The sequence below is a fragment of the Lissotriton helveticus genome, chromosome 8 (assembly GCF_964261635.1).
Source record: "Lissotriton helveticus chromosome 8, aLisHel1.1, whole genome shotgun sequence".
In the NCBI taxonomy this organism is placed as follows: domain Eukaryota; kingdom Metazoa; phylum Chordata; class Amphibia; order Caudata; family Salamandridae; genus Lissotriton; species Lissotriton helveticus.
The window spans coordinates 761,741,378-761,885,556 of NC_136069.1; positions in this window are offsets into that span (position 1 = coordinate 761,741,378).

The window sequence follows — 144,179 nt, forward strand, 5'->3', positions numbered from 1 at the left end:
TCTCAAAACATTTCCCATAATGGGCAAACATGTGCACAACAACATGTCATGAGATGCTATGCACCACCAACAAAGACAAAAAAAAACTTGAGCTCCGGTGAGCGATCTCTCACCCGAGGTCTTTAGCGCCAGAGAGTCTTGTTTTGGAGAATCATTCAGTTGTGGGGAAGATATCCTTATCCCTAGTGCAGTCCCACAAAAAGCTCTGAAACGGTGATCGCAGGTATAGATTTCACTGTAATGTTCATGGTGTTGGAATGATAATGACTTTGCTCGTGTCCCATCACTGGTCGGCTCGGCGGCAGAGAGGCGTATACACATCATAACTCCCATCGTTTCCATGTTAAGTACGCTAGGTTCCGGCACGCTTCGTGACGTTAATGCCAGGAAGTAAAAGGCCACAGCGTGCGAGTTTAAGCCACACCAGGAACTCCACAAGGATACTTCGAGCTCCATGTCGCAAGTCACAGCACCAGATACGCTTAAACTCACGACTTGGGACGGTGCTCTCATTCGGACCAAGATGGCGGCACACTGTTACGCCTCCGCCGGATGGTTCACGGCAAAGACATGTTGTGTAAAGTGTCGACTGGAGAGTGGTGCAGACGTCACAGATAATGGCTGGAGGCGATTCGAGACAGGTAGGGCTGCGCGCGTGGAGGGTATGCGCAGTGGGAGACTCCCGAGCAGTTTGAACGACAGCGGTTAAACTGCCGTGTCACAGTAACTGTAAAAGCATCCAGAATTGAAGATAAAATGTTTTCACTCACTCGAAAACACGCTGCCACAGCCATCACTCTACCTGACATGTGTATCGGTTGGCCAGAGGTGCCGTCTCTCACATTGTCTATATTGTAAACACGTCAACATTGCTTTTGTCAGAGACTCTTCTGCGAAAGACAAAATTATCTACTCATTAAAGAAGATAACGCACCTCAAGTAACAAGGAATACAGCCAGATACTCTATAAAAGTACTCCACATGGCATGGGTGGGCAAGTTTGTTGTACTTTAGTGAGACTTTTGACTGGAGAGACTGTTGCTGTGTGTTGCTGTAAAATGTTCCTCTTGCTCACTCAGGACAGCGCTGCCAAGATACACTATCACTTTGAAAGAATTCTCTGCACAGAAAGTTGACCACACCTGTAGGCAATCAGTCTAGTTCTCACGTAGGTTAGCAGCAGACATCAAAGAAAATACACACACACCCAGGGTGCAGGCTGTCCAGGTGGAACAGAACACTGGTGGGGTCAGCTGGGCGTTACCTTATAGTTTCAAATTGAAGATGAAAGATCTTAATGTCTTTAGTCCCTTTTCTTGTCTTTAGGTTCCTTGGTTCTTTAGTTGGTCTTTCTCCTTAGTTCACGCGTAGGTTCATCCAGTTAAAATCGTCGCCAAATTGTAGTAAAGGAAGATGTACAGTCCACTGTGTTTGTCAAGATCCTTTATTGTAAGTTCCTTCCAAGATAAGTGTAGAAGTAAAACCCCACCAGGAGCCAGCTGTTAGTAGCTCAGCCTGAGTTAACCAACTGCCACAGTCAGGTAGAGAGAGACACTGTGAGCCAGAGAGTTACCCAGGCATTCTATGATGTCAGAGATGACATAGTACAGTTTATCTAGTGAAGAATAGTGGAGAGGACATTTACTACACCCTTCGAGACACTTTTGCGCCACCATTGTGTCACTTTTGTGGCCAATTTACAACTTGATGCATCTAGGGAGATGTGTCACGTTTTATTTATTTATTTATTTATTTTAAATATTTTTATTGTTCTGCATTAATTGTCACAGCATTACAGCATTTAAATCATATATAGTGTATTCTTAACAATATACTGTATACAAAGGATATGAGTAAGAATGCAGTTTTCTGTTTACATACAACTAATCCCATGTAATACCTAAACCCCCCTCCCACAACTTTCCCCACACTCAGTTCAATGTGACTACATATTTCGTATTTCGCTGGGCCACTGACAATTGTTACAGTCACATCCTCTACTTCCAACACCTATGCTTTCCGTACATTCTTCTTCCAACTTCATCAACTACTGCACCTTTCAGTGTGCGACTGTGTCAGGCCGGGGGGGGGGGGGGGGGAGTGGACATGTTTTTCTGTGTCTGTTTATCATTATAGCCACTATACCAACAATGCGTGCCTATAACTACGCAGTGACATCATATGCTTCGAATTCTATAAGTATTGCCTGCCAGTCCATTGAGATGTGCGTCTTACGGAGGCCTCTACGCTCTTCCCTCTGCAGTTCGGCCCCTTCTGCTTTCCCCCAACGTGTCACTTCCCCGTGCCATTCACCAGGGTCAGGGGGTCTGGCAGATTTCCACCGTGATGTTATCGTTCTTTTAGCCAATAGGAGGGCCAAATCCACAAATCGTGTGGGGGTACTTTACTTCTTTTCATTAGGGCCTAGGCCTAATATACAGTATTCCGGGGGGGTGTAAGGTCTCGCGGGGGCGATCGCATTCAGGGCCTTGTGGATTGTTCCCCAGTAATGACCCAGTCTGGGGCATTCCCACAACGTGTGCAGTAATCCAGCATTCGTGGCCATGCACCGCTGGCACGTGAGCGCCGCGTCGGGGAACATAATGTGCAGTCGGTGGGGCGTAAGGTACGCTCTATGCAGTATCATTAGTTGTATAAATTTAAATTTAGGGTTCCGCGACACCTTTTTGAGGAATTTTAGTATCTTATCCCATTCCTTATCTCTGAACAATCGTCCCATGTCCTGGTCCCAGATGTGTCATGTTTTAAAGCACTGCTTCACATTATACCTGCGTCATGTATAATGTATGCAGGGTGAGTGTTCCCACGCAGGAAAGCCTCCTAGAAGTGACAAAGTGAAATCTACAAGATTTCACAGTGCCATTTCTAGGATGCCACTGTGTCAAAATCTTACCCCTAGAGAGGCGCGCGACCGGCGATCAAAGATGGCCGCATCTTAGAAACTCCGAGATTACGAGCGGCGCTCGTAAATGAAGGACGATTTTTCGGCGGTGGTTCCCGACTTGAAATGCTGATTCGGATGTCGGAACCCTTATGCCTTCTCTGGGCGTATTTTCACCACCCAGAGAGGTTTTTTGAGTGAGTTATGCACCATTTCTTACTCCCTTCGAATAGCGGCCGCCATTTTGTTGTTTTTTTACATGTCTCCTACGCAGAGTTTATTCTTCTCCTCTCTGCAGTTCTGCCCTTTGATTCGCTCTGCATATCATTTTATTGATGAAAACTTGCTTTGAACTTTCACTTGGATAACTTTGTGTTGGATCTTTCCAAATTGGATTTTGTTCTATTATGCTGCCGGCTGCCTCCTCTTTTATGAACACTTTCTGACTGGAATTTTAGACATTTCTTTTTCTCTTTCTCCAAGTCATGCTTGCCTTATCATCCTCACACTTATTTGGATGACATTTTTCTTGTTTTCTTTTTTTTTTCTATTTCTTTAGCACAGCTATTATATTCCCTCATGTTTGGGCTCCTTATTTCAATAACAGCTGTATCTACCTTCACCTATTCTAGGCTGTAATTATTGGCTCTTGGGCAATATCTTAACCTCTGTCAACATTGACTGTTGTTACTAATATTGGACTCCAGTTATTTATTTCTTGACACTGCTCTGGGCTTTTCTACTCAAAATGGAACCCTCTCACTCTACTAAAGTGCATAGCAATGCATCTACCACACGTAAAGACCCTATAACTGGTAAGCGCCTGAAAAAAGACCCTCCGTCTCCGTCAAAATCGCCGCTCCCATTTACATTAGAGGACATCATGGAAGAGTTACGTCTTATTCGCCCATTTATGACAGATACAGCCACGACTCTTCAAAGGTTAGACGACAAATGGTCTAGTCATGATATGAGGCTGACGGATGCGGAACAAAAGGTCAGTGATGCCCAGGATGTTGTCGCCAAGGTTGCCAGTCTAATCAAGGAGGTTGATCAACTCAAGAAAACTTCTGAAGATTTGGAAAATCGAAATCGACGCAATAACCTCCGAATTTATGGTATTCCGGAGGATTCGGAAGGATCAGACATCATTCAATTCTTGAAGACTCAAGTTCTTCCCATTTCTGGAATTCCTAAGCACTTAGATGTTAACATTCAAAGAGCTCATCGTCTGGGTTCAAAGAATTCATCTTCTGCTTCAAAACCCAGAGGGATCATTGCCTATTTCCTTTTATATTCATACCTAATGACGATTCTTCAGAATGCTAAACAACATAAGCAACTACTCTGGTCTGGACATAAGGTGTTTTTCACTCAGGATGTTTCCAAAGCAACTGCTGCTCAACGGAAATAATTCCTGGATTTGAGACCTACGCTTCGTTCAATGAATGCCCGATATGGTCTTATACACCCATGCTTCTTCAAAGTGACTTATAAGGAACGCACTTTCAGCTTTGATGACCTGGCTGACCTTCGGAAATTCATCCACACCCATCAAGATGATCTTATGGAACTCAGCAAACCTTAGTTTTTCTGTAATTTTATCTGTTGTTTGGTTCTGTTAAAATGTTGTTTCTTTTATTCCTTCTTCTATAGTAATATCTTTCTACTATTTCTTCCTATTATAGGTTACCTATGTGCAATTGTGATGCGTATTTCCCTTTTTCGTGCTACCCCGATGTTTGTATTGTCCAACTTAGCCCACTGCCATTCCTCCCTAACTATTTGGTAAGTCTCCTTCATTTGTTCTTCTTTAGTCACAACCAGTCATTGGTTCTCTTCTTTTGACTATTTTCGTTTCTCTCTCTCATCATGGCTACTGTGACTTTTTTTGTCATTTTTGTCTCCTGCTTGTCTGGTAGTCTGGTCTTCGCTGCCCACCTCTCACTCCACTGCCTTTATCTGCATGTCTTTTATGACTGAAGCCTCTCGGCTTTTTGTCATCTTTTTTTCGCTCTTATTTTTTGGGGGAATTTTTCCCCCTCCTCTGTTTTCCTCCTATATCTCTCCTCTTCCTCATTTTCTGCTTTGTCTTTTCTCCCTTTTCTCCAATGATGGATTTTTCTTTCCCCCCTCAATTACTTCCTTCTCTTCCTTTTTGGTAACTCCTCTCCTATCCAACTACCTTTTGCTTTTGAGGTGCACATACAGACTGATTTATCCTCTACCCGTACCTCTTTCGTCCCTATACTCTCTTTCACTCTTCCTTCCTGCTTACCTGCTCCTTCTCTATTTCTGTCTGTTGCATTTATGATCCTTTTCGTACTCCCTCTCTATCTACTTCAATGAATGGTCTTCGAATTATTTCTTTGAATGTAAAAGGTCTTCAAAATCCTATTAAAAAACAACGTGTCCTCTCTCATTTAGCAAGATTGAAATGTCAAGTTGCTTTATTGCACGAAACACATTTATCTGCACAGGACTTGTCTTCTTTGCGTAAACAATGGGTGGGTGCAGTTTTTTGTTCCCCAGCTGTCACTAACAAAAATGGTGTTATTATTTTATTTCATAAGTCATTGAATGTTCAAGTACTGAATGAGTTACATGATGCTGATGGTAGATGGCTGTTTTTGGATTGTATTGTTAATAATGTTAAGTTTTCCTTTTGCAATGTTTATGGCCCGAATGGTATTGACCCTACCTTTTGGAATGATTTTTCATCCCTTCTCTCCTCACATGTAACTGAAGATTTAATTGTGGGGGGTGATTGTAATCAGCTAATGTACCCCTTTTTGGACAGGAAATCACAAACCAAGTATATTGTCAACAAGATGCAAAAATCCTTTCACAAAGCAATTTCTTCCAGAGGCCTTATTGACTCTTGGAGAATATCTCACCCTGACTCTCTTGAGTTCTCCTTTTTTTCTCCAGTTCATGCCTCACACTCACGTATTGACTACATCTTCCTCACCCAACATGCGTTTCAATTTATGACTAATTCAGAAATAGGTTCCATTCTCATTTCCGACCACGCCCCAGTTATTTTAGACATGGAATATCCCTCTCCTATTCCTACTTCCAAGCACTGGCGCCTTAATAATTCCCTCCTTCTAGATTCTCAGTTTGTTGAACACTTTTCGTCGTTCATGGACGAGTTTTTTCACACCAATCTTCACTCCACCTCTCAGTTTCACTTTATTTGGGATGGCTTTAAAGCTGCCACTAGAGGTTGCATTATTGACTTTGTATCCCGTAAAAAGAAAAAAGCCATAACTCTTGCTACTCAAATTTTTAAACAAATTAAACATCTGGAACATCTTTACTTCACTACTAACTCCCCTAATACATTGTTTTCTCTTATTAAAGCCAAGATGCAATATAATAAACACTCCTGGGACTCTGCCTCCAATAACCTTCTTAAATATAATGCTAAAATGTACGGTGGGCGTAACAAAGCTGGTAAATCACTTGCAAATGATCTCAAAATTAAGAAGCAAAAAACTAAAATTGTATCCATTACTGACTCACATGGCAACTTGCAGTCTTCTGATGCCAAAATCCTTGACTGTTTTGTCCAATACTACTCAACTCTTTACATCCCAGAATCCAGCCCCTCCTCTGCACAAATTGATTCTTTTTTTCAATCCATCCCTAAATCTCCTGATAATCTTGTGGACCTCTCTTCCCTAGATACTCCTATTTCAGAGAAAGAAATCCTTACCGCCATTACTCTTTTGCCTAAGGACAAAACACCTGCCCAGATGGCTTTACAGTACGTTTTTATCTTCATTTTAAAAATGTTTTAATACCACATCTACTTTCCTTGATTAAATCTTTTCTTGCCAAAGGAGAATCAAAGGGCTCTTTTACCCAAGCTATGCTCTGTCTCATTCCCCAAAAAGACAAAGATCCCTCCCTCTGTAAAAATTATCGACCCATATCCCTTATTAACACTGACTTGAAGATATTTGCAAAAATGTTGGCCTCGCGAAATAATCATATTATCCCTGATCTCATAAACATATATCAGTCTGGATTCGTAAAAGGTAGATCTATTACGGATAATTCAAGAACGCTTCTAAATATCATACACCTTGTCAACAAAATTGACTCCCCTCTTGCAGTTATTACATTGGATGCCGAAAAGGCTTTTGATCGGGTGAATTGGGATTTTATGTTTGGAGAATTGAGATGGCATGGTTTCAGCCCCCACATTATTCGTTACATTCAATTGCTTTATTCAGCTCCTTCTACTTCTATTTGGGTAAATGGTTCTCAATCTGATTACTTTTCTCTCCAAAGGGGTACTAGGCAGGGTTGTCCCCTCTCGCCCCTTCTTTTTGTTCTCGCTTTAGAACCGTTTTTGGAAAAAATACGGCGTTTTTCCTCTTATACTGGCTTTATTTATAAAAACGTTGAGATCAAATACACAGCTTATGCAGATGACATTTTACTCTATATCTCTAATCCGCTCACTTCCTTGCCTTCTTTCTTTTCTTTACTACAGGATTATTCTTTGGTCTCAGGTTATAAATTGAACATAGATAAATCCGAAGTTTTGCCTCTTAATACATTTTGTCTCTCTCATCTCTTCCAGGGTTCTGGTTTTGAATGGAACCCCAATAATATTAAATGTCTTGGTATTCTATATGCTAATTCCATTAGAGAAATTATTAAAATTAACCATAAAGACGTACTTAAAAAGGTTTCTTCTCTCATAGATGGTTGGCCTCCACTCTTGTTATCTTGATGGGGTAAACTTGCAACTATTAAAATGATGTTACTTCCCATTATTAATTTTTACCTTTCCATGCTTCCTATTTCTCTACCGCATTACTTCTTTAAAGCCATCAATAGTCTACTAACTAAATTCTTATGGAATAATCGTAAAGCTCCATTGTCTCTTTCTCGAATCCAACAACCTAAACATTTCGGTGGAGTGAATTTCCCAAACACCTCTTGTTTTCATTCCGCCTTCACTCTTAAACAAATATGGTATTTTTTGACTGATTCTGCACCTCCCCCCCATAACCACATGGAGTTCACTAGAACTTGAGCAAATTGCTCCTTTCTCATTCCTTACGGCTACCCGTTTATCTCACCCTCCGGCACAATTTCATGCCCCCACTTTTCTCACAAGCCGACCTTCACTCCCTTACTCCCATCTGGTATAATAAGTCCCTTAAAATTAGTAACAGGGCGCTTTTCTGGAAAGAATGGATTGATAAAGGTATCATAACTTATATTCATTTACTCACTGACAATTCCCTGAAACCTTTCTCTCACATATGTGACAACTTTCACCTTTCTAACAAGCATTCCTCTCAATACCCTTTGCTCAAATAAATTCTAACTGATGTTATTTCCCAAAACACTTTGTCATCTACCTGTCCCCCAACTTCCTCCCCTCCACCAGATTTTTCTCTCCCTTTCAAAGCTGCTGAGATTTATACATTACTTTCTCAACCTGTCATTGTTAGGCCCAAGTCTAAACTTGAGTTACTTTGGGAACAAGACCTGGCTCAACAATTTTCTCTGCAGTTATGGGATAATATTTGGTCCAAAATACATACAGTCTCTCGCTCTGCTAGTACTACACAGACCTCTTATTTTTTTTACAATAGACTTTTTTTTACCCCCTCTGATTTATACAAATTTAGGTTACTTGATTCTAAAAAGTGTTGGTCTTCCTCTCATGAAAATGGTGACTTTTTACATATGTTTTCCTACTGTCCATTAGTTAAGTCCCTTTGGTTTCGCATTTGGTCACAACTAAATGTTATCTTAGCTACTGATTTTCCCTTTGAAATTGTACATATTTTTTGGGTGGGCTCCTCACCTATTTGAAATGTTCACTGTAATGTTCATAAGTTTATAGATCAGCAATTTCCTTTCAGATTATAACTACCAATTGGAAGGATACGTCCAAGATATCTTATAATGCCTGGTGGAGCCTACTATGTCACCATCATAGGCTTGATCGTGCTTTTGCCACCACGGCTCCTTTACTAATTAAGAGAGACTTGGTCTGGATGCCGCTCACTGACTTTCTTTCCAGAGGTGTCACATAATTGTTTTTATTTCCACTTTTTCTTTTTATGTTTTACCTTATTGTTTCTACTTTTATACAGCTTTTTTTGCACCTGTAGTTTTGCTTTGTAATGATTGCATTGTTAACATTTGCATTTACGGTACCATTAAGTATTGAGCTTATTTCATAGGATGTTCCCCATTTCTCTTCCTCCTCTTCTTTTTTCTTCCTTTTCTTTTCTTTTCTCTATCTTTCGTTCTCTTTCTTCCCCCTCTCTCCTCTCCCTTAAAACAAAATTCCCTTCAAAAAGCTTTTTCCCTTAGTACAGCTCATTTACCCCCTTTGGGGTTGTTTTTCCAGGTGTCTTACTTTACTAGCTCTTAACTCTTTCTGATGCCTTTTAATTATGTACTGATGTTTTACAATGTTTACCTTCTTTAATAAAGCTCTTTAAACTAAAAAAAAATCTTACCCCTGCTTGAAACAGGTATAAGGAGTGACGCAGTGCAATGACTATAGGCCTCCCCATACATTGCTGGAATTGCGTTGTGCTTGCGACACAACTCCAGCAATGTGTGACTTTTGGGCCAACAGATGCGTCAGAATTTGTGATACATCTGTCAATACTTGCGCCATTGTATCACAGGCTATAGAACAACACAAATGCCAATACTGAGCTCAACTCATGAAAATCTTTTCAAACGACTTTATGAATAAAACATAATAGTCTGCTTTTTAAATTGCACCATCCAATGGTTTATTCAACTTTTTTTGCCTTCGTTATTTTTGCAAAAAACTTGATTTTTTTGTGCATGAAAAAACATAGAAAACATTTGAAACAGATTATATACAGAAAAAATATATATACAATTCAATCCAAACTACCCTCACTCAACACACTGACACACCATCCCTTTTCACAAATTTGGCCAAAACATACAATCCTCATTCAAGCATCAAACATCCATCCTACATAAAGGTCCCAATGTCAGCAAAACAAGAGAGTAAAGCAGATTTTCCAATACAAGAATTTCCTTAGGGATGTGTATTTTATAACATGATCCAAATCAAAGATTTGCCCTCCTATTTACAAAATTATTCTGTGTGACCTGGGACCAGGTCAGTGGACGCTTTTCGAACCAGCGAATTAATGGGGTTCTCCTCAGGACCAACAGACTCTACAGAAAAAACAAGACAAACAACATTTTAGGCTTTTTCTGATCTTATCTAACATGGCCAGCACCAAAATCAGCGCCCCTCCTTACTACCTTCCCTACCTTTAGTCTTTAGGATCAGTGACCCTCTTGCGTAACTCAACTCTAGTGTGTCAGTCTCTGAAACCACACATGCAAAAAAAGGGGGGAGACAGAAAAGAACATAAATTACGCCTTAACACAATACTGTCAATGATTATCTCTGTCCTCCTATCTGGGTTTGTTATAAAACTTACCCCCAGTTTTCTTATGTCCTATCTGGGTAGGCAGCAGTATACCCTGAAATTTAAATGCGACTGATAAATAAATGATTCTACCTCATAGCCAGTCAGTAAATACACAATCAGTAAATAGAGGCTGAAGCTTACCGTTGCATTTGCTGCTGCCTCCACCTTCAGCAGCTGACGCTGCGCGTTGTTTTATATGCGCTCAGTAGCTAAGGGAAGAGTGGAAACAATGAGAACGGGTGAGTGTACACTCTTCGTCTCCGTGTATCATTCAATGTTAAAGGCATGATTTCAAAAGCGGGCAAACCCAATGTCCTTAAACAAGCTTACCGAATTTACGGGTGCGTCCTCTCAGTCAAAGCCGGTCTATTACTTCAGCGAGTTGTAAGGCATACGACATACCTACCTGTGATTCGCTAATCAACGCTTCCTGCAAATCACCTGACTGGGGAATTGCCAAGACGCCGGGGACTATGGGAAATGTCGTTTCTAAATATACCCAACTTTATTGGGACCGTCAACAATCTAAATATCGCAACTGATGTCAAATAAAGCGGGCCCTTTCTGATTTAAAGAGCTACCTGAATGATCAAACCGTGTATGATCAAACCGTATTCTAGCACGAATTCAAGAAGGAACGGTCCTGGCAAATATTCCTCAATAAATATAATCGGTCCCTGGATGCAATGGTGACCTGGGAAATGTAGTAGTGCATTTAGGTGGTGACTGTCAATACAAAATTAACCTTGGCACTCCTGACTAAACCTTAACCCGAACAAGACCGCTTTGCCCGATGATGTCCTATAACTGGGTGAACCAATCCTATCCATTTCACCCTACCCTTCATCCAATCAATCATGTGCCTAATTATACCATAAGTGGATCATGTCCGATAAGGAACTGGTGTTGTAAATACAGAAACAGACAGAACGAGACATTTCAGTTGACTGTATGAGTATTTTAAGTATTAGGCATAAATATTTCTGGATCGTGTCCGATTAGGAACTGGTGTTGTAAATACAGAAACAGACAGAACCAGACGTTTCAGTTGACTGTATGAGTATTTTAAGTATTAGGCTTAAATATTTATGAGATCTCATTTAAGCCTTTAGTAGCTGTGTTGAATTTCATGATTAATAACGACACACGTTGGCTCAATTTTGCATCGAGATCTCCTCCACGTGGGTCTTAGTCAATCTTTGATAACACTGTCCATCTCAAGTCCGTTTCTTTATGATCTTTTGCGGCCCAGTGAATTACCAATGGTGCATTCAACACCGTTCTTCGTATACTTGATTTGTGCTGTGTAATTCTCTGTCGCACTTCCTGGCTAGTATTCTCTATATATAATTTAGGACACGGACAAAGAATGCCATAAATTACATTCCTAGTTTTGCAGTTTGTAAATACCTCGTGTTTCCAATAGGTACCTTCAAATAAAAGGACTGAGTCTTCAATCGTTTGTTCGCAACAAGTGCAGGTCCCACTGGTGCTAATCCTTGCATACTCCTTAGGGTAGCTACTTGTTCATTAGGGAGAGCTGCTCGAACAATATGATTTGCCACACTTTTTTCTTTTTTGAACGCAATCAGTGGTGGTACTGCAAATTCGTTATGTAAATTTGTAAGCAAATGCCAGTTTTTTGTGATCATTTTTTTCAGTTGATGGGCATTTGAACAAAACGTTGTTACACACACTAGCCTCTTAAGGTGAGGCTTAATGTTCTTTTCCAACAAGGTCTCACATGGTACCCACCATGCTCTCTTCAAAGAATGCTTAAGTAGTTTTTTCGGATAACCTCTTTCAGCCAAACGGTCCATGAGTTTATTCGCATGGATACAATATTCATCTTTACAGGAACAATTCCTTCGAATTCTAAGGAATTGTCCGAAAGATAAATTCTGTTTTAAACTCCTGGGGTGATTGCTAGTATAATGAAGGGCTTTATTCCTGTCTGTTGTTTGCGGAACAGTGTGGTAGCTAACCCTCCCTCTGAGGCATGGGTACTCACAAACTTTCTCTCGGGGGCTAAATTTACAGTGTGGTTTGTGTCCGAGGGCCCCACCGGATGGGGGCGGGGTAAGTGGGGGAGGGGCGGGGCTAGAGAAACAAAAAAACCTGAGGTTGAACACAGGTCCCTGCAGCGGACGCCTTCGTCCACTGAGCCACCAGACCCGGCACACACACATCTCCCTCTCTCCCTCACTCTCTCCCTCTGTCTCACTCAGACTGTCTCACTCCCTCTCTCTCCCTGACTCCCTCTTTCTCACTCACTCTGACTGTCTCACTCCCTCTCTCTCTCTCTGTCTCTCCCTCTCTCATTGTCTCCCTCTCTCTCTGTCTCCCTCTCTCCCCTTCCCTCCTCACTCTGTCACCCTCCTCACTCACTCTGTCGCCCTCCTCACTCTGTCGCCCTCCCCCCTCCCTCCTCCCTCCCTCTGTCTGTCACCCTCCTCCCTCCCTCTGTCTGTCACCTCCCTCCCTCTGTCACCCTCCTCCCTCAGTCTGTCACCCTCCTCCCTCCCTCCTTCCTCCCTCTGTCTGTCACCCTCTGTCTCCCTCCCTCTTTCTCAGTCTCCCTCCCTCTCCCTCTCTGTGTCTCCCTCTGTCTGTCTCCCTCTGTTTCCCTCCCTCTCCCTCTCTTTGTCTCCCTCTGTCTGTCTCCCTCCCTCTCCCTTTCTCCCTCTTTCTGTCTCCCTTTCTCTGTCTCCCTCTCTCTGCATCCCTTTCCCTCCCTCCCTCTCCCTCCCTTTCCCTCCCTCCTTTCCTTCCCTCTCTTGCTCTCCCTCTGTCTGCCTCCTTTTCCCTCCCTCCTTTCCTTCCTTCCCTCCCTCCCTCTCCCTCTGTCTGACTACCTTTCCCTCCCTCCCTCCTTTCCCTCCCTCCCTCGCTCTCCCTCCCTCGCTCTCCCACCCTCGCTATCCTTCCCATTCCCTCCCTCCCTCGCTCTCCCTCTGTCTGCCTCCCTTTCCCTCCCTCCCTCGCTCTCTCTCACTCTCCCTCCCTCCCTCGCTCTCCCTCTGTCTGCCTCCCTTTCCCTCACACTCTGCTTGCCTTTCCCTCCCTCCCTCGCTCTCCCTCTGTCTGCCTCCTTTTCCCTCCCTCGCTCTCCCTCCCTCGCTCTCCCTCCATTTCCCTCCCTCCCTCGCTATCCCTCCTTTTCCCTCCCTCCCTCCCTTGCTCTCCCTCTGTCTGCCTCCCTTTCCCTCCCTCCCTCTCCCTCCCTTTCCCTCCCTCCTTTCCTTCCCTCTCTCGCTCTCCCTCTGTCTGCCTCCCTTTCCCTCCCTCCTTTCCTTCCTTCCCTCCCTTCCTCTCCCTCTGTCTGCCTCCCTTTCCCTCCCTCCTTTCCTTCCCTCTCTCGCTCTCCCTCTGTCTGCCTTCCTTTCCCTCCCTCCTTTCCTTCCTTCCCTCCCTTCCTCACCCTCTGTCTGCCTCCCTTTCCCTCCATCCTTTCCCTCCCTCCCTTGCTCTCCCTCCCTCGCTCTCCCTCCCTCGCTCTCCCTCCCTCCCTCGCTATCCCTCCCTTTCCCTCCCTCCCTCGCTCTCCCTCACTCTCCCTCGCTCCCTTGCTCTCCCTCTGTCTGCCTCCCTTTCCCTCCCTCCCTCGCTCTCTCACTCTCCCTCCCTCCCTTGCTCTCACTCTGTCTGCCTCCCTTTCCCTCCCTCTCCCTCTCTGCTTGCCTTTCCCTCCCTCGCTCCCCCTCTGTCTGCCTCCTTTTACCTCCCTCGCTCTCCCTCCCTTTCCCTCCCTCCCTCCCTTGCTCTCCCTCTGTCTGCCTCCCTTTCCCTCCCTCCCTCGCTCTCCCTCGCCCTCCCTCTCTTGCTCTCCCTCTGTCTGCATCCCTTTCCCTAAATCCCTCGCTCTCCCTCTGTCTGCCTCCCTTTCCCTCCCTCTCCCTCTCTGCTTGCCTTTCCCTCCCTCCCTCGCTCTCCCTCTGTCTGCCTCCTTTTCCATCCCTCCCACTCCCTCCCTCGCTCTCCCTCCCTCCCTCGCTATCCCTCCCTTTCCCTCCCTCCCTCCCTCGCTCTCCCTCTGGCTGCCTCCCTTTCCCTCCCTCCCTCGCTCTCCCTCCCTCGCTCTCCCTCCCTTTCCCTCCCTCCCTATCCCTCCCTTTTCCTCCCTCTCTCTCCCTCTGTCTGCCTCCCTCCCTCTGTCTCCCTCCCTCTACCTCCCTCTGTCACCCTCTTCATCTCACCCAGCCTGTGTGTGCCCGGGCTGAGATAGCTTCCTGGCACACACACACACAGCTGCACTCAAGCACTTCACAGGTCTTTAAAAGATCATTTGTATGTTAATGAGGCTTCTGTATTTCACCTCTTAGGCCCCTGCAGCTGCACTCTGACTTTCCCTGGAATGCCGGGCCCCCACAGAGCAGCAGAGTCTCAAAGTCTCCAGGACACTTTAATTTTTTTTTTTATGAAACATGGGTAAATTGTCTGCAAGGTCCGCGGGCCGCCAGGGAAGGCTTGCCAGGCTGCTGCCGGCCCACGGGCTGTACTATGAGTATCCGTGCTCTGAGGCATAAACTTTGACAACCAAGAATGTTATCACTTTATTTGAAGCTGAAAAACTAAACTTGATATCACTAGTTCTTGAGTTTAACCATAATACGAACTCATTCAACTGCTCCTGTCGTCCTGTCCAAATTAGGAAGACGTTGTTGATGTAACGCATATACTTTGAAATGCAATTAATGTAAGGGTTGTCATTATGCACAAATTCCTCTTCATATAGACCCATAAATAGAACCGCCTGCTCTGGGGCAAAGGGACAGCCCATGGCCACTCCCTTTGTTTGATAAAAGAATTCTGAGTCAAATGAAAAAGAATTCCTCTGCAAAGCAAATTTGGCAAGTTCCATAATAAAATTTGTGGGTACTCTCATTGGTTGTTCCCTTGTTTCTAGAAAGAATGCTAGCGTTTCCAATGCCTGTTCCTGAGGAATCTGGGTATAAAGGGAAACCACGTCCAATGTCACCAACAGCTGTTTGGTCTCATCAAATTGTAAAGATGCAATTCTGTTCAGGAAGGCTGTAGTATCCTTCAAATGTGCCGGAATTTCCTCTATGAATGGTTTAAGGAAGAAGTCAATATATTTCGCCACTGGTTCAATCAAAGATTCACATCCCGACACTATAGGTCGGCAAGGTGAGTTTGTCTCACTTTTATGCATCTTCGGTAAAACATAAAAAACTGGTGTCCTAAGATTCTCATGTTGTAGGAATATATACTCCTTTGGGCCCACAAACCCCAAATCAAATCCTTTTTGAATGATGTTAAAAAGTTCACTTTGTAATTCGCTAGTGGGATTCTTTCCAATTCGTCTGTAACAACTTATAGCATCCAGTTGTCGCAACACTTCGTTTTTATATCTATTGATATCCCAGAAAACCACTGCTACTCCTTTATCCGCCTGCTTGATAACCAATGACTTATCAGTCTGTAAAGAAAATAGTGCATCTTTTTCGATCTTAGGGAGATTATAGTTCACATACTGTCTTTTATTCTCCATTGCTGCTATCCCTGAAAGGATTGTTCTTTCGAAAGTCATAACTTCCTTAGGGATTTTATATCCTGATGGACAGAAAACTGATTTCTTCCTGAGACCAGTTACTTCCATATTATGCATCTCTGGTGCTTCCTTAAAGAAAGTTTTTAAACGAATCTTGCGGCAAAACTCTATTGCTTCAAGGTTCATTTTGATAAAATCCGTGTGTCTTGAAGGTACAAAAGTATGTCCTTTTTCTAAAACTGCGATTTCCGCTGTTGATAATACCCTGTCTGATAGGTTGAATAATAGAGATGGTTTTAACTTTTGTAATATTGGCGGCGAGTAGTCATCTCCCACGGTTGTTGATTGAAACGCGTCCGTCCCCTCCCTCTCTGTTGTCCTCTGCCTAAAAAAGATGTTTGATTCTGTTGTTGTTGTTGCTGCTGATTCTGTTGATTTCCTCTTCGATTTGGAGTATTCCTAGTGTCAGTATCAGTCTCCCCTCCTGAGGAAGAATAAGTGTCCGAAAAAGTTAAAAACGTATTCCGTGAGCGTCCTTAATTATCCTGAAGGAACCGTCTTGAATCGTCCGTGTATAAAAGTATTTATGTAAATAAGGGTACGTTGTCTCCAATAAAAAGTTCTTTTTGTCCAAGTCAAATTTGTTACTTTTCTGAGTGACTGTAAAATCCTTAAACTCCAATATTTCCTTTTCGATCTTCTCCAATAAGGATTTAGCGTCTGTGATCAATTGATTATTTTGGATTTCAGTTTCCAAAATCGATATCTTCTCTAGCTGTTTCAATGAAATCCTATGTGCGGTTTTGACAGTAAGGACCATCAGATCTCTGCTGCACTTAGTCTCTATACAGCTATACCCTTTCTTATATTCAGGGTCATCCGTAAATACTACTGGGATATTACGTATTTGGAGTCCAGTTGGAATAGTCCCAGCTCACAGGTGTTGTAATAAAAAATAGCCATGTAGGTCCGTCCTTATCTGTTTTTTACGTAATCTGATTAATTTATCCGATTTGTTTTGAGTTTTAGCCGTCAGACTAAGGGTAGCAGATGCGAAGACCGGTGGTGCGCTGATAAGTTTTTGAATATGTTCTTCGCTGTATGCGAAAGTGTCCTTGTCAGCCATAACATAAACACAAGACAAAAACTAATATTTCACGAACAATCACAGCAGAAAGAAGAAACACACCTTCACATGTATTCCAATCATGCACACTAACCCAGAACCAAACACTTACTTAAGAACCGACAGGTTCTTGTCTCCCTAAATGTGATGGCAACAATCCTACCACAATGGACTTCCGCAGGCTTGTGCCCGCACGCAAATCAAGAAACAGCGAAGGGCCTTGACTCGGACTGAGCCAAATAACTATAGAACAACACAAATGCCAATACTGAGCTCAACTCCTGAAAATCTTTTCAAACGACTTTATGAATAAAACATAATAGTCTGCTTTTTAAATTGAACCATCCAATGGTTTATTCAACTTTTTTTGCCTTCATTATTTTTGCAAAAAACGTGATTTTTTGTGCAAGAAAAAACATAGAAAACACTTGAAACAGATTATATACAGAAAAAATATATATACAATTCAATCCAAACTACCCTCACTCAACACACTGACACACCATCCCAATCAATTTGGATCATGTTATAAAATACACAAACCTAAGGAAATTGTTGTATTTGAAAATCTGCTTTACTCTCTTGTTTTGCTGACATTGGGACCTTTATGTAGGATGGATGTTTGAAGTTTTAATGAGGATTGTATGTTTTGGCCAAATTTGTGAAAAGGGATGGTGTGTCAGTGTGTTGAGTGAGGGTAGTGTGGATTGGATGCCACAACAGGACCACTGAATATTGTTTGCTAACCCTTTAGCCATAATCATTCTTGAACACCACAATATGTGTGTACATTATGATATGGACTGTTAAAATCTCCTTCATAAACATCATAAAAAACTCTTTCTTCCAAGGCAAAATTATCTTTTTACCACCAACTACCACACTCCTTTTCTAAGTCTGCTTATCAAATTCACTATTCTATTACTCTTAGATAATATACTGGGTTTACCCGTTATAAACTTCTTGCTTTTATTAGACATGAACAACATCCTATTTCAGCTTATTAAATAAACAGGAATTGCTTCCTATTTATTAAAAAAATGTGGGACTGATTTGCACAGAGTTTGCTCAGTTGTACATCTGGATTACTCGTGGCGTAGCCCGAAAATTCATAGTTCATGAGTAGGCCAGCATTGCTAAAAGATTAAGTCACAACTGCTCATAACAAAGTCTTTGTGAATTGAGCACTGCCAAACCAAATAAATTAGTAATAATTAGATCCAATATTCATGACTTGGGTCACTTAAGAATGTAAATTATCACAATAGTTTTGTACTTAACCAACCACCATCAATCCGCAAGAGTGCCACTATGTCTCTTGTCACTTGTACCATGGTGATTGAGACCACCTATGGATTACATCATAGTATTTCATATGTTATCATCATATTCACACAATCCACGGCTATTTAATATTATCTCTACTTAGATGTCCATCCCTGGTCACTAATATAGATTAGAAACTCCAATGCACTCTCACAAGTTCCTTTCTAAACAGCGACATACTTTAAGATTATTTTGCACCCTATTCAAACTGTTATGTCACACTTCCTCAAAATCACCCCCCTTGCCTTCAAAGAACTGATAGAGCACTCAAGGCTCTTAAATTTGTAGGGTTGCATTATATTCATGTACGAACCGCACTCATATATATTAAATGTTTGGCTGAACTTTGTGCATAATAAAACAAAGCTTACGTATCATCATATCGAAATCTGTAAAACACAATTTTGACACTATTCATAGGATTGATTAATATTTTGCACTTATTTAGAGAAATTATGTAATTATGCACTTATATAATGTTACTATGCACAATAAATGTATTCACTGTTATAAGATTCATGTAGGGGCCTGTGTAACAAGTGCACATTAAAGAACGTTCTTTGGTTAGCCGGATTGTAGGCCTAACTTTTGAGTTTTTTTAGGTTTCAACTCACATTGTTTGCTCTTAGGTCAGAAGCGAATTAAAACTTATGCGTGTTGAAGTTTTCTTTTCACCCCAACTGCAGTTGCAGGAATTTGACCTTGTTATTTTAGATTTACGGAGATACTTGGGAGGAGAGGAATGCCTTGAAGAGCTCGGACAGAGAGAAGGGAGGACGCCTTCCCTGCCGGGTGAAACTTGGGAACCAAGATCAACTAACAGAGTTGTAAAATTAATTTGTTTGTGGAAAGTTACTCAAAGAAGATGTTCACGGAATAATGTACCATGTGATCTGTTAGGGGTGTAATTTTGTCTTTTTGTATTAGGCACAGGGACAGATTTGCGGGCCTTCTGCTTTTGACTGGGAAAGGAGAGCATCTTAGAACAAGCTCTGTAGCTTTATGCTACTAGACCCTTTTAACGTGAGTGCACTTCTTAGGAAATCCGCACGTGCTGACACCTTTTGAGGAAATTCTTCTGGGAAACTAGGAAGTGATGCCACTTTAGAAGTAGATTAGGGACAGATTATTTTTAATTCGGAAATACAAATGAAAAAGGATCTGGACGCAGTGTCTATACTCAGCTGTGTTTTCATTTTGGAATTTATTGTTCTGTGCCTAATGTGCCGTATGAACTATATTCATAAATTGGGCTCTATATTTGTTTTCATGTATCTCTACGTCTTGATTCAGAGGTGTGTCTATATCCTGTTGTTTCTGGCTTTGCAATAAATCAACAAAACTGAATTTGGAGTCTGTAGTTATTCAGTTGGACGAGAGGGGAAATGTATAAGTGGTAAAAAAAATCTTCCCTCCACACTTCCTAGCAAGTAATAAAGACCATTGGCCAGATATTCCTGAGTAAAATTAAGATGTGGAATTCGGCCCCATTAGAACATTAGTGCAGTGTTCTAGAATTGGACTCTTTTCCTTTCATTAGACAAAAAGACAAACCCTATGGTGTTATTCTTGGGAGACCTTTATTCCCATTTTATCTTGAAAATATTTTTTTACTGTAAATTACTGACCACTGAAAAGTCTTCTCATTCCACAATGTAAGCACTCCACCACTCCATTACTGCTTAGTGATATAACAAGGTTACTCTTTGATCCATTTCTGCTGCGATACGTTACTTAATTTAGTCGCTCCTGAACTGCTTTCCATTGTTGCTTACAGCAGGAGTTCCCTTCCCTCTGAAAACATTGTCACGACATTAATACAAGCACCATCTACTAATCCTTAATGAGGTCTGCGATTAAAGTCATCTATCACAATAAATCCATATTTGACCACAATACCATACACAGACACTGGTCCAGTTTTATCTACGGACCTCACACTCATGGTACCCAGAAACAATCCATGGACAATGTAACCTCAATATTTTTGCCTTCTATCTACTGGCTTACATAGTCCGCAGATCATTTTTATTCTCATCACTTGAATGTCCAAATTTTTTTTTAAGTTCAAGAAAATTTTATTTGATAATGACGAGAGAAAAACAAGGTGTCAAAACAGAGTACATTGGAATATAAACTTGAAAACTGTGAGAAATAAAACAAGCATACAGTCGTAAATAATATCAAAAGGTAAATGTGGGCAATGGAAGAAAAGAAAAAGAAAAGAAAAGGAAAAAGCATTTAAAACAGTAATCATAATAAGCATGAAAGTATCCGAAAGGAACATAGAGATGTTACAATGAAGAAAAATGGAATGCAATGAGCATTTAAGGAGGTTTGGGGACTTCCTGTCGCGAGGGCGTTGGACGAAACAAACGATTAGCGCATGCATCCAAGTAAAGCGTGACAGGGAGCCATAAGTCCATACGCTTTGCAGCCATACGGGCCGGAAAGACAAAAGCAGTGTCAAGTCTATGGTTATGGCAAACATTAAACCACCACGCCTTAAAGGATATATTGGAGAAGTCCTTCCAATTTACCGTTATCTGCTGGAATGCAGCAGCCAGTAGCAAATCGATAATCTGAGGCTTTAGCTCAACATTTTCCCAGCAAGGTGAAAGGCTGCCTAAGAAAATGTTTGTATGAGAAAAGGGGATACAGGTATGAAAAATCAGATTAATTTGAGCCCAAACCTGTAACCAAAAACCATGAACAGAGGTGCATAAGAATAACATGTGGAACAAGGTGGCTTGTGGGGATGAGCAAGACCAGCATGTGTGCGAAGTGTTTGGAAAACGTTTGTGGAGGTCAAAGGGTGTGTAAAGAAGTCTGTTGTAAATAAAAAACAAAGACTGTGTCAAAGTTGCCGCCCTCGAGGTTTTACGGATTTTGATCCAGACCTTGTCCCAAAGTGAAATTGGCCAGGACGTGGAGAGGTCATGTTCCCAGCATTCCTCCACTGTAGACTTAGGTCTAATAGAGTCGATGTTGTGAAGGTATTTGTAAATAGCGGCAGCCTTTGGAGCATTGCGTAAAAAGGAGCGAAGTAAGGAAATGATAGTAGGAGAAGGAGGAGGGGGACATAACTGAGAGAGCCGAGTATAGGTTGTCAGTGCTGCGTCCCTAAGTAAATGATAGTTGCGAGCAAAGGAAGTAGGTAAGTCATAGAGGGAGCGGAGAGTGGTGAAAGGTAGGAAAGAAGATTGAGAAAAGAGTTGAGAAATCCATATCAGCCCCTTGCGATGCCATGTTTTCCAAAAAAAGGGTTTGTTACGGATAAGTAGAGCAGTGTTATGCCAGATGGTGGAGGAAAGGAAATCAGCAATGGTCGTGGGGAGGGAATGGGAAGAAGATAGGAGCAGTTTAGTAGTAAATTTATGAATGGGAGTGGAGATGGAAGAGGGTTTACGAGAGAAAGAAAGATATTCAGCAAAGGAAAAAGGAGAAAGAAGGAGACGTTCAAATTTAGCCCATAAAGGACAGGGAGTGCTGGGGTCTTGCAACCAGAAGGAGGCTTGTCGTAATTGAAACGCTTTATGGTAAGCAGGAAAGTTTGGGAAGTTGACTCCACCCTCCGTCTTAGGACGAATCAGTCGAGCTAGAGACATTCGAGGCCTCTTTTTATTCCAAAGAAAGGACGTTAGAATAGAGTTAATTGTTTTAAAAAATTTGGAGGGAACGGAGACTGGAATATTAGAAAGAGTATAGAGGACTATGGGAGATAACATCATTTTAATAGTATCAAGACGACCCCACCAGGACAGGTAGAGAGGATGCCATTTGGACGTTAGATCCGCTAATTTTTGGATGCATTTGGACTTACAGAGGGAGACAGTATCTGGGATGGTAGGAGTAATATGCAATCCAAGGTATTTAATATGGGAGGACTTCCATGTAAAATTAGATGCGGCGAAATCAGGCTTAAATGTGAATTTTGTCAAGGGTAGGATCTCACATTTATCATTATTAAGTTTATAAGCAGATATTTGGGAATAATCCTGCACTTCAGCAAAGAAGGCGGGAATCGAATCGGTGGGGTTAGAGATAAAAAGAAGGATGTCATCCGCATATGCGGCTAGCTTGACTTGGGAGTCTGAATTCTGAAAGCCCTGAATGATGGGGTTTTGACGAAGTTTAGAAAGAAAGGGTTCTAAGGCCAAGTTAAATAGAAAGGTGGACAAGGGGCATCCTTGACGAACACCTCTTTTCAAATCAAAGAAGGAGGATATTTGACCATTAGCACAAACAGCTGCACGTGGGTTGGAGTAAAGTAAGGAAATCAGAGAAATGAAATTAGGACCAAAACCAAACCAACGAAGGGTGTGAAAAAGATAAGTCCATTCAACTCTGTCAAACGCCTTTTCAGCATCAAGGGCAATGGCCGCAAGGGAATGGGGTAAATGACGGGACTTAGATAGGACATTAAATAGCAGTCTAGTGTTGTCAGTAATGAAGCGACTCTTGACAAAGCCCGACTGTTCCTGACCGAGAAGATCCGGGAGAAGAAGATCAAGACGTTCTGCAAGAGACTTCGCAAATATTTTGTAATCGATGTTAACCAAGGAAATTGGTCTGTAATTTTTACAATGTTGAGGATCTTTCCCCTCCTTGGGTATGAGACAAATATGTGCATCAGAGAAAGAACCTGAGGAGGAACCTAAGGTAAGAAAAGCGTCAATGATGGAATGAAGTTTTGGAATGAGAAGTTTTGAAAAGTGAAGGAAAAACTCAACAGTAAAGCCGTCTGGCCCAGGAGCCTTATCTTTTTGGAGAGTCTGAAGTGCAATGAGCAGCTCTTGTTGGGAAATGCTAAGCTCTAAATGAGAAAGGTCAAGCGGGAAGTAAGCTTGTTTTTGAATGGTGGAGAAAAAGTGATCTAGGGATTGAGAGGAGGGTTGGGTTTCAGAGGAGTATAAAGTTTTGTAGAAGACAGAGAATTCAGTAAGAATGTCTGTATCGGTATGTTTGAGAACAGAGTGAGTGTCGTAGATTGAGTCAATATTCAACTTATTGTGCTTTACCTTCAGATAATTAGCTAAAACCTTTCCAGCCTTATTTTTGCCCCCATAGAACTTGGCACTTGATTTCAATAGATATAAAGACGCATCATCCGTGGATTTTTTTGTTAAATTCCATTTTAGCATTAATCAAGGCTGTTAAACTTTCCTGTGAGCGGGAAGTAAAATAAGAATGCTCCAATTTCTTAATATCAAGGAGGATAGCCGCTGTAAAGCTGCGAGCAATCCTCCTTTTTTTCGCCACAAAGCCAATTATGAAGTCCCTTGCTGCAGCCTTGAAGGCGTCCCAAATGGTGTGCTTGGGAATGGAGGGAGTATCATTAAGTAAAAAAAATTCATCTGAAAATTCAGTGAAGGATGCAGTAAACTTGGGATCTAAGAGAAGGGAGTTATTAAAGCGCCATTGCTTGGGCCCAACTGATTTAGGTAGAATATCCAGTTGAACCAAAGTGGGGGCATGGTCTGAAAGTAAAATCGGACCAATCTCAGCATGAGTAAGGGTTTGGACAATGTTGTGAGTAACAAAAATGTAATCAATCCGGGATTGAGAATGATGACATGGAGAATAAAAAGTGAATTCCTGCAACTCTGGATTACATAAACGCCAGGCATCAGTGAGCTTATGTTGGGAGATAGCTTGAGAGAAGGATTTATGTGACTTATTGGGAATAAAGTGAGCCTTGGAATTTCTGTCCAAAAAGGGATCAAGGGGCTGATTACAGTCCCCCGCTAAAATAAAGTTATCGGCAATAAATCTGGTAATGTGACGGGAAAATGTATACCAAAGAGTAGGATCACCAGCAGTGGGGGCATAAACATTTAGAAGGGAAATTGGAACATTCTTAATAGAGAGCTTAGCATACGTCCAGCGACCATCGTCATCTGATTCTTGGGCGAGCAAAGAGTGAGAAAGAGCTTTGTGACATAGAATGGCTACTCCATTACGCTTACCATCCCCTGGAGAATAATAAACATTTCCCACCCAGCTTCTCTTCAATTTAACAGATTCTTCAGCAGACAAATGGGTTTCTTGTAAAAAAGCAATATCAACATTTAAACGTGCGAGGTGCGACAAAATTCTCTGTCGTTTGATGGGAGAATTAATGCCCTTAACATTCCATGTAACTATTTTCAATGACATAACACAAAAGCAAAAAAGGAAATGTCAATAGGAAAAGAAGGGATATAAGAAGAGCCCAGAGGGGAAGGAAGAGCAAAAAGGATAAGATAGTCAAGAAGAGGTGATACAATATGAGAATGAAAAAGCAAATAAGGAAGAGGAATAGAGAGTAAAAAAGTGATAGTAAAGACCAATTGAATGAGGAAACAAAATAGAAGAATGTAAGTGAGAGAGAAAAAGATATAAGAAAAGTTGCAACACAAAAGTTGTCGAAGACCAGAAGAGAGAGACACCTGTGAAACAATGAGACTTAGTGAAGAGAATAGAAAGAAAAATGAAAAAGAAGTAGCAAACAACAGGGAAAGAAGGGAGAACATACTTACGGAGGGAAGAACTGGGGAAGGACGATCACTGGGGAGAGGAGACGAGAAGAAAGGACTGAGGGGAGAGCACCAACTAGAGGAGGCAGAACATCCAACGTAAGCGAACCACCAGACCGAGGGGGGAACACACTATAAATTGTAAAACCTGCGGGAAAGAAAAAAGAACAAAAAACTTGAAAGAAAGAAGACATGATGGAGTTGAGTGAGAAAAGAAAAAAAAAAAACGAGATGGCAGACAATAGTAAACAACCTAACTATATGATAGAGACATAAGGGAACAAATGAAATTCAAGAAGAATGATATGAAAGGAAAGGTGCTGAACAACTCGATAAATGCGAACAGGAAAACAGCCAGCAGCAATTATGCAGACTAACTAAGAAAACAGAACAGCAACACATAAGAGTCAAGGAGGAAAAGCTGATGAGGAATTGGATAAGTCCATATCAGACGCTTGCGCAGAATTCAGGAAGCTCCGGAGACGAACAGGATCCTCGTAGGTCGTCGTTTTGTTGTTGTGAGTAACCCTGAACAGGCAAGGATGGAAAAGGCCATATCTGGCGCCAATAGATCGGAGCTCTGATCGCATATCCAAAAAGGCTTTACGGCGACTGGCTGTGGCTCTGGCGTAATCCTGCGCAAAAAAGAGAGTAGAACCTGACCATGTAAGGCGAGGGGAGGCACGAGCCACCGAGAGGACTTTGAGAAGATCAGTGTATTCTAAGAAATACATGATAACACCTCTTGGTCGTGAAGAAGTAGAGGAAGTTGAGGAGACACGGCCAAGCCTATGTGCCCGTTGGATGTTGAGCATGGTGCCTTCGGGCAAGCGAAGAAGCTTGGGTAGGAACGATTTAAAGAAAGCAATGGGGTCATTGCCCTCACAATATTCCGCCAGGCCGTAGAGACGGAGGTTGTTGCGTCTATTGCGGTTCTCAAGCTCCTCAACCTGCTTCTGGAGAGAGGAAATCTGCGACTGCATGTGTGTCACCTTGGAAGATGACTCTTGAAGAGAAGATATAGAGCGTTCCACTGTAGTTACTCTCGCATCCATCTGTGACCAATTGTCAGTGAGAACTTGCAGCTTGGAATTAGTTTCTTCCATGAAAGGTCTGAGAGCACGAATCTCCTCCAGCAACAACTCCATAGAAACAGCCGAGGTGGAACCTGTTGGTGATGGAGGATCCTTTTTGAGGCGCTTCGACGTCACCTTCCCTGAAGGTTGAACTGGGTGTTCTGCGTTGGACTGCGACATTTGATCAGCAAGCGTCTGAGAAGCCTCCAGATGTGCCAATGCAGAAAAGACTCTTGAGTTTTTGATGAAGACACGTCGTGGAGTTTTGAGTAGGTGAGTAGTTGCACTTCTCTCCATACAATAAGAGTCGCCTCCAGAGAGAAAACAGAGAAAAACTAACTCCAGCAGTATCCCTTGCGTGCCTGCAAGAACTAATACATGTGCGGAGGAGCACCTCAGCGAGCAAAAGCCTACAAGCTCCAGAAAAGGAAGAAGGAGAATAGGGTTTGAAGAATGTTCTCTCTTCACCACTTAGGAACGCCAGAGAATCATATATAGGAACAAAACAGCATCTATATACTTATATGAAGGAGCCTTTACGTTGAGGAGCAAAGCGTAGGATATGCATGCCAATAATATTCAACAGAATGGCGTATTGTAGAGTAGGGAAAGTTTATTAGGAAAAGCACATCATCAAAATGGTGAGGAGCAGCCTGAGGTGAATGCGCTGGCCAGAGAACGCATAGGTGGCGTGAGGGCTGCCAAAATGAAGAAAGTCCAAATGTGGGAGAGTGCAAGGAAGTATAGTGCGCTTGGTGAAGAGGAGACTTAAATGAAGTACACTGGTAGTCTGTGTGAGAGAAATGTTCCACTTAAGACAAAATGGCCGCCAAAATCGAAAAATCGCGAGTGAAACTCGCACAGGTCATCGTAGACAGTTTAAAGACAGTAGCAGTCTGAAAATTATGTAATAAACTCACCATGAGCAGTTGTGGATGGTAGGAGCGCTGTGGCAGGTAAGCATAGTCCGTGGCGAGGTGCGCCGACAATCGCGCGATATGAAAACAAAATGGCGGTCGCGGCCGTCAGAGAGCCGCGGCCGCCGAATAACTTGCCGAAATGTGCATAAAAACGTCGGAAAACTGCTTCAACTAGGAGCGGACCATTCTCCTTGCGTTCCGGAGACTGCTTGTGGCAGGTTGCGGCAACGGGTAGAAGAAAACGAAATCCCCTGCCGACCTGGAGCGCTCACATCGGAGCTGCAGACCTCGTCGGGCGCAAGCCACGCCCCAATGTCCACATTTTTAAAACATTTTAAAATGCTAATTTTCACATGTCGCTTCTTCCTTTATTTACACTTTATTAGCCTGTCAATATTATTTAATTTGCCAACCAATCGCGGACCCCCTGTGTAGGCTTCAGGACCTCGAGGGGTCCCAGACCACAGATTAAAAACCACTGTTCTAAACTACTTTTACAGCAGCACTACACTCTAGAACGGCTCAATGTTGCAGTGAGAAGTCAGATAACTGTTGGAGGGGAAGGGTTATGAGTAGATGGGGCGCCTGTTACACAGCACCAAACTAATGGAACTTGGGGGTTGGTCTTTAAAAACATCATACCGAACAAAAATAACGGGTTTTTTTCAGTGCCAGTTGCATCCCTGGACTCGCTATCATTAATGAAGTGGAGAGCAGGAGAAATTAAAAAAGAGTTTGTCTCCTTTCTACTGTCAGCTGCAAAACAAACCATTCGATGCATGTGGGGCATCCAACCGTTTCCACTAGGATTGACTGGCACTATAAAGTCTAGCGGATCTTGGTAATAGAGAAGTTATCTCAAAACAGAGCAGGAAAAAAACGAATTATTGTGCAGCTTTAGGAGCCAGTACTGACTTTCTTCTTCAAGAATGCCCGAGACCTCATATATGTAGGAACCTTGATGGCGGTCCAGAACATTCCATCTGGGAAAGAGTGGTGTATGTATCAGTCAGTTGACCTGTCATTATGCCCTGTCCTGAGAGGCTTTTACTTGTGGTATTTTTTTGGCATTCGGAAAAATCATTTAGGGATCGGTGAGATATGCGAAAGAGGGCATGTGTTTTTCTGTGTGCCATACCTGTTGGACATATTGTCATTAACCCCACTGCAAAATATCTAATCATAAAATATGTAGAAATGTACAGAGTAACAATTTAAATGAATTATATACAGAGTTGTACATCGAAATTGTAAAAGAAACAGCCTAATTGCACTGCTTAGAAACATAACTATTTTGAGTTTCCAAACCAGGACCATCTACATTACAGTTAGTGAATTTGGGTAAAAATGTGTTTGTCGTTAATACCTGCATGTACAGTGATTCATATTCCTTAGACCCTAAGCAAAAATATTGCTTTCCTATTTCTATAATTTTCCTGAGTTAGGTACCATGCTTCATCTCTTACAAGCATTGTTATTATAGTTATACTGAACTTGGTGACCAAATGTACTGAAAAGGTCAGGACAAATTGACCAATACCACTAAAAATTGCATTAGAGCTTATCAACTGGTTGACTTTACTTTGTTTTACTTTTTTTAAACCGTGTGAGGATGTTATGTGTTTTTGACCTAGAGACATGCTCTGTAGTCTCCTTCTAATAGACTGATGACCATTTGAGGGGAATCCATGTCTTTGTGTGTAGTTCTGAGAAACCTCCTAATTTCCAGAGGGTTCTTGTATTACAATAATAAAATGTTGTTCCTTTAGTCTGGATTGCTGCCCTCTTACATTCAAATTGTCATTTGCCCCTGATATGAGAGGAGCATTATATTCTATGGTGCACAACAATACTCTACCCCACACAACATTCCCCTGAGATAGGCCTATGCTTTCTTTAAAAAGTTGTGTTGGGTCACTTAGGGAACTTCTTGTCCTTTTTTGGAATTCATAATAAAATTATTACAAAAGCATATTCTTCAGTTGCTTTTGTTGTACCAAATCATTCTAATAGATTTCTAATATTCCACACCCCTTTACCTAACCAAATCTAATTGAGCAATGTGTTTGGGAAAATATGATCACTTATCCCAATGTCTGCCCTCCCAGCTGAGGTACCAGTGTGGGAAATGTTAGTGCTATATACTTCAAAATACCCACCCCATTGCTTACTTCCTTAATTATGGCATCATGTTCCTCCCCCAGGTTTAGACTTGGACACGTGCTGAGCTAATTCACCACATATGTTTGGTGCTGAGGAAACATTTGTTCTGTTGCTCATTTGGGTGTTTTGTGCCATATCTGGTGAAGAGGACTGGCCTTTCATTGCTAACATTGCCACCCCAATAAGGAGCGGTCTCTTTTGCTTTAGTGGTAATAACAATGGGTGTTGAACGTTGGTCAATGGAGCTCTATAAGATCAAGGCTTAGATTTGCTATTGTTTTAAGTCAGGGCTGCATCATTTTGTTAATGCAGCCTGAAGCAAATTATATTTCTGGACTTACTAAGGCATGCAAAGCGCAATTTGCATGGCTGTTCATTATTTGACCTCGGAGAGGTGTTCCATGGGGAGAGCATGGGAATTCCCATGCAACTCACCTAGGGATTTTGATGCAAACCCATATTTACTAGAAGCAGAAAACCTTGGTTTGTACCAAAATGTTGCACCTACCTGAGACTGGCGTAATGAGGAAAAAATCTTCATTTCCCCTCATAAATTCCTCTTGCTATGCGTGCTGCATTGTGCAGTACACATACAAAGAGAAATATGCTGCTAATAATTGTTCTTTTACTAGATAGTGTCCCTTCCTGCACAAAAACAATCCTGTTCGCAACGCAGGCACCCTTGCACCATGGAACAAGCGTGCTAGCGCTGGTGCTAGGCTGCCCTCACCCTTGCATGCAACACAGCGCAGCAAGTTACCTTGCATTTCATTGCGTGTAAAGTTAAAAAATCTTGCCACATGTTTATAGATTCCACAAAAATGTTAATTTAAAGCTACTTATTCACTTGCCTGCCTTACTGTCAGTTCTGAGAAAGAGTTCTGATTCCCAAAATAAAACCACAAAGTTGATTGAGTTGGAAAATGTGTACTGTTCTGATAACACCTTGTTACTAGTATTTGTCTTGTCTATAAACCTTGCTGGTTTCTGATTACAGGTAAGTCTTGCACTTTCTTCCTTGGTTCTGGGGTATCCGGCCCTCCAGCCCAATGGTTTTTACACAGTTCCATGTTCAGCTGATGGTCTGCTGATGACTACTGATAGATGGGTTGCAGTCACAATATAGAAACATGGCAGTAAGGTGCAAGGCCCAGAACCAGGACTACAGGCCCTCTGGGCTCCAGTCTTTGTTATTTCCTATTTACTGCTCCATTCGCACATGTCCAGTCCTTCATGGCAAAGCCATCATGCAACGTTTATATTCTGGTAGTAAATTGACAGTGTTTTACAAGTACTATGAGCTTGTCTGTACTCAAAGCTAGGGGCATGGTTACACTGTGGGATCATGTCTGTAACGTCCAAGATCTGCATCCATGACTTGGCTGGATCAAAGACCAAGACCCCACACCCCTTCCTACCGACGGTTCTCCATCATAACCCTGTCTCTCCACCATGGCAAAGTGCTGGTACAAAGTTCTGTTAATAAAGCAATGCTGTGTCTAAGCTGCTGTACAATTTAGTAATGGAACTAAATGCAGAATGGTGTCTTGACAAGTTTTTATTATGTATATTTGTTGCAATGTTCATATTGATAAAAACAAAGATAAAGTTTACAATGGTACACTCAAATACACAAACAAAACACATTGCTATTGTCAAATTCACCCGTCATGAACTCTCCGTCAACCTGTACTCAACAATATGTGATCAAGCAGGCTCTGCAGCCCAGGCCTGTCATAACTGATTGGCAGGTTATAGGTGGGGTGGCACATAGCCAGCAGACAAACGTGTGAACAGGAAACTCAGGTCCATCCCACAGAGAAGCGCAGCAGCACCATGATGGTCCAGGGAAATTGGCCAGAGGGGTACATGCATTCCCAAATACTATAAAGTTAGATGCCACATGGAGTTAGGAACAGACAATCAGGACACAGCACACACAGTGGCCGCAACGATCATGTGCCACTCATGCCAGACATCTGGACACACTATTCACTGGCCCCCATTGTGTCCACACAAGGTTGAGCCACCTATATGTGTTATCAAGGACCCTTTATTAATGACTCCACAGACAAGGCCTACATTTCTTTACCAAACAAGGATGCCGGATGTACTTTTATTGTACCCAAAACTGTTTATAAGCCCGCAGGATTTTATTGCTCATTGAGACAGTCCTCAGACCAGTTTCTGTGAGTTGTAGTCCCGGCCTATGTGTTTAATTAAACCAACTGTTCCTGTTATGCCAAGCTCCTCTTGACTTTGTTTTTTCAAGACAAATTCATATTCGAGCAACAGTACAAATCCTAGTGTTTCAGAGCAGAGGAGAATGTCAAATGTTTTTGAAAAGTACATCTTCTTTAGGACCACTTTTCTTGTTGTAACCGCGGGAGATATTCTGAGTAATCTGTGAGAAAGTACTAATTTTCACAGAGTAAAGATGAAATTATTTACACAGTTCATGAAATTTCGTAAGTTTTAAAGAGTCCTTTTTAAAGGATGATTTTGGTTCTTATTGACAAAGCTACTTGGAAATTTGAAGGCTGAACTGTTTTTGGATATGCTAGCTCGCAGTCAGACATAGGGGTCGATTAGGATGGCGGTGAATCCGCATCCTCCGGGCCGGTGGAAGCCACCACCGGCCCGGAGGATGCGGATTCACCGCCGCGGTCCCTGTAAACACCAGCCGACAGATCAGGATGGCGGTAGGATCAGCGGCGGACGGCAGGTCCGTCCGCCGCTGATCCGCGGGGTGTAGCCTGCTATTTGGTGGCGGTGTCTGCAAGACACCGCCAGCCAAATTAGGAAGCATGTCTAAACATGCTTTTCCGCGGCGGTTTTTCTGCCGTGGAAAAGCATGTGGACCTTAGCTTCTGGGGGGCCCTTGCGGGCCCCCAGGGAGAAGGGGGGGTGGGGGTGCACATGGGTGCCTGCCGCTTTGTGCATGCAAATTTTTAACATCGCGGCGGGTGCTGCTTGAAGCAGCACCCGCCGCAATGTTAAAGATACAGGATGTGACCGCCAGGGTGGCGGTCACATCCTAATTGGCATGGAAGGAACCTCGCTCCCCTTGCGGACGGTCCCTCCACCTCGGGGGTGGTCCGTCATCCTAATAGGCCCCTTAGTGTTTTCATCACACATTGCCAAAGTAATTAGTAGCACTAGTCATGTTTTTCTTTTGACTACACATCTCCAGCCGAACTATTGTGTGGCTAATGCACTTTCTGTAATATTTCTTTAACTTAGAAGTAAGTTCTCAACCTATATGGGAGCATGCATGAATTGTTTGACCCAGGTACCGGACAATCGTCTGACATGACTAACAGCTGCATGCAAATTGTTTGACTGTCTTCCACAGAAAAGGAAAGGAATTATCTCTGTCTGATCTGCATCAGGTAAAACAACCTTACCTCTGCTCTAGTAATGCTTGTTGATGTGCCTGCTGGCAGCTGCAAAATCATGGAGTCCAGAACTAATTAGCACTCTCGTGCATTTCTGTAGCAAAGAAAGTAACAGTCACAGCCTTCACCTGATCTACTCATATGGTTGGAAATCTACTTATAAGCTTCCAAATGTTATGTGGTCGGTACAACAGTCAAAGTCACCTTCAGTAAACACCCCCTGCTTTGTTCAATGTTTGTTGGCTAATAGGAAATGTTCCCTTTTTCATTTGAGGCACACCTAAAAAATGTAAACAATGCATACTTTTTATTTTAATATAAATCCCACACAGTGCTGGAGAGAATAATAAATGCAAAGCACATTGAATTATCCAAATACTCATATCTTTCAGAAATATGCGACAGCAACAAGCTCTTAAAAGGGTGGAGGACGGAAATGGCTTTGCTATTACTGTAAATCGCTTCTAAATTGATGCTGAATGCCATTTGGGAATTAATAGACATGATATTGTTCAGAGTTGTTAAGGAACATGAGATGATTGCTTTGGGTATAGAAGTCTCTGATTACTAAACAAGTCCAAAAGTATTAAAAAAAAATGATTTGAAGAACAATATCATCAAGTCGAAGTATAAGAAAACAATGCCGAACAGATTTCCCATAAACATGCACATTGCATAAGTGTATGTGACACATGAGAATGCACCAACTAAAGAAATGTTTGCAAAAGCGTGTTGTAATTACATTCCTGCTTGTTTATGTATTTACTAAACTAAACCGCAGTGACACTGAATGCTTGAGAAAACTTTGGGGCATATTAGCAACAACTTACGAAAATTATCGCAAACCGCACTTAGCCTCCTATCGCAGGATTTTATTGCGGAGATAACGCAGCATTACCAACGTTTATCTCCACGGCGATAAAAAATCCAGGAATAGCGGCAAATCCCATGTTTAATACGAGATTTCCAGCGATAAAAATCCTACTGCTAAAGAAAATCTCGCTAACTGGCAGGTGGGGACTTAGCCATAGAATCCACCTCCCATTGACTATTATGGCTAAGTCAGGTTTTTACCAGGTGTTAAATCCTGGCGCTAATCAGGGTTAGCGCGCATTTTTTTATTGCGTCGCCGGTATTGCTAATAGGCGATAGCTGTGTTAGCAACTGCTTTCAGTCGCTACCAGTTTGGGTACGCCCACTGTGCATGTCATTAGCGATAAATATCGTTGACATGCAAAGCGGGCCCCAAACCGGTCGCTATCGCCTGGTCGCCGTCACTAACTGATGTTAGCGACAGCTTCATAATTGGGCGATAAAATAATTGCTGCTTTATCAGGAAAAAAGTGCCGCTAAAGCAGCAGCCTTTCATTGTAACTTGCAATATAAAAAGATTTGACATATGATAATCAACTCGAAAGTATACATTTTTTTCTAAACAAGCATGCGGAAAAATTCCCAAAAGGAGAACAGAGATTGCTCTTTGCGATTTTTCTCCCTTGCAGTTTTAGCTTTACTTTCCAAGTTCAGGCACCTTGGAATGATAGGGACTGTGAAAATAGTTTTGCTGCATGATAAAACAACATTTTTCTCAATCCCACTTATTTTTCCGAGTCACGCTCCTCCACCCTGCCCGGACCAACAGCCAGGATTTCACCAGACTGCACATTAAAAGAAATGCAAAAAAAGAAAACATTGGCAAAGCCAAAAGGTCTGGCTTGGATTTTATTGTGGTTCAATGCAAACTTAATGGATTTTTCCAATGTGCATTTGTATGAGCATATTGAGTATTGGTATGAAAATATGTATCTGAATGAAGGTGACATTTTATGTTTGTGTTTGAAAGAGCAACCATGGGGTGTATTGACAAAATACACTTTTTTAGTACATTTAGTTGTGCTACAGATGTATTCTTCACTGTTAGAACCCATTTCAGAGGACCACGGGGCAAGCAGGATCTACTGGGCACAACCGTGGGGGTGAGGTCTTTCACTCCTCGGGTCAGAAGACTGGCCTACTATGGATTCTGAGCATCTGGGCCAAGTACCCCTCTTGCACTTGGTTCTGAGGAATAGTGTTGTCCAACAGTCCAAGGCTAACTGTGATTTGAGGTGAATACAAGAAAGTGAATATAGGCTCACAACTAAGAATGGGTGGATCAATATACCATTGCTCAGCCAAATACTCACTTTATGAAAAAAGTGAAGTTTTGTTTTCGACTGCTACCAACACAAAGGAGAAATTCAACATTTACAAGCAACTACACAGATAGTAGGACAGAGACAAGATGGGGCCAGCCATGCTGGATGCTTAAGCTAGCGCTCCCGGACCCTCTTCCCCGTGCTTGAAATTCTTAACCCGTAGACAACCTGACCGGCCGCCTTCCTCACGCAGCATGATCTTGAGCTTTTTTGCGATCCTTCGGTCCTGGTTGCGGCTGTGCCTCTGGTTGGTGTTGTGCCCTCTTCAACTTTAGCATTCTCTCTGTGCAGAGGTGACAGCGGAGAGTGGTTCGTTGGTTGGGGGCGGAGCCGACCCGGTCGCGCTCCTGGCTGCTACAATTCCTCTGAAATCTCTTAGAGGGAAACCTCGTATCCTGATAGACACTGCTGAATACAAAAGGGGCAGCTCAATGCAACAACGAGGTAGCAAGAGTGGCAGCACTGGCGAAACGGTGGGGGAGAAACAAGAGGGTGCGCTAGGAGAGAACACTGGTAAGCGCTCTTTGTTTCTTTCTGGGAAAGGGAAAAACAACACCACAACCCTCAATACACTCTTCCCTATAATAATGTAGGCAGAGAGGAAGGAGAGATTGGCCAACTCCTTAATCCTTCTATGAGCCAGGGACACGCTGAGGGGGACACTGTTTACCAGGGTATGTATTTGCTTGGTAAACACAAGAGCCCGTTCAAAATGGCAGGTGATGGCATTTTTAATGCTGGGGCTGGGGGGTATGAAGGACACCTTTCTGCTACCTCTGTAATGGAGGATAACCCTAAACGACCACACAGTACCCAATAAAATTACTAAAGTGGCTCAGAGTAAATCTGATGTAAGGGAGGTGCAGATAGATAGCTCCTCGAATATGGATAAGCCAGGGGCAAATTATGACAGCGGCATCTAGACTATGGATAAGGAAACTGACTCTGGGGATGACTTCTTCTCCCTATCAGATCCTTCTGGCTCATCAGGAGATGAGATTGAGTTGATTTTCAGGTCTTGCTCCAGGGGAGATTCCTCGGGTAGCGGTCACAGTGAGAAAAGTAGCGTGCACCAGAGGAACAGGGCATCGACACATCGGAAACCGGCCCACAGACTACGCAAGAGGCATGAACCTGAGGACAGCACAATACATGCTGGGGGCAACAATATCCTGTTATGGGACTATTAATTTTCGGCTGGACTTGCGGTAGAAGGGGGTCCGCATGTAAACACACAATGGAAAGCACAGTGGAGAAACCTGATGATATATCACTGGCTGTGATTTACCATGACATAATAGTGCATAGAGAAGGGACACACATGGAGATCAAACAGACTCAAGGAGCCTGTTGCAAACTCCAGAACGCAATATGACACATTGCAAAAAATCCTGTTCTGAATTCACAGAACGGTTTAATAAAGCAGAAGCCTGGAGAGATGAGCTGGCAGCTCAGAAGGCAGTAACAAAGTCCATGTGCTCATTGAAAGAGGGCATGCCCTGGAAGTTAAATGATCTTGAAAACTGCCTATGGCAAAACAATCTGAGAGTTTGCGGAGGGACAGGATGCTCTAAAGTTCATCGTTGATCTTTTTTCTGAAGCTCTCCCTTAACTCTTGCAATGGGATTGGAATTAGGAGATGTAAGAGCGCATTGATTCCGGTTTACGCAACGCACAAGACCGGGACAAACTAACCTGAGACCTAGACCAATCCTAATATCAATTAATAATTTTTTGGCTCACTAAGCAGTGTGCGAACTTGCATGCCCAGACAGAAAGAGGGTTGGAAAGGGTTCAGAATTTTTTGTTTGACCAAACTTCTGCCACTAGATGGTAGAAAAACGATGGCTGTTGCGACATCTCACCCCATATATTTCAAGGCAAGGGAGCTCAATTCGTTCTGCTCAACCCTGTCAAGATGAAGATTATATATAATGAGAATTCACGCTTTTTCACCTCAGAAGTGCAGGCCAAAGAGGTTTTGCAATCTATTTAGACAAGGTTTCAGGCTCTAGGTAGGCGTCTTGTCTTATACACTACCTTTTTTTCTCTCTGAATTCGGTGGAGGAGTTGTGCGCAGGGGGCTCAAGGGGGGTCGGGGGAGCACAGGGGGTTGGCAGGAGGGGTGGGGTTTGGGGGAGGGGGAAAAAGCAATCCATAACATGCAGAAGATAGAGGAAGATAGAGGATCACATGCGTGTGAAGCTATTTAGCAGTTTTAGCAACCGGAGAGATTTGGCAGTATAGATCAGGGATAGGATGATTCCTTCAGGATTGCATATCTGTTTCTTTAATGTCTGTGGGCTATATAATAATGGGAAAAGGCAACGGGTGGCTTCTGAACTATGTGTGATGCAACCCAACCTGACTTGCTTACTGGCAACCCACACCCTGGGGGGCAAACAGAATATTTTTGCTGAATTAGGTTACTCTGTGTTGAGATGTATACAACAGTCTAAGAGGAATCGTGGGGTATCTGTCTTGGCTAAATATGGGATCCAGGGTACAGGTAGAACACTGGTGTATAAGCAAGGCCGCTGGGTCATCATTGAATGTGTAACGGGGCTGTTAAGTTTGCCCTATGCTCAGTTTATTGGTCTAATTTGGATGAGGCATCAGTACTGGAGGGGCTTAATCTACAATTTGCATCATGGCCCACCCCTTTGATTTTATGTGGCGATTTAAATATACACTTGGGCTGCCGGGATCTACAGTCAGGTATGACGAACTATAAGAGGCACTACAGCACCTTCTTATGGATCATGCCTTGACTGATGCATGGGCTGCATTACAGGATCCAGACCTTGGTTTTACGTTTTATTTTCACGCCCATAATACGCTAGTGAGGTTAGGCTATTTTTTTTTATCTCAACGGCACTACTTGCCGGAGCTAAAAATCAGGTTTATCCTAGGATTGCTGTGGATCATGGCCCACTGTTGGTTGATATTCTGGCAATTAATATATTCTTTTTTTCCAAGAAATGTTTGATAGGAAACTTTTGCCTGGATGCAGCATTCGTCAGTCATATGAATATTGGACCAGGCAATTATTTTACATCAAATGTAACTCGACCTCATGTGTTTATGTGAGGGATGCCTAAAAGAAAGGAGGGCCTCAGATTTGGATTACATAAACAAAGGCAACTGAAATTGGAGGTCCAAGACTTATATGCAAACCTCAAAGAATCCGAAGACAATCTTATGCAGGGAATACAAGCAGCTGTTGAGACCACCGTGTTGCAAACTGAAGCAGCCCGAAGTAAGGCCAAAGTCAACTTGCATTGGAGTAAGGAAATCACCCTTAAATATAAACTATATAAGGCAGAGAGATATGAGTATGGGGAGGCTACTGGGAGGTGTCTCGCACAAAGGCTCCTCTCTAAGGAAGCAGCGCAAAGAATTAAGGCTATGAAAGACATACAGGATAAGACCGTTGACACCCCTTTCGAGATTTTAAGTATTTTGCACACCTTTTTTGAGGCATTATACACAGAAAAAAACATTGGTGGGCAGACAGAAGAGACCTTGCTGCAGAGTCTAAGCAGTGAACAGTTAGGTCAGGATGTAGCAGCTATCCTGGACACCCCTATCACCATGGAGGAGCTTCAGGAAGCTATAAACATGCTAGCTAGTGGAAAGGCATCTGGGCCAGTTAAACTACCATGGGAGGTTTACACATGTTTTTCAAGAATTAAAAGACGATATGTTAGCCACCTTCCAAGAGGCACAACTTGGCGCTGTACCGCTGTCTTGTGATGAGGCAAATATTGTTTTTTAAAAAAAAGATAAGCCTTTAGATCTTCCGGGGTCCTATCGACACATATCTTTGCTGAACTGTGATTGGAAAATCTATGGCAAAATGTAGGCATCTTGTTTGGCTAAGATTATCATTTTACTGATCTCGATACAACAACATGGGTTTACACTCACTATGGGCACGGTCAACCACTTCAATAGGCTGGTGACCCTGTTTGATGCAGCTAACGCTCAAGGTACCACATTCGGCCTGGTATTGCTATATGCTGAAAAAGCATTTGACAGTGTATCCTGGGACTTTTTATCGGCGGTTCTATGACGTTTGGGGTTTGGACCAGGCTTTATCAACTCTATTCAGGTTATGTATAGGAGCCCCAACACTAGAATTTGCATAATGGGCCTAGAATCTCAACAAGTATGCATTTCGAGAGGCAGGGACGTCCATGCTCCCCATTGCTATTTGCACTATACAGTAACCCATTTTTAACCATGTTGGAGGAGAGCCCGATGATTAAACACGTAGTCTGTAGACAAGAACAGTTCCTTGTATTTGCCTACCTGAATAACATAGTTGTTGTAACTTCTGACCCAGCTACAGCCATTCCCAAGATAGAGCAACAGGTTTGGGCTTGTATCAGGATACAAACTTAACACATCCAAAACGCAGATTATCTGTACAAATCAATCCTGTAGCGGTGACCAATAAGGTGATATATTTGGGCATTAGAATCAGCACATGTCTAAAAGAACAGGTTGGGGCTAACTGTAGTTCTATTCTCATCAGTGTTAAGCAACAGTTAGAGAAGTTTGAGTGTCTGCACTTGTCGCAGGTGGGAAGGTGCGATGCCCTTACAATTAACTTCTTACCTAAAGTATTATACTATTTTAGATCAGTACCACTCAAGCTTACTCGGGGACAGCTACAGCAGCTTCAATCATTATGTGCTAGATTTTTATGGGCTCAAGGGAAACCGCGCAGAGCAATGCGTTTCATGACGTTACCCTGGTGGAAAGGCAGCTGGGCAGTCCTCGACTTTATATTTTATTACTATGCCTGCATGTTGCAAAATATGCAGATTTTATTAACAGGAGAGGAGGTTGGAAACATGGTTGAGACCCCATCCATCTATCAGATGCTGCTGGGTGCTGAGGACAAGAACTGTTTATTTAAGTTGCTTGAACCTAGCTACTACAAAAAGACCAGTTTTAAGGTTCTAGTAACTGCTTTTAAGGTATGAGAGGCCCTACGGAGAAGTTTCCAGATTGAGGGGGTCTGTTATTACACACCTACAGGCGCATCAACTTTATTACCGGGTATCTTTTGGGATAGGATAGTAGCTATATGGAGATGTAAAGGGATCATACAAACAGATGACTTTTATAATGATGGGAGTCTCTTTTCTTTTGTAATATTGGCTGATAAATACCACTTGCCTAAAACTGGATTGTTTACGTTTTTACAAATCTGTGAATTCTTATGTAAAATTCAGAGGGTGATAGAGCCAAAACCTCTGTGTTTCATATAACTACTTGCTGGATACACAGAGGGACGATCTAGAGGCCCAAATCCTTAAATGTGATAACTGACTGGGGTGTCAAGGTTTTTGTGTGAAGCAATCAATTAATATGGCTGAGAGGATTATGATCTCCGCTAATTTAAAAGCACAGCATTTTACGACTTTGTTTAACCTTTATCACATTCCTGCTAAAATGCTTAAATGGGGAGGGGTTAATGATAGGAAGTATTTCCGCTGAAGGGCAGAGCTGGAAGATATCTTACACATTTTTTTATACATGTGGGCATCTGACTCAGCTGGAGCACATTGAGAAGTTTCTCTCGGAGCTCACAGGGGTTGGAATACGGATCATGTCCTCCATAATGTTGTTAGGCATAGAGAATGTTAGGCATAGCCATGCCTAACAACATTATGGAGGACATAATCCTTATTACTGAGAGGCAGCATGCCTATAATTTTCGTTCTTTATTTTTATGGCCATGGCTGTGGCTCGGGTATGTGTAGCCTCTATCTGGCCACAGAAGGAAGCCCCTACTTTTGAGATGTGGAGAACTAGATTTTATGCTATTTTTATTCTTGAATATAGTCTCTACTGTCTCAAAGGGTTGCGTAGAGGGAAAATGGGTTCACAGATTTGGGACCAAATGATAGAACACATGAAAAATATAATAAAGATTTTTTTTTTGCACTTGCCTCACTTTATTTATTTTACCCTGCTTTTACCTTGCGAGTGAATCACTTTTTTTTTACTATCTCAATGTACCTTGATATATGTCTCTAATGAATTTACTTTGTATTTACTCATGTTATGGATTAAAAAAAAAAAGAAATCAGTGCTTCTCTGTACTGATCAAGTGTCAGTGGTTTGATACGTATATGAATATTTAGGGGCCAATTCTGATATCGGTCGGAAGGGTACCGAACGATGGTTGGAGCCCTTCCGACCGAACCGGAACGTGTCGCATGGATTCCTTTCTGACCGAGCGATTCTGATGGGCTCGGTCGGAAAGGAATCCGACTCGGATTTCCGGAATGCGGACGACAGGCTCTGTCCGCCTTCCGGAAATCCCTCAGTACTACCCCGGCCGCCCATTTGCGAGAGAGGGAGTACGATGGCAGTTTTTCACTGCCTTTTCGTGCTGGTTTTTCCGGCACAAAAAGACAGTCAGAAACTGTCTTTGGGGGCCCGCAGCAGGGCCCCCATGGGTGCGAGGCTGCCGATTGGCGGTCTGGGGGCACCATTGGTGCCCCTCTGTGGATCCCTGCACCCGGTGGCAGGCACCTTGGGGTGCCGCCCACAGGGTGCAGGGATGAACTGCCCCCTGCTTTTCACATTGCAAGCATGCTTTCCGCTCGGAATGCATGCTTGTATTGTGAAGTATACGAGTGCGACTGAATCCTGTTCGGTCGCATCGTACTAGCAGGGCTGCAGCCGACGACAGCAGGTTGGTCGGTTACGGCTCCTGACCGATGTCGGATGGACACAGGTCCGTCCGCCATCGGAATCGGCCCCAACGGAAGAAGAAACATTGGCAGTGTATATTCATATGTTTACTATAGAAGGTTAATGCTACAGTGGCTGGTTTGCGCTCAGTCTATGTTTTTGATGGCCTACAGATCATTATTTGCATGACTTCACAGTTGATTGTGAAAAGTAGGATGAGAATGAGCTATTTATTATAAGTGTAGTGAGGGCATCAATGGCACTGTGTCATGATGCTAGTCACCAATAGCATCATGCAGGGCTTTGCATAATGGTGGTAGACCTTTGCATATTATGGCCACAAATATGCCATGATCTTAACTGCATGTAGCATAGTACTGGCACTGGCTTCATTTTGTATTTATTAGCATAGTGGTAATAATACTTAACAGAACGTGACCATTAAGGTAAGTACAAAAATATTGTTGTAAAAAATATCGTTTTTTTAAATGTTAAAAAATAATATAATCTTAAACAAATAATACATATAATTAAAATAAACATAGTTAAAATATGTTTAAAATTATAAGTAATACATATAATATATAAAAAATATATATACATACAAAATATAATATATATATATACTTAGTTAATAATATTTACCATCAATTACATTTTATAAATTATAAAAACATGCGTAAACATACAACAATAACACAAATAAAAATATCAAAACTTTATATAAAAAATTATTTTATATACATTATAGACTACATTAACTAAAACAGTAAGTTTTGGATAGTGTACGGGTAAAAATTACTATTCCAACTCCAGCGAGTGCAACAGTAGTGAAAGTGTTGTATAGCGTAGGGATTAAAATTACTATTCCAACTCCAGAGAGTGCAACCGTAGGGAAAGTGTTGGATAGCAAAGGGGTAAAAATTACTATTCCAACTCCAGAGGGTGCAATAGTAGGGAAAATTACTATTCGAACTCCAGAGGGTGCAATAGTTGGGAAAGTGTTGGCTAGCGTATGCGTTAAAATTACTGTTCCAACTCCAGAGGTTGCAACAGTAGGGAATGTGTTGGATAGCGTAGGGGCAAAATAACTTACTAATAATCAAAATATTTTTCTTGTAAAAAATAATAATTTAAATATTCAATTACAACACATTAATTATCAATACAAATGAATAATTATTTAAAAATAATTACCAATTAATTATTAACAATTAAATGATATACAATTAACTAATAATTAATACAAATGTATTACCAAATAATAATAACATTTAAAATAAATGAATTTTAAATATCAACAAACAATAATTATTAAAAAATATTTAGCAAAAAATAATAATTAACGATCAATTACTGATAAATACCAATAAATTATAAATAATCACATTTAATTACCAATTATTAATACATTAATTTAGAAAACGATATTCATTATTAAAAATGTATTACCAATTAATAATTAATTAACAATAATTTAATTAGCAATACTCAACACTAAAATAAATAATGACCTAATTACAATTAAATTCCTACCCACCCTATTACCCTATAACCTCACAACACACTTCAATTTAATTCACTTAATATAATTAGCAATGAATCAATTAATAAAAATTAATTACCAATTAATAAAAATAATTACCAATTAATAATTATTAAACATAAAAATAATTGTCAATACCAAAACATTTGAATGAAATAATTACTTAATTACAATTAAGTTACTTCCCACCCTATTCCCCTACAAACCCACATCTCGCTACAGAACTAAAATGCAAAATGTATTTAAGAATATTTAATAATTCCTAAAAAAATGTAATTAATTTATTATAATTAAATTACTTCCCACCCTATTCCCCTATAAACCCACAACCCGCTATGGTACTAAAGTGCATAATTTACTTAAAAAAATTATTACTAACTTCTCGAAAGGTAATACAAATATTTTAAAACCAGTACAATAATTAAAAAAATGTGTATAAAACATACATATAAAATACATAATAAAATACATAACACTAATATTAATATAGATATTAGTAACATCAATATTTTTACTATCGCTATTACTAACTTCGATATTAGCACAAACAATATTTCTTACCTTCAGGTCGATATTCTGGTCCTCGATATTCTTGATTGTGATATTCTTTCCCTCCGATATTTTGAACTCGATATTCTTGTAGGTCAAAAATAAAAACTCAATATTTAGACTGTTTACCGACAGAAATGCTTGCACTGGCATAATGGTGGTAAATATTTATATATTGTGGACATTGTTAGCATAATAATTCCCAGCCTGGTGTAATGCTTACACTGGTATAACAATGAGTTCAAGTTTTTTTTTTTTATTAGCATAGTTACCAAACACCACTGCATCAAACACATCGATAAAAAAGTTATTTTGTAAAAATTGTATAATAATAAATAAATAAAAAGAAGTTAATTGAGATTTTTTTTTTAAACAGAATTACATGCAATTACACCCCCTGAGGTTGGGGCTCTAGTGTTTCTTTAGGTAGTTCCCTGGGTCCTATTCCCTCTTTGCTCCGAGCGTTAGTATTTTTTTCTAATTCACCATAGACAACATCTAGGGTAAGCCCCACTATTCTGAGCCATTTTGACTCTGCTTTATAGTAAAAAGTGTTTGAGGGCCGTAAGCCTAACTAGTACACAAATTCCAATTGGAGCCCACAGGCCTTAACTCTGTCTTACCTACACCTTCAGGCTCAGAGTGTCCAGAGTTTTTGAGTACCCATTTTTGGGTGCTTTGAGCTGCAGCAACAGAATCAGGTTACTTCAACTCACACAGCACAGGTCGGCTGCACTAAGCAAGCACACAGTTCCTCACAAGTGGTCGCACCACCAAATGGACTTGAGATTCTTTGCAGCTCCTCTGTGCACTGTAGTTGTCTGAACCATCCAATGGTGTTGGGGGGTGAGGCGATGGTCTTGAGGCAGGCCCCTCGCCTTGGTGGCTGTGACAGTGCTCCTACAGTAGCCCCTAATCTCTGGCAGTTGAGTGGGGGAGTTGTAGATCAGTTCATATGTCTTGTTGTTCCCGGTTACCCCCTCTGGCATACGGGGTCACTGTACCATACCTGTAAATGGACACTGGCTCACACGGCTCATCAAAGTTCTCAGTAGCGGCCACTCCTGGCATACATGATCACGGCTCACTACAGCTCAAGTGCTATGACCCTACCTGCAAGGCAGCCTTCTCAAGGTTGTCCATTCTGGCATACAGGGTCGGGCTCATCACCTGATCGGTGCAGTGATGAACATTCCTAAGCCCACGGTGGTACTCCTCTGGCATACATGGGTTCCATTCTCCATACTGCACACACGCAATTACCCGATCAGTGCAGCATCCATTTCCTCACACCTCGCAAAGGGAATACACTCGACAGGACTCTCCACTGGACCTCACTCTTTCCCATGCAATCCTCTTCCTCACAAGTCACGTTGGTCTTCACAAGCAGTCATGCACTGATGCTCCAGAATTCAGGGCAGTTGATCTTGGTTCCTTGAATGAGGGAGACTACCAGGCCTTGGTCCCCGGTCCTGCTCACTGAAAGAAGTCTTGCAGAACATTCCCTTCTCAGACAGACCATCTGGCTGCTTGGCAGATGACAATTTTTGGGGACTCAAGCTCCCCTTCTTGTAGCCCATTTTTAGACAATGAATGTGAATTAGATTCTAAGGGGCATATCCTCAAGGACTTATCGCCAAGTTATCATCACTTTATTGCAGCCAAAGTGGCGATATATTTATCGCCCCATTCACAAGCTAGTGCTATCGGCCCATATCACCAGTTTACCTACTATAGCAGCCGCAAACCACATCACCATAGATGACCCTGGCAACTAACACTAATGAGATGCAGAGTAGGTGTTCCCGTGCACAAAGCCACAACAACACCACTCCACAACATTCTCAACGACCAGCCAAATCGATGATAAGATCCCAAAACAGGCAATAAGGCATGTTAGCAGCAGGAATTTAACACCTTCTCTGACCTGGTGTAAAGTCAGACGAGAACCTGCACCAGAAAAGGTAGCCCAGCCCAGAGCCACACCAGAAGAACAACAGATGACATGAAGCTACTGATCATGCAGCTCTGACACCCTAAAGGGCCACAACAACCACTGCCACAACACCCAGGCCTGGCCCCCGGATCCCCCCGTCACCCCCGACTACCACAGAAGCAGCGCAGACAAAGACTGCAGACCGTCAGAAAACACACTAGCCTCACAGATCTAACACCAGGGGATGTCATTGCCAACTACAGGCTCAAAAGGGCAATCCTCCTCCACATCCTGAACATCCTAGCCCACAGGCTGACGGTACCAACACAGCGGACAGCCAACATCCCTCTGCAGACAAAGCTGCTGGCTGTGCTGCATCTGTTGTCCTCTGGTACCTTCCAACCAACAACTGCCAGAGTCAGAGGAGTCTCACAGCCAGCCCCATCAAAGTTCCTCATAACTGTCTTGGATGCCATCATCAGCTTGGTACCCTAGTACCTTCACTTCCCCCACACTGTGCAGGAACAGCTGTAGACCAAGCAAGGCTTCTATGCCACAGATGGCTTCCCACACGTGTTGGGGGCAATTGACTGCACACATGTCCTACTTGTACCCCCTGCTGACACTGCACACAATTACCGCAACAGAAAACACACTCATTCCATCAACGTGCAGGCAATAGTTGACCACCGGGGACTCTTCACCAATGTTGTTGCCAACAACCCAGGCAGTATGCAGGATTCCTACATCTTCTGACAGTCCATCATCAACCAGCGCTTCCAGGATGGCATCTATGGAAATTCTCATTGGTAAGTTCCAAATGAACACACACCACACACCCCAACCCCACAATCATGCAACTCACAACTCTGGGAATGTACGTTACAAACTCACTTAACATGCCAAGCAACATGACCACCCACCATACACAACAGCACAACTTACTGTGTTAACCTGGGCTAGCCATGTACATGAGTCATCAACATCATGGCACCTCAGCCACACAATAGCAGAATGTGGGCAAAGTGGAAACCATGCAGGTGCGAAGGAGGCAAGTGACCCATGAACGAGAACATACCCAATGCCAAGTATGGCGTGGATGTGTTGGCCAGACTGCAGTATACAGACCACAGACATGTCCATGTTGACATACGCAGCTGCTGTTTGGAGTGTAGTGGGCAGTGGACGCAACCATATCACCCCAGCCAGTGGGAAAGATCGCAGAAATGCAGCTTGTTACGTCCCCTCCTGTAAGCGTGAGCAGTGTGGCCTGGCCCAGCGTACACCAAGTCAGCGTAAGGGTGTGAATTAAAAGCACATAGCTCTGGGCGTGGTTCTCTTCTGGAATGCCCAACGTGTCTGCCAGGGCGGCGCCTCTCCCATGACCTTGGCAGCCTCCTATGACCATCACGGCCTTCGCAACACAGGCCCATAGTACTCCTTTCTCATTGACATACTCCACCGCTGCCTCCTACCTGCACTACGGTCAAGTAGGTCACACACTTGGAACGGAGGCTTGATATTCTGATGGCCAAGTTCATATGTTCATGGGACTTTGATATCACTGTACTCCCTGATTGTGGTGCCACCAACTCTGTGTATAGCATTCCAACCACACGTGTCTGTGGTCCCTTGCTGACCACTGCCTTTGGCCTACACTGCGGTCCAGAAGGCCACACATTTGGAACTGAGTCTTGATTTATTTATGGCAGAGTTTATATCATTGTACAGGCCTCATCACAGACTGCATCCCCTGCTCCTGGAGGTGAATTGTCTAAGATGTCCATGAACTGTTGTAGGGTGCCAGGGTCGAAGGTGTGGAGGTCCTCTTCAGCATCACTGATGAGTTGTCTGGTCTGCTCTGCTGAAGGTGTTGTTTGTCCCTCTGCAATGTGAAGAGGAGATGCATTTTGACATTGTGTTGACATGTATGTTGGCGCATTGTTCAAGATGACATGCAGACTGTATGACAATGTACATTGTGACTGTTTAGGAGGAGCTGAGTATTTGATGTGGGACATTAGACATTTGGACTACATTGTTGATGTGAGGTTGTACACGTACATTTTCATCTCACAGTTTCCTGCTTATGCCAGATGTGATTGGCCAGTTTCTACACACAAGCGGACACAGTTGTGTCCTCTGTTCTGCGGTGTAAGTGTTGCACTTTGTACCACATTGTCGTCAATGTGGATGTGCTGTTATTGCCATGTGTGTGCTGCATTGTGGGAGAATCACCCCTGCAGCTGTGATTTTGCTGCCCCTTATCCCTTTGAGGCGGAGTGCCGTTGACTATTGTGCTTTCACAATGCTGAGATGTTGGCAACTTGGGTCATTTGTGCTCATGGACAGTTTTTGTACTCTTGTGCATTGTTTGCCTGCAGATGTATTGTTGACATCAGGGGTTGTTTGTGCACTTGGATGTGTCACAGTGTGACCTGCTCCTTTCTGGAAGTGGTCCACACTCAGCCTCCTCACTGCCGTGGCCTTCACAATGTCATGATGATTGTACTGCAGCCATGCTGATCGTCATGTAGTGTCACTTGCATTGTCAGTGTGGCTCACAAATGCTCATCTCTGCAGGCTTTTGCACATGTGCATGTGTTGGTTGTGGGATTGTTGATTTGTGGGGTGGGACCCCTTTGGGCACATGGTGGACGAGGGCCTATTTGGTGTTTGTATGTGTGCTGCAGTGTGCTGCAGTGTGCCATGGGGATCAGGGACATAAACCAGGGTCATTGTGGGTGTGCAGTGTGCTGCACATCATTGTGCATGTGTGCCATTCTGCCCCTCTCCCCCTGTCCCCACAGTGCCTAGTCCTTACTCACCCTGTTATTGTTGTGTCAGGTCCTATCGAGCTGTGTTCGGACTCCCAACTCCTTGCCCCATCTCCACACTGATGACTGTGGCCACCATATTTCCATTTGTGGTGCCAATGACACAGTGGGGGTGACGAACACTGGATGGTAGTGTTCTGTCACCTCCATGACGCTGATCCAGCTTTCATACAGACTGAACCCTGTCTTCCTCTTCTGAGGTTCCTTGCTGGTGTTCTGTGGGGCTTGTGGGGTTCGCGTTGGCCTCTGCACTCGGTCTGGGAGCATCCATGGTGCAACGCAGTTTATTTTTTTTTTCCATTGTTTTTGTTCTGCTTCTGTGGTGCATTTTCCCAAATGAAGCGTGGGAATTGCAGGCCTGTCGCTGGTTAGGCTGATTTTTGTATCTCGATTGGACTCATCGCAACTTTTTTTGCGTTTGTGTTTCGCATTTTTGCGCCATCGTGTTGATTTTAACGTGGTCTTTTGATACATTATTGTGAGCCTATCGCATGGTACCGCCCTGTTGAGAATACAACGTTAATGCAGCGATATTTTCCCGTGATAGACTGCGATGTGAAGAGTTGCGTTAAGCTAATTTTGCGATGATTATCACACGTTCTTGAGAATATGTCCCTAAGCTTTTTGATGCTTATGTTTTGGGGTCTGCTTTTTTTGAAGTGCTCACTCCTCTGCCATCTCTGTCTTCTTGAAAACAGTCTGTCACAGAAGGAGTGCCTCCAAAGCTGATAGCTCCACAACACAGGCTATGGGAGTGACTAGAGTTCACACCTGGATTTTAGCCACAATACATTGTTTTCAAAAGGTTAATCCCAGGGCCGCAGCCTTACTTTTTATAATTCTCAGTCTCATTTCCTTCCTGAGATGTGCCTAGTTCCTTTTCTTGTGACCTCTTAATGAATATAATAGCACCCTTTGAAGTGAGCAGGGTAAGCCTTCCTCTCCACTCTCCAGTGTGTGTCCCACGCAGCTCATAAAAATGCAGTAATGCACAAATTTAACTGGGGAGATTTTTCTACCTCCTCTGTTCATGCTTCACCATGCCAGCATGGGTCTCCAAAAATGAAGCCCAGACCTTTTCATGTATGTACCATTCACAGACCCACATACACCCAGTGCATGCATACAGCACACACACAAGGTAAAGAACTGTATTCTTTTGGTACGATACCACTCATAGGCACACATATATCCAGCACATGCATTTAATATGCACACACTGCACCAGCACTGTATCCTTCATGTACTGCACCACTCATATCCACACAGAGATCCAGCACCTACATTTTACATGCACACACTGCACACCACCACACTCATATACTGAACCGTACAGCTACAACCAGCACATGCATTTAACATGCACGCACTGCACAGCACTACATCCTTCTTGTACTGTACCATTCATAGGTACACATGCACACAGCACATGCATTCAACATGCATACACTGCCCACTACTGCATTATCCCTTTAATTGTACCCTTCCCAGGCACACATACACCCAGCACAGATACACTCATGTGCGCAGCAGCACTACACACAAAACCAATGTAGGCCAAGGGTGAGTTGAACACACACCAGTGGAACTTTAATGTGAGTGAGCCTGTAAGCCTCATTCCAGTGACACAGGTTAAAAAGGACCTGCTCACTTCTACTGATAACCACACAGTATGCTACAAAATCACCCATGAGTGAACTCTAAATAACTTCCAAAAACAAGCAAAAATGGCTCTGAGCTGCATCTCTGGGATCAAGATTTCACCACTGAGGAGCTCAAGAAGCGCTTCAAAAATCAAACTAGGCACCTGGACCAGATAGGTCTTGCAGATGTGAATGAAGCCTGGGTGCATTTGTTGCACCTTTTCCTTGGTGGATGGGGTGGGTAGTGCTTATGGGAAATTGATTCTAAACATAATCCATGCTTCTTTCAAAGGTGAAAACATCTTGGCAGGAATAGAGGCTAGATACAGTAAATGGGTATACTCAATTGAACAGTGTAGGAGACATTTTCTGATATGCACTAAGTATACCAACCTGAAGAAAGGCACCCTACAATTGACCTTTATCAACCTCAATATACCATTAGACTCTCTGGACCAGGGCCTTATGGAATGCCGTAAAAGGTTTGACATCTTGATGCTTATGCCACCAAACAACAACTTGGGTCGGGTATTGCAGGAGGGACAATGAACCACCGACTTATAAATTAAGTTGGGGGTCCACTGTGATATGTTCTTGACCTCCTAATATTTAACTTGTATGTAAATGATTTGGTTGCTTACTTCTTTGAACAGAATCTGGATACGCCCAAACTGTGAAAAGATTAAATAGTGATTCTGCCCTTGTGGACAATGCAGTGTTTTTTAATTTAACTGAATTTTAAATGCACCATTTACTGAAGGGTTTGAAACCTTAGGCACCAACAAAAGACTTACTACTAAAGGAAAAGAGGCAAACAAATTATGGCAATTAATAAACAAGTGAACTTTAGACAAGTTTCAAAGGTAAGAGCAAGTGCCAAGTTTTGAATGACCATAGGTCCAGCACAAGGACAAAATAGCATGCATAATGAAACAGTACATGGGACTGGCTTCTGCTGTTAAAGTAAACTCATAGAAGAATCACCTAAAATCAATCTCAGAAGTTCATCGAATGATGATCAATGCAGATGCCTCATGTAATACAGAGCCATATTGCAGCGCTTACCTACGTGAGTAGTATGCTACACCATGTATAGTGTGTGGCTGAAAGGATGTTGTTTTTTGTTTTGATTCTCTGTGGGAAGTGTTTCCATGTCGTGGGTGATGGCCACCCAGGCGCAGTAACCGTGTAATGGGACACACTGCATAGCAGTATGTTGGAGAATGAAGTGTAAGAGGCAGTTTGTCAGTATGCTGCTAGCTTTGAACAGCTCTGCAGGTCCCTTTATGGTATTTCATATGATATAGTGTGCTTGGTACTGCACTGGGACTGATATTTTCTGTATATATGTGGTCCTGAGCCATCAGGGTTGGAGGGAGAGAGAACTGGAGAGACTTGTAGGAATGGGCATTTATATTATCCTCCCATATCTGAGTGTCTATGTGGGATGTAAAGAAGCGGTCTGATTGTATAGCTATTTGGGACCTTCAATAAATGTACTATATTAAAGTCTTCCAAAACTGTCCAGTAATGTGTGATTGATCTCTTCTTTTATTCCATGACTGTTCATTTGATAATGATTGTTTATTTGGCTGTACAGTGCTGGTGACGGACAAGCTTCTTAGCAGATATGTATTATGTGAATTTAATAGGTATGTTAACATTTGTTGCTGACTGCTATGTATTACGGTTTTAGCATTTATTTTGGGCCATAACAGTTATATATGGAAGTACCTAACTATACAATGCCAGGTTTACCCATAAGCCAGCCCTTTTTTGCTTAATTGCATAATAAAAGCAGCTTCCTAGTTGAGGTGTTTGCAATTCGTGGGTTGTAAGCTGAGGATTACCCTTGAGGGTGTGACTGTTTTCTGGACTCTGTTGCCTGTCTGCAGGTAGTGCATTTATCTTGGAAATAGGCAAGTTTCTAACTGTCTTTGGAAGTATATATTCTCCTGGGTGCTTCAAATGCTGGCTTTCAGTCAGTTCCAGAGCAGCTTGTACTACGAAAGCAGTACCACCAACGGATTTCTTATGGTAAGGTTGAAGAGTAAGGGGTGCAAGCCCGGAGCGCAGTGTTCTGATTGGTTTCTATTACTTGAATCTAATTTATACGTATAGTGACTCTTTTTCTTGGGAGGGTTTGTGGGCAATGCAGAGTGCCTTGTTCTTTGCTGTTCTAGTTATAGGTAACCAGTAGAGTGAATGCAGGACAAGGGTCATTCATTCTCTTGAGTGAAGTGGAGAAGAATCATTGAGACAGAATTTTAGATGAGTTATATTTTGCTTATACTAAACTGCTAAAGTTAGAATACTTTATTGTAATAGTCTTTTATGCCTGGGCAATGGCATCTTTGTGAAAGCACTCTGAATCGTAGTTGGGATGAATACTATACAAGACATATTCATTGGAGTAATACATAATAATGGAGCCTTGCAAGTAGATTGTGGTGAGCCCTCGAGACTCCTGTATTACAAAGATACTAATGTGTCTTAGGCTGAATAGGGCCCCTGGCACTGCAGGGACCTGTATTACACCAATGAGCATAATACAGCTGAAACCAGTGTCTTCCAGGACAAAATATAACACATGTTATGTTGCTAAACCATATCTGGCCTCTATATTCAACATCATGGACCTAGATAAATCATAAAAGATTGGTTGGATGAGGAATGTTGATACAACACAAAAAGAAATATGATTTGAATGCATCTGGGATGACCTCTCTACTCTGTCCAAACTCATCCAGTTTGTTGATCATAAAACATTTTACTGGTAGGTAACATAATGGTATCCATCAGTTGTGGTAGAGAATGTAGTTCGCTGGCAGATTAATCAAAACAATCTTTTTAAAGGTCAGACACGGAGCTCTCACAATTTTGATGTTCTTCCTACACAGTAGAACTGAAATCATGGAACAACAGGTTTATGTAGCTGCAGCCTGGGGGCTGGTAACTATCAGCCATTATTTGCTGCTATGTACAAAAACAATCGCTCTGAGAAAGTCGATGCCCTTCTCACTATTTAAAAAGGTCAGCATCAGATCCTATAAACTAATAGGAATGGAAAGCATTTTGTTACCTACGGCAACATATAGACCATCAGCATGGCATCTTACAAAAAAAGAGCCCAAGACGTATTAATAATCACGCAGAAACAAATCCTAAGGCTCTGCAAACCACTTTCTAAAACCCTTGATGTAAGTTATTTTTATATTTATTGATTCGTTATTTGATTTATGGTTGGTGAATCAGATTTAATTTGAATGCCCCAATGAAGCTCTAAGCAATATACATGTTGGAATTTCGATAACATGTATCTATCTGGGCAATAAATGTATTTACAATGGAGTACTACACGTATAATTCTGAGAAATATTTGTGATTAAATATTAAGAATGGATGTGAATGTTTGTTCTTTTTCACTGGTGTTAGAAGATACTCCCATTTTCTGTTGATTTTCAATGCTGGTTTTTAGTCTCTGCACACTGGGACACTACTCTAATGCCCAGTGTATGTGCTTTACCCTCTGAAACATATACAAATTGTATAAATCCTGATTGGCATGCATCATTTTCCTATAAGGCCATAGTATATTGTATAGAAACTAGATCCATGATATGGAAAGTTTATTTTCATTTGTGAGTTGCAGCATCTATTGTTCCATTCACTAATGCAACAAGGAAAAAAGGGCTCCGACCTACCACTATAGCATAACTGCTGCAGTTTAAACCTGCAGCCGAATAGTTACCCTTTTGAATGGGGAAAAATCTTCTTTTTAAATATCAATGTCTCCTCTTTTCAGGCCTTGTAGCCCACAAAGGAGTGTGCATGAATTTTAGAAAGTGATACATTTAGAAATGTAATGTTGCCATGGCCCTGCAGTGAGAAGCCCCCAAAAGCTATTTTCACTGTGGAAGACTCTGGCTATACAACTGGAAAGTTAGAAGACAGAAGATTAAAATATCAATTATGCTATCTCTGGTTTAAAACAAGCTATAAAAACATGTTAACCACTATATATGTCAAGACTCAATTCAATGGTGCCATTGGGTTTTAATAGATATTTAGGAAAAGTAACTTTTAAAAAGTTGCCTTTTCTCTGCCTGAAGCTCCAGGTTAATTAGCAATAGCTCTCCAGCAGCTCTCCAGCAGCTGGCCACCCAGTGCTTGATATTAATGAGGTGTGAAAATTGCTCCCAGACCAGAACAAATGCCTGGGTGTGGGATGTGTATGTCTTCCCTGTGCAGGAAGGCCTATTAGGGTGGACTTAGGGACTTTATGAACTTGTAAAGATGTCTGACCTTTCATAAGTAAATATAAGGTGAGAACTGCAGAAGACTAACAGCCTGATTCATGTAGCCAAAAGCGCTCGCAAAAGGGCCAGATTCTGAGAATCTGGCCCTTTGCGAGTGCGATTTTTGCATTTGGTATTCACAATCCCAAATGCAAAAATCGCTATGTAAGAATTCGCATATTTGCGAGGAATGGCATTTAAGGAATCTCTAATAGAGATTCCTCAAATGCTATTCATGACACAAAAAAAATTGCGATTTTGCACTTTTGGGCCGCTATTTACCGAGAGGTCAGACCTCTCGGTAAATAGCAAAAACTCAGAAAAATGCTTTTAAAAGCATTTTTCTAAGTTGCATGTTGCACACACACATGTCCTTTGGACATGTGTGTGCGCAACACCTGTTCAAATGTGCATTTTAGGGGTGCTACAGGGTGTCCTTTGGACACCCCTGGCACCCTTAAAATCGCTATCTTATTTGCGAGTAGCAAATTGCTACTCGCAAATGAGGGATACTCCCCATTCATTCCTATGGGCCTTTTGGCCCATAGGAATGAATGGGGAGTTATACCTTTTTTTGCGAGTAGCAATTTTCTACTCGCAAATAGAGATCATGTAGGAATCGCTATTTATTTAGCAATTCCTACATGAATGCCGTTTTGCGTGTCCTCAATAGCGAGTCGCTATGATTCGCTATTAGGGCCACGCAAAACGGCCCGTACATGAATCAGGCTGTTTGTTCCCCCAGCCAGATGGGCACCAAATCCAGTGGGTGGGGAGTTCCCCCAGAACTGTTTTTAAGTAACCAAAGGGGGGTTAGTTGGCCTAATGTTTGATAGGGTCAGTTTGCGATATTCTAAATTATTTTTGATTCCAATATTTGCACCTTAAGTCAAAAGGGAGCACAGAGGTGGATCTGGATTTCCTGGCCTGTCTGTCATGAAGATGATGACCATGAGCAAGATAAGGAAGCTGAAGATGAGCCTGAAAGTCAGGAAGACAGAATACGATAAGGAGGTTGAGGCCGGCAGGCACTGATCCTCTCTGGGAATAAAGAGATAAAGAAAACCCATTGAAAAGAGGAGGCTGCTGATGTTCTGTGTCAAAGAAGCTTCTCATGTGCACCTTCCATGGAAAATAATGAAGGTCCCCATGGCCTGAGCCCCTAACAGCTGGCAGTCTGCCAGATGGACACCATAACAAATAGTCTTAGAGGGATCATCAGGCCTAGGTCTCGGAGAGAAGAAGGTTGTGCTACAGGAGAAGAGGCCTTAGAAGAGAGGAGGGCCAGGCTGCAACCATTGCCCAGTGAAGATCGTTGTAGCAAAGTGGAGATGTCAATGGAGGGGCTCATACCCCTTCCTAGCCAAAGGGTATAATGCACAGCTTTGTGGTGGGGAATGCTATTTACAAATTGCTTGCCTCATATGAGGGAGCATTGATAAGATTCATCAGGGGGGCAAGCAAAACTTGGAAGCAATATTTTTGAAGTTGGGACCTACACTGGGGAGGGATACACTCCTGATTCTAGAGGAGGGGGTAGCTGATTTATAAACACACACATGAGTGATGCCCTGGTGCAGAAGTTTAGATTTGCAACTGAAGAGTACCGGAGAAGTTTCAGAATATACAGGAAGTGTCATAGCAAAAGTGGACAGATTTTGTAGACATCTTTTTGAAAGCACTGAAAGGCTAGGGGAAGGGCAATACTGTAGATTATTATGATGGGTTATTCAATTTGATTATCAAGTAGCACATCTTGAGTAATAGTTGCTCAGAGTTGCATCAGCATCAAGCTAACTGACCCCAAAAATCTTGGATTGGCAGCTGCTGTGTGAGTACCTATGAGGGTGTTCATAAGGTTTCCAAAGGGTGATACCAAAAAGAGGGCGGGTGCAAGTCTGCACCTGGCAATGGTAGTGGAAAAACAGGTATTGAAAATAAAACTCCCTAGAGCCCCAAACCTTTGACAGGGGGAAAGAGTCCTAAACCTCTTCTTAAAAGCAAGAACATGTGGGAACCCTTGGGGAAAGGAACACTTTTAGAGGGGTTGGTGCTTTAATTGCCTGCAGATAGGGTACAACAAGTGAGATTCTTATGCCCAAAGATGAAGCACGTCGAAGGACAGAACAGGGGAACCTTACTCTTTAAGGAACCAGGGTACATGATTATAAACAAAAAACAACGATTCCTGTGGAATAATACAATCTGTATTTGTAATAATATGCACAATCACAATAAAGAGGGTTTCGCTAATGTCAGAGAGGGAAGAGACCACATAGACCAATGATTCAGAATAATACAGTTTATAAGTTTCAAAGAAAGTTGAGAAAAAGGGATATGTACAATGTTACAGATACATTGAAAAACATTTGTTGTGCATAGTGTCCCAAGTGAACAAAGGAACCTAAAACATAAGTGAAAGTGTAATAATTATATACAAGGTTTCTAGAATTTCATACAAGTCGACCATTATAAATTATATACAGTGTGAACAGCGATATGCGCTGTGTAATGGTTCGCTTATATTGTGGGTTGATGACGTTTCAACCCTCTAATCAGTGAAGGGTCTCTTCAGGACTGACTGATGTTGGGACATCTGGTAAAGAAGGAATAAGAAAAGCATAAGACCCATGTACCGGCACAGATGCGAAAAATTAGAGAAGGATGTTTGTGATTAGATGGTACCTGTGTGTTCAATTGCGCAGCCAAGTGAAGATGATGTGCCACACGTGGAAATGAAAAGAAAGATGATACTCACATGTGGACCCAGCCGGGTACTAGTGAGGTGAGGAGATAAGAAAAGGGAGAACGGTCATACGATGATTGAGGTATCCTGGGGAAAGATGGTATGGAGGGAAAAATGGGGTGCGGTGCATAGTGAATCTCATGATAGCACTTACCCCAATGTGATGGGGGAAGGCTGACAATCTACGGATGAAACCGCCTTGACGGCTGGTTGAGGGATCACTGCAGCGGTAGTGGTCCAGAACGATGTCGGGAGCAGATGTATGTTATTGTATCAACAGTGTCAATACACTGGATGTGGTTCTGGAGAGATAAACAGGGAGAATTAGCAGATTGTAAAGCGTGCTCCATGGTTTGGTGGAGCGTCACAAAATGTTAGCGGTGAGGCTTATTCTTACCAGAATAGTAGAATCTTCTCCATTAGCGTGACAGTGATATGCAAGGGCATCTACAAAGCTGTGTAAGCCAGCTCCATTTGCGGGTCAGATGACAGCGATACGGAAGGAACACTGACGTTATATGCAGTGTTTTCCTACTTCTAGGCAAGGGGAACGGCAGGCGGTACTTGCGATGACTGCTGCGGAGTGTTATCTGGTTATCAGTGAGCATGAAAAAGTGAGGAAAGGCCTCAGTTTGGAGCAAGTCGGTAAAGGAAAAGAATAGAAATGTGTGGCACAGCGCGGACATAGGCGCACAACTAATCACATATTTACAAGATATTCCAGGCGCATGAGACTGTCGTGTGTATTTACATGGTATTGTGATTGTTATTATTTACACATTGTGTTTCCTCCCGAAGAGAACTCCAGTCCGGTTGGACATAGTAACATTACATTACCGCAGTTGATAACAGTAACATTGACAGTGTATTAGGAGACACACCACCAGTTTTTTCATGTGGAAACAGATTAAAAGAATCAAAGGTACAAATATATGATGTTCCGTGTCAGCAACAGTCTACTTAGCACATTAAACAGGATAGATCTTAATTATTTATGAACACAATCTATGTTAGCAGTGAATCTCACATGTTAAGCTTTTTGGCCAACAAAACGCCGTTAGCGTAATTACATTTTAGGTATCAGTGTGGTGACATAACCGCGCCATTCTTCAGCCGAGTTAAGCCCCTCTTCTATAGAGTTAACCCTATCTATCCAGGGGCACTCACTGCGCTGCAGTATCGGTGTGATGTCTCCACCTCTCTCGGGCACAATGGCGATGTCAATTACTTGCATTTTATTTCTTCAGCAGTGTAATTCCTGTCATTGTAGTGAGCTACTAAAGGGGCATTGGTGACTGATCTCCGTATGTGCTAAGCAGACTTTTGCTGACACGTGACATCATGTACTTGTGAAGAAATATAAACCTCCTAAGGGGTTCTCACTGATACACCTTTTAAACCAACAAAGAAGAGATTGGCACAGAATCTGTAATATCAAGAAAACATATTTATTAACCTCAGATGAGGGAGACTACGTTACACCGTACCCTCATGCCACTGTAGGAGGCATTCTAAGGAGAACAGAGAACAGGGGCCCTATATATGCATAGGTTACATAGTTAGCATAACACCAAGGGGAGGTCCTGGCACATAACAGCATGCTTACTGACTAATATGGCTATACAAAATGTGCTTGCTCAGCAAAGTTGGAGGAGAGACATTTCTTCTTACATCAGCAAGAATAGCCTGACAGTTCTATACTAGGCGCAGGTGCATTGTATCAGCTAGGCCTTTCTAAGCATGTGCAATGCTCTGGAAGAGGGAGAAAGTACATGGCAAGCACATGACTAACTAAGATAGCTACCCAGTACAAAATGGTTTTCAGCTCATTCTAACAGCGCTCCTTGCAATCTTTAACAGATAGTCCTTTTAGCATGAACTAAAGACATTCCTATGATCCAGCAGGAACATAGAAAATATTTTGCCCATGTATTCTCATAAATTTATCAATATACCAATTCATTGTTAGGTGGGCATTTTTCATTCTAAACATTTCATTAAACGGGTATATATAAGGTATAAGCAGGAGTACAAAGGGAACAAAGCATTGGGTCATAATTAACATACAGATAGCAGGAGAGGGTAATGACAATTATCACAAACAGAATTATCGTTTTTTCTAGTCCTAAGCAAAAAGCAAATCTTAGAACCATCTAGTCCAATTCTATGTAAAAACATTTTCAGGGCTCCTATGCATTTCAGTGACCATCCATTTCAATTTCAGAATAGCCAACAGCACATATCTAATAAAAACATTCCCAATAGACTTTTCCAGTGTTCCTTTTATGCGGGCTAGAATATCAATTAATATATTAAAAAATAATCCTGGCTCCAGGGGACCAGGAGGACCACACAGGGTCATAGGAATTAGGACGAGGAGCCGCAAAGGGCTGCTCCTCCTCAAAAATGGAACGTCCAAAGGGGTACATCATTAACAAAAGAAAATAAGTCCTTGGGGAAATTGAAGCCACTGTACAACCAGCCAGAGGGGAGTTTTCTCCCTGTGTCCGTTTGAGCCTCACAGGGAGGCTCTTGTTGTTCCCACGGTGGAGCTGCACAACTCGCAAACCTGTAGTCACAGCCCAGTTTAAGAAGGAAAAGAAGTCTACCTATCAGGATAGGGCAATCACCCCCCCCCCCCAGGTCAAATGCCCTCAACTATCCTGTCCAGTGTCTCAGGCAGCGCACCAGTTTTCTTCACTTCAATCTAACAGGCACCAAAGACACAGCACCTGTACCCTAAACTCAAGTCCTTCCCTAACTTCTGTATTGCTCTGTTGGCACGCTGCTATTTTGTTGGGGCCACAAATTATATCCAGTGTCCCCAGGTATCTCTTGATCAACAAACAAAGGTCCAAACTTGCATTCACTTTGGAACCAGGATTCAGTGGCATGATGCTAGGATCTCTGAAGCAACCCTTGTTTCAAAAGGGGTCACCTCAAGCGAAAGTCTCCTAGCTGTTCTGGTCGGTCTGTGACTCTCAGCTGGGAATCAAAAACTTGATCCACAGTTTCTCCTTTCTGATTTGTGACCCCGTCTTTCACCCAAGAAAGTGGCAGGGGTACACACTTCACATCCCAGTGCTTCAGCCTTCACTGAGGTCCTAGTTGCCAGCAACCCCTGTGCTAGTTACCTTCATCTTGGCTTCAAGCTGGACTGGTGCTGACTCCCCAGGCTGGATCTGATGTCCGGGCCCCTCTGGCAATGGTTGTAAGGCAGCAAATATCTATTGGTGAATAGAACAAAAGTTCTTTAGACAAGGCACAGAAATAATCTATCAACAGAGAGGATAGTCTCAGAATACTTCCTAGTCTTGGACACTCCATATATTAGCAAGGCACCCAAGAACTACTTTATCTATCTGAGAGTAAAACCCCTGGACATATTACTCTATTTGAAGTGGCTAAGGAAGTCTGTGTTCATTTACTAAATTCTGAGAAAAAGAGAAAAATAATACAGACAGACTTTAACTTCTTACATTTGTGTATTCCTATATTGCTAATCTGACCCTCAAGAAAAAAGGAAATGTTCTACACTTTTACTCATAGACTTTACATTACTTGTACAGGACTGCAGACACTTCTTAAATGATTTCTCTTAATAAAAGCACCTACATTGTACACTTAGGACCATGCTCTCATGTTATAGGTAAAGTAGGAAAATCTAAAACTGCTAACTTAACAGGGATTCTTATTACATAAAGAACTAAAAAAAAACGACAACATAGTGGGTACATTTTCTCCAGCAGAACATGTTGTGACAAACAAAACTCTTATATAACAATATGTTTTTCAAAAATGTTTGCTAAGGATCACATGAGCATCTTTCCTGCATTCTACTTTTCATGATCCAAACTATGCAACATCAGCTTTAATAAGGACTGGCAGCTTATTTACACAGACTTGCAAATAATAATGAGGATTTTAGAACACAAACTGCCCACATCTAGTTCCCCTTAAAGGTCAAATAAAGGAACAGCAATCTAGACTACTTATCCTTTCATAATTTCATCCGACACGATGAGCAGTAGCATAGCATATTTATTTATTCATTTTATTAATGCTAATAATTTTTAAAACAGTATTACTGAATATCCAATTAAAGGTCTCATGGCTATTTCACAGACAGCTTAGACAGGCTCAAAAGAGATTGAGAAAAATAGAGAGGAAACATAAATCTGCCTACCCTTAATTTGTAGAGGAGCTAGCCTCCTTTACCCATTTCGACAGTAGGAAAACCTGAAACAGGTTTTACTTATTTATTTATTTATTTATGTATACCATTTATAAAGCGCGCTGTTACCGAGTGGTGTCCTGGCGCTGAAATAGTGTGAAGTCTCCCCTAAGATGTCTGCTGAGTTCTAAAGGCCGAAAAGCCATGTTTTAATGAGTTTCCTGAAGGCCATCAGAGTAGTGCTTTGTTTCATGGCCAGGGGCAGTTTATTCCAGATGGCTGAGGCTCCAGAGATGAAATTACGGCCTCCCCATCGTGCTTTCCTGATCTGACAGGTCTTGACTAGCCCTTTATTTGCCGACCTTAGCTGTCTACTTGGCGTGTATCGTTGAAAGTGTTGTTGGAGAAAGGATGGACCTAGTCCATTCACTGCCTTGTACACCGTACACAACGATTTAAACATAATTCGCTTGCGTACCGGGAGCCAGTGCAATTTTCTCAGTTCCTGTGCCACCGGTGCAAACTTGGGCTGGCCAGTAATTAATCGAACAGCTGCATTTTGCAGCGTCTGTAGTTTATTGAGTAGCCCTTGCTGGGCTTGTAAGAACAGACTGTTTCAGTAATCAAGGCGTGACAGCACAAGTGCTGTCACCACCGTTTTCCTGCTACTGTCTGATAAAAAAGGGAGAACTTTCCTAAAGGTTTTCATAATCCAGTGAATGGAAGATGTTAAAGCATTGACCTGTGGTTTAAAAGAAATCTGGCTGTCGATAAGAACTCCTAGGTTCTTTACTTTCGTTGCTGGAATGGGTGGGGCTCCCATATCCTGGGGCCACCATTTGGGGCTCCAGAAGCTAACCTCAGCCCCAAAAAGTAGAACCTCAGTTTTAGCGGAGTTCAATTTAAGACAGTTACCAGCCATCCATGAGCTCACCGCAGACATACAGTCCTAAAACCTAGCCGCTATTCCTTCTTCTCTCGCCGGGAGAAGAGATACCACAATTTGTGTATCATCTGGGTAAGATGTTAGTTCAAATCCAAATGACCGAATCACCGGGGCGAGGGAAGAAACGTAAATATTAAAAAAAGTGGGGCTTAGGGAGGAGCCCTGAGGGACCCCCCCTGGGAGTTTGAAAGGTCTAGATTCAAAATCTCCCAAGGCCACCACCTGAACCCTATCGGCTAGGAAGGACTTGAGTAAGCTCAGGGCTGACCCCTGAGTTCCGCAGCCTTTTAAACAATCCACCAAGATGCTGTGATGGACCGTATCGAAGGCCGCGGAAAGATCAAGGAGAACCAGAGCTGCCCGTCCTCCTGCATCCAGCGCCTTCCTGATCTCTTCCGTGGACTTGATATGGGCTGTCTCGGTGCTGTGGCCTTCCCTAAACCTGTGTTGGGCTATATCCAAACACTGAGACGATCTGAGAAAGTCGCATAGCTGTGTATTCATGACTTTCTCAATGAGTTTGGCCGGAAGTGGTAACCTGGCTATGGGCCGATAGCTGTTGGGATCTGAGATGTCGAGTACTGTTTTTTTAAGCAGTGGGGCAATCGAGACTCGTTTCCAGCATGTTGGATATTCTCCGATGACAAACATCTGATTGAAAACCTCCGTCAGAATACATGAAATGGGGATAGCTGCCAACTTTGCCACTGAGGCTGGGCATGGATCTTGAGGTGAACCTGATTTAGATGCCAAAATCAGATTTTTTATCTCATTCGAATTCACAGGAGAGAAACCAGCGAGTTTCGCCGCATGTGGATTGTCCGAGTGGTCCTGTGAGTCCCTTCAAGGAGAGACAGCCCCACTTGGTGTTCCAATGCTGAGAAAATCAGTTCCACTTTGTTTAAGAAGAACTTGGCGAGGGTCTCACAAAGTTCAAAACTTTGGGGAATAGAGACTGATTTAGGGGTAACCAGACTGGAAACTGTATCAAAGAGTTCTCTGGTGGAGTTTTTGGCTCCCTCAATCCGATCAGAGAAGTAAGTACTTTTAGCCTTCCTGATCATTTCTTTGTAGATCCTTTGACTGGCTTTAAGTTTAATTTTATCTGCCTGCAGGTAGTCTGAGCGCCAAGCGCGCTCTAGTTTTTTACAGACCACTTTATGGTTTCGTAGCTCCTGGGTAAACCAAGGAGCAGATGGTATTGTACGAGTAGGGCGACAGAGTTTAGGCTGAGCTAAAATAGTACATGCTCGGTCTAACCAATCTGTGTACTTTCCAGCGGCTTCATTGACATCTGTAGGTAGTGTGAATATAGAGGATGTTAGCTGAACCTCCAGCTCCCTTCCATCAAGCTCTTTCCAAGGTCGAAATAGCTTGGCAGACTTCCTATCCTGCCTGGCCCTGACCAGCTGGGGCTTATGAATGTTAAAAAGCACCACTGAGTGATCTGACCAGGCCATGGGCTCTGTATGGGTAAAATGTAGATCTAAATTGTTTGTAAAAATACCATCTAAAGTATGACCTATTGTATGTGTGGCTCCCCTTACCACCTGAGTGAGGCCATCTGCCTGCATAGCTTCGGCCAAAGCTAAAATGTCCGGGTCTAAGCCTCCTTCTAAATGAAAATTAAAATCTTCTAGAACGGTAAAGGACTTAGTGCATAGGGCTTCCTCCAACAAGGTACCCACCGCATCGAGGAACTGAGACCTCGATCCGGGTGGTCTATACATAAGGCAGCCTTGAAAGGTGTAGTGATTAGATATAGAAAGCTTAAATCCTAGTGCCTCATAAGTCTGTGAGGACGCCGCCTGAAATGATCCCTGGATAGAAGCATGATAGATAATAGCAAGCCCACCCCCCTTTTTTACCGGCTCTGTCCAGAACACGGCTATAATAGCCTGCAGGTGTTGCAATGACTAGATCCGGTCCCGATGCCGCATCTGTCCAGGTCTCCGTAATAAATGCAATTTTGGCCTTTTTTTCCAGAATCAAATCTGCACATTCTGTACTATGTTTAACCAGGGACCTGGCATTGATAAGTATACATTTGATTTTATTCTCCTCCCTATCCTCCCTAACATTGTGGGACCTGATGAGTCCCTTAATAGGAGTACATGAAATCACAGGTAGGCGAGAGCGGCATACTGGGCAAATAATAGGTCCAGTCAGCATTTTCTTATCTGGTATTATACAAGTGCAGTCAACCTCCACCCTTCCCCTTAGACTCAACAGCAGCTCACAGTTGTAAACTCTCCTGGACTGATGGTTTGGGGAAAAATGACCAGGGGTCCTGGCGCTTGCGCTGTACTGGCGCAGACGGACGCAGACGGGCTTGCCTCTGGCGCGCCCGCTGCGCCCGCCCGCTGCGCAGTCGGGTGGTTAAGGTCATTTATAAGAGGGGCGGGAGGGTGGAAGACAGCCAGCAGCTAGAACGCAGTCCTTGGTGTCCACCCAAGATGGCATCCACCCCTGACTCCAACCGCGTGAGCACGTAGTCTGCTACGCGAGGCGTGGGGTTCGAGATGGGGCAGAATTGGTATCAGCAGCAAGTAAGTTACATTTTTAAAATGGGCAAATAACAGTGAAACAAATTCGTAGCATAACATTTTTTAAAAAACAGGAGCAGTACCTATCCCCCGGCTTCCGCCTCAGGGGAAATGTCACAATGAATCTGGGCGCCGCTAAGAAGCACGATTTAAGTAGCCAGGAGGGGGAAGACAGCCAGCAGCTAGAACGCTGTCCTTGGTGTCCACCCAAGATGGCGTCCACCCTTGACTCCAACCGCTTGAGCACGTAGTCTGCTACACGAGGGGCGGGGTTCGAGATGGGGCAAAATTGGTATCAGCAGCAAGTAAGTTACATTTTTAAAATGGGCAAATAACAGTGAAACAAATTGGTCGCATAACGTTTTTTAAAAAACAGGAGCAGTACCTATCCCCCTGCTTCCGCCTCAGGGGAAATATCACAATGAATCTGGGTGCCGCTAAGAAGCGTGATTTAAGTAGCCAGGAGGGGGAAGACAGCCAGCAGCTAGAACGCTGTCCTTGGTGTCCACCCAAGATGGCGTCCACCCCTGACTCCAACCGCATGAGCACGTAGTCTGCTACGCGAGGAGCGGGGTTCGAGATGGGGCAGAATTGGTATCAGCAGCAAGTAAGTACGTACTTCTGTCGACACTATCTACTTCTATTTGTGGCAGCTGGGCACAAATACACTTGTTGGAGGTAAATAGCACAAGTAGCTAGCTAGAAAACCACCAATCCCTTAGCAAGTATACTAGTTGTAACATGACGGTGAATGAATTCAAACTAAATTTCATGGCCTCCTTATCTCTGCCTTTGCACAGTAATCTTCAAACTAAAAGCATTAGTGCTGTATACATGGCATAGCTATTCTCCTAATCAGAGCTCACATATACCATTATATTGCCTTCTGTTCAAATGAGTGCACAAAAACTTGCTTTTGCCAAAAATAGTAAGCAAAACTTCTCTTCCTCTCCCTGCACTGTCATCTTGTCTTTCAAAAAGTTTCAGAGGTCGAAGTGTCAAAGCAAACCTTGCTCTGAGCCCTGGTAGGCTGCTAAATGCAGAACTTGACCTTTAACCCTTACCAGCTGTGGTATTTTTGTGCAAGACTTTACATGCGGCTTTTCCAATTCAAAGCAACTATGAAGAATCACAGCTGAAAGGCAGTCCTGTTATTCCTGTTTTCGAGTAATTTAGAAGTACGCTTAATAACTTCTGCTGGTTTTTTATATTTAGTTTCATTTGTGTGCAGTGTGCGGTGTGCTTTTCTAGTAGTATAGAGATCAGCTATTTGTGTTATACTTAAATGTGTGCATTTACTGAAGCCTACGAGCAGTTTGAAAGATGCTCTGAGTGGCAGAACTGCTTTTAAATTGTGAATTTTGCCCAATTTAGGCTTTGGTGTTTGGGGCACTTAAACATGAATAATCCACAATGTTTTGGCATATTAGTCATCCCCAAAATGTCCTCTACATATCCCAGAGATGGGGAAGTAGAAATGTATAAGATACACCCTATAACAATGAGTTTTGTACGCCTGGGTAAAGTGACATTTCACATTTTAGTTTCTACCTATTGCGGTACAGCACTGCTTAAATTCAACTTGATGCTAGGAGTTCACAGTATGATAATTAGGCAGTATAGAGATTAAAAAACGAAATTAGTGAACTTGTTGTTAATAATTATTTTTTAATATTGTCAAACTTTTTTTTTTAATAACACCAACCCTTTTGAGTGTTCCACATATGAAAAGCAATCTCCGTTCCTTTCCTATCAAAGTTAAACACATTCATTTATAACCATAAGGGTAGAAGCCTTACTTGAAATATGAAAAATCTGCGCCACTTTTTAAAGGACAGTAGTTATTTAACATCAAAACCACGGATGTGCTTACGTAAAAAGGCATTAAGAAAGGAAATCCCTACTTTCAATTTTTTCTCTGTTATCCTAAATAAAGAAACTGTTTTTGGTAACTTTTAAAAGCATGCAGGCCTCTATATCAGGTTTACACTGACTTAAAATATAGTTGACTCAGCAGTTTCCTGGTGGCTTGAGTCCAGGAATAGCCATGTCCTATTGACGCAGCTGCTGCTGTGACCAGCAGGCGTCAAATTCTCAGGCCTTTCAAGCCAGCACGAATCATCGTTCTGTAATGTGTGATTAGTTCAGCAACAACCAACTCACTCAGATGAGGTGAATGCCTTTTGATATAGAATACAATGTATCTAAGGAGAATGCTGTAACATGTTGTATTTTAGTCAATTATTACAAAGATACAATTTCGTTTTTGAGGCCTATTTTATTCCTATTGAATGTGAATTCTAATTGTATCTTTAGCATTGTGGCAATTTGCACATCTCTATAGTTTCCTATTTTGTCAATGTTAATGATGGTGTGCTGCTATTTAGCATATGCTACATAATTAATTTCTGGATTTTTTATTTAATATGTATTATATTTAATGATATTTTGCAGAACAGAATGATGAAAAAAAACACTTTGAGCTAATTCCAGACATTTACAGGATGGGGTCATACACTCAGAACACACAATACAGCGTGCTTAAGGCTAGCCATTCTTACACAAGAATGCAATCGCTACTTACTCACACAAGTACCACCGATGTCAAACCACATAGACATTTAAACACACGATTAACCCACAAATCAACACTTAGGACAGAAACAAGAGACATTGTATCACTGTCCAAATAGGGACCCTTGCTTCTAGTCAGGGTAAGAAGGATACACTCTATAGATAACCCCTGCACACCCCCTTGGTAGCTTTGCACGAGCAGACAGGCTTATCAAAGGCAATGTGTAAAGTATTTGTAACAACACTCACAGTAACACATTGAAGACACCACAAATGAACTCCACAACAGTTTAGAAAAATAGAAGTATTTAATCTAAACTAAACAAGACAAAAACAACAAAAATCGAACATACACAGTTCAAGATATGGTTTTTAAAGAGTTCTTAAGGGTTGCATCAAAATAATCCACAGTTGCGTTAGAATAGTTCACTGTTGCGTCACGTTTAGCCAACAGTACCTTTAGATGCGACAAAGTTCCAAAACAGAAGCTGGTCTGGTGGTAAACAAGCAATGCGTCACTCCTGAGACCCTGGGGAGGCGATGCGACAGCCCCGCTGGACCCAGAGGCTGTGTTGCGACAAATCCGGTCTGTATGGGGAGGGAGGCGATACCTTGTATGGATTCCGGTGTGTAGGTTCCGTAGGGAGCGTCTCGCAAAGGCACGATGCGACAATCTTCGGGACGGCGACGATCTCAGGTGCGGCGGTGATACGCGGCGCAGCGTCAATCCTCTCCTCTCGCGGCCCCTCAATGCGATGGCTCTGCAACGATGTTCGCAGTGACGAGATGCAGTCCGCAAGCAAGCGGTTCAGCGATCTCACCCAGCGATGATAGGCACTGCGATGATGATGATCTTGATCTTCGCGGCAGCGGGGCTGCGGTCCGCAAGCGAGAGATGTGTGAAAACTTGTCTTAGTTTCTAGTTCTCCAGCTTCCCAAACAGCAGGCCACAACTTCCAGATGCCCCTCAGTTGGATTCAGCACTCAGGAAGGGCATAGCTCTCTCAGTAGAGTTCAGGGAAAGCTGGGGGTGAAGTCCTTCTGTTCCTGGGACATCTTAACAGAAGGCCCGCTCACATCAGGCCCTTGGAGATCTCTTCAAGCAAGGGTCCAAAGCAACAACAAAGCCATTCCCAACTCCTTGGCAGCAAAGCAACTGCAGGTCAACACACAAACACACAGCAGGACAGTCCTTCCTCTTCAGTCTTCCAGCTTTCTCTTTGGCAGAGGTTCCTTCTTGATTTCAGGATGATCTAATTTTCTGTAGTCTGGGCAGCCCTTTTTACACCAGTATTTCCTTTGTTCTCTAGAGGCAGAGAGGCCTTGGCTTGGTCAGAACCAGTTCAGGTCAGTTCCTGAGCACTTTGTGTTTCTGTCTTCTCCTTTCCTTTCAGAGAGAGGGGCAGGGTCATCAGCCGCCCAGCAGGAGGTGGAGCCAGCATTGTGGAGGGAAAGCACAGCCCTGGAGCAGTTTGTTGGCATGATTCCTTCTCTCCTTTCACAGTGCATGGCAGAGACATCAGACGCACCACAGGGGGTGGAACCAGCACTGTGGGGGGCAGGCACAGTCCTATTCAGGTCACATGTGCAACTCCTCCCTCCCATCTAGATGCAGATCTCTCTATTCACCACTGGGCGGACTCATTCTGTCTCCATCTAATCCCCCAGCCCTGTCACTCACAAGCCAGACAGTCAATTTACAAACAGGCCATGGCACATAGAAAGGTCAGACAAGAGAACAGCCACTTTCCAAAAGTGCTGTTCTCAAACACAGGATTTAAAAAACATTTTTCCTAAAAGATGTAATTTTAAATTCTGAATTCAAGGATACCAGCCGTGTATGTCCCATCTTGCTACTATGGGAAGATATGGAGGTAAACACTATATTCAGCATTCCCCATTATAGCTTATGGGCAAGATAGCCTTTCAATAGTGAAAGACGAAAATGGCTGTAATTCACTACCAGAGCATGTCACCCACACTGGTACATGCCCTACCTTTCACATACACTGCACCCTGCCCAGGGGGGTACCTTGGGCCTTCCATAGGGGTGTCCAATGTGTACAGAAAGGGAAGGGTTAGGCCTGGTCAGTGGGGACACTGGCCAGGTTGACATAGCAGTTCACAGACTGCACACAGGCACTGCGGTGGCAGGCCTGAGACACCATTTTAGGGCTACTCATGTGGGTGGCACAATCAGTGCTGCAGGCCCACTAGTAGCATTTGGATCACCAGCCCTGGCACACTCAGTGCACTTTACTAGTGACTTCTTGGTGAGACAAATATGCCAATCATGGATAACCAATTACAATACCAATTTACACAGAGAGCATATGCACTTTAGCACTGATCAGCAATGGTAAAATGCCCAGAGTCCTATTGCCAACAACCAGAGGTCAGGGAAAACAAGAGAGGAAGAAGCAACAATTTTGGGGATAACCCTGCAAAAAGGTTCATTTTCAACAGACCTGATCTTGGTTCTCACTTTGCTGGTTTGTGTACAGTTCAAGCACTTATACTGCTGCCGTTTTCATGCACTGACCATCAAATGGCTTTTGTTGTGGCCATTGCATTGGGCAGCAGTATCAGTGAACCTCAAGCACTTACTGTGCACCCTCTTTACACAAAATTATATCCAGACAAACTGAGGTTAGGAACTCAGGCCTTCTTTCTCCTGAAGTTGGTGACACCTTTTCATGTAGGTCAGACCATCACCTTTTCTACCGTATTTGCTCTGCCCTCACCCTCCCAGAGAAGAGTAGAGACTTCAAACCCTTGATCCAAACAGCTTTATTGTTCTACATTGATTTTACCAGAGAGTTCAGAGTGGGTGAGGGTACGTTGGTGCGGAGAAAGGACGCGCCATGCAAAAAAGGAACATCTCATGATAGATTACGCCTTGCAATAAAATCTGCTATGCATTGGCTAAGAAGCAACCTTCTGATGGCTTGCATGCCCATTTCACCAGAGCCAAGGCTCTGACCTTTGCGTTAGCTTGTGGAGTGCCTGACCTGGACATCTGTCAGGCTGCAAAGTGGGCATCTCCGCACACGTTTACTAAGTACTGGACAGTCGGGTCTGTTGTGATGGGCACTTTGCCTGTTTACTTCTAGGGGACTTTTTGGTTTAATCTGTTCACAGATCCACTCCAGGGGAGGTTTTACTTGAGTATGCATTCTAAGGTAAGAAATCTGTGGCCAGAAGTGTCTATCATATTAACAAGTGTCTTACCTTCAGTAACACCTCATCTGATAGAGACTCTATCTAGCCACAAATTCCTTAACAAACTTCCCATTCTCTCTGCTTTGTGAAAGGATTTTTTCTTATAGGGTAACCATTACGAGGTCTTTAGTGTTTGCACACTTGTGCATCAGCACACTTTATGGTTCAGCTCGTCTGCCATGGAAAGGTCTGTTAGTAACTGATGTCAGTGAGCTGGGTTGGTGGCTGTATAGGAACCTCATACGTCACTTCCTGAACGATGACACCGATGACACAGACGCAAAGAAGAATGACAACACCTTCCAACGCATGGAGGTACTGCTCGAAATGTTTCTGGATCCAATCTGATGCCTGGAGATTATTTTAAGGTAAGGAATCTGCTCTAGATAATATATTCTAAATAAGGCACTATCGAAGAAAGCAACTTGTTCATCATTTCCAGAGGTTCACAGTGATTGGCTTCTTGGTCACTACTATACAGGATAGCTGTGCGATCAGACCATGGTTGTGGAATGCCTGGTTTCCGGAGAACAGTATCTGCTTGGGCAGGTGTCCATGGCAAGAATATCTGTACAGCCTGAGGCCCTGATATCCTAAGAATGGGAGGAGGTACCTACGCAGAGGAGGGTCATTGTCAGTCCCCACCTGCCCACAGACTGCATCCTAGCTAGTGAGCTTCCACAGGTGAAGAAAGAGCTGGGATGGGCTCATGCTCAAGAAGCCTTGAAAGCACAAGTGTCTGGGGGTGCTGCCCCTAAGGATAGGGTACAGAGGCACTGAAGCAGAGTAAGGGGTAGGAGGTGTATACTGTCCACAGTGGGAAGACCCAAGGCCCAAGAGTTACCTGCTCTATTAAGAGAAGAACCCAAGACTAGCTCTGGTATGGCATTTCTGCCTGAAGGTGATATCTGCACTTTCACTGTGAGATAAGGTAGAGGATCTTGCCTGTAATGACTCCTACAACACACAGACAGAGTGTGTCACCCTGGAGGGGGTAGTGGTTTCCCCCTGAAAGTCCTAGCTTGCCAGGCATCTATTCAGCCCAGGTTACAGACACTTGCCTTAGAAGCCAGTCTCAGATTACCACCCATGACATTGTGGGAAAGACAGTGGAAGCAGAGTGCCTAACAACTGGTCCTTTTGAACCCCAAGTCTGAAAAACCTGAGAGGACAGGTAAACCTCAGGAGCAAGTGGTGGACTATTTGCCAGCCGCAAGGCTCAAAATGAGGCCTGCCCAAGGCTACAGTTTGGAGCCGCCACCTGGCAGTGGGTGACCTGTGCCTTGGCTCATGACACTGACAGCTGTCAGTAACCTCAGTTGGTTGCTTTGACTTGGGCAGTTTTCTCAGGGTCGGGGACTGAAGTGATCAAATGGATCTACAGCACCTTCTCTTCCCCTCAAACCACCTTTGAGGCCACTACCACCCCGACAACAATGACAAGTTAACTAACTTCTACCGCTTTCTCTTGTTGACTCTCTGCACAAATTATTTTCCTGTAAATCTGGGTCTCCAGGCGATCCCTGCCCGGCACAGTTCTTTAAACACCTGGCAGCAAGCATTAGCATCCTGTTAAATTTGGAATTCCTCTTTGAGCTCAGGAATCTTCCCTGCAGTGTGGAAAAAAGTCTACTTCCTGCCGATCCTTAAAAAACCGGATGCAGACCCAGCAAAATTTAAAAATTTTGGACCCATCTCCCTGCTTCCGGCACCGGCTAAAAATCTTGAACAAATAGTCCATGAGCAACTGTCTAATCATTTAGAATCTAGGAATCTTTTCCACGACTCCCAATTTGGCTTCAGAGCTGGCTACAGCAAGGATACCGTCCTCCTCAAAGTGTCCGAGAGCATACGCGAGAAGGTCGATAAGGGCAAAGCAGCCATACTAATGCTGCTTGACCTGTCCGCGGCCTTTGATACGGTTGCCCACTCCACTCTCATTGTCAGATTAAGAGACCTGGATATTCACATCACAGCCCTGTCCTGGGTCCGATCTTTTCTGGCAAACCGGTCACAACAAGTCTTTCTCTGCCATTTCATCTCTGCCGAGAAACCCTTGCTTTGTGGTGTTCCCCGGGGTTACACACTGAGCCCTCTTCTCTTCAACGTCTACCTCTCACCTCTGGCGGCTTTGGTGGAATCCCACAGGGTGAGGGTGGTCTCCTACGTGGATGACACTTAACTGGTGTTCTCCTTCGAGGACCAGTTGGACAATGCTTTCACTAATTTCAGAAGCTGCCTGAGTAACATTTCGGCTTTCATGACACTAAATTGCCTCAAGCCTAACTCAGATAAAACCGAGGTCCTCTTATTCAATCCAAAGTCCCAACCCCAGCGTTATTGTGGCCTTTAAGAGAGGAATCACCCCCTGGTACCGGATGACTCCGAAAGAAATGCGGGGTTCGATTCGACAATGAACTCCCATGCAAAGCCCAAATCAGGCAAGTCTCCCCCTCCTGCATTGGGAAGCTACGCTTTATGCGTAACTTCTTCCACTTTCTTTCACTGGAATGACGTAGAACTGTAATCCATGAACTTATTACATCTCACCTGGACTATGCTCACAGTCTCTACTTGGGTCTCCCGCCTAGTTGACTCACAGACTGCAGATGGTCCAGAACGCTGCGGCCAGAATGATCTGCAAAATACAGTTCCGTCACTCGATCTCCCCACACCTGAAGAACCTGCACTGGTTACCCGTGATCAGGTGGATTGAATTAAAGGACCTGACTCTGGCGTTCAGAGCTAGCAGGGGATCGGGCCCAGTTTATCTGAGAAACAAACTCCAACAATAGCAGCAGCCCGGACCCTGAGATCCAACTATCTCTGTCCCCTTGTCTCTCCCCACTTTCGCAAGGGCGGGCGGCAGATTCTTCGCGGTCAGGGCTGCTAAACTCTGGAATTACCTCCCACTCTCCATCCTCTTATCGGAGACAGAGCTTACTTTCCATTGTGCCCTTAAATCATGGCTTTTCAACTGCATCTAGCTCCTTCCCTTTCCCTTCTCTTTAGTCAACTGCCTCAGCGCCGGGACACCTCCATTGGGGTTAGCTGTGCTCTCTACAATCTACTAAATAAATAAATGGATGGAATGGGCCATATCACCTTTTTTGGCCATGGCGGTATTGTCTGCCTACTGGGATGCATCTGTGAGCAAACTCATTCTCATCTTCCTTACCTACCATTACCTGCGTGGGACTTGCCTGCATGGTAATTAATGTGTGGTAGAGTCCTGCATAGTAAAAGGCTGTGTGGAAAGGTTGTTTTTGGACACTTGGAGACAGACGTCTGACCTAGGAGGAAGTATGAACCCCATCACCGCGTTGTCCAAGTGGGCCATAGTGATATTATTCCCCTGCTAGGATGCCTCCGTGGGTAGGTTGGGGTTAGCTGTATCCCGGTTGGCGTCTGCAGACAAGAAGGGCACCCATGGACCAGGTTATTGGCGGCTAACTGTGCTTGATGGGGTAGCAGTACTGCCAAAGGCAGAACTTACAGAAAACATTTTCACATCCTTTCAGCTTAAAAGAATGAGACCCGCCAAAGGAATGGCTTCTTGGTACGGTGGGAGAAAAGGCTGTTTTTGCATGCTCACTCATATTTTTTGCTGAATGGTTTTGCTAATTTTTAGAGCTGGGGTACTTCTGACCAATGCCCAGTCTATATTCTGTGACCCCTAAAACATGTAAAAATTGACTAATTCCTAATTGGCACATTGAACTCTCCTATAAGGCTATGCTATATAGTATAGAAACTATGTCCATCGCATGGAAAGTTAATGTCACCTGTGCACTGCAGCATTTATGGGGCCATCTACTAATGTGACAGGGAAATCATGACTTTATGTCTATCATTGTAGCTTGCAACTGCAGTTTAAACATGAAGCCCAAATAGTCAAACTAACTCTTTTGACGAGAAAAAAACCTTCCTTTTAAATATTACTAAGTCTCCCCTATGTTGGCCTTGTAGCCTACATGATAGTGTGCATGGAATGTAAAAGTAGAACATGTAGAAATTGAATATTATCATGTATTTGCAGTGACAATACAAAAAGCTATATTTTCTGTGGTAGGCTCCAACTGTTCTGTTAGAAAACTAGAGCACAGATTGAAATATTAATTCTGGTATCTCAGGTTTGGGACTGGCTAGAAAAATAGTTCCACCACTATTTTTTAATATTCATTAAAAGCTGAATTCAACGGTGAACTTGGAGTTTTAATAAATATTTAGGAAAAGTCAATCTTAGAAATGTCTGTGCCTGAATCTCCTGGAGGCTTATTTGCATTAGCTCTCCAGCAACTGCCTAGCCAGAGCTTGACCTTAATAAAGTGTGGAAAGTACGTCCAGAGCAGGATCAATGGCTTTGGTATGGAGAGGTTTTTTATGGAAGACCAGTTAGGGCAGACCCATGAACTTGATTTTCTTCTGAAGGAGGAGGCCCCTTTCCAAGTTAATGTTGGGTGGGACTTGGAGAAGGCAAACCTATGTTCTCCTAGCTAGGCTGGCACCAAATCCATTGGAATGGGTGCCACCATCAGAACCAGTTTTAAGTGAGCATAGAGAAGGTAACTGCTTTTTTCCCTGACCACATCTCTGGGTGGACACGCATGTTCTGTATGAGGGAGGAAAGAATCCCCCATTTTGGATATTGCAAGTAAGGTGCACTGTGGAATAGTTTACAGAGGGCACACTGGAACTTCTACAAAAGTTTGTAGGGCTGCCCCAAGGAACATTTACCTCATTGTTTAAGGAGGAATCACCTCCATCCTCCCACTAGCTAGTACTGATTTGCATATAGCTGTGTCTGAACTGGGGTGGCGAAGTGAGCTAAAGAAAGATGATGGATTCAACCCAGATCTGTGACTGGGGGTGAGTGTCTGAAAGGTTTTAGCGCTCCGTCTATCATTTCCATGTGTTTGATCAAGATGGGGACCCATGACACCCAGCTATACTCTGATCTAGCTGTTTAAGAGAGAGATGTTTAGGAGAAGTGTTTTGCCCGCACTTCGCCATTTGGAATTATACGAGTGGGAGTCATTTACTTATATGACTTACCCTGTATTATTTTGAGGAGATCTGTGGTTGTCTCTTGCATTCTGCAATTTGTGGCTGTGGAAAGATGAATTGGTCATAATAATGAGTTGTATGTGTTCCAGTTGTTCCTCCATATTCTTCCATGCGCATACACACTTTTTCTTTGTGTATTTATTTCTCTATCAAATGAGCTGCAGTTCTTTTAGGGGTTTTCTGTTTATTGGTGCTGATGCAATTTTTTTGTAAACATTTCCTCTGTGATACAAGGACGTCTGAGTCTTGTTTGGTTCACCTCTGATATTTCCAATCAGTTCTTTATTTCCTTATTATTTTTTTTGCATACCATTTTGAGCGTTTCCCCCTAGACTTTCAAGATTAATGTCCCAACAGCAACACTCTCCTTTTCTAACCAATAGCTGGTTCTTGCAGACCGTATTTGTATATCATCACTCTTCTTTTTAGGTGCCTCTTCTAAAATAAAGAGGGCCTGAAACTGATGATAGATCAGTATGGTAAGACCATTAAGTTAAGGTGCTCAAAGTATTTGAGGTACCACTGAGTTTATAGTAGAACCACTATATAGTAGTATGGGAGAACCACTTTTGTGTCATTAAATATTTGCTTCATTATCTAATCTGAATTTAGACCTACCGCATGCCAATCTGCATTTGTTGTATATCTGCCTGAGTATGGATATAAAGATAATATTCGTAAAAGCCCTTTGTGAACTACCAAACTTATAAACTTAGACGTTTGTCTAAGATTAGACCAAAGTCTAAGTTTACCGTTGTGAATCGGGCCCTACTATGCTATCCAGCTGCAATGTCCCCCCTAATCGATTATCTCTATAATTGTTCTGTATTGCAAAGAGGTTACACATTCTACTCACGGAAAGAAAGTAATATTTCTACACTAGATTTATTTTACTAGATATGTCATTAAAAGAAAAGATGGAGAAAGTTAGTGATCTCCCAGCCATATGCTTAGCATTATGTATCCCAGCATACTACATCACTCGGACATTGGATTGTACATTGTTGATAAAGCCAGCTGTCTTGCATAAAATAAAGACTCAGTTCATCAATTTCTTTGAAAATAATCTAGGCTCATTTGCAGTGGCAGGTGTGTGGGATTTGTACATGGCCTATTTAGAGGAAGATCTAACACAAATGGCAAAGTATTGAGCTAGGAATGATTGAGAAAAAACGTGTTAAGTTACAGAGCCAAATTATGGAGCTCAAACATGAATGATTAGATAAAACATAATAAAAATTAAGGCTCTCAAAGTTTCACAAAGCACCCATCTTGTAATTTAACCCAAACAGAGGAGATGAATGTCTCCACACTTCTCTATATCCACAGTCAATGGCACACACTAACAATATTCTGGTTAAGCATAGACCCAGGGAAAACTGAGACACTACATATCTCCATGTTTTACTCATTATACTGCTAAGCTTTGACATCTACGGGTTGAAGTGGTCATCTAAACCCAAAATGAGCTTCTTAAATGCCAGATCACTATCCTGACTCATCTATCACTTTCCATGGACATGATATACTTTCCAATATCTCTCTGTTTCAGACTCTCTATATTGAAGTAGAGTACTGGTGTTCGTGAAACGTTCATACGTGCAATTAATGTTATTAACTTTGGTATAAGCTCACTTTATGTCATGACAAGGTAACTACCTTTTATTTTAGAAATACACCTTCTCTTCTGCTGCTATACATTCAAGGTGGCCTTTGCATTAACTAATATAACAAATGTTTGTAAGAGTCACATAATCACGATGCTATTAATTAATCTTGACACCAATCACTACCTTAATACAATATGCGCATCATGAATATTGGAAGTCTTTAAAGGGATGAAGGATCTTTCCCATTTCCTCACATGAATCAGAATCCATAAAAATGTGTAAGTAAAATATCCGTTTATACTTCTTAAATGTAATTCAGAATCAATGATTTACGTTAGCAAAGTTTGTGAAGGTGGTGGCATCAGCAAGGCTCAGCAAACTCTACCATCCTGATATCTCTGTTTTGGATGGTGGTCTGATATGGCTGTCTAAAGGAACAGACTCCCATGACTTTGAAAATCACAGAATGCTCCTCTACATTGCTATGCATGCACGAAAGTGTGCAAGTTAAAGTAGGACTTCACAAGGTAAGGGAGCCCAGAGCATCCTCACACTTTTAACCCCTTCCACGCTGATGACGAGCTGGGCTCGTCATGAGGTAGCCTCCTGCTACGCTGATGACGAGCCCAGCTCGTCACGTAACATGCGGTTTCGCAAAAGTCAGCGTACGAGCGGAATTCCGCCCGCACGCATGCGGATAAAGGACTACCTCCTCAAGGTGTCACTCTCCAATAACTAGGGGAATTTCTCATCAGCAAGGGCTCCCTGGGACTACCCATATGGTATAGTTAGACATATTAGCACAATGCTAATAAGAACTAACCATAATGCATAGGATTATGGGAGTGATGGAGGCTGTCTCCCTTTACCACAGATTAGGTCATTCTGAGGGATTTCTCTGGCCATTGAGTGTGCACACCAAGTCACATCGAAATTCCTCAGGAATTTATTGAGCCCTGGGGAGAAGGAGAAGCAAGGGGAAACCGCCAGCACTTAAAAGAAAGTAGCCAAAGAATTATTGTTAGCCATCACAATGCCACTTGCTCAACAACACACACTGGTATCAGATGTCCCGTTAAAAAAAAAATGAAAGAGCTAACAAGCAACATCTGTTTCTACTATTTACTCCAGCATGAATCAGCATATCCTATTCAGCGTAACGTAATCCCGGGAATGGCCCTCCTGGGTTATTTTCTATTGCTGATGCACATTTGCCTATATAACGGATGTTATAGAACTTATTTCTCACATTACATTTGATTTGATAGCAACTGTTTCTCCCCTATGATCCATTTGTGCTCACATCTCCAAGACCGCATGTGATTGTATAGACAGCAGATGTAGACACTTGACACACACAAGATGGAACTCCAGCATGGATGAGTATTTCTTTCCACAGCAAGAAGGGGCAATATCTTCAGGAATGGGGAAGCCATCTTTTTTTGAGCGTGTTCATAGTTTCTACTCAATTTCAAGATTTACTATTTAGTACAGCCCCAGGCTTTACTATTAATGCCCATAACTTATTAGTTTAAAATCACCTTTTTAAAGACAAGTTAAGATCTTCTGTTTGGATGCACAAAGTAAGCTCAGCTGTTTTCTCCACATATAAAATGGCTGCATGCCAATGAAAAGGTAATAATCCTTATATCATGACTTATGTGGAAGATCAACATGTGAATGATGCTTTCAGAAGCCAATTTTTGATGGATTATTGTATAGGTGGTATGAGTTTTTGTGAGTGATTATTGTGTCCACTACAGACTGGGACTAACTATATTCGAATTAGTCTTGGCTCTGCCCAGAAAAAAGAGAGCATGACCCAAACAGCCCAGTCTTTTCCACACTGTAGCAGAATGTAAGTAACCTCATACTTGCCTAGGTAAAGTAGAACCTCATCAAGCCGGTGCAACTAGAGCAGGGTTGTGCAATTAGCTATATACCTCTTATCCTGATATGCACAATTGACTTGGGGTTACTGTTGGACTTGGCTTTTTCTGCAGGGTCATTCCTAAACTTTTTACTTTACCCTCCTGTTTTCTGAACCAGTTTCTGTTGACCTTTATGATTCTGCACACCTTTACCACTGGTATCCAGTGCTAATGTGCCTGTGCTCCCTCCTTTAGGCATGGTAGAATCAGCTTATTCCTTATTGTCACATTTAATTTACTTGTAAGTTCCTAGTAAAGTGATACTACTTGTGCCCAGGGCCTGCCAATTAAATGCTACTAGTGGGCCTGCAGCATGTATTGTGCCACCTACTTAAGTAGCCCTTTAAATATGACTCATCCCTGTCATTGAAGCCTGTGTGTGCAGTTTTAAACTGCCCTTTGAATCTGACAATATAAACCTCTTACCAGACACAAGGCTCCCTTTTTAATACAATTATGTGACCCTTAGGAAAGGCTCCACACAGTGCAGAGGAAAGAGTGCAGTTCATTAAAAAAGTTAGGTTTCTACTTTTAGGTTTTTCATGTCCAGGCAGGGAAAAACTCCCAAATGTGTTTTCACTACTGTGAGGCCTACCTATCCTGTAGGATAAGATTGGGTTACCTTATTATATTTAATAAGTGGCAACTTCCAAATAGGAGCAGATGGGAGTATCGAGTTTAGTGTCTAAAGAACTGTACTTTGAAACCATCATTAATGATACAGTTGGATTTTAAGTCACAATTCTGAAAATGTCCCTTTTAGAAAGTTGGCATTTTTTTATCCCAACCATTTGATGCCTACAGTCTGTATCCAAAGTCACATGACAAGGTGTGGCTGTCACTTGGGCTTTGTGTATTGCTCTCAGACAGTAAGACAAAGGGGAAAGGTGGTAGCAGTATGGGCCAACTATGACTTGATGAGGGAGGAGATGTCACCTACTGCACTCGCACATCACAAAGGCTCTGCCTGCACTCGCACAAAGGATTCCACAATGGTCTTTTGTGGCCTCAGACAAGCTGGATACAGAGTAGGGAGGCAGGACATTCGAAACACTTCTAGGGGTGGAAACATCCAGAACCTTCTCCTGCTTCAAAGTGGGCACCAAGCATAAATATTGGCTCTTTAGACCCCACTCTTCAGTACACTTCTGGACCTGTAGGAGGAGCAGAAAGACTGCTGTGCTGCTCTGCAGGAAATACTGCCACTCTGTTGATCAGTTTGCCCTGCTGCCTGCTACCCTGCTCCCTGAGTGTATGACTGGACCTGCATCTTGAACCCAGGACCACCATAGTGACTCCAAGGGCCATTTGGCTGGCCTACTTGTCAAAAGCGTCAAGGATAAAAAAGGCTCCAACCACCTTGAAGCCATCAACTGGACACAGTCTGCTGTAAGTCGTGTCCCACAAGGGGTGCCACTCCAGTCCTTGACCCTTGGAAATGCACCTGAAGGTTATTTGCAAGCACAGCTGTGGTCCAGTGGGCAGAACTGATACAATGCTACACATCTCCACTTCAAAACCACTGCTGTGTGATGCATCTTCAACACAGGACTTTGCATCACTGGCAATGCCATCCTGAATGTGGATGCAGAACCCTGCAACGCAAGTCCTGCATCTTCTTCGGAACTGCCAATGCGCATCTTCAGCAAAGAACGTTGCATCCCCAGTCTCTGGTCAAAGGCTTCCTCGACGATGATGCTGGAGCTCGAAACGCAGCTCCTCAGAACCACTGATGCATGACGCATCCTCCACGCGGTATGTTGCATCTCTCCGTAACCAGGATCTAAGGTACTATTATTTAGCGGGCCTAACTTGCTCCCTATATTCAGCCTGCGCTCCATAGTGGTTGGCCTGAACTTGTGACTTGGACCTGGCCTGGTGCAACCAGATAATCACAGTTGGAGCTTTGTGCTTTTAGGCACTATTTGCACTTAAATCTTTAAAATTGCATATATCCGGTTCTACTGATTGGATTTTTGTCATTTTGGACTCCAAATGTCCATTCAATTTGACTCTGTTTTGGTAAGTTGGTGTGGGATTTTTCTTGTGTTGTGTTTCTACTTTATTATTGTTTGGACTGCTGCATAAATACTTACACATTGCCTCTAAGTTAAGCCTGACTGCTTTTGTGCCAATCTACCAGAGAGTTAAGCACGGGTTAATTTGGGGTTTGCTTCCGACTTCACGCTGACAGAGATTGTGGTTGCTGATTGAGTAGGGTTTCACTCCCCTCAACCAGTGACACCATTTCCAACAATTACTCAGTAAGAAATGCAAAAATTTATGCACAGAATACTTAAATTAATTTTTTCATCTCGTATATATGAGTTTAATTTTCTCTTATGTAGCAGATTGGCCGCTGGTGACCAGTGTGATCATATGGGCACTACAAAATGTAAATTCTATATATTTCTCAGTGTACCGCTTGGCTCGCTCAAACCTCTCCTATATGTACTTTATAGCTATTGCAACTTTTCTCAGAGGCTCTCATTAATCTATTTTCCAAAACAGTGGAAAAAATGAGTCCCACTCCAAAAGGGAGAACATATTGAACAAGGATACTGCTTATTCAGAGCCCCACTGCATCAGCTAACAGCATGCATGCATTCAGAAGACAAGGTAAATCCATCTATGAAGCTAAAAGGCCTTTTCTTCAAAAGCGTGACTCAAGAAGGTGCCGTGCCTGGCAAACTCTTCAAGGTTGTGCAAAAGGTTGTACCTCTCTAATCCACAGCTGCTGTCATACAAACACCCAGGACCTCTTTATGAAAACTATTTCATAGACAAAGAGCAGAACATTGGGACTGAAATATTCTTCAAATACCCTGCAGCTGCCATCACAGTAAAAACTGCAGATGCAGCTCGCATAACTCGTGGGTGGGGGTTCACGCGGGTGTTTGCACGGGGGGATTTAAAAATAAAAATAAAAGTTACCTAACAGGGTCCTGCGCCACCTCCGCTCCTGGACAGCTCCCACGTTTTCCTGCTGCTTTCCTTCTCTCCTGCCTCTTTGCAGGAACAGGAAGCAGGCAGCCTCCCTCCCCTCCCCAAAGCCAATCACATCTCTGCAATGGCAGTGTTGTGATTGCTGGGGACAGTGCCCAGCCGGGCACCTATGGAGAGGCCATTTTCTCTATGTAGGCTGCATACAGCCTCCATAGTGAAAATGCAGAGTGCGCATGACTGGTTTGGTCGGCCCCAGAGGCCCGACCAAACATTCAGGGCTGACAGCATTGGGCAAGCCACTCCTCCCCGACCCCCCCAACCAGGCATACCCTTCTGCTTTCTCGTGGCACGAGAAGCAGAAACATAAAATGGTATTAAAAATACCATTTATGTTTCTGCTTCTTGCACTGCTAGAAAGCAGTGGGGTGACTCTTATCTGCTCTAACGGAGAAGCCGCTCCTGAACAACTGGACAATTGCTTCACATTCACATACTCTGCTAGCCAGAAATTCTAACTACACTTACATCTCCCAGGCCCTGCAAGCACTCCAGTGACAATTACCCATATTCATGCGCAGCTGCCCGTGCAGAAAGGCTTGCTACGCCACTTTCCATATTCATAAACAGTTCTCTATATATGAGCACGCTCTGTACCCCCATGCAACACTCATTGGTAACCCAACTCCAAAACAATAAACACGCAGGAACTAGCAGACCAAGACCTCTACTGCCCTATTGTAAGTAAGTAAGTAACTTTATTGATTACAATTTACAATTACAAAACGAGAGAAACAGTGATTACAATTGAATTGTAATCACTGTTTCTCTCTTTTTTAAGACTCTAATTGTAACAATTCCTGCGACAAAACAAGGGAAGAGAAACACCAAGAATGTATGCCATTGAGTGGGTATGAGCCCAATAAGTAAAAAAAAAGTTTTTGAAAGTCCAAGTACAGTTCAAATAAGGTAGTTCAGTGACACAAGATGTTTTTTCGTGCTGTTGTGCAGAGTTTGAGCAGCATCGGCACATAAGTTGTTGAGCGGTGCAGTGTGATAAGTGTTTACACTCTGGAACGATCCAACAAAGTTACAACCATGAACTAAAATCAGGTTGAAAAGTCACACAGCTGATTTTGGTTCACTTGTGTAGCTTTGTTGGAACGTTCCAGAGTGCCTGGATAACCCTTGGTTTTGATGTTAGTGTCCGTTCCCCTGCTGGCAACTTCACTCTGGTGTCGCGACTTTTTTTCCTAGGGGCCAGATATGTTTTAAAAAATGCAAACGTGCAGATTAAAGACTTTTCATGTCGTAGACCATATGGTGTAACCGTTACGTTTTCAAGTCTTACCCTGCTCTCTCGAGGAATCGTGAAGGTGAACGGTCAGTTAGTTGCATGCGCACAACTTTTTCAGAGGGTTCTAGGGTTCCAGGAAAGCCCAGGGTTTTGATGCAGTGTCTTTTTCCCAGCTATCAACCTGACCCGGGTGTCATGACTTGTTCAGGAGATCCTGGGGGGGGCAGAAATATTTTTAATGTGCAAACGTGCAAATTAAAGTCTTATCAGGTTGTTTTGTAGTTCATGAAGTGCAAGAGTGCAGGTTAAATCTTATAAGGCTATCTCGTGTAGTTGTGAAGGCGCACAGCCCATTAGGTTCCTGCTCATGACTTTTCCAGAGGGTTCCATGACATCAGGATAACCCATGGTTCGGATGTTAGTGTCTGTTCCCCAGCTGACAACCTGGCTCAGGTGTCCCAGCTTTTTCTGAGAGTCCTATGTTATGTTTTACATCCTCATTTTATTGTGCTTTCTAATTTGTTGTGTTCCTTATGTGTGCTGGCCTCGCGCTGCTTCTCCTGCCGCGTGCCCATGCCCAAGGTCTTATGACGTCCCTATGTTCCATGTGGAATCTTGGTTATGGGCGATGGTTGGAGTTGGCAGTTGCGGTCTCCATCATGCTTGGGTGACGACGTGCCCTTCGTGTCAGTGGCATACTTTTAATAAAGTCTTTGATCCTACCTTCTGCTTTCGCATCATCATTACAAGTTGGCACCAATCTGCCCTGACACCACATCGAACCTACGAATCCTGCCTCGTTTTTTTTACCTCGAGGGCCGTCTTCTTTTCTTTTGCTGACCAGCTGTGAGAGGTCACCTGGTTTGTGCTTTGTTTCACCGGCAAAAGTGAAATCCTGCCTTCTGCCAGCTTTCATCTTCCAGACTCCAGTGCGGCTCTGAGAGCTTTCACGCCGCTTATCCCAGCTATATCCTGTCCTTGCTCCAGTGCGATTTCATGAGTCTCCACGCTGATGAGCCCAGCTGCATTATTCTGAGCATCTTCAAAAAAACAGAAGGGCATATTTACAATATGTGGCGCATCCCTGCATATCAGCAGGGATGTGCCACTTATTGTGCGCCATGCCTCCTCCACAATGGATGCACTGCATTTATGATGCGGCGCACCATGAGGCAAAAACGCCACAGATGCGTCACGCATCTGTGCCGTAAAAGTGGCGCATTGCTGGAGTTGCGTCGGAAGTGCAACGCAGCTCCAGCAAGGCTCTAGGGTGCCCTATCCTTCAAATGCTGCGTCAATCCTTACGCCTGCTTCAAGCAGGCGCAGGGTTTTGACGCAGCATTGTCCTAAAAGTGACTGAGTGAAATCTTGTAGATTTCACTCAGCTACTTTTAGGAGGCTTTCCTGCGCAGCAACGCCCCCCCTGCGCAGGAACGCCTCCATATGGCGCAGGGCTTTACAACGTGACGCATCTCCTAGATGCGTCACGTTGTAAATAGGGTGCATTGTTTGCGCCGCCGTTGCGTCAAATAAAGTGACGCACTGGCGGCGCAAGGCCTTCATAAATCTGCCCCGGAATGCGGTGCGATCAGCGCCGTTTTGTTGTCTCTGGCTGTGTGACTTCTTCCAATACGCGGTTCTCGAATTCTTGGACAGGAGTGGTGCATTCTCATTTAGTGCACTGCGCCATTCCCGCCAAGCGGCTGAGGGTTGAGAATTCTACTCAGAGTGTGCCTCTCAGTGCGTAGTGACATCACTGAACACACGCGTTTGGCGGCCGTTTTAGGATTGGAATACTATTGTTGCACATTACAGTGCGTTTGCCAATCGGTGACACCCACACCTTACTACTTTAATTTTGGCTTTGGTGTCTTTCATTCTTCACACCACTACTTATACGAGTGTCCTCCTTTTCAGTGACATGCATACCTTGTATATTACTTGCATGCTCATTTTTACATGCAGTATCAACATGCGTTTCCTGCATCGGTGATGCGCACACCTTTATTTTTCTGCTGAAATTGAGGATTTGTTCTACCTGCTCTGCCATACACATTCCACGTGCGTTATTCTTAAAGGCAACATTCACACCTTATTCATCAGTTTACTAGTGTATTTATCTACGTGCGTTCCCTGCATCAGTAACATGGACACCTCCTTTCTTCAACGGACTGTAAATATTGTAACTTCCTACGCATCACAACATATCTTCTACGCCCTTTGTACTGCTGATACACACAAAACTTAGTTGAAAATTGTTTTCCTCTTGTATTCTACCACCAATTTTTTTTCTTTCCTCCAAGTTATGGCATCTGGTAACATATGAAACCTTTCTCCACCACAGCCGTTTATTCCATCAACTGGGGATGACTCTCTTAAATGGGAAGAATGGCGAGAATATTTTTAAAACTATATCTCAGCATTCGAAGATGGGGAGGACCTCATACCTGAGAGGAAGAAAAAAATCCTTCTCCACTGTTTAGGTGCAAAAGCGATCAAAATCAACACAAAGCCTAGGGAGGGGGATGTCTACATGATTGGGCTGGAAGATTTGTCCCAGTACTTCAAACCCATTGTTTCAATTTCTGTAAACAGATACAAGTTTTTCCAATGTAAACAGAGCCCTGAAGAATCGGTGGAAGACTATGTAGCTGCTTTAAAAAAGTTTGCACTTACTTGCCCAGTTGGTGCTTTGCACAGCGAGTTTAATCGTGACCAAATCGTCATGTGAGCGGCCAGTAAGAACATCCAGGAGAAACAATGGGCTAAGGGGGAATTGCCACTTGAGGAGGTCATTGAAATTGTCAATTGCAGAGAGTTAACAGGCAGATGTGCATAGGCAGTTTTGATGAAAGAAAAGGCGACTACTGAGGACAAATCCACCATAGCCAAAGTCTCAAGTTCAAAAAGTTCACATAATAAACTGCGTTCTGACCCCTCACTGGGGAAAGACACTAACACTAAAGCAAAATTGCCTGATGATAGAAAGTGCTTTAGATGTGGCAGTAGATACCATTTAGCAAATGATAAAATGTGTCCTGCACTGAAGCAGAAATGTTCTAGATGTGGGATTGTTGGTAATTTTCTAGCAATGTGTCAGAGAAAATCAAGGGGTGGTAGAAATGTAAAACTGGTTGTACCTCAGGAACAAGAACTAGCATATTCATCTGATGATGATGACATGAATTTATTTGTGTTACACATTGAGGATATTGTGTTGGGTAAAAGTAGGAAACCTATGTGCCATTTAAATATCGGAGGTGTGGAGTTCTCCATTGTTGCGGATTCAGGATCTTCCTATACTATTGTAAATAAGAATGTGTGGTTAGAAAAATGTGTTCCCGTTATCGGTAGCCATTTGCTCAATCGTGACATATCTCCTAAAACATTCACTGGGGAACCCATTGAAATGCTTGGTTTCAGGGAATTACAATTCCAATTTAAAACACGACAAGTACTGGGTAAGTTGTACATCTCTGTGGTCGGTCCTTCTGTTTTAGGATGGATAGATCAAGCGAATTTGGGGATAATTCTGGACCCAAACAACCCTGATCCCGTGTTCACACTACAAACAGAAGAGGAATACAAGAACATGATTGTCAAAAGGTATCCTTATGTATTTTCTGAGGACATTGGAGAACTTAAAGGGTTCGTCCAGAAGATCGAACTCAAAGAAAATGCCATTCCTTGTATACTTAAATCAAGAAACATTCCTTTCTCCATCATTGGTGAAGTAGAATCTGAACTTATTAGGTTGCAGGAGTCTGGTATCATTGAACCAGTGGAGTCGGCCGGGAGGGTTTCGCCCTTGGTCGTTGCAAAGAAGTCCAGCGGCAAACTCCGCTTATGTGTGGATCTAGGCGATCAAATAAAAACATTCTTATCAACCAATTTCCTATGTCAAAGATCAGTGAGATGCTGTCCTACACCAATGGAGCAAAGTGGTTTTCCACAATTGATTTAAGTTCAGCCTACCACCAAGTGGCTATACACCCCAAAAGTAGGAGCCTCACCACATGTGTTAGGCCATTAGGATATTTTAGATTTAGAAGAGTACCCTTTGGACTGGCCTCGGCTGCGGCCATGTTCCAAAGATTGATGCGTACACTCTTTAAGAATGAGAGAGACCTCCTCATTTTTCAGGACGATATAATGGTGATGGGCAGCAATAGGAAGGAACATGATAACAAATTGAACAGGGTGTTAAGTATCCTGGACCACCATGGTCTCACCGCTGATGTCTGAAAATGCAAATTTGCCACTAATGAGGTCACTTACCTAGGGTATGAGATTAATGGGAGTGGCATAAAACCAAAAAAAAACTACTCTCTGCCATTAGAGAAGCCCCCTCTCCCAAAAACAAGGAGGAAGTAAGAGATTTTTTAGGCCTCTGAATTTTATGCCAAATTTGTCCAAAACTTTTCCTCCGAAACTTTCGCCTTGAGAGAACTTGTGGAACTAAGAAACAAATTTAAAAGGAACACCACTTGTGAGGATGCATTCACTAGAATTAAAGATTATATTTGCAATGCTCCACCTCTTCAAGGATTTAATCCTTCCCTTCACAGCGTGGTCACCACTGATGCCAGTGGTGGAGGTCTACGAGCTGTTCTTAACCAAATCACGGAAGCGGGTAATGAAGTAACAGTGGCATTTGCCTCACGTTCGATCACACCTAGTAAAGAAAGGTACTCTGTGATCGAGCGTGAAGCTCTAGCTTGCGTCTGGGGTTTAGAGCACTTTAGGCTTTACATATGGTGGTACAAGGTCACCCTTAGAAGTGACCATAAACCACTTGTCAAGGTGCTCTCCACCAAGGGTCTTCAGAGTGCCTCTCCCCGCCTTGCACGCATTTCCGTCAGGATGATGGATTTTAATTACAATGTGGAGTACGTCCCTGGAATAAAGAATCGTGTGGCAGACTGATTAAGTCGGTTGCCTTTGCCAAACACGGGTGGTCAAACCTCTGATATTGAAACGTTCTATGTTGCCAACATCCTCGAGGAGGTACCCTGCATATCAAATTCTGAATGGCTTACAGCCCTGGAGGGAGATGCTGCTCTTCTGGAAGTAAAAAAGTATATAAGAGATGGTTGGCCCAAGAAAAGGTCTATTCACAAACATGTGCACACCTTCTGGGAACTCAGAGACGAATTGGCTAGTGAAGGTGACTTAATATTTAGGAATGGAAAAGTCATACCTCCCACCACTTTACGTGCAAAACTCCTAGACATTTGTCATGAAGGACACCTGGGCATAGGGAAAACAAAAAGCAGGGTGAGGAACTCGTATTGGTGGCCAGGTTTTAATCTTGAACTCGAAAGAAAATTCAGGAACTGCACAGCTTGTGAGCATTCTGACAAGTCACAACACATTCTCAGGCCACCCCTCCAGCCCCTTGCCATTCCCTGCATGCCTTGGTTTAGACTTGGCATTGATATTTGTGGTCCTATTTGGGAACACGGAGAACAGTTGTTCCTCATTGTGCTAGTGGAACATTTTTCTAAATGGCCGGAAGTGGAAGTGGTACAGAATGCTGATGCAAAAACCATTGTCAGGTTCCTGCGAAGATTATTTCTTAGAGAAGGTCTTCCTAAATGTATAGTCTCAGACAATGGTCCACAATTTATTTCTGCAATTTTCAAAAAATTTGTACGGGAGAATGATATCTCTCATAAAACTACCTCATTGTACCATCCAGCAGGAAATGGGGCAATTAAGAGGTTTAATCATGTCATAAAAGGTGTAGTTCAACTAGCCAACCAAAATCCCCTCTCATGGAGGAAAGAACTCATCCATAATCTTTGGGCTTTCCGTCTAACTCCTTGTGAGTCTACAGGTACCAGTCCATTTATTTTGCTGAGAGGAAGAACTCTTGTCACGAAAGTCAACGTGGGTTAGCTCACACCCAAAAGAGTTAGTTGATCTTCTGTTAAGGTGAAAGAGAAGTTGTTGCACTCACAAATACACAGCAAAAAATATTATGATTCAAAACATGCATGCAAAAATGTTGACATTCAGATGGGGAAGAGAGTCAGGGTGAGGAGAACTGACTTCGTAAGAAAGGGTCAAAGTCACTTCTCACAACCTATGGAAGTTAAGAAAGTTTTCTGTAACTCTGCCCCCTTAAGTGATGGTAAAACCTGGCATTTTTCATCATTATCGTTGTGTGGGGGTAGCTCCATTAATCCCCCCTCTCATGATGTTTCTGACAACCAAGGTCCTTTCTTTTTCCCAGAGTATGGTTGGATTCTGGATGGTAGTGCCTGTATAGATCCTTGCCCACAGAGGATGGATATTGTGTCTCCTGACGGTGTGAGTGTTCCAGAGGGTTTCCCCACTCTGGAAAACAGTTGTAGTACTTCCAGTGGTGAATTGTTGGAGGATTCCCAACAAAATCCTAGTACTAGCAGTGCTACACTTGAACACGATAACTATGATAATGATGATGTTTCTTCTTCCAGTAGCATGGTCAGGAGGGAACCTGTGGTGAGCAGTTACAGAAGGAAGGTCAAGCCACCAGCTAAATTACCTGATTTTGTGTGTGACTAGGCTGGTTTTTTTTTGCCTTCCTTCTCCTTCAGTCTCGCGCTATTTCCCTGACCACTCCTACTTTGTTTATTATTGAGAAGGAGATGTGTTATTTTTTATGTCCTCATTTTAATGTGCTTTCTAATTTGTTGTGTTCCTTATGTGTGCTGGCCTTGCGCTGCTTCTCCTGCCGTGCGCCCATGCCCAAGGTATAATGACGTCCCTATGTTCCATGTGGAATCTTGGGCATGGGTGATGGTTGGAGTTGGCAGTTGCAGTCTCCAGCAGCGTTGGGTGAAGACGTGCCCTTGGTGTCAGTGGCATACTTTTAATAAAGGCTTTGAACTTACCTTCTGCTTCCGCATCATCATTACATCCTAGAGAACCAGAGATATTTTTAAAGTGCAAACCTGCAGGTTATGGTCTCATGAGGCTGTCTCGAAGTTCATGAAGGGCAAGCGTACAGGTTAAAGTCTTATCTTATCAGGCTGTCTCATGGAAACATGAGGCCCGCGGCCAGATAGGTGCATACGTGTGACTTTTGCAGAGGTTTCCAGGGTACCTGGACATCCCAAGGTTTTGATGTGAGTGTCTATTCCCGAGCTAGCAGCCTGGCCCAAGAGAGAGTCCCAAGAGAGCCAGGGTGGCCAAAGGCCTTAGTGTTAATGATGATTCGCCAGATGACAACCATTACCACTGTGACTCGATGCACTCATTTGCTTATTTCTTTATTTTTTGTTCAAATTTATTTTAAAATGTGATGACGCAACTTTTCAAAATGGGGTCGTCGGGCTCCAGGTAAGACATGACACCCTGCCTGCATGTGTGGACCCCTTTGCTTTTTAATGGGGGCTTGAGGAGACACCACCTCTCCACTGCCACCTCATGGCAGATTCTGGTGAGGTGCAAGAGATTCCCTTGGTTTGAGCTGCAACCTCTGCTGCCTGAGTGCAGCCATGCTGGTTTTACCACTAATGTGGGTGGGCGGCCTAGGTTGCACTGCAGCATTTTTTTTTCAGGTGAAGCGGGTATTTGCAGACTACGTAAGTCGCTCACTTTAACTTCGGGTGACTGTTAATGGCCACCCAGACGTGTGCTGTTTTTACAAGCTCATATGTGTCCTTTAAGAGAGAGAGATGTTAGCCATTGCAGAGTTAACTAGTTTTGTAAAAGCAATGTGTGAAAGCGACAAAGCCCATAGGTTCCCCAGATGTAGGTCAACTAAATATTGATTCAAGTATTCTTTAAAGCGGCTGCTGTGGTTACAGCTACCCGTGTTCTTGACTGCTGACCACAGAACGCTATTTAGTGTGTTGGGCTCTTGGGGGAGATTTACTAAGATTTTGCACCATGTTTGCATCACAAAAGTGACGCAAATCGGCGCAAAATCTTTTGTTTCTAATTTTCTTTTTTAGCGCTGGAAATAATGGAAAAGTAATGCAAAGCAGCGCTTAGGTGCTGCTTTGCACCATGGGGGCATACCAAGGGAGGAGCATGGGCGTTCCTATGCAACCACCCATGTTTTCTCAAGCTAAACCCAATTTACTAAGTAAAGTAAATTGCGTTTAGCGTGAGAAAACTGCACCCGTTTCTAGTAGGCGTAAGGAAGGAGAAACGCTTTTATTTCTCCTTCCTTTTCTGCATATGTACAGCACTGTACAGCATGCATACAAAGAGGGAAAAGGTTTGAAGTCAATCAATCAGGGAATTGTGAAGCACGCTTCTCATCCGTAAGGGTCTCAAGGTGCTTGGGGCGGTGGTGTGCAGCTCTGGTCAGTTGAAGAGCCAGGTCCTGAGGGTCTCCCTGAAGATGTGCAGAGTGGGGGCATGTCTGATCTTGATAGGGAGCTCGTTCCAGCTCCTTACCGCGATGTAGGTGAAGGCTTTTCCACCTGTCGTGGCTCTGCGGACGCGCAGTGTTTTGGCTAGTGCGAGGTTGGTGGATCGATGTTTCTCTTGGGTACATTGAAGGAAATTCTTTTGTTGAGGTATTTTGAGTCCGCTGTTGTGGAGGCATTTGTAGGCATGGGTGAGTATCTTGAAGGTTACTCTCTTCCGGACTTGGAGCCAGTGGAGGTCTTGCAGGTATTGGGTAGTGTGTTTGTGTCGAGGGATGCCGAGGACAAGTCTGGCTGCGGTGTTCTGTGTGGTCTGGAGCTTGCGGATCAGAGATTTGTTAGCATAGAGGGTGTTTCCGTAGTCCATTCTGCTGGTTATGCTTTTCGAGTTATGAGAAGTGAGTCTCAGCATAGTATTTTGTACTGGAAGGGTATCCTTCCGGTACAAAACCTGTTCTAGACGCACAAGGACACCCTTACACAATGGCGCAATGTGTCTCCATAGCGCACGCAGCTGATTTCAGCGCTGGAACTAGTGAGAGGGGAGGAGAGTGCCTTATTTTAGTAAATAGGGCACTCTTCTCCTCTCTTTTTTTCAATGTGAAAAGTAGGTAAATGTCGCCCTAAGTCTTACTTTTTAGCTGCGGCTGGGTCAGAAAAATGCAAAACGTCTGAGTGCTCCCTGAGTCAGTTTGTCCACTGATTGTAGTCTGTGTAATCTGTTGTTTTAATCTATAGTACTAACTACAGCCAAGAGATGTGAAAGCGTAGGAGTGCATATAGCATTCGGGTATGATATTTCTAGGATGCCAAAACAAACTGCGAAATGGATGAACTTGGTCTTATGTTTTAGGGTAAAATCATTCTAGCAGAAGTCCAGGTGGCTGCTGTTTTCTTTTTGATTTTGTATTTGTCTCTTACCAATTTTCCTAAACTTTGGGCAGTGAAGGGATTCTGTCAATGTAGACAACGTGGTTCTGTGTAGTCTAACTAAAGTGGGTCTGCTGAAACTGATAAATACACTACATCTGCACCCTAAAAAAAATGATATGGTTATTCACCGAAACAAAATCAAGGTGACGCTGGTTAGCTAAGCAATCAAGAAGAACGAACCTGGCGCATTGATACTTAAGTCCTGGATACAGCAAAAAATGCAAGCACTTAAGAGCATTGCAAGATGACAAAAGTATGGTCAAACAACAGTTATGAGCTATCACAAACAAGGGCAGTACCCTAATCGCTGCTTTTAACATCCTGCGCAAGAGGTTGAACAGTTCAACACTTGACCCTCTTTTGAAGATAATGGCGGCAAAGATGTTGCGGGCCTTTACCTACATCAGTGAGGCCCTCTTCGGCCCTGATTCAGCCCTATTGGACAAACTCCAAACAAAAGTTTATCGGTATGTGCTAAACTTGGATGTACGTTGTTACAACGCATGCTTTTACCACGCATGCTGTAACAACGCAAGTTTTAAAACGCATTCCATTACAACGCATTACACTGGGGGGTGTTGGATAGTGAATAGTTTAATTTACTATTCCAACACCAGTCCCCGTGGACACTAGGGAAGGTGTTGGATAGTAAATTAAAACTATTCCCTATCCTAGAGCGCCCCCCAGTGTAATGCGTTGTAATGGTTTTCGTTTTAAAATCTGCGTTGTAATAGCACTGCGTGCTAAAAGTTGCGTTATAAAGGTTGTTCCCCGCTAAACTTAGCACAGAGTTCCTCTCCAAGCTAAATACAGTTAGAGTTCCGCCTCATGAGGCAGTCAGTTGGGCGACAGAGTGCAATACTCAAGTGCTGCTTCAAAGTAAAACACCAAGGGGGAGATTCACCTACTTTTGACATAGCGCACTGCAGCAGCTGCAAATGCTTCACTACGTGAAAAAGAGAGAAGAGGAGCGTGCCCTATTTACAACAATAATGCTCTCTCCTCCCCTCTCAATTGCGCTGGCCCTGAAATCAGCAGAACACGCCACGGAGACACCTTTGCTCGATGGTGCAACAGTGTCCTCGTGAGTCTAGCATAGGTTTTATACTGGAAGGCTACCATTCCAGTACAAAATACTATGCTGAGACTCACTTCAAACCTTTTCCCTCTTTGTATGCGTGCTATACAGTACAGCAACAGCACACATGCAAAGTCGGAAAAGGAAGGAGAAATTAAAGCATTTTATCCTTCCTGACCCCTACTTATAAAGGTTGCAGTTTTCTCACGCTAAACCCAATCTACTTTACTTAGTGAATTGGGTTTAGCATGAGGAACCTTGGGTGGTTGCATAGGAACGAACATGCTCCACCCTTGGTACGCCTCCATGGCGAAAAAGTAAAGCAAAGCAGCGCTACGAGCTCCTTTGCGCTACTTTTCCATTATTTTCAGCGCAGGAAAGTAAATTGGAAAAAAAAGATTTTGCGCTGATTTGGTTCACTTTTGTGATGCAAACACGGCGCAAAATCTTAGTAAATCGCCCCAAATTATTCTATACCTGTGAAATGCAGGTAGTGATTACTCCAGAAGCCACGTGCCTACAAAAAGAGTAGGTGAAGGTTCTTGGTGTAGATCGGCCCACAACCAGTGGAAGCACGTACTTGACCTGGAAGGGAGTCTGCAAGCAAGTTTCAGAAATTGTAAATACTGGATATAGCCTCGACCTATCCAAAGACTGTATATGGTGTTTTAGATTATTAGAGGGATGTTTTGCACAGCTGCAGCACAAGCCCCAAGGCAGGTGTTCACTGCAAGCCCAAACTCCTGGAAGACCCATGCTGCCAGTTTGTTGACCCATAGGGGAATCTGATCTGCGAGGCTTCACACCATTCAACTAGGCAGTTCCACCAGGCACCCTCTTCCCATCCATACTATTCAACACCAGCAACAATCCCCATATGGGCATCTTCCATTTCAATCACATCCACTGCCATTCCTATGCTGGGAACACATTTATCTACCTAAGGTTGACAGAGGAGTCTAACCAAATCACAATCATTGCAAATGGGACTACACGTCATCAAAACCTCTAATGCGTCACAACTGCCCACACCAAAACAGGATGAAAACTGAAAGCCTTGTACTGGACCCTCATCATAGCCTCAGGCAAGGATAGTTAGAAAATTCTCCACATTCTTTAGCTGAACTCTTGCTATGAAATCCAATGTAAGAGATTTGGTAGTGATCTGGAATGTGCCTTCAGTTTACATCACAGAGGTAAAAGCAGAAACCCCAAAAAACCTACTTACAAGTTTTAGTTGTGTCTGGGACTGCAGGAGAGATGCAGATTCCACACACCTCCTCTACCTGTACCCACCTTCATACTATCAACACGGTGGCCTGGACACATATGGGTAAAAGTTGAATGGAATGAGAAAGAGAAGAGAGTTCGAAATTAAATAGAGTTTAATTTGAGCCGGTGGTTGCCGGATGTGGGCCACTAGAGCAGGGAAAGGGAAAAACATCAAAGGAAAGTCGGTGGAAGAGAAGGCAGAAAACCCTTCACAAAGAGAGACAGCATGATCCTGCAAGTGTTAAATGAAGGTGTAGAGAGTATCTTGTAGTGTATTAGAGAGACATGAGCTGGATTTAGGATTATGCAGCCCTGGTATTCGGCATGCCCACATTTAATTGCACTTTCTTCTGAGCAGAGTTTTGGGCACTGACCCTCCTTCTTTTGCAAATTATGCACTGGAATTACATCTAGGAATTCCCTAGGAGACTAATAGAGCTTCTTTTCAGTGGATCATCGGGCTGGGGACGTTGAACACACTTGTGAATCAGTTTTGCAGTTTATGATAGAAAAAGGACAGGGTTACATAATGTGCATTACAATAACCAACTCAACTAGACATTTTCTTTTTTGATTGATCATAGAAACTTTAGTGTTCTGATACCTGTCACAATGCTTGTTAAATGTCTTTGAGCCTTATGACGACATTGCTTGACCTGCCGTGGGCCATCATGCCAGCGTCCCGCGGGAGGACTGCCAAAGCCGTTCCCACACACCCGCCAGATTACACTTGTAATCCATAGTGGGCGTTGGCATGGAGGCGCTGCAATGGCAGTAGTCTGTAAGGATCATTGGAGAGACTTTATGCAGTCCGCTGCAGTGACAGCACCGTCTGCAAGTTTCAACAAGGTGCAGCATTTACCATAATTATAAGAGGGCACAGCATGTGCCCCCCTATTTGACCCCAGGCCATGAAGCGCAAGAGGGGCCCTAAGGACCCCTTTGCTGCCTCTGCACCACCCTTTACAAGGTGGTCCCACTGCCATGAAAAGGGTTGTGGTGAGTCAATTCAAAATATGTTCAGCTGTGCCATCTGTGGCACCACCAGCATACGTTTCCCAGGGAAAGACCGCCGGCCCAGCAGAATCCTTGATACCAGCGGTGCCGGTTGTCTCGTGGTGGTTCGACCGCCACAGCTGTAATACTGCAGGAGGTCCTGCAGTGCAGTGGTCATCAGGCCATCAATGCGACTATGGTAGTCCTGTGAAATGCTGGAGTCATAATAAAGACCTTGGTCTAGGCCTATCATATAATGAACATCTACTTATATAGATTAGTTTTTAGTTCCAGCTATATACCCTCCTCCCTGTCTCTCACCATGACTTATCTGTTACTTAGATGCACCTACCAGATCCAATTTTTCACTACCACTGTGAGGAAGACCGACACAAAAATGGGCAAAATTGTAAACAGAAGAGATGGCCATTTAAATGAGCACGTCAAACCAACGATCATTCTTTAATCATAAAGACTTTTTCCTTCACCTAAAGTTAAATGATAAATATAATATTGTGAAAAGGAATTGGTTAAACAAACATATTGTTTTGTAACTGAATATATTTTAGTATGAAAGCTATATTTTTCATATTTCTCACACGTTAAAGTTCTACAATCATTGTTAATGATCTTATTCAGACATATATGTGTATTAATTAGAACTTCGGGGCATATTAGCAAGAAAATAGGTTAAAATTATCACTGTTTTAGTGGCAGGAAACTGTAGCTAAAACGGCGATAATGGGCGTGCTAATATGCGTTATGGAATTTCAATAGAAGCCCAGGTTAGATGTCCTGCACATCTAACCTGGGCTTCTATTGGAATTCTGTAACGCATATTATCAAGACCATTATCTCCGTTTTAGCAGCAGTTTCCTGCCAACGGCGATCATTTTAACGAGGTTCTTGCTAATATGCCCCATAGTCGTTTAATTACGTACCTTTATGCTGGAAATGACAGTGAGCCCAACTGATATAAAGCACTGGAGAGTGTAGCAACTCATGACAAAAATGACAGAAACAGACAATACCACCCTCATTCATCTTATCCACAAGCAACACAAAGTACGCGTTGTGTACATGCTTTAAAAGTACCCACAATATAGCATTACATTAAATCTGGAAGTGTTAGCTCTCGTTTCCCAAAATTAACACCGGAAGTGATAGTACAAGTCCTCGTGCCTCTTTTCGGAGGCAATACTTTACATTTCAGGTAAAGCTAGCCACTTCCCCAACAGACCACACAACAGACCACACAATCTAGTTTAGCATTCTGTAGATTCAACACATTTGCAAACACCAGGATGCTGTAACAGTAACACGTTTGATGGTTTACTTCATCTGCCAAGCAAATTAAGTTACCTATGATGCAAGATACTATGTAAAAAAATACGTAGTTATTCTGTAAATTGCAGCAAAATAGCTTGCATTTAAATAAAACTAAAAAACACTCTGTATTTAATTCTTGAACTACACAACATTCAATTTGTTTCCATCATTCTAACACAAGCACATCTTCCAGCATACGGCTCGATGTATGGGTGCAGGAATGAGAGGCCACCCCCGCGACTAGGGGAGGGGGGCCTTTAGTGGGCATTCCGTGCCCGTCTCTGTGGGTAAGTTTCGGTTCTGGGGTGGGACGTCATGGGGAGAGTGTCTCGGTAATGCGAGACGCTTGGTGGGCGTCTGAGGACCCTCCTCCCAAGGGGATAAGGAGAGCAGCACCCCGGGAGTAGCCCTCTTTCGTCTCTCGCCTGGGTAACAAGAAGGCCAGCCGAGGAAGAGTTGCCCACCCACCCATCCCTAAGTTCAATTGTGGGGGGCGGGGCGGGGTCCCTGATAAGAGAAAAGGCTGAGGGACTCCTTTTGGACGGAAAACGGTTGACCCTGGAACAGGGAAAGCAGTTATGGCGGCTCTAGGCTGGCGGGAGAGGGGGCCATCCTGCTGGTGGTCCTGGACTCTCCGGCTCTACCCTAGTAGCTGGTGGCTTGGAAAAGGGGTGGTGTTGTGTCCTGCTGGTACAACACTCCTCTAGAGATGCCAATTTGTATATATATGGTAAACTGTGGCGCATATGTATGGGCGCAGCATTTATGTGTGAATTTAATAAATGGTAAATGTGGGAAGTTTTACACACAACGGAAATGGGTTTTGGTATAATAATAAAGCTACGCAGAGGACATCAATCATTTGTAAGTGTTTTACTGGGAGAGGGGTGAGCCTGGTGTAAAGAGCGAATGGCACGAGATATCCCCACTAAACAGATTTACGCGCAAGTAGGTGGTGGTGTGCAAATAATAAATGACGGCTTACATGATTCATAATTGCTCAATTGCTTAATAAATTGCGATATTATCTTTTACCTTTGTTTTGGAAGGATTCGCATGCATTTCGGTAATTTTTCACATTTGTGTTTTTCTAGTCGGAAGAAGTACATTTCCTTTTGTATAGAGTGTCTCAAATGCCTAACCACGGTCAGCAAGAAAAATCATATTGTGCTGGTTAGGCTAAGTTTCTCAGGGCTCCCCTCGTTTCGGAGCAAAAACAAACGGAAGAATAGCACAGCGACCAATACAAGCTGTTGACACTCGATTTTGCAGAATTTTTTAACATGAGGAAAACCATTTTCCTCAAGTTTGAAGAAAAAACGAATTAGGAAAAAAAACCAAGATAAAAGGCCAGAAAAAGGACACAAATGACAATAAAATGGTACAGGAAAGCAAGTAATGTGAAAGAGAGGAAACGTAGAAAGGTGGGAGATGTAGAAAGAGAAAGACTAGGCTACAGGCGGAGTAGTGATCAGGGCACTGGGCGCTGAACTGTGGAGGGGGTGCTGACCTCATAGGGAGGGGGCGCTCTGCTTAGCATTAACTTGTGATTGGAGAGATGAGGGGCACTTTTGCCCGGTGGTAGTGAGAGAATCTAAGATGGCAGTCATGGGGCGTGGGGGCACCAAAAATGGTAGTCGCACCGGGCGCCACCAGCGCTAAAGCCAGCCCTGGTAGTGATAGACCTACTTTCGTAGAAAAGGAACGTGTCTTAATCAGTGAATAACTTTTCTTTCAATATTCCAAGAATAGTAACTGTTAGTCCATGACTTTTTCCATCCAAATAATCACCTGGGAGTCTTGCATTTCGTTTCAATCCAAATGTTTATTCAATTAATTGTATTCATTACAAGTAGTCAGCTCAGACCAGCCAATGTGTTTTGTCCAATGGATATCCCCAGGACTCTAGATCATGATTTGAGTCAGCAGACTCTAGTCATGCTTCAAATTAGTCTATCCGGGTGCAGCATACAATATGGCCATGTGTGTCTTCCTGTTCTATGAGTTTTATCGTGTCAATGTGGTCCATGCTTATTCTGATAGTTTGCTATATCTGCAGCTAGAGGTACTGGGCTATATTAAAAAGTGCACGTACTTCAGAATAGGCCAGGGCAGGGGAGCTAGTATTCACATAGGGGATGTACTGGTACTAGTGTTTTGGTGTGCGTAAAGCTACCACAGTATAAATAGAGGGAGAGGTAGCTGCTACCGACAGTAGTTTATAGGTAGCTTTACCAAGGGGAGTAGCTATTCAATGTGCAGCAGGTGCAGTGGCACCAATGCCCATACATCTTAGCGGTCCTCTGAACTTGAATCATGGCAGTATTTTAATTCCCAAGAAGCGTAAGGGGCCATATTCTCCCTGCTTGCACCAGGGCCTTTAACAGCCTTGCTACACTACTGGGGATACCAGAAGTAGGATATCGGTAAGAGCAGATGTATTAGGACATGGGCAGAGTTATAGGTATTAGGGTTAAAGTAAATGTGCCAAGGTATTGGCAGGGGTAGGTGGAAAGGTACAGGGGCTAAGAAGGGGGTAGAGGTCAACGGACTGCCATACTGGTAGAAGTGCCAGGGTATATGAGGAGTAAAGCTGTTAGATATGCAGGAGTAGAAGACATTGAAGAAGGATGTATTATGAATGTACTTCAGGGATTACATTTTTAAGTCTCAGCTTTTGCCCAAAAATCTGTAACTTCCTTTCTGTTGCTACATAGGCTTGCAGTCGATGCGATGCAGAATGTTTGTTTACAACTTCAGTTCAGTTTTGCTGCAGTTGATTCCTTGAATGTCTGTGCAGCAACAGCAACCCTCTATCGAAATGCTTTCTTCACTTTGTAGTGTAGTTCCTATATTCCCAATAGGCTCTGCGCACTGGAATAATATAAACAGCAGTGTAGACGTAGGACTGAGGTCGACTAGGTCTCTACTGACTATATTAGACTTAATTAGTTTTGCCAGCTAGCTCAGAGGTCACTAGAAACTTTCTCGAATGTTCAGGAAAGAGTTAACTCTCCGGATTTAGACAAGAAGGGATTAGCTCCTGACAACCGCATAAACATGACAACTTTGCTCCCTCGGAATAAAGAGTGTATCTCTAGAGTCGTGTGAAAACAATAGACGGTTATTTCACTCAGTCAATCGTGCATTCTTACTTTCACCAGAGTGCAGAGAAAAAGAGAGACAGGCGTTTTCAATAAAAGGTGCTATTTATTGAGCAGTCTTCTTTCTCATGCAAGAGAAATGAATTGCCACAATTGCAATACCTATCATAAAGTAAAGTGCGTACAGTAAAAGGAGTATTATGAAATAATACTGTAAAAGCATTGATATGGTTTCTTAGCCATATGATACTTTAAAATGGATAAAATATATACATACATTAAAACATTGACTAACGTACTCAACTGGTGCTTCTAATCTACGCCTACCCCGGTGTACCTGACCTAAGACTAATACGTGGGAAGGAGTAAGTAAGTTGCAGTTTAAGTTAAGTAAGGTCTTTGCCAAGGATCTGAATCAAGAATTCTCTTAAGGGTTTAGTCAGCTCCTTACCTTGGTAATAGAATGTAGGAGGTCTTGTATCTCTCTCTCAGGACTCGATCTCCCAGCAACCCGCAAGAGTGACTGGAAACACCGGAGCTAGATTTTCTCGGCTGGAGAAAAAGACAGCGTCTTTCTCAGTGCATCAAAAGGGAGGTGCGGCTTCCTTCGGCTCTCGCATCAGCTGGGCTTCCGGGCAAGTAGATAGCCGCTCTGCTCCAAACAACCGTGCGTTTGCTTAAGGCAACTGTTGGTATATTTATACCTGAAAGGTGCCGGGTTTGATGTAAGGTTGGACATAAGACGTCACCAAGAACTAACAGTTCTTTCTGACTCTAGGAGTTCTTGTGCAAATCAAAACAAAAGCAGGGGGAATTCCCGGGCTGCTGGAGGCTTGGTTTGTTTAAAGAACGCGTTGTACTTTCTAGGAGTCCAGGGGAGTAGCCTTGCCGTATTTGGACTGCATGGGCTATTACTAAATATGGATATGATTCTTATGCCTCTATAAGGATATTATTTATTATAGCCATATAAGGGCATAAATCGGGACTATCGAATTAGGGTCCTAGATAGAAACACAACAAGTTTGAATTCACAGGAAAAATAAATTGCACTCTGAAAGGGAAAATGCCCAGTTACAATTAGACTAACAGTTTGCTCACAGGCAGTCACATGTTTATCTCTCTTGCTTCAGAAACATTTTCACTCTCCAGCTTCAGAACCGACGCTCCATGGGACCCATAAGGCTCACTGGCTTGAAAACTAGGCTAGTTAACGTATCTTCATTGACAGTTTTCTTGCCCAAGAGATCCAACCTGGAACAGGAGACACTCTCTGCCCAGTCAGTCCTCTGCGATGGAGACTGGAATATTTGGCAGCTAAAAGGCAAGGGCTGTCTTCTTCATTGTAAACACAAGGATATGATAGACAGAGCGCCGAAACTTTTCAGACACTTACCCCCCAGTCACTATTAGATCTTGGTTAACTCCATCATCGTTCCATAACACACTTTGCCACCCCAGTTCAGACCCAGCTATATGCAATTCAGTCTTGACTCTGTTCCTCGTGGAAACTTTCCAGTCCAAACTGCAAAGCCAGGTCTTCCCTGAAACAGAAACAAGCATCCTAGGACCAGTCTTCATTATATCCACTATGCTCTCCACTGACAATGGCTCATTCAGAACAATTTAACCCTTTGTGTGCTCGTGACGGAACCGTTCCGTCACGAGCCTCGGGTGGGCTGTGCTGGTGACAGAACGGTTCCGTCACGGCCCGCGCGCCGCGCCTGCGCGGCGCAAATTCCGTGCCTGCGCTGACGTTCTAAAGAGCGGGCGGGGCCGTGACGGAACTGTTCCGTCACAAGCACAGCCCACCCGAGGGCCGTGACGGAGCGGTTACGTCAATAGTACGGGAGCGCTGTGAGGCCCCGCCTCCCCCTTAGCGCTGCGGCGGAATAGCCGCCGCAGCTAAGGGGTTAAAGGTAAAACTACTTTCATTGCCATTTACTCCAGAGCGAATCAAAACAAAATTATCTTGCTTTCTCAACTAAAGCTATTCAACAAAGTGAGGGGCATATTTCCAAGGCAGGCCATATGAAATTATCGCCGCTTTTGCGTCCTGTTTCGGTCGCAAAGCGCGATAATTTCATCGCCCTATTAGCAAGCTGTCGCTAACATCAGTTAGCGACAGCTTTTAGGTGATAGCGAGCGGTTTGGGTCCCGCTTTGCATGTCAGCGATTTTTATCGCTAATGACATGCAAAGTGGATGTATCCAACCTGTTAGCGACTGAAAGCAGTCGCTAACATCGCTATCGCCTATTATCAATGCTGGCGTAGCGACAAAAAAAATCACGCTAAGTGCCCCTTTCCTCACAGAAAGCAATGTTAGCAACCCGTTACCTTTCTGCTCACCTGTCAATATCCCCAATAGAATTGTAAGGCCACGTCAGTTGCTCTTACTAAAGGTCAACGAAAAACTCTACTCGTCAGGAAATATTTTTCTTTCTCTCAATCCATACTGCAGACAGCACCAGTGTGCTGAGGTAGGACATCATTTCAAAGTCTATTTCAAAGGATCATGCTCTTGTAGATTTCAAGGCATTTTTGGCTTAGATGTTTGTGACCATGACCTCTCTTCCTGAAACTATGTTGTGGAATTGCCTTTTTGGTGTTTACAAGTAGGTGTTATTATTCTGTATGCTTTTCCAGCCTCTCACACAGTGACAGCACTTTAACAAAAATATTTATATGTTGTTTTAATGCATAAATGCTCCAAGTTTCAACCTTTGTGCTTAGCACCCGGCAGGGACGTTCCTTGACAGGATTTCCCCTCTGGGTACGCCCAATTAATAGCTGCTAGTGCACCAATACCAGGGCCCTATTAAATATAGGGCACACTTTTCCTATGTGCTCCAAGCCACACCTTCAAACAGGTGCACTGTGCACAAAAAAGGAAAGTACATCCTAATATGTTGAAAGTGAAGGACAGCCCTGAACTTGTGCGGCACTGGGGGTCTCCTACATACAAGGTGTACTTTCCCTGTTTGCGCCAAGGCACACCTTCAAACATGTGCGCTGTGCGTGAACAGTTTAAAGTGTGTTCTATGATGTTGCATGCACTGCCCTCAGAGCAGCCTCAAACTCTTGCTGCCCTGGAGCAGCACATTGAAGTGAAATACAGAGTGGCTTTGAAGCAGCCACTCCGTGTTTCACTGTGTGGTCAGCACCCATGTGACCTTTTACAAGGTGAGAGAGATACCCTTGCAGGTGGGTGCAGTGAGTGAATATGACCCCCTTGCTCTCCTCCAGAGGGCTGACATTAGGGGGCGCAGTGGCAGGCACCATCTTTTTGTGGCGCACTCAGAGTTCTACTCCTTACAGCTTCTTTGCATTTGCATATTCAAATTGGTGACATATTGATCCAGCGGCCTATAGAAAATATATCATAAACAACGCTACCCAATTTCATAACCTATAAACAAAATTCTACACTAACTTATGGACCCATTTATAAACATGACATATTTTGGGCCTACTGAATCAGGTGGTCAGATTAAATCTATATACACATTATTTACAAACTATATATAATTTTATACATCTGCGGAAGGAATATTGTCATTAGAATAAATCCTAACCATTTAAACGACCACCATTGGCGATGGGATCTAGCTAATAGTAACCTGCACTTCTGAATAACCAAGACCAGCTTGTTTGTCAAAAGTAAGATTTTATTTACTAAATTATGGTATTTCAAATTGTAAATTTATTATTGTAATTTTATTAGCATTAAAGTAAGCATGTTTGAAAAACTTCATAAGAAAAATACATTTTAGTAAGAAATTCAAAGTTTAAGTAAGATTTTAGCAGTTTAGCATTTCTAAAGCCTAAGTCCCTAGCTAAGCTAAATAAATGGAAAATAAAGTAAAGTTCTTTGAGGATTCTTACGTGCTCCACGCAAAGTCCAGCAGCACTTCACCCTCATCGGAAAGTCAGAAAGCAGCAGCCAGCCCATCCCTAAGGGCATGACTTTTTATACCTTTCTATGCTAGCTAATCTAAGCGAAGGAAAGTTTTCATAAATCCTCGAAGTCCCATTGGTTGAGAGTGACAAGTGACATGTCACCCACATTTCAAAAGTTCCATTAGGTCACGTTTCTTAAAGACCATTGTCTTTTCCGAATGCAACCAGGAGCTTCCTTGGTTTGCAACAATTGTAAATTAATGTTCTCACAGTGTTCATTTCATTTCCGCGGGTGCCAAGTTAGAGCTGACAAAATTGTCCTTTATCACTTGCTTCCGACCTTGGCCACGTCCGACAAAATGGTGACAGCATGTCAGATTTGCTTAGTGAATGCAGCTTTGACGAACACTTTTTCAGAATGGGCTTCTCGTGTCTTGTGCAGAAGTAAAATTCAGCTTTAGCAAACTCGAGCAAACTAGGCCCAAAAGCAGGCAACTTATGCTTTCTAGTAATAAACAAACACAAGAAAAGTATTAATGTAAGAAATAATGTTGATTCTGTATCCACCCTAGGTTTACTAATTAATTAACCCTCCCGATTAGTCTAATGTTACCTAGCAAATGTAAACAAATAAAGCAGCGTTTATATCTACCAATCTTCATTAATCCATGAAACTTATGTGCACCTAGAATAGTAGAAATGACATCACATAGACAAGGAAAAGCAAAATAAGCACATGCTTCTTTTAAGTTTGCTGCAGTTAGTAATGACAAAAACAAAAACAACAAATTATTTTTATTATTTTGCACGAACAAAAGATGCAACATTTATGCACGTTTATGAGCACACATGTTAGTCCCCCCATGTGTAAAGTTTAATCTAGGTTGTATTAACACGATACATTACAAATTATTAATATTATTATTCATGTTATGGAAATGTGACTTTGCGAGTTTAAACAAAATTTTGTTTTCTATCTCGCTCCATCAACTCCCTCATCTGGTGATTAACAAATCACCACACCAACACCCAAAATTTTGGTAATTTAAATTTCCGAGAAATTGATTCAAATTCATTTGCATCAGTAATCCTAAAAATCTGTTTCTGCATAATCTTTGGAATTAGCATAACGCTCTCTATGTAACTCCTGTAATTCGATCTCCCTTTCTTCTTCTTTTCTAAGTTTATAGATTCTTTTCTTTTCTTTCAACTGTTTCTTTCTCTTATGCAACAAACAACCTATTTTTGTCAAAATAAAAATGAATACTATTATAATCAAAGGTGCCAAAATCTTGCCAAGAATTGAACTACCAATATCATGAAACCAATTTTTAATTGCTTGGAATCTTTTTGAAAGTTTCCCTGTAAAATCATCTTCTTCTAAAGGAATTATCTCTGAATGTATTTGTGTAATGTTTTTAATGTACATCTCAATATTCTTACTTTCATCGGGTATATATGTGCAACAATGTTGTACATGTAAAATACCACAGACTCCTCCCTCTTTTGCTAGGAGTATGTCTAAAGCAAGTCGATCTTGAATCACCATGGATCTGATTGCAACTACTTCAACATTCACTAATTGGAATCCATCAGCTGTGTCTGTTGACAATCTGTCAACAATTGTGGACAACTTTCTAATTCTCCCTGCATTTAGGGTTATACCAACAAAAGGTATCACTGCTTGAAAAATATCTCCCAGAACTTCTGTAAAAGTTTCTCTTTTGACTCTATTTACATAATTATGAATTTTGAACAATCCTTCTGAATCTCTATCAACATGAAACACTTTAGGAAAAACAATTCCCACATAACAAGTTCCATACCAATGGTCTGGAAGGTTGTAGTAGGCTTTGTCACCACAAACAAAATAAATCCCAGGGAAGATTGGATCTTTTCCACCTTTGAATCCCCAACCTCCCAATATCTGATAAGTATCTTCACAGTTACTTGCACCTACAAAATAATTATCAAAAAGTGTATTATCTCTTCTAATGCAAAGCTTTCCACTAACTGGTTTATCTATGTGAATTGCAATATTTTCAAGCATTTTGCCATTTAATTTCTCATCCTCTTTTTGCCAGAATTTTGACTTAGTCTGCTTGACTAATTCATTTCTTTTGTAAATTGCTCTTCTCTCCTCAACCATATTCAAAACTTTCTTTCCCTCAGCACTCAATTTGCATGTTAGGTTATTCTTGTAAGCATACTCGTAAGTGAGTTCGTTAGTAACAAGGAAAAATTCTCTCATTTGTTTAGCTTTCTTGTGCTTATTTAAAGCACCCTCAATCTTTATATTCGCAAAAATCTCGTCAAAATCTGAATAGTAATATTCTAAGCGTCCAGTTTGATAAAATAAGCTAGTTAACACACTACATGTTACACCATATGTGAGAGGAAGCATATTGTATGTCACTCCCTCAGAAACAGAAGCAGGTAACTTGACGCAGACATAGCAGTCTTTTGCATCCATTACCTTGACATATTCACTCAAAAGCTTTGTGAATGTATTACTTGAAAAATCACTAATAGATTTATCTTGATGAATGTTAGGTTGATGATCAATAACTTTAGCAGATGCACTATGTTTAGTTTGACTAACCAAAGCTTTGCTTGTCATGTTAACTTTGTGTAATTCTCTATTCATCTCTAATGGGATGATCACAGCTAAAACTAACCAGAGCAGAATTAAAATGAGCAGACACACCAGAGTCATCTTACAGCATCTCTTAAAAACAGAACACTTTGAAGTGCTCTCCTTAACATAAGGCATTTTGGTTAGTTTTGCCACAAAATTAAAAACAAAATTAATTTTAAAATTTCTAAGACTTAAACTATTTATATTCCCCTTTTAAAATAATTTTATTTTTAAAACCCTAAACAAGTTTTCTTCGACCTTATGTCATACATAAGATTTCTTCAACTAAACAGTTTTTTTTTTCGACCTTATGTCAGCTAACAAAATTTCTTCAGCCTTTTGCCAAATTAAAATTTCTGTACTTCAATCATTGTCACTAATTTCTTCTATTTCGTTTTCTTCTTCACTACTACCATAAATGTCAATAACGGGTGGAATTACTAAATAAGTCCACTCAGGAGACTTGTATTTCTGGTTTGGTCTTACTATTCTTTTTCCTTTTCTCGACACCACTTCAATTTTCCTTCCAACTCCCACTTCCTTTCCAGGACTCTTTTGACTACTGATTTCTTCAACTTGCTCTTTAGGTTTCTTGATCAACCTGACTCTCAATCTTCCACCAGGCCAGTAGTCTGCTTTTCTCACGTATTTCTTCTTTGGTTCAGAAGCATTTGATTCTGACTTCCAAGCCCTTTTCTTTCTGTTTTCACTTGCACCATCCACGTCACTTTCTTCAGTTTCGTAGTCTGAAATTTCAATTGACTCAGGAACTTCTCTATTCGGCAGTTTTACTCCTTCAGGAACACTTCTCTCATTTCCAATACTGGTACTTGGTAATTCGTCTTCTTCTTCTTCTTCAATTACCTCCAACTTCCCAGACTTTGGATTTCTGTTCCTTACTTCAGAGCTTGTTTTCTGCTTTTCGATACTCTCCTGGTCTGAAACTTCTTTTTGTTTCGCTTCTCTGTCTTTAATAGAAACAACTGAATCCTCAGTTATCTTTCCTTTTAACAGATTCTCTTCACCTTCAGAATCAATTTCAATAATTTCCAAGTCTTTTCTTGTTGAATTTTCATCCACAGGTATAGGTTCCAGATGTCGACCTCCTTGTCGATCTTCAGGATCTGGATTTATTTCACCTTCTGCTTCAGAATCAGAATCATCTGTAGTATCACTTTCAACATCAGAACTCTCAGGAGTTGGTACTGGAATAGTATGACTGGGATGAATCCAACGTTTCAATCCTTTGCATTTTACAGCATTAGTAGTGATCAAAATTATTTGCCTAGGCTTCTGCCATCTAGGAGCCAGACAATTTCTTCTCCGATGTACTTTCGTTCTGACCCAGTCACCAGGCCTCAGGTCATGTGTCAAAACTTTCTCATTTGATTGTGCTTCAGTTCCCACCTGATTAGATACAGAAGTCACTATATCAGATAACCTTTTACAGTAATCCAAAATAGCACTGTCATTTATGCTCAACAGTTTACCTACAGGTACAAAGGCTTGTCTCATAACTCTTCCCATTAAAATTTCATGAGGACTCAAACCTGTCTTTTTATCTGGTGTACTTCTTAATGACATCAAAACAAGTGGAAGAGCATCTGTCCACTTTACACCTGTTTCAAGACACATTTTTCCAATTCTGTTTTTAATTGTTCCATTAATCTGTTCAACTACCCCAGATGCCTCTGGTCTGTATGCACAGTGTATTTTCTGCTCAATGCTCAAAGCTTCACAAATTAATTTCATCAGTTTGTTATCGAAATGGCTTCCTCCATCACTCTCAATAGTGACTGGAAAACCGTACCTTGGGATAATTTCTCTGAGCAATAGTTTTGCTACTGTAATTGAATCACAATGTCTTGTAGGAAATGCTTCTACCCATCTTGAAAATAAACAAACGATTACAAGAACATATTTTAAGCAATTGTGTAAGGGCATTTCAATGAAATCCATCTGTAACCTGGTAAAAGGACCACCCTCTCGACCAATTATTCCTGTCCCCACCAATGATTTTCTGTTTGGATTCATTTGTTGGCATGATAAACACCTTTGACAAAAAGATTCTGCAATTGTTCTGAATTTAGTATTGAACCAAGTTTCTCTGAAAAGTCTAATCATAGAATCTCTTCCAAGATGTGCTGGGCCATGATATAATCTGGCCATATCTGCAATCAAACAATTTGGTAAGACTACTCTGCCATCTTTGTAAACCCACACTCCATCCTCATCACGTGGTCTACAATCTGATCTTAACCACAGATCTTTTTCCTCATCATCTGCTTCATTTTGTAATTCTTTAATCTCATTCCATGTTTCTACAACTGTTGTTAGCATTAATGAATTTGAATCAGTTTCTTTACTCCTTTCCCGATTGTATGAATAACCTTTTCTTGCACAGAATTTTGCCGTTTCATCTGCAAATGCATTGCCTTTTGAGATATAATCAACTCCTTTAGTGTGTGCTGCACACTTGACAATTGCGATTTCTTTCGGCAATTGTATTGCTTCAATTAATCTCCTAATGAAAACTGCATTTTTAATTGGAGATCCTGCTGATGTCATATAGCCTCTCTGAGACCAGAGTTGTCCATAATCATGTACAACTCCATACCCATACTGACTATCAGTAATAATGGTAACTCTTATATCCTTTGATACTTCACAAGCACGAATTAAAGCAATCAATTCAGCCACTTGTGCTGATCGAACTCCTTCAAGACATGATGCTTCTTCAACATCTGCAACTGTGCAGACTGAATATGAGGCTTTCAAGACACCTCCCTCTGATCTCAAACATGAGCCATCTACAAAGTAGACAAAATCTGATTCAGATAGAGGTCTATCTTTGATATCATGTCTTGGTTTCGTGTAGAATTCCATAACATCTAAACATTCATGTTCTGTTTCAATGTTATCAACGATTTCAGAATCAGGCAGTAATGTAGAAGGATTCAGATTCAAACATCTTGAAATCGAAACATTATCTGCTCCTAGCATGATTTTCTCATACTTTGTCAATCTGCTGCTTGTCAGATGTTGAGTTTTACCTCTTGTCAGCAATATTTCAACTGAATGAGGCACAAAAACTTTCACAGGAAATCCCATAATGATTCCTTCACTCTGTTCAAGACTAACACTTGTAGCTGCAACTGCTTTCAAGCAACCTGGTAATGCTTTTGCAATGGGATCAAGAACTGCAGAGAAGTATGCAATAGGTTTCTTTAAATTCCCATGTCTCTGAATCAATACAGACAATGCACATCCTTCTCTCTCGCTGCAATACAGTTCAAAATCTTTCTCATATTTCGGCATACCTAAAGCAGGAGCTTGGCATAAGCTCTTTTTCAAATTCTCAAAAGATTCCATCTCAATTTCATTGAGAATAATTGGATCTTTTACATCAGATTTTGTCAGTCTCTGTAGTGGTTTTGCAATTACTGAAAATCCACTTATCCATTGTCGACAGTAACCAACCATTCCCAAGAACATTCTGACCTGTCTCTGTGTTCTTGGAGGTTGCATTGCTTGAATCATTTTAATTCTCTCAATTGTCACTTGTCTTTTCCCCTTTGCAATTCTGTGACCAAGATATTTTACTTCTTGTTTGCAAAACTGTAATTTTCCTGGAGACACTTTATGTCCCTCTTCTGCAAGGCGATTTAACAGTATTATTGTGTCTGTCACACAATTTTCTCTTGTCTTTGCAGCTATCAACAAATCGTCAATATACTGCACTAACGTAGACCTACCTGGTAAGTCCAAGTTTTCCAAAGATCTTTTTAACAACTCATTAAAGATTGAAGGACTTTCTGTATAGCCCTGTGGGATTCTTGACCATCCGAGGGTCTTACCTTGGAATCTGAAAGCAAAGATTTCATAACTGTCTGGATGTAAGGGAACAGTAAAGAATGCATTACAAAGATCAATGACAGTGTACCATTCAGCATCATGTGGAATCTGGTACAGAATTACTGCTGGATTTGGAACCACAGGACAACATGGAACAACGATTTGATTAACCTTTCTCAAATCTTGTACGATTCTAAATGCTCCATTTGACTTTTTAACTCCCATAATTGGTGAATTACAAGGACTACTCTCCATTTCTTTTAATACACCTTGTTTGATTAATTTTTCAATTATAGGCGTAATACCTTCAATTGTTTCTGCTTTCATTTTATACTGTGGAATGTTAGGAAATTCTATTCCCTGTTTCAATGTAATTTTTACTGGATCTACGTTTTTCATCAGACCCATCTCGTTCCCAGTAAAATCCCATATATCAGGTTTTACTGTTTCCTTGAGTTCTTCAGGCAAATCTTTCTTTTCAAATGCAGGAAACAATTTTGTTTCTTCTGCTTCCATCATCATCATTGTCATTCTGTATAAACCATCTTCCTCCATTGTTTGTAACTCAACTCCATCAGGAGAACAATATATTCTGCAATTCATTTTACACAGAATATCTCTGCCTAGTAAATTTACTGGACTACTATTACAAACCACAAATCTATGTTTGTCTCTATAATTTCCAATTTCAACTGGAACTGGATCAGTTAAGTCAGTTTTAATTTGTTGATTGCTTACTCCAACAACTTGGATGGTATCCCCAGAGAGAGGTAGGTTTTCAATTTCCACAGATCTAACAGTAGAACGGGTAGCACCAGTGTCCACTAGAAAAGTGATGTCTACATCGTTAACTTTCCCGTTTACAAATGGACCGGACTGGTCAACCTCAAGAGTGGCTCCAACAACACACTCTTCCTCCTCTCTCGGGCACCGTCAGCAATAATCATCAGAATCACTGTCTTGGCTTTCTGTTAACAAAAATTGTTGTGAAGCATTTTGCATTTGCACCCTTTGTTGCTTTTGCTGTTTTTGCGGTCTTATTACCTGTTCATTTCCCTGAAATCCCACATTTGGATTATATTTTTGAACTCCCCCACAATTCGGAAATGGTGGTTGTGGCAATTGATCCTGACAGTTATTCACCTGTTGCTGTTGCTGTCGCTGAATGTTTAACTCGTTTAACCCCTGTTGCATCTGTAGCTGTTGCTGCAGGTCAACACCATTCTGCATCTGTGGATTTAATAAGGGATTCTTTAAGTTTCTAGGAGGTTTAGGACACTCGTCTCTCCAATGTCCAATTTCGCCACAATTAAAACAAGGTAATCTTTGTTTCAACTCCTCTATCTTTGGGCTAAATTTTCTTGGAAAAATATTACCTTTAAGCTTTCCTTGTATCTGGTTCGTATTTCCAGTTTGAACAAAATTTGTGTTCTTATTACCCATGCTGGCAATTTGTTGCTCAGCTACCTTTACCTGAGCCCACATGGCTTTCTCCTTGAGCTTCTTTTGTCTCACTTCTAACTCATCACTGCAATACTTAGCTTTTCTCAGAATATCATCCACAGAAAGTGATTGCCATCCTACAATGCTATTCCTGATCATATCTGCAATTTCAGGTTTTAGTCCATAAACGAATCTATAGATAAAATGACTCATGTCCTTTTCATCTAATTTTTCATAGCCACTGTATTGTTTAAAAATTAACAGTAACCTCTCATAAAAGGAATGAACTGATTCTTTTGTTTCCTGATTTGTCCTTTCTATTTTAACCCAATCAACTTCTTTGGGTGGAATTTTGTTTTTCATCCAAACGATCACTTTTTCGTAAAAATCCATTACAAGAGGATTTGGGGCACCTGTTTCTTTGATTCGTTCAGGTTCTGTTTTTGGCCAACTTATTGATATTTTACATTCTGTCCAAAGATCTGATGGTACGACAATGTGGAAAAATCCATCTAAATCAATCCACAGAACTTTTGACACTTTGATAAACCTATCCACTTGTCTATACCACTCTACCGGTTTCTCCCTCAATTTTGGAAAGTCATTTGTAAATAGCAGTATGTCCTGTCTTGACCAAGGGACATGAACATATCCTCCACCTGCAATCTCTCTCATTGGAAATTGTTTTGACAATTTTTCCAATCTTTCATCTTCCTTCTTTTTCGTCCATTTTACTCTTCATTTATTGAGTTCTCCCAGCTTTTTGATATAAACAATCAAATCTTTTATATGCACTATTCTTCCCATTGAGTTCAAACTCTCAATGTCACTTTCCGAAAAGTCTAGTCTGTAATGTTTTGCAAAATTCTTTTGTTTACTCACATCGATTTCAAGTTCGGCTGCTAGATCTTCTAATTGATCATATTTATTTTTAGTTTTCCACTGTATACTTTTACAAATGAACAGTAGTTCATCATCTCGATAATAATTTAAACTATCTGGACCAATTGTTCCAATTATTAATTCTTCGATATTTGCTTTTAATTTAGCCACATCAAGTTTTGGAGTAGTTACCCTAACTTCAGGACTCCCTACATCTGAAATAGCACCCATTGGTGTTTTTGGAGATAAATCCTCATTAAAGGTTAAATCTGGCATTCTCGATCTCGAAGAGTTTATTTCAGATATGTCTGAGTAAAATTTTTCAGCAGCTTTTTGAATTTCTGCATTTAAAGGAATAGTTAACCCTGTTTTGTTTGATTCTCTTTGGTCAAATACAGGCTGAACAGGACCAATCGTTACTGGAACTGTCACAGCTTCCATGCTTTTTGTCATTCGTCTAATTAATTCTTCTTTAGATTTTAAATATTCAGCAGAATCAACAGCTTCAACATTTCTTGTTTCCCTTGCATAGTCTTTTGGAGCTTCTCTTGCTCTTGGAGTCATTGTAAAATGTCTACCTTCATTTCGAGCATTATCAAATTCTGGTCTTCTTGGAGTTTCAATAATTTCACAATTATTTGGATAAAGTTTTGGAGTTTCATTAATTGGAGGTGCACTCGGTGAAGTTTCAGTAGAAACCACCGGAGTACACCATGATCTAGGAGGTCTCAAAGGTTGATTCTTTCTAGCTGTAGTGTATATTTCTTCCATAACTGCATCTTCAGATTCACTTTCTATAGATTTCCCAGCAGGAGTACCCATAACCATTTCCTGAATTAAATACAATCCTTCACTCATGTTTCCCTGCCTCCACATTCGCAATCTGTCTTCATGAGTATCTCTTCTCCAAGCTGGAGTTTTAGTAGGTCTTTTAATTCCACTAGCTTCTCTTTGTAATTGATACATCTCATCTTCCCACTCAACTAAAGCTTCAAATTGAGTTGGTCTCGGTTTTGGAATAAGAGCATTCATTTTCTCTCGTAAATTTCTCGAGACTTTTACATTAAATGAACCATCATCTGGCCAAGTTAAAACACCGTCGTTCTTAGTATAGCGTTTCCAGCTATCAAACCATAAAACAGTATGATATCCATATTCACCTTCCATGTACGCTGCAGGTGTTTTATACTTATGTAGTAATTTACCATCTCGCGTTTCGATTTTCTTGTCGGGTGAAAATAAATTTTTAAGTTTCTGAAATAATGTTGGCTTCTTCTCAACATTTTTAAAATGATAACTCATTTTTAAAAGTTAAATTTAATTCGTAAAATCGTTCGTAAAATATTTCCGGGATGTTCCGCAAAGCAACCAATCCGTGCGCGAAACACACCAACAAGCCAATGACAGTTGAGCTACGTCAGTTTCCTGCTCAACGAATAAAATGGAGTTTTTCTGTAGGACCAATCAGCTTACACGTCGTCAGAGACTCAAGAGCCAATCAGAGTATAGTTTGTGACGTAGGTCACCCAATCCCAGCGCGGCTCTGTGACGTACACAGCAGCTGCGGTTTCTCGCTTCTCTCTCCTAGCGCTTACCCCTCCTTCACAAAATCTTTTCACAGCGCCATTTTAAGGACACTTTTCAGTGTAAATTAATTCTTTAACAATGACAATAAGGACTCATCTGTTTGTTTCACTATTTAGGATAGTTTACATACATTCAAGTATCCACACTTCGGAATAGTCGGCGCTATTCACACTAAGGATAATTTTCAATCGTCGGTAGAGTAACTCTTACCCCACCCTTCTAACACGTAAAATTATGAACTCGTTTTCCTCTGAACGCACCGCGAAGTGACAGTTCTAAGAGTTCCACTTGAACATAAATTACAAATCAAATTCGCACTTTCACACGGAAAATTCCTTAATTTCAAACACACATGAAATCCGTACAGGACTCTCACCTGTTTATAGAAATCATGCACCGTTAGCAAAATAACGACGTTATCCGTACAGGACTCTAACCTGTTTATAGATATAAAACATGTATCCTTACAGGACTCTAACCTGTTTATAGATAATCATGCACCGACGCTACTCTGCCCTTCATTCAAGCTCGGATATAACTAATACTTTTATCACAGTGAGTTTTATGGAAGGCGCTTTGTCCCTATTCTCATGCTGTTCTAATTTCTTAGAAAACCCTCACTTTACAAGATTCACACCTAGCCCTAACACTGTGCTGCACGGCGACAACACTATGGTACACGGCGATACCACTTGTGATACTCGGCGATATCACTGCAAACAGAACAGATGACTTGCGTGACTAATTTCTCGCCACACAATCTATACCGGTATAGCTTACAGATAGCACGAAAAACAAACTCAACATGTGTTAAAACATCGATCCTATTGCCATACCATAACACTTTAGTAACCCTTAGCAACCAACATATTACCTTGGTTACCCTTAGCAACCATCAATTTCTGCTACCAGAGAATTGATCCAGCGGCCTATAGAAAATATATCATAAACAACGCTACCCAATTTCATAACCTATAAACAAAATTCTACACTAACTTATGGACCCATTTATAAACATGACATATTTTGGGCCTACTGAATCAGGTGGTCAGATTAAATCTATATACACATTATTTACAAACTATATATAATTTTATACATCTGCGGAAGGAATATTGTCATTAGAATAAATCCTAACCATTTAAACGACCACCATTGGCGATGGGATCTAGCTAATAGTAACCTGCACTTCTGAATAACCAAGACCAGCTTGTTTGTCAAAAGTAAGATTTTATTTACTAAATTATGGTATTTCAAATTGTAAATTTATTATTGTAATTTTATTAGCATTAAAGTAAGCATGTTTGAAAAACTTCATAAGAAAAATACATTTTAGTAAGAAATTCAAAGTTTAAGTAAGATTTTAGCAGTTTAGCATTTCTAAAGCCTAAGTCCCTAGCTAAGCTAAATAAATGGAAAATAAAGTAAAGTTCTTTGAGGATTCTTACGTGCTCCACGCAAAGTCCAGCAGCACTTCACCCTCATCGGAAAGTCAGAAAGCAGCAGCCAGCCCATCCCTAAGGGCATGACTTTTTATACCTTTCTATGCTAGCTAATCTAAGCGAAGGAAAGTATTCATAAATCCTCGAAGTCCCATTGGTTGAGAGTGACAAGTGACATGTCACCCACATTTCAAAAGTTCCATTAGGTCACGTTTCTTAAAGACCATTGTCTTTTCCGAATGCAACCAGGAGCTTCCTTGGTTTGCAACAATTGTAAATTAATGTTCTCACAGTGTTCATTTCATTTCCGCGGGTGCCAAGTTAGAGCTGACAAAATTGTCCTTTATCACTTGCTTCCGACCTTGGCCACGTCCGACAAAATGGTGACAGCATGTCAGATTTGCTTAGTGAATGCAGCTTTGACGAACACTTTTTCAGAATGGGCTTCTCGTGTCTTGTGCAGAAGTAAAATTCAGCTTTAGCAAACTCGAGCAAACTAGGCCCAAAAGCAGGCAACTTATGCTTTCTAGTAATAAACAAACACAAGAAAAGTATTAATGTAAGAAATAATGTTGATTCTGTATCCACCCTAGGTTTACTAATTAATTAACCCTCCCGATTAGTCTAATGTTACCTAGCAAATGTAAACAAATAAAGCAGCGTTTATATCTACCAATCTTCATTAATCCATGAAACTTATGTGCACCTAGAATAGTAGAAATGACATCACATAGACAAGGAAAAGCAAAATAAGCACATGCTTCTTTTAAGTTTGCTGCAGTTAGTAATGACAAAAACGAAAACAACAAATTATTTTTATTATTTTGCACGAACAAAAGATGCAACATTTATGCACGTTTATGAGCACACATGTTAGTCCCCCCATGTGTAAAGTTTAATCTAGGTTGTATTAACACGATACATTACAAATTATTAATATTATTATTCATGTTATGGAAATGTGACTTTGCGAGTTTAAACAAAATTTTGTTTTCTATCTCGCTCCATCAATATCCAAAGGTGACATTATAAAATTGAGGCACAGATTGTATAATTATAACATTTGGAATACTTTGCTACTGTAATACATATCAACACACAAAGCATTTAGGCAGTTATATACATGTGATATTGATTTACATTATATGGAATAGAATCATCACTCTTGTTTGGCAGTTGCACATATGTTGTAATGGTATACATTACATAGTATGGGAACTTAATTCATGAATATTCTGTTCAAGTGATGAAAAATAACAGGTCCGTGTTACAAAAATACCTGCCTAAGTCATACTGAGCAGAGAGATCTGTCTAGAAATCTCTTCCTGCTCGTTCAGGTCCCCATTCATGAGTCAAGCAACTTAATCCATTTGTATACGCATAGGTTCATGGTTGCAGATAGTTAACCACCTCTGGGATTTGGTAGGATCTTCTCAAGTATCTACCATTCTAGGTTGTTGCTAGAGTGTCGTTTCTCATTTTAGTGTTCAACTAGAGGGCACCCTGCACCTTACAGCGAATGCGTGAACAGTCTTGTAGAATACATGTCTTTATTTTCTTTTTCGTCTGCCCTACGTACACTTTTTGACAGGGACACTTGATTAAGTAGATTACGTCTTGGTACTTACAATTCATATGATGGTGTACGTTATATTTCTTACCATTGTGTACAAATTCCTTATGTTCAACAGTGAGCTCGCAGGCTTTGCAACGTCCACATTCAAAATGTCTGTGTAGTGTTGGCAACATCAAAAGAGAACGTTTGTCTGATGCTGGCTGGTCTTTGAGGTATGAGCTTACAACATAGTCTTTGATGTTTCTTCCTCTTGTAAATTTGAACAAAGGACAGTCTGTGCTACCGATTTCTTTCGAAACTAGGTGCCAATTCTGATTTATGATCCTTTTGATTTCATTGCTCCTGTTACTAAAAGTGGAGACGCAGACAATCCGGTCAGTGTTAGTGGTTTTGTCAGGGTTGTTTTATAGAAGTATGTCTCCATGACAGTACCACGCCCGCTTTCTAGATCTCTTAAGGAGACTGCGCTGGTAGTGACGTTCCAACAGTCTCAGTAGGGGAGAATCTGATTCGCTGAAGAAATCAGCCCTACATGTGCAGTTCCTGTGAAGTCACATTGGCTTCCCACTGAGCTCAGATGAGCGAAAAGGGGTCGCGACGGACAGAGCGGGACCTCCTTCTATTCCTGAGCTAGGTTTCCAGGAGAGGTGAGGCACAATGCGGATGGACGATACACCGAGTTGATACAGAGGAAAATTTATCTTTGTTTGCACACTGATATCCTTTTTTTGTTGCACTATTGAAATGCAGTAGCGAGTATTTAGAACTGTGGCCCTGACGAAAGCCTTTGGAATTAGTCCAGTTTGGTTGAAACATGTTGGCCTTTTGATATGCAGCTATTTGGTTAAACTGCTTTACTTGCTTGGTTTTAATGAGGGAGGGAACAATGCTGATTAAAGTTTGTTCTTATTGTTTCTTTATCCTTTTTTAATCTACACCACTTTTTCCTTTTTGCACTGCACTATTTCCCATCTAGATCATAGCTCTATGGTCATCACAGTGATTGAGGGCCTGACCCGGACGAGTCTGAGGCATGGCATGGTCTTACTGATCAAGAGACACGCCAGCCAGATTAGGATGACCAAATGATAAATATTTGATCTACACACTATGTTGATGGAAATCCTATTTTGCTCTGTATGGGTCTGTTCAAACAATCGCAGTGGATCATAGGACTGTGAGGTTGTATTTCCATTTCTATTTCAGGTAGTAAGTTTGTTCTAGTACCTTATACACTTGCTCACTTCTATAGGAGTTTTGTGGACTTAGGGATCACTAATTAGCTCCCTTCTAGACCCCCAGGTTGTGTTTTGTGATGAGAAGTCACAGGAACTGCCCATAGGGCAGATTGTCTCTAAGGTTCCTAGGGCGTTAGCTCTTATAACCCAACAAGGTGTTTCTTTCTAGTGGTTTCCTATATAGATATGTGTAGCTCATTATTCTCACTTTGTACAGTCAAGTCAAGAAAGTTGACCTTCTCTTTATTGTAGGTCATGGTCATCTGGATATCCTCAGATCTGCCATTTAGCCAAAAGCAGAACTCTTCTAAGGTATCCGAGTTACCAGTCCATATCATGAGGACATCGTCAAAATACCTCTTCCACAGAGTAATATTCTCTGTGTAAGGGTTATCAGACTTATAGATGTTCTTGTCCTATTAGTTGTCCATGTATAGATTGGCTATATCCAGGGCGAAGCCTGCCCCCATGGCAACTCCATTTATATGGTAGAAATCGTCTTTCTGAAATATGAAGAAATTATTTGTCATGGCCACCTCAAGTAGTCCGATGATGAATTCCATAGGGACCCTGTGTGATCCTTCTCTACGCTCTAAGGCTTCATGCGCTATGGCTAAGGCTTCTCTCTGTGGAATACTTGTGTATAACGAGGCCACGTCTAATGTTACCAATATCTGTTTATCTTTATCGTAGGGGAGGCTTTCTAACCAATTGATTACTTCCTTCGTGTCACAGATGTAGGATCTAGTCTTAGGAACCCAGGGTTGCAGAAAGATATCCACATACCGACACAAGGGTTCCCAGACTGAGCCACATCCGTACACAATGGGTCTCCCTGGTGACTTGTCCCTGTCTTTAAGCACTTTGGGGAGTGTGTAAATTGTGTTGACACTGAGCGCTTTCTGATTAACGTAACCATATTCCAGTTGGCTAAGATAACCTTCTTCCAATCCTTGGGTGGTCAATCTATGTATTAATTTAGAGACTTCTTTGGTGGGATCTTCCCTGATTCTCTGGTAGTTTTCAGCCAGTTGAAGTTGTGTCTGGATCTCAATATGTAATCCTCTCTGTCTTGGACCACAATGGAGACCCCTTGTCAGCTGGTTTTACAACTAGTTCTACATTGTTTTTGAGTGACTCCAAACTCATTTTCTCTGCTTTACTGATGTTATGTTTGATATATTTTTTAGTATCGAACAGTTTAAGAACATCATGTAACACCACTTGCTCAAAGGTCAGAATTTAGTTTGACATTAGGTGCGTCAGTGGTGAGAATGTTGATGGTGTCCACAAGGGAGAGGCTGGGGACCTGTTTGTACTGATGGGGCTTGAGTGTTTGTAAAAAAAGTGTTTTAATTGTATCTTTCTGAAGAAACTGTACACATCTAACTTTGTGCCAAAACTACTGCTGGGTGCAGTGGGTACATAACTCAACACTTTAGATAGGACTGCTATCTCAGTTGTGGATAGAAAATGTTTAGTTAGATTAATTACAGGGTTAGTATGATCATCCCCATGATGATTGTGTAGAGCATTGTCTGTGTCCATTACCAGCGACATGTTTGTCATCTAGTTTGGATTTCTCTGTGTGTTTCATCAGTAATACATAGTGGGCGTTGGCATGGTGGCGCTGCAACAGGAGCAGTCTGTAAGGATCATTGGAGAGCCTTACATGCAGACCGCTGCAATGACAGCACCGTCTGACAGTTTCAACAAGGTGTAGCATGCACAATAAATATAGGGGGCACAATATGTGCCCCCCGATTGTACCCCCAGGTGGTAGAGCTCAAGGGGGGCCCTAAATACCCCCTTTGCTGCCTCTGCACCACCCTTTTCATGGTGGTCGTGCCGCCATGAAAAGGGTGGTGGTGAGCCAATTCAAAATATTCTTGGTGGTACCAGATGCGGTACAGCTAGCATACGTTTCTGAGGGAAAGACCGCCGGCCCAGCAGAATCCTTGATCCCAGCAGTGCTGGTAGTCTCCTGGTGGTCTGACCGCCACTGTTGTAATTAATCCTGAGCGGTGAACTACGCTATGCTTGCGGAGTTTGCGGAGTTTCGGTAACTTCGCGATTTGCGTAGAACGCAAAGTTGCCGAATACTATGCAATCTGCAATGTAGCGTAGCTGTTTTTCTTCTTCACGCGCCCAATATGCGTTCTCGCGCATGCAGTAACGACTTACCGGGATTCTGCGTTTGCAGACGAGCTTTCCTGTCCGTTCGCGTGCACCACGAGATTTGAAATCCGCTCGCACGATCCCGCTAGAGTGTGCGATCTCGAACACGCAGAAACTGCAACCTGGTGAAGAATATCTCTCGAGCATCATAAAAACTTCTAGAAAATTATCATTTTGCTAAAAAAAACTTCCCAGATTGTGATTTGGCTGTAGTTTTTTGTGCAAGGAGTCCTTTTTCTTTTTTTACTTTTTTGTCAAGAGGAAGGAAGTGCCCCTGAGTCTCCAACTTCCTGTTCCTGTCTAGCAGGCTCCTCCCAGTGCTTTGTCCATGAGCTGTTCACTTTCATTTGGATTTAAAGCTGGAAGGATCCCTTTTTGTGTCTGTCTGCTGCATCATATCATTGAATTGGATTTGAGGACTTTTGGATTTGAGATTTTACAAGTAAGTTGGAGAATTGGTGTACTTGTTTGTTTGATTGGGGCTTGTTTGTAGTGTACCTACTACCTACATTTATTGGGGATTTTCATCGTTGTAATTTGTTTTTGTGGGTGGCCTGTAGTTTCAGTAGGGGCCTAGTTGCTTTTCTTTGAAATTTCAGCCAGTAGGCCCAGATGTACCCATGGGTGCATGTTTCTGTGGTGTCTGTTGAATTTTAAACATCATGTAATGCATGGATGGCATTGGATTGAATTGGTAAATGTGGGTTTTGGGGTGTATTTCACTTTTTGGGTGTGGGTGTTAATAAATAAATATCTTTGTTGGATGTGTGTGTGTGCTTGCTGTGTAACTTTCCAACCTTTCGTAGCCCTGTTAATTTTTGTTTTTGCATTTTTGTATTCAAGCTGTGTTGTTTAGCAGGCCTCCTTTGTCTGGTCATATATAGGGCTTATAGGCCTGCTTCAGTTAATTGTTTTCCATGGCCTGTTGTTGTGACTGTGAGTGACCATGTGGCTTGGGGCCATTTTGTGGTGGTAGTTTAGTAGTGTGCTGCTTTTTCCAGTCAGGCCCGCATGTTTTTTCTTTGTTCCCTTGGCTTATGCTTGTTGTTGTGGCCTGGCCAAGTGGGTGGTGGCCCTTTTGTGGAGGAAGGCAGTGTGCTTGCTTTTGCCATAGGCTTCCAAGCTTGTGGCCTAGTCTGCCAGTAGGCCAAGAGGTAGTAATCATGGGTGCATAAAAACAGTTTCTGTGTTGTCTGTTGAATTTTAATATCATTTATGGCATGAATGGCATTAGATTCAATTTCAAAATGTGGTTTTTGGGGTGGAATTTCAGTTTTTGGGTGTGTGTTAAATAAATAGCCTTTTCAGCCACTAGGTACCCCTGGGTGTTCAGCTCGCGTAGTTTTGGCAACTCCGCGCTGCGTGACAACTCGGACTTACACTTTTATTCTTCTTCGTGTGCTCAATATGCGTGTTCGTGCACGCTATAACATCTTTTTGCCGAACACGCAGTATTTGCAATCTGGTGAAGAATATCTCTCGAGCAACATAAAACCTTCTCGAAAATGATGATTTTGTTCTTTTTGCTTTAAAACCTCCTCAGGTTGTCATTTGGCTGTATTTTTTTTAGCAATGAGTCATTTTTCTTTTTTTACAATTTTTTTTAAAGAGGAAAGAAGTTTCCCAGAGTGTCCAAATTCCTGGTCCTGTCCTTTGTCTTCACTTTCTTGTTATTTTGGGTGGCCTGGCCATATGGTTGGTGGCCATTTTGAGGAGTAAGGCAGTGTGCTTTTGCCATAGGCTTGCATTGTCTGTCTTTCATTTCTTCTTGTGGGTGGCTAGCGGCTATTTTGTGGAGCCATCCAGGCTGTGTGCACTGCTTTTGCCATAGGCCTGCATCTATTGTCTGTCTTCACTTTCTTGTTATTGTGGGTGGGTGTCCTGGCCATGTGGGTGGCAGCCATTTTGTGGAGTAAGGCAGTGTGCTTTTGCCATAGGCTTGCATTGTCTGTCTTTCATTTCTTCTTGTGGGTGGCTAGTGGCCATTTTGTGGAGCCATCCAGACTGTGTGCACTGCTTTTGCCATAGGCCTGCATTCATTGTCTGTCTTTACTTTCTTGGTATTATGGGTGGGTGGCCTGGCCATGTGGGTGGTGACCATTTTGTGGAGTAAGGCAGTGTGCTTTTGCCATCGGCTTGCATTGTCTGTCTTTCATTTCTTCTTGTGGGTGGCTAGCGGCCATTTTGTGGAGCCATCCAGGCTGTGTGCACTGCTTTTGCCATAGGCCTGCATTTATTGTCTGTCTTCACTTTCTTGTTATTGTGGGTGGGTGGCCTGGTCATGTGGGTGGCGGCCATTTTGTGGAGTAAGGCAATGTGCTTTTTCCATAGGCTTGCATTGTGTGTCTTCCATTTCTTCTTATAGGTGGCTAGCGGCCATTTTGTGGAGCCAACCAGGCTGTGTGCATTGCTTTTGCCATAGGCCTGCATTCATTGTCTGTTTTTACTTTCTTGTGATTGGGGGTGGGTGGCCTGGCCATGTGGGTGGCGGCCATTTTGTGGTGTGAGGCAGTGTGCTTTTGCCATAGGCTTGCATTCTCTGTCTTCCATTTCTCCTTGTAGGTGGCTACCGGCCATTTCGTGGAGCCATCCAGGCTGTGTGCACTGCTTTTGCCATAGACCTGCATTGATTGTCTGTCTTCACTTTCTTGTTATTGTGGGTGGGTGGCCTGGCCATGTGGGTGGCGGCCATTTTGTGGAGTAAGGCAGTGTGCTTGCTTTTGCCATAGGCTTCCAAGCTTGTGGACTAGTCTGCTAGTAGGCCCAGAGGTAGTCATCATGGGTGCATAAAAACAGTTTCTGTGTTGTCAGTGGATTGAATTGCAAAATGTGATTTTTGGGGTGGAATTTCAGTTTTGGGTGTGTGTTAAATAAATAGCCTTTTTAGCCAGTCGGTTACCAAGGGTGTTCAGCTCGCGTAGTTTTGGCAACTCCGCGCTGCGCGACAACGAGGACTTACACTTTTTTTCTTCTTTGTGCACTCAATATGCGTGTTCTCGCACGCAATAACAACTTTTTGTGAAGATCGCGATGCCGAACACGCAGAATTTGCAATCTGGCGAAGAATATCTCTCGAGCAGCAAAAAACCTTCTCGAAAATGATGATTTTGTTCATTTTGCTCTAAACACTCCTCAGGTTGTCATTTGGCTGTATTTCTTTAAGCAAGGAGTCATTTTTCTTTTTTTACAATTTGTTTTAAAGAGGAAGGAAGTTCCCGAGAGTCTCCAAATTCCTGGTCCTGTGACTCCTGTCCTTTGTCTTTACTTTCTTGTTATTGTGGGTGGCCTGACCACCCACATGGGTGGTGGCGGCCATTTTGTAAAGCCAGGCATTGTGCTTTTGCCATAGGCCTACATTGTCAGTCTTGTCTTCCTTTTCTTGTTGTTGTGGGTGGCCTGATAAAAATGCAAAACAAAAGGTATCAAAGGAATAAATACAACAAATTTAATTTGTCGAGTACTTTTAAATACTCTCTCTTGGATATCTATTATTCATCATGAATATATCTTATTTTTTGAAATGGCAGTGGTGTTCATCAACAGTGAAAACAAACCACTCAATACAATTATTCACACATATATAAAATCAATACAACAATAAACATATAACATAACCCACAGAAATATATATATACAAATAAGCATCCCCTTAAACAATCCAGGAGAACCACTTAGAGAGATTCTGACCAATAAGCCTAAGATTGGTAATGTAGTCAGTGAATCTAACTCTACTGAGGCACAGAATAATACAATAAATCAATAACTTATACAGATTCCTCCAATTGACTGTCGACATGTCCACGTTTCAGCCTTTTCCTTGTTTGGCCTCTTCAGGACAGGGTTAAAGACATAAGTTCTGAAACCAGACCCAAAAACGGAACTCCGCCACGCTCAGGACGCACTCGTCCTTGTCACAACATAACTTATTTGCACTGTAATAGTGACCTCCTATGTAAATATTCTACGTAAATAACTCTCCCCAAGTATGAATCCTTGATGCAAATGCCGACCCAATGGCGGAAATTTCTGAGAAGCACAAGCTCCGAACACCTTCGTATCTGCCCAACGTACACAACAGCTAACGACGTAGGTGGCCTGGCCATGTGATGGTGGCCATTTTGGGGGACCAGCCCACTGTGATTTTGCCATAGGCCTCCAAGCTTGTGGCCGAGTCTGCCAGTAGACCCAGAGGTACTCAGGAATCATCATGGGTGCATGAAACACGTGTTTTTGTGTTGTTTATTAAAGTTAAACATCATTTAGGGCATGGATGGCATTGGATTGAATTGTAAAATGTGTTTTTGGGGGGTGTCATTTTTTGGGTCTGTGTTAGGCCTTTTTTCAGCCAGTAGGCCCAGAGGTACTCATGGGTGCATGAAACACCTGTTTCTGTGGTGCCTGTTGAATTTCATTTAGGGCATGGATGGCATTGGATTGAATTGCAAAATGTGGGTTTTTTTGGGTTGTATTTCAGTTTTTGGGTGTGTTAAATAAATGCCTTTTTTCATGTGTGTGTTGTTGTTGTGGTTGTGTAACTTCCCAACCTGTTTTTAGCCATGTGGATTTTCGTTTTTGCATTAAAGCTGTATTGTTTATCAGGCATCCTGTGTCTGACCATATGGGCCTGCTAGAGTTCATTGTTTGCTGTGCCTTGTGCCTGTGAGTGACCATGTGGCTGGGGCCATTTTGTTGTAATAGTTAATAGTGTAGTGTGCTGTTCTTGCCACATAGGCCTGTGTGTATTTATTTCCATTGTTCCTCTTGTCTTACTGCTAAGAAATGCATCCCCATTGCCAGCTACAACTCTCGATGCTGCATCCATCCTATTTGATGCACACATTTAGGCCAAACAGGCTCCACTACATTTTTCTTTTTGTTCTTTGCTATACTTATTCTTCCTGAGTGTACACACAGTACACCAGGAAAGCCCTGGCCTTGTTGTCAAAGTCTCTTAAATGGCTAAACTGTTGATGTTCACTGAGCTACTAAAATGTAATCATTGTCACCACTACACACTACGTTATATATTATATTAGTATGATTGTACTATTGTTTGACTGATGTTCGTCTGGCGTTTTTGCTTTTAGGTGCACAAAAGACTGAGGAGGAGGTATGTCATCATCGCCCGTTGTGATGCCAGACAGACGTCCTGCTGTTGTACACGATGTGACGTTTGACCTGACCAGACATCTCTGCAACTTGTGCAATTGAGTGCTGCTGACATCTAAAGAAGATGGGCCCAAAGAAAGCAGGTACCAGGTCCTCCAAGACCAAGAACGTTGCTGAGAAGAAGGTACAGAAGAAGGAAGTGACACTTAAGTCTGGTGTTCCCCTCAACACCTTTTTTGGGAAAACAATAATTACGCCTGCAGTAGCGGTGTTCAGGGGGCAAACTGGGGGCTGCACCTCCGCATCAGTGGGCCCATCCCACCAACCCAGGCCCAAGCACATGAGTGTGCAAGAGGTAGCCAGCCTAATGGTGCATAGTAGTGATACTGAGCCTGAGATAAACGTATCACTATCTCAAAGTAGTACCCAATCAATGCAGGAGGAAGAACAGCAGATAAGTCATCATCAACAGCCGCAACCACCGCCCGAAATAGTAGTTGTTATTCCTCCCGAAGCAGGGCAGTTCAGAAAATTGAGCCTCATGCAGAGGAAGAAGAAGAGTAAGCCACTCATTCAGAAGATTCATTGTATTCCAAATTTCCAGCAAGGAAAAGGAGGGTTTGTACATCAAGTTCTTCACCAAGCCCCCATTCTGATGATCTAGATGCCACTTGGTAGCCACAAACTGAGTCTGAGAGGGAGACATGTCCCAAGACCAGGCTAGGGAGAAGGAAGGTTCCAGAAAGCCTTACACTTATGGAGGTGGATGTAGAATAGTAGGATGATGATGATGAGCCAGTCATCAAGCACATCACTCCCGGCCCCAGAGATGGAGACAAACATTATTACCCTATCCAAAATCGCTGCAAGGGATGTAGCACACATCCCTCCAACACAGGTAACACCAACACGACCCACAGCTTCCATATTTGCATTAGCAAAGGCCCGGAGACCTAAATCTAGCACAACCACCACCTCAGTAGAAGTAGGTAGTGGTACAGCACAGAGTCAAATTCAACGCACACCCTTCAGTTTATCTGACATTGGCAGTGACACCTCCAGTAGGAGGCAAAAGTTAAGCTCCCAAGTTAGGGACTTCTTTACAGTTAGCTAAAAGGAGGAGAACATTGCTATATGCTTCATTTGTAATTCATCTGTTAGTCGGGGTAAGCTTGGAACAAAATATGGTACCAGAGGCCAAATAACCCATCTGAAAAAACACCACTTGATCGACTAGGAGGACCACCTTTGTGGCATAAAAACTGCAACCATTGGTGTTGGTGGGGATGAACAAGTAGAAAATCCGATCACTGTGGAAGAGGAAGGACAGGAAGACCTTCTCTCTGGTAGTGGTAAACAAAGTAACCCTGTTCCCCAGCAGTGCAATGGTATTGTTGCCCACATCTTCAGAAACATCTCAATGGCACAAGAGTAAGAGTCAGCCTGGGACAGCAAGGAGTACTTCAATGAAAAAAAAGTGCGTAGTTGAGCCTAAGGAAAATCATGCAGCCTACCATTATCAGCATGTTTAGGGGGGGGGGGCAGTATGAACACAACCACCCAATAGCTTGTTTGTACAATGCGAGGATGGCTAAAATGTTAGTACTGGACCTTCTCCCTTTTTCTTTTGTTGAAGGAGTGGGTTTTCTGGAATTTGTAACAGCCATCTGTTCAAAATGGCATTTTCCCAGCCGCTACTACTTTGCCAGAGTTGCTGTTCCAGCACTACATCACAACGTGCTGGAATTGCTTGCAAAAGCCTTGAAGCTGAGTGCTGTTCAGAGTATCCACCTGACAACTGAAATGTGGACCAATTGCCAAGCCACTGATTACATGTGCATCACTGCACACTGGATCTCTTTTGTGTGGGTTAGAGAACAGATATCTGCTGGTGTTGATGCTGCTGAGATTTTTCATGCCACTCGCAAACATGCAACTGTAGCCATGTTTGCCATGGAGAAATCTCATACTGCTGCAAACATTTTGGAAGAGTTTAACAGCACAGTCTTTAAGTGGCTGCACCCAAGAGGGCTCAACATTGGTATTGTTGCCACGGACAATGGCAGTAATGTAGTTAAGCTCATGAAAGATGGTGGCTATTTCCGGGTCCCATGTTTGGTACACTGCAGTAACATTGTTGTTGAAGACTTTCTGAAAAATGAATACAAAAGTCAGCAACTTACTGGCCACCTGCAGAAGAATATGCACACATTTCAGCCATTCTTTTAAAGCCCGGAAGCAGCTGAGGGTCATTCAATGTGAGCATAAAATGCCAGTCAAAGCCCTCATCCAGGAGGTGGCAACATGTTGGAACTCAACTTATTACATGCTTGATCTTCTGTTTGAGCAGTACATACCACTCAATGCTCATGTCATGAAAAGATATCGGGATCCTACTGTGAAAGGCATGACCGTTGAGCTGGGCCAATGGGCCCTCATTAAATGCCTGACAGAGATGCTAGTTCCTATTGAGGTAGGTCTTCACACGTGAAGTCAGCAGGTAGGACTGTACTATGTGCCACGCTATCCCATTGTTGCACATGCTAGAGCAACAGCTGAAGGAGGTGCCTGAAACGTACGCAGGTGTGGATGACAAACAAGATGCATATTATTTGGTGGAGTCCTTAGCCGTTTGCTTATCTGACAATACAAGGATTCAAAATAACATTGTGTCACATCCACATTACATTACTGCCACAATTTTGGATCCACTGTGCAAAGTATTTCTGAACAGTAAGGCAGTAATTCCTTTTTTAGAAGTGGATGTTGCCAAGTACAAAACTTGGATAGCTGAGCAAGCCATTGACTTTGAAAATGAACGGCTGCTAATTAGAGACCCCCCAGGTCAGAGCAAGTACTACAGAGCAGATTCCAGAGTCAAGTTCTACTTCAGAGCGTGAGGGCAGTGCGTTTCCCTCCCAGCAGTCACTGACACTAACACTACCAATAACATCAACAACAGCAAGAACAGGATCCTCCAGAGTACAATCAGCAAGTGATTTGTTTCTATGGCAGGGGTATGGTAAATCCAGTGCTGATGCAAAGGCAAAAGAGACCAAGCACATCGGAGCACCCCTGAGCATTGAGCTTATGGTCCACGCCTATCAGGATGACCCAACAGAGGTGTTCATGGATCGAAAACCATTGGTGTATTGGTATGGGAAAAAAAACATTGGACAGTGCTCAGCAGGCTGGCAATAAAGTATCTGGCTTCCCCTGTCACAGGTGTCTCTTCTGAGTGTGTTTTCACTGCTGCTGGTGCCATTGTAACTTTGAAAAGGACCAGTCTCTCACCCAAAAGCATGGAGAGGTTAACCATGATCAAAATGAATCAGCACTTTATACCACAGGAGTACAAAATACGTGAATTACAGCAGGAAGAGGAGAGCGACTTAGAGGATATAAGTAGTGGGTTACATGACCTAACTCTGTCCAAACCACTAAAGTTTGAGGATGAGTTCCTCTTCCCTGACAACTAGGCTTTCAAGTTATTATTTTCTTTCTTCCTTCCTTTATTTGTGTGTGTATCTGTATTTCTGGTTCAAATCAAATCAGAACAAATCCATCACCACTGTCTTCTCTTTTTATTTCCCTATTGGAGTTGCACGTCTCTGCATTTAACTGTCCACTCCTCAGAGTCCTGCTCCATCTTCCTGACTCGCCCTAAATACATTTCCATCAAGCTAGACATTGGATGGAAAATTGTACAAGACATGTTGCCTCTAACAGTCCCTCCATAAGAAGTGAAACATGACTATAGCTATCCTCCGTTTTGTTCCGAGCCGAAACTCATCACTGTCCGAAGGCTACTGCCTCTGCAGGCATCCACAACTCTTCACTGTCAGAACTTGGTCAGGCATCCAAAAGTAAACTCATCACTGTCAGAAGGCTACAGCCTTGGCAGGCAGGCATCCAAACCTCATCACCGTCAGGACAGAAGGTACTTGGCAGAGAAAGACAAGACTCTTCGAAGAAACTTTCTGACATTTCTGCAAATTCAATTGACTAATGACCGCTACCCAGGCCGCGGCCCATCACACGGCTGACCATGTGAACCAACTTCAACTGCGACAAAGTGCCACAGATGAATAAGAAGAAAACCGAAACAGTGACTAACAACACTCAAAATTAATGTGAAGTAATAATGTGGCCACTGCCTTGTTAACAAAAACACTCACATCTGTCAGAACTAGGCATCTGATCTGACAGCCAAAGAGAAGAGCAAGACAGGTAATGAATGATGATGGCATGCATTGGATGCTTGCTGACTCTGAGCGGGTGCTGTTGTTTGTTGTGTTTAACGATGTTGTGCATCAAGTTGAACTCTACTAGTTAATCTACAAAGTAAAAGTGACTCAAGTGACAGTCAATGTTTCCTTGTTGTTTAATAAACACATTGTACTCCTACTACTGTACTGCAGGTGCAGGCCAATATCCATTGGAATTTTTTTAAATATGAAATATTGTGGACTTAATCGGAGTCACTACAGACTGAGTTGATGATGACCGTCACCATATTATCTTTGCACACAGTCAGTTGGATCGGAGATGATTGATGGAATAACTGCGTCTCATGAAGTGGCATAAAAGGTAAACACAACAATTCAACAAGAACCACAGCAAACCTAAATGTCCGTGTAGTGGTGAAGTCGAGTGTAGTGGTATGACTGACAGCGGCGCATTGATTTAGTCACTTAATTTGGAAAATGCTAGGTTGAGGCATATGCCTTTTGTCTAGCTCTGTCAAAATTTAAGGTAAATGGAGGTTGGGTCATGGCCCGGTGCTGTGAGCCTGTTCTGTCCTGTTGTTGTTGTAGCTTAATGCTGTAAACGGAGTAGACACGATGTATCCAAGCTGCCTCAGTCTGAAAGTGTTCTCCCTCCTTTTCTTGCACTCCACCGTAATTGATGCTTTTTTTTTATTCATTGATTTTTCAATACCCCTTTTGTTTTTCCATCTACACTTACAGGCCGGCCTTTACCCTGTGCTATACTGGGAGAAACAAATCACACTTACCTTACCAATCCACATCAGGCAGGCACTGGTACCCAAGATTGATGTGCAGAGCGTCCATGGAAGGGAGGACCAAGAGGAATGACGAGATTCAACTCCACAATTTGACCATGTTAATACAGTAACTTTAGTATCATTCATCATTTGTCTTTTAATTACATTGATTCCTTTTTTCTCTTCAATCATTATGACTGTGTGTTGTATTGTTGTTTCTTTGCTAATTGATCACTACAACTATTTTTTATTTGCTGTCTTTAAAAGTAAGCTCGGTACAACATGTAATTTGGGTCTCTCTGAGGGCATGCAGGCAACGCAAATTGCATATTAATATACTACTGCCCTGTACTGTCTAATTATCTAGTAGTAGTTAGTATGTACTACTCAATAACCATCAAGTTATCTTCATCATGATGCATGCATTTCATTTTTTTCTCTTTATAGATTTATTGGATAAGATCATGGTCCTCTGCCAAGATTGGGTTTTGCTTTTGCTGTGCCATGCATACTGTTTTTCTTTGTCAAACCTTTCCCCAAACCCCACTTCCCATCCATTCATCAAATCCTAACCCTCTTCCCCTGGGCTGTGTGATTTATATTGAGGTGTGATGTGACTACATTAAATGTACACCAACAATTGATCACACAATTGCTGGTGAGATGTGGTGAAAGCAACACTAGTTCAATTTCAAGGCAGGGCAGGGATCTTCTTCTGCTTGCCCACCCATTCTCAGTCTATGTACAAGCCAATTTGTTTTTTTTGGGACCTAATACATCATAATTAATTGCCGGCCATGATTGGATTCATCATCATCAACATCCTACCACACAGCAGTAAAGGTTACGAATTACGATTGTGTTAAGTGACTCACTCGACAAAACTACAGTTTGTAACTTCTTTTTTTTTATCCTCATACGTCTGATCAGTATATAAATGGAGAAAGAAGAGATAGCTATATTTATCCTCACTTTCCAACCAAGAGGATGCCCGGACTCTCCGCTTGGGAGGGGATAAAAGCCATCAAGGGGTCCTCTTCTATATAGCTTTTACTCTTTCCTCCTTTTTAATTACAGAATCTTATTTGGTTCTCATACTAGTATCGCCAATACATCTTGGCAAAAACACTAGTTATATAAGAATCTCCTGTATTTACTGATGCTTAATCATTGGATTGGTGAAACCAAAGAATAACAAGAAAAGAAAAAGGGATATTTAACCAAGGAGAATGAACATAATTAAATACATCGAGATTACATATATTCTGAGTCTATCGAGGTTCCTAGATCGGAATTAGGAGAAAGTGTCAACTAATAAAAACAACGGAAAAAGAGAAAAGCAGCTCTAAGAAGGAAGATAATTTTCGACCCAGTTATCCCAGCTACTCGAGAATGTCCTTCTCTTATTAAAGTGAATTGCTCTGTCCATTTTTGCAAATCCATGAATAGAATTTAACCATTCATGTTCTAAGGGAGGGATATGGGAAAATCCACTTAATACAAAGTTCTCTTCTAGCTAGTAGAATTAAAACAAATATGAGAGCTTTTGATGATTTGGATACACTAAAAAATGATTCTTCCTCAGAAATGACACCAAAGATAACCAAAGAAAGGCTAACCTTTACTTCCAGGCGCACTAACTCTGACAAAACTATACCCACTTTCTGCCAGAATGACTGAATGGAGGGGCACCACCGGAACATGTGCGCTTCATCCACATTGGGTTCGCCACACTTATGACAGTATCTCACCAGTTGTTGTCCCATCTTTGCCAATCTACACGGCGTCCAGGAAGCCTTGTGGATCGTAAAAAGATGATTTTTCTTTAGGGGTGCAGGTTTCACAGAATAACATAATAACTATGTAGATACTTGCCAAAGTGACTCGAAGTCGATCTCCTGTAGTTCCCTCTTCCACGTCTCCAAGTACCATGTAGAGGGGTCTTCTAAAGACTGTACTATTATCCAGTACCATGCCAAGACCTCTTTCTGGAGACCCGGTCGTAGAGCTATTTTCGCCTCGTACAGTTGGTTTTGACTGCCAGCGTTGCTCACAGTGTTACTCAAGGATTTAGCCCAGCCTAGTAGCTGGCAGTATTTAAAATAAGAAATTGCCCCTTCTGAAATATGTTGAAAGTCCTGCCAGGATATTAGTTGAGAGCCTTCCAGTAGCTGGCCCCATTCACATATCCCTTTTTCCCTTATCAGAATTGCGAGAACAACTTGCAGGCACTCCGGGGTGCCTGGAGAGCTCCATATTGGGGCATGATGGCTGTAATATGGGATCTGAAGTATCTTCCTGATATGGTACCAAATAATGCAAGCACATTTTAGTGTCTTTAATCTAATTTTTTTGAAAAATGTAGGGTCTCCGAACTTATAAAGTAAATGGTTAGATATATCAGGTGGGCCAAATGTCAAGGCGCGAAATAATGGGGAGATGTTGTTTGAGCTCCTAAGTAACGGGCGATTTTAAAAAAAATGAAACACTCTCAAATAGCATAGGAGATCTGGGCTTGCTATACCGCCGTGGGGGGGAACATGGCAGCCGTGCGTTAGTGGCGGTCGAGAGCTCTAGCCGATGGTGGCTCGCATAACTTAACCTACCTCTGTGCTCTGCTGTGCCTTGCGGATTACGTCCGGGGTGGCTCCTCAGGCTGTTGACGGACCCTGATATTTCTTGATATCTCTTGATTTCGGCTGCTTTTTCCATCATCGCGGGCTCTGCTTACGCTTTGTGCTCCTCTGTCCCCCCGCCGAGGTTTGATCCGGCGGTGGAGAGCTGGGCGGGGGCGGCTGCGCGGCTCTGTTGGAGCCGTCGCACCGCAGCTAGACTTGGATTTCCATGGGGGGGGCAGCGGGAAGCTGCTCGTCCTCTGTACTAGCGTGCTAAGACAAGAGCCTGGTGTACATGAGCCCTACATGAACGCGGTAAGGAGGAGAGGGGGCAAAGTTAAAAAAAGAATTGATAGTAACCCAGAACCCACTTCTGCTTTGCAAGACCCTAATCAAAAACTTAATGAGGTAAGTTAGAAAAACGGGAAGCAGCGTGGCCCCTCACCAACAGAAGAGGAGGTAAATAGATACACGCTTCGGAGTAGGAAGGCTTGGGGGAAAGGTGATTGGCACACTACAGCTACTAACAATATCACGCATACGAAGGGGCAAACACTGCCACCCCAACCCCAAGTTGAAACTTTAGCTTCTCCAGACCTGCTAAAATCTGCACCGAACCAGCAGATAGTGGCAAAAGTGAAGACAAGAGGGAAACAGGTAGAAGTTTCTAAGCCCCTGCTAAGTGGAAAGAAACAGTCAAGTAAGAAACCTATCAAAATAAAAGTTACCCCCTCTCTCAGCTCATTTTTTAAAATAAAAGAGCAAACACAGGGTGCCCAGACAGAACTTCCCACTTGTCTTAGTGATCGTCTACTAGATAGCTCAAACGTAAAAGGAGCATTAGCCTCAGGTGCTACTTCAGCTGTTGCCGTTGATGTCATCTTTAAGCAACCCAAGCAATCCGCTCTAACATCATTACAGTTAAAGAACAGATCTGATCCTCTGCCAAGAACTGAAGAGAATAACATATCTCCCCTAGATGACCCTAACACCACTCAAAGTACTATGTCTGACTCAGAACATTAACTACCTCCAGTCATGCCACAAATAACCTGTAAGGGACCGCACCTAGAAGGGTCAGATAATCCAATGGTAGTATTACTTGCAGAAATAAGAGAGAGATTTTCAACATCAGAGTCTAACCAAATGAAAATACAAAGCTATTGCGAAACTATGGAGCAGAAAATCAACAGCCTAATAGATAGAGTGGGAACAATGGAAACAGCACAGAAGGAGATCTCAGTTAAGGTGGATACCAATCAAGCAGAGATTACAAAGCTCAAGAAAAGCGAAAGGGAACTTAGAGACAAGCTGGAGTCGATAGAAAATAACGCAAGGAGAAATAACATTAGAATTCTGAATGTCCCTGAAGGGAAGGAAGGAGGTGACATCAAAACTTTTGTGAGTGCCCTCATTAAAGAATTCACTCCCCAACTGGACCTCGATGGCCTAGAACAGGATATTCAGAGAGTCCACCGAGACGCGTTTGTGGCACCTCCCGGAAGGAAAGCTGCTAGGCGGATCTTAGTGAACTTTAAAACTTATAGGTTAAAAGAAGTTATCCTCGTAACTGCTTTAAAAACTGGATCATATCAGAAGCAGGACTGGTCGTTCTGTATCAGATCGGATATTTCTCGTGGGAGGCTGGACAGGTAGTGGGAAATAGGGAAATACATCCAGGACCTAAGAACCCTAGGTGCTACGGCCAATATCCGCTTCCCAGCTACATTACAAGTTATGATGAATAACAAAATGCATTCCTTTAGAGCCCCTGACAATGTAAAATCATTTATTGACCAGATAAGGGCACAGACCACAGTTTAGCTGAGAGTACTAGTCCCACCAGGGCAGAGAGAGAGCTCATAGGAGGTGTTCGTATACCTCAAGGTAGTAGGGAGGGTTCCCCAGGGCGGGTGGGATGGGTCAGTGGCAAATATTTTGAAAATCATTTGAATCACATTGGGTGTGGGAGCATTTGGGATTTTTTTTAAAGTATCCTCTAACGTTTGAGAGATTTGAGTTAGCTTTTAAGTCTTCTTTTCTTCTTTACTCATCGTTTATAATCTTTAAGAGAAACTGTATGTTGTATTCAAGAGAAAGTTGGAGGTGTCAATATGGCAGGAATAGACAAAGGTAATTTTCTAAAAATGTTATCCTGGAATGTGAATGGCCTGAGAGTGTCTCCGTGGAGAAATACAATTTTAGAATACTTGAAGTTGTGTCAGGCAGACGTAATATTTATACAAGAATCCCACCTATTAAAATAGGGATGCCTGGATATTATTAAAACTCAATCCTTGATTGAGCATTGCATTTGTACCTCCCAACCAGCTGTAGTTAAAGGGGTTGCAATACTATTTAAAATATCATCCCTTTGTACGATAGCTGATGTGAAAGTAGATTGCCAAGGTAGATGGGTGATTGTCAGAGCAAGAATGCAGAACAAGTGGTTAATTTTTGTCTCATATTATGGCTCTAACATAGATGACTCTTCTTCTCTTCGCTCATTAATGCTTCACCTACTAGACTATGATGACACTATTATTATGGGCGGCGACTTTAATGTTATTCTCGACCCAGATAAGGATACCACATCTAAATTCCGTAATGAGGCAACCCTTAAAATGAGATCAGTCTTTAAAGTCATGATCCAAGACCTTGGCTTGGTAGATACATGGAGGATATTCAATTCAGGACGGGGGTGGTATTGAGTAATTCCCCAGGGAACTCCACTTTCCATAATAAAAAACATGGAGACCATTCCAGGATAGATTATTTTCTGATGTCCACAAGTATACTTAACTGAGCTAGAAAAATCACTCACCTCCCAGAACATTTATCTGATCATTCAGCAATTTTGTTACATCTAGAATTTAGAAATAACCCCTTGGAGAGACGGTGGACGCTAAATCGTCCCTCCTCTCTGACCTGACAGTCATCGAGAAAATAGTACAGTGAGAATACTGTACACCCTTCCCGCTAGTGTAATGTCAATAAGTAAGAAATATACCTTACCACCACCCGCCGTTGCTGCTGGCTGACCCCCTGCACTAGCTCCTGCAGGTGCCGCTGCCACATCTCCCTCTCCCTCCGGAACTGCAGCTTCGCCGCTGGCCCCGGCACTGGTGGTCGGTATTAAGCCTAGAAAAAACATAACATATTTTTAGATAACATATATACACCTCCCCCTATTTATTCTTTTTCACTAGCAAGATTGGAACAAAAGTTAATACATACAATCACATACAACATACAACACTAGTCCAAATCGTGTACTGGAGTAGAGTAGACACTAGTAGTGTTATTGTCCCTAGGGTCATTCTAGTCTACTCTACTATTTGCAAAGTTAGCCTGAGCCATGCAACCATTTTAGCTTCATGTCTTTTGCGCATGTCGCGTTACCTTGCAGCTTGTTGTGTAAGAGTGTCGCCTTTGAGCCCACATGAGCTCATACAAGCCACTTTCTTATGGAGTTCTAGTCAGTCTGTATTGCTTAGCCATAACATGCATGCTACACTTTTTGGCATGACTGAGAAATGCTCGCATTATACTATCTAAAGCGCACCATTTTCTCATACCAGGCGGAAGATTCTCTTCTACGAATCAGAGCTTTGCAGAGCTTATGATGTAACAAGTACTTCTACGTTCTACGGTGAGGGTTCCCCCAGAATGCGCACAGAGATCGTTTGTCTTCGATGGACTGTAACAATGTTTATTGTTTTAATCTTATGCATTTTGCTGTTGGAGCTGGCTTGTAAAGTATACTGAATTGAATTGTAGAACAACATACAGAGCTTGTTAGTTCAAAATAAACCTTTTGAACTTACACATAGACTATGTGGTATTTGGTGTTGTGGACTTACACAAGTGAGTGAGCGAAAGGGTGTCATTATGTTCAGGGTTGTCTAATCATTGGGTATCTTCGGGGGTTCGGGGACCTAATTAGACAGTACAGCTAGTCGGTAAGGGGATTGTGGGTTCTGACTGAGGTGTGAGGAAGGTCCAACCTCCCATCACCAACATCCTATTTTCTTGTGCATAGTTTTGTATGTGGCTGTACAGAATCCCCACAACAGTACTAGTATATCCTATAAAAAATAGTCAATTATCTGGTTGGGCATTTTGTTGGTGGGAATTGTCGAAAAAGCCTCAAGAAATATTAAGAAGACCAGAAGAGGACAACCCAAAGGACTGGACTCCGTGGCTAGAGCTATTGGTGAATCTGAGTTTTATTTAAAACCTTTTAAATAAAGAGTGGCCAAGAGTGTCTTAGCTACAGTCAGACTAATAGTAGTAGTACAGTAGTAGTACAGAGAGTAATAGGCTCATAGCAGAGGCAGTTAGAGGCAGGGATAACAACTAAATTTAGAAACAGTCTAGATCGAAGAAATTTGTGAAAAAATAGAATTAGGAAACAGAAATAATAGTTCAGACGGAGAGGATACGTCACGCAGATCTCTAAAAGATTACCAACTAATACTAACTAAACCTATCAATCCATCCACCACTATTTCTTCTTAGTGACAGGATGACAAAGGAAGGACTAGAGTCTCTCTATCAATTGCATTACCTAACTTAAGTTCTCTAAGTAAACTCCTACATAATCAGCCCAAGCGAGAGCAAAGTGGCAAACAAGTAAGAGTAGCACAGACGAGCACCTGTGTCCTACATTCACAGAAGATTTTCAAACGTAATTTACCTGCAATGTAAGCAACAGTATTCTTGCTATTCGGAAAAATATTATACACACTACTTATACTCCTAGTATATTAGCTACTCACCAAGCCCCATGACCACGACACCCAGCAGGTCCAGCAGGTCCTGCTCCCGGTCCAAGGTGTCTGACCACAGGTGGGCAAGCTGTTTATGGGTGCGCCGGACCCCTGACTGATGAAACACTGCCCAGCGCACCTTCGCCTACCGGCGGTGACGCTCCTGAGTCTGGTACCCGGAGCCAGGCCTGCCGCCTGCTGCCAAGGTCAAATGGAGGTGGCACTGCACAAAAAAAGCAAGGGCGGCCACCTTCGCCTCGCCGAAAAGCTCCCAGCCCTGCATCTCTGCAGGGCGCAGTCTGCTGCAAGGCAGGCGGCTCTTGAGCCCAGGCGCCTTGCCCTTGGAGCCATTTGTACCCTTAGGCATGGTTCTGGGGTGAGCGGGAGGCGGAAAAGAAAATTTAGAAGCGAAAAATAAAGTCTGGGGAAGAAGTAGGAGCTTAAAGAAGGAGGTAATATAAAACAGTAGAAAAGTGAAAAAATGCAGTAAAAGTAGATATAAAATGAAAAATATAGACTTAGGGACGGAGAGAGATAGATAAAAAATAAAATAGATCAGAAAAACAGTGTAAAAACCTAAGGATTGCAAAGATAGAAGAAGGATAGAAAAGCAGGGCCCAGGACCATAGCATAAAGTGAAAAAGCAAGATGGCCTTGCCGGTCGCGACCTCATGGGTAAGTTTGCGTGATATTTCCCAGCGAGCACGCAAAAAGCATCGCGAACACGTAAAACACGTTCCCGAACATGAAATGCGCATCTCGAACATGCTATACGCGACCCAGAACAGGAAATAAGGTATTGCGAATGGGTGGGACAAGTGAAAAACAAGATGGTTGAGCCGATAGGCGACCGCATAGGTAAGTTTGCGAGATACCAACCCCGAGCATGCAAACAGACTCCCGAACACACAATATGCGTTCGCGAGCAAGAAAAACGCATCGCGAAAGGGTGGGACAAGCAACTACGCACGATCGCGTAGCTTGCGAAGCGCCAGTGCAAGGTTGCATAGCTAGGCGTAGCGCGACTATGCAAACTACGCCCAGGGTTATTTGTAATACTGCGGGAGGTCCTGCAGTGCAGTGGTCATTGGACAATCACTGCGACTAATGTATGATGGACTGCTGTAGTCATAATACAGCCCTTGGTCTAGGCCTATCATATAATGAACACCCACTCACATAGGTTAGTTACCAGTTCCAGGTATATACCCTCTTCCCTGTCTCTGCACCATGACTTACCTGTTATCGAGATGGACCTACCAGATCCAATTTTCCACTTCCACGGTGAGGAAGACAGACACAAAAATGTGCAAAATTGTTAACAGAAGCAATGGCCATTTTAATGAGCTTGTCAAACTGATGATCATGCTTGATCATGCTTTAATCATTAAGACTTTTTCCTGCACTTAAGTTAAATGATAAATATCATATTGTGAAAAGGAATTGTTTAAATAAACATATTGTTTTGTAACTGAATATATTTTAGTATGAACGTTATAATTTATATATTTCTCACACATTATAGTTGTACAATTATTGTTAATGATCTTATTCAGGAATATATATGAATTAGTTAGAACTTGGTCGTTTAATTAAGTACTTTTATGCTCGAAATGACAGTGAGTCCCAATGATATAAAGCACTGGAGAGTGCAGCAACTCGTGACAAAAATGACAGAGGCAGACAGTTCCGCCCCCATTCATCTTATCCACAAGTAACACAAAGTAAGCTTTGGGTGCATGCTTTAAAAGTACCCACAATATAGCATAATATAACATCAGGAAGTGGTACCTATCGTTTCCCAAAATTAACACCGGAAGTGATAGTACACACTATCCTGCCTCTTTTCATAGGCCCTACTAGCCATTTCATGTAAAGCTAGCCACTTCCTCAACAGACCACACAATCTAGTTCAGCCTTCTATAGATTCAACACATTTGCAAACACCAGGATGCTGAAACAGTAACACGTTTGATGGTTTACTTCATGTGCCAAGCAAATTAATTTGCTTATGATGCAAGATACTATGTGAAAAAGTATGTAGTTATTCTGTAACTTGCAGCAAAATAGCTTGCCTTTAAGAAAAACAAAAAAACTCTGCATTTCATTCTTGAACTACACAACGTTCAATTTGTTTCCATCATGCCAGTACAAGCACAACTTCCTGCATACAGCTCGATGTATGCATGCAGGAAAACAGATTTATGTGCAAGTAGGTGGTGGTGTGCAAATAATAAATGATGGCTTACATGATTCATAATTGTTCAATTGCTTAATAAATTGCTCTTTTATCTTTGTTTTGGAAGGTTTCGCATGCATTTCGGTAATTTTTCACATATGTGTTTTTCTAGACTGAAGACGTACATTTCCTCATGTATAGAGTGTCTCAAATGTCTAACCACGGTCATCAAGAAAAATCATAATGTGCTGGTAACTTTCTCAGGGCTCCCCTCGTTTCGGAGCAAAAACAAACGGAAGAATAGCACAGCGACCAATACAAGCTGTTGGCACTCGATTTTGCAGAATTTTTCAAAATGAAAAAAAAACATTTTCCTCAAGTTTGACGAAAAAAACTAATTAGGAAAAAATCTCAAGATAAAAGGCCAGAAAAAGGATACAAATGACAATAAAATGGTAGAGAGGAAATGTAGAAAGGTGGGAGAGGTAGAAAGAGAAAGACTAGGCTACAGTCGGAGTAGTGATCAGGGCACTGGGCGCTGACCTGTGGAGGGGGTGCTGACCTGGGGGGGGGGGGGGGGCGCTGTGCTTAGCATTAACTTATCATTGGAGAGATGAGGGGCACTTTTACCCCATAGTAGTGAGAGATTCTGAGATGGGGAGCCAAAACTTCTTGTCGCACCGGCCGCCACCAGCACTAAAGCCAGCCCTGGTAGTGATAGTCCAACTTTCATAGAACAGGAGCGTGTCCTAATCAGTCAATAATTTTTCTTCCAATATTCCAAGAATAGTAATTGTCAGTCCATGACTTATTCTATTCAAATAATTACTTGGGAGTCTTGCGTTTCCTTTCAATCCAAAAGTTTGTTCAATTAATTGTATTCATTACAAGTAGTCAGCTCAGACCAGCCAATGTGTTTTGTCCGAGGGAATATCCTCAGGACTCTAGATCACGATTTGAGTCAGCAGACTCTAGTCATGCTTCAAATTAGTCTATCCGGGTGCAGCACACAATATGGCCATGTGTGGCTTCCTGTTCCATAGGTTTTCCCGTGTCAATGTGGTCCATGCTTATTCTGATAGTATGCTATATCTGTAGCTAGAGGTACTGGGTTATATTAAAAAGTGCACGTACTTCAGCATAGGCCAGGGCAGGGGAGCTAGTGTTCACATAGGGGATGTACTGGTACCAGTGTCTAGGTGTGTTTAGAGCTACCGCGGTATAAATAAAGGTAGAGGTAGCTGCTACCGACAGTAGTTGATAGGTAGCGGTACCCAGGGAAGTAGCTATTCATTGTGCAGCAGGTGCAGTGACACCAAGGCCCTGAGGTCTTAGCGGTCCTCTGAACTTGAATCATGGCAGTATTTTAGTACCCATTAAGCGTATGCGTCGCATTCTCCCTGCTTGCACCAGGGCCTTTAACAGCCTTGCTACACTACTGGTGATACGAGAAGTAGGCTATTGGTAGGAGTAGATATATTAGGCTAAGGGCTGAGGTACAGGTATTAGGATTTAAGTAAATGTACCAAGTGCCCGAGTTATATGGCAGATAAATTTAAACTGTATTGCCTGAACCGGTGTCTTAGATCAGAAACTAAAGGACTGCTAGCGGTCCCATGTTTTAAAAAAAATCGAAATGGAGGTAAAACGGTTGCCTACTTGGCCCCAAAATACTGGAATTCCCTACCAGAGGAGCTACGTAAATGCTCCAGCTTTGCGCTCTTCAGAAAACTACTGAAGACGTAACTATTTAAGGCCTTAGTCATGGAAACTATACCAGCCAACTCTGTCTTCTATGTTAGCGCATAGATGCCCCTGCGGGGGTGATTCCTGTGCTTTACAAATTCCTTACATACATACATACAAGGTATTGGCAGGGGTAGGTGGAAAGGTACAAGGGCTAAGAAGGGGGTAGAGGTAAACAGGTTGAGGTACTGGTAGAAATGCCAGGATATATGAGGAGTAGAGCTGTTAGATATGCGGGAGTAGAAGACATTGAAGAAGGATGTATTATGAATGTACTTCAGGGATTACATTTTTAAGTCTCTGATTTTGCCAAAAAATCTGTAACTTCCTTTCTGTTGCTACATAGGATGCAGTCAATGCGTTGCATAATGTTTACAACTTCAGTTCAGGGCCATGTGGATTCCTTCAATGTCTGTGCAGCTACAGCATCCCTCTATCAAAATGCTTTCTTCTCTTTGAATTCACAGGAAAAATATATTGCACACTCAAAGGGAAAATGCCCAGTTACAATTGGCTTCACAGTTTGCCCACAGGTAGTCACATGTTTCTCTCTCTCGCTCCAGAAACATTTTCTCTCTCCAGCTTCAGAACAGACGCTCCATGGGACACATAGGGCTCACAGGCTTGAAAACTAAGCTAGTTGACCTAACTCCATTGGCAGTTTTCTTGCCCAAGAGATCCAACCTGGAACAGGAGACACTCTCTGCCCAGTCAGTCCTCTGCGATGGAGACTGGAATATTTGGCAGCTAAAAGGCAAGTGCTCTCTTCTTCATTGTAAACTCAAGGATATGATGGACGGAGACCTGAAACTTTTCAAACACTTATCCCCAGGGCTGGACTGGCCGTAGCGAGCACTGGGCGTTTCCCTGGTGGGCCGCTAGGCTTGGGGCCAATTTTGGGCTCCTGGGGGCAGTTTTTGTTACAGGGCCGTTTTTGCAGCATAGCTGCAAAATCGCCCCCTAAGAAAATCGGCCAAAACCTGCCCTGGAAAACAGCTCGGCTGCTGCAAAACCAACAGTTGATGGACAGAATGCAGAACAATGTCATACATTCAACCCAGTACATAGATCTGGGCCTAAATCCATTCTTTTTTTTGCACTCCACACCACCCCAGTTCAGACATGGCCATATGCAAATCAGTCTTGACCCTGTGCCTCATGGGAACAGTTCAGCCCGAACTGCCAAGCCATGTCTTTCCTGGACCGGAATCAAGCATCCTAGGACCGGTTTCTGGCTATCCGCCGTCTTCAGCCAGGATAGCTTGACTCCAGTGGTGTGGAGAGCATGGGACTAATGTCTGAGCATACCCATCCCACTCGGGGTGACAAATGCAAAACCAACAGTTGATGGACAGAATGCAGAACAATGTCATACATTCACCCCAGTACAGACATCTGGGCCTAAATCCATCGTTTTTTTGCACTCCACACCATCCCAGCTCACCCCCATTCACTATTAGATCTCGGTTGACTTCATCATCATTCCATAACTCACTTCGCCACCCCAGTACAGACCCAGCTATATGCAAATCAGTGTTGACGCTGTTCCTCGTGGAAACAGTCCAGTCCGAACTGCCAAGCCAGGTCTTCCCTGAAACAGAAATAGGCATCCTGGGACCAGTCTTCATTGTATCCACTATGCTCTCCACCGACAATGGCTAATTCGGAATAATTTAAAGGTAAAACTACTGCATTGCCATTTACTCCAGAGCGAATCAAAACAAAATTATCTTGCT